This window comes from Phaenicophaeus curvirostris, chromosome Z (assembly GCF_032191515.1).
Source record: "Phaenicophaeus curvirostris isolate KB17595 chromosome Z, BPBGC_Pcur_1.0, whole genome shotgun sequence".
NCBI classification, from domain to species: domain Eukaryota; kingdom Metazoa; phylum Chordata; class Aves; order Cuculiformes; family Cuculidae; genus Phaenicophaeus; species Phaenicophaeus curvirostris.
In genome coordinates, this window is record NC_091431.1 from 46,608,834 (window position 1) to 46,753,012 (window position 144,179).

General features: G+C 43.2%; 1 protein-coding gene across 1 annotated transcript; it reads right to left on the reverse strand.

The window, feature by feature from the left end:
* Positions 1–7,011: 7,011 nt before the first annotated feature.
* On the reverse strand, positions 7,012–60,143 carry SLC1A1 (solute carrier family 1 member 1). The gene is made up of 12 exons (XM_069880291.1): positions 60,053–60,143; positions 46,116–46,256; positions 30,053–30,145; positions 28,164–28,278; positions 22,749–22,791; positions 20,751–20,837; positions 19,195–19,379; positions 17,105–17,212; positions 12,245–12,367; positions 11,516–11,710; positions 10,884–11,018; positions 7,012–7,502 (listed from the first exon to the last, which is right to left on the reverse strand). Exons 1-12 carry the CDS (start codon positions 60,141–60,143, stop codon positions 7,259–7,261), a joined length of 1,560 nt encoding a protein of 519 aa, XP_069736392.1. The 3' UTR covers positions 7,012–7,258.
* Between the last annotated feature and the right edge of the window lie 84,036 nt (positions 60,144–144,179).

Below are 144,179 nucleotides of genomic sequence, written 5' to 3' on the forward strand. Positions count from 1 at the left end.
TCACAGGCTTCGGTATTGCAAGATCTGTTTCTTCCTTTTACGTAATTAATGTTATTATGGTGTTAAGGGTGTCAGGAAGGTATTTGGGGTGAGAAACTTAAGTGAAATTTGTCATACATTGTATAACCATGGCCATAGCTGTAAATATTATTGCTGGCTCTGCTTGCTCATGGCTGTGCAGTTAACCTGGGGACAGACAAGGTGCCCCAGCTGGAGGGCACTGTGCAGATTGGGGAAATGTTTGCAGGGGCATAAGGCCTCAACCAAATTGTCTGACTAAGATTTTCTGTGAAAAATGTAAAGCATATGTAGAAAACCATCACAAAAGTAAAGTGAGGAAGTGTGGGCTGTGGTGTGAATAAATCTGTAATGTAAACTAGCACTAGTGCTTGGTGCCTTTGATCAAAACCCCAGAAGCAGAACAGGACTATATTATCTATGATGTGTAATACATGCAGCATACTGGGGCATATAACCCAAGCTACATTTTTGACAAGGAGTTAGCTCCACACACCCCTTGGGATGAAAAAGAAGGGGCAGAAATGAAAACTGAGTGATAATGGGAGGACACACGTCTTACAGACTTCATTCAGTTGTTTATGGACACAAAGATTCAGGGCTACACTTCCCCAGCACTCAGTGCCAAAGGCTTGGATGGCTCCTTCATTGTTAGTCAGCTTCTGAAGGCAAGAGTGGATGTAGAGTTTATCACCAAACGCAGTGAACTCATATGCATAGAGGCACCCAGTCTGAGTATACATTTCAGTGACTTGTTACATTTTCTACCCAATAAATTAAGCAACCCTCCTCAGACTTCGGGTATTGAAGGCTGCAAAGGTTATTTCCCCCATTTTTTCAACGCTGCTGAAAAACAAATTTATATGGGACCTCTTCCATCACTGGAATGTTATGGGTTGGACAACAATGATGCTTAAAGAGAAAAAGCAGTTCCAATTTTGGCACACAGCTAGTCAGAAGATTTTTGACTAGCAAAACCGGCTGAGTTTCTGTTGCCAGCAAGACAAAAAGCTTTTGAAATCATATAGGAATGAGATAATCCATCACACATTCTGTGAGAAAGAAGACAGTGAAAACGTGAAGGTGAAGTTCCATCACAGTGCATTACACTGGCCTCCACTTGCATGGCCATGTGCTAGTTTATGTTCCTTAAACCTAACATAGTAGCACTCTTCCTTCAGATGGCTGTCATTTCAGGAAAAAGAGATATATGGCACCCTTCAAAGGCATTTATATATATATGGGGCTGAAAAGGAAAATATTCGGATCTGTCAGGCATTACTAGGTGATGAATGTCAAATAGGATCTTGCTTCTTGCATGACTATGCAGTAACTGCTGAGATGACAAAAGTGTTTGAATTTAATGTGTTGGTGGGTTTTTTTCCCCTATTCCATGGCTGTAACAAATGCTGCTATGAAAATGACCAGAACCCGTTAGCAGGGACCACTTTGGATATTTGTATTATACAACACAACGAAAGAGGGACTACTTAAGGAGAGACGGTTTTCACATCAGATGTTTATAGGATCATGAATCGCCCACCACTATGACAAAATCAGATGTGAAGCTTACATGGTTCTTACCCAGGTCCAAATTGTCCACACTAGTGGTCTCCAGAGATGTTCTTCTTGGTGACAGGACAAATAACATTTGTCCATATTACAAAGAGCTCTTAATGGAAAGATAAATTTCTATGATTTTACTAGCTTCTCTCCCTTCGTGAACAAAACAATAGCCTTTTGGACTCTGCAAAATTATTTCTGGGAATTTCAGAGTGTCAGGTTGACACTGACAACCTGCTTTGGGACGGTCAAAGTGAAGGTGTAATTGCCCTGTGAGCTTTTTTGCCTTTGTGCTCTCTGTGCAGACAGAAGTGGAAAAGCACCTTGAGACTCCTGAGGCCTCTGACCGTGTAGTTCAGAAGGTGCTGGATTGCGTGCACACACAGTATTAGAAGAATGCACAAGTAAACTAAGATAACACAAGCGTATTTCTTCCTGGGGCAACCAGGTGAGTTTTACTATTCAAAACTGTACATGCTCGTCCTGGAGAAGCATTGGCCCTAGGGAGCCATTTGCTCACATAAATACCAAGAAATATTTATTTGGTGTAGGTGGCCACACAAGGAAGCTGTTCAATGTCCATCCTTACACGCAGCTGAAGAATACGTTTTGCCACTGATTTATTTCTGTCGCGTCGTCAAATACCCCATACCTAACCATATTAACAGTAGAGATCAAAGCCTCTGCAAAGTGCACAGGTTTCTTGTTTTAATCTGACAATAGTGATTGCACATTCTTCATCTAGAGACAGGTCCAGGGCAAATGGAATAGCCACTGACAAACTCTTCCCTGTCAGCCAGCAGGGAATGGCCTTCCATATGGCTGCCAATAATCATAGAATCATAGACTGGGTTGGGTTGGAAGGGACCTTAAAGATCATCCAGTTCTAACGCCCCTGCCATGGGCAGGGACACCTCCCAGCAGACCAGGCTGCCCAAGGCCCCATCCAACCTGGCCTTGAACATCCCCAGGGATGGGGCAGCCACAGCTTCCCTGGGCAGTATTTTCTTCCCTTTTTAAAAATGGGCACAATAAGACTTCTCCTGACTGTCATGACTTTTCACATATCATGGAGAGCAGCTTGGCCACCACATCAGCTAATTCCTTTGGGACACTGGGATGCATCTTGTCAGGTCCCATAAACTTATATATGTTCGAGTTCCTCAAATGGTCATGGACTTGATCCTCCCCTACAGTGGGAGGGGCTTTAGCCCCCTGGTCCCCATCCTGTTGTCTGTCAACCCAAGGGGGGTGAGGAGAGCTGCTGTCAGTGAAGACTGATGCAAAGCAGTTGTTGAGTACTTCAGCCTTCTCCTTGTCTGTTAATACGAGGTCACCATTTTTGTTCACCAGCAGGGATATGCTTTCTTTAACTTTCTTTTTTTGGTTGATGTACCTGTAGGAGCCCTTCTTGTTAGTCTTCTCTTCCCTTGCCAAGTTCAGCTCCAGCTGCACCTTGGCCTTCCTGATCTGATTCCTACACAACTGGGCAGCGTCCCTATACACTTCCCAGGTTCCCTCTCCCTGCTTGCACTGCCTGTGCAGTTCCCTTTTACTCTTCAGTTTGACCAGCAGGTCTCAGCTCAGCCACGCTGTTCTCTTCCCTTCCCTGTCTGATTTCCTAAATCTGAGGACTGAGCGCTCTTCTGCTCAATGGAGAGCATCCCTAAACATTTGCCAGCTCTGTTCTGCTCCCTCATCCCTGAGGACTGTTTCACAGGGGGTTCCTACTGAGTAACTCCTTGAAGAGCTGGAAGTCTGCTTTCCTAAAATTTAGGGTCCTGACTATACTTCTCACCTGTCCTGTATCCCTCAGGACCTTGAACTCCACCAATGTGTGATCCCTGCAGCCCAGGCTGCGTCCAATCTTGATGTCACCGATGAGCTCATTTGCACTGGTGACCATTAGGTCCAGTACTGCATCCCCTAGGGTGGGCATGTCTATTACCTGGGTTAAGAAAGTATCTTCAATGCACTCTTGGAGTACCCTGGAATGCCTTCAGCTTGCCATGCTAATTTTCCAGCATATGTCAGGGTGGTTGAGGACCCCTAGTAAGATGAAAGCTTGTGAGTGTGAAGCCTCCTGTAGCTGGAGGAAGGCTTCATCAGTAGGGTCTCCTTGATAAGGTGGCCTGTAGTAGACACCAGCCAGAAAGGTTCCTTTTGTTACCTTGTTTTTTTATTCTCACCATAAGCTTTCAACATGTTTATAGCTATTCTTCAAAGACAGCTCTTCTCACTCAGTTCATTTTCTGACATAGAGGGCAATACTTCTACTCCTCCTTCCTAGTTTTTCCCTTCTGAACAGCCTGTAGCCATGAATAGCCACGCTCCAGTCATGGGATCCAAGTTTCAGTGGCGGCAATCAGATCATAGTTTTCTAGCAGCACACTAGCATCCAGCTCCTCTGCTGTGTTGCTCAAGCTCCATGTGTTGCTATAGAGGCATTTCAGCTGGGCTGTTGGCTGCATCACCTTCTCAGTTGATCACCCCTTACTTCCCTTAAGGTGTTCCACGGAAGTTTCCCTCCTGGCAGCTACTACCTCAGGAGCCTCCTGCTCATTTCCACAGGACTTCAACTGTGCTACAACATCCCCAGCACACCCTGGGGCAGCAGGAGGAGGTTCCATACTGGCACCCCATCCCTCCAGCACCCACATTGTCTGTCCTCCACAACTTGTCACAGGCAGGGCTGATATTATCCCTCTCCCCATTCACATCTAACTTAAAGCCCTATCAATGAGCCCTGCAAGCTTCTGAGCCAAGACCCTCCGCCGCTTTGAGAAAGGTGACTCTGACACCTGTAAACCTGGTGCTGTGTAGGTCATCTCATTGTCAAAAACCCCAAAGTTATTATGGTGACACCAGCCATGGAGCCAAGTGTTAATAGACTGGACCCGTCTGATCCTTCCAATGTCACTGCCTGTAACTGGGAGGAGGGAAGAAAAAATCAGCTGGGCCCCAGATTCACTCACTAGCCATCCTAAGACCCTAAAATCTCTTTAAATCACCCTTGGGCCATGTACTGCAGCTTTGTCACCTCCCACATGGAAAAGCAGTACCAGGCAGTAGATTGAGGGCCTTACCAGACTGAGGAGTTTCCTAGCAATAACCCTTAGCTGGGCTCCTGGGAGGCATCAGACTTCCCTGTGAGTATGGTCTGTATGGCCTATTGGACCCTCTGTTCCTTTCAGCAGAGTCTTCTACAACTGACTCACCTTATCCTCCTTGTGGCAGCTGTGTTAATATGGGGGAGGTGGGGCATCATTCTGGCTTTGGCCCTTCCTGTGATGTAGATGGATTGGCACCCACATTTTCCCCTCATCAGTCTTCCACATCTAGAGCCTCTTATCTATTGTGTAGAGGAACCTGGGGAGTGTGGGCAAGGAGGGGGTTTGTTTTCTGCCCCACTGGTGGAGTTGCTTCCACTCACTCCTTCTCTTTAAGTCCCTGCCTACATCCTGGTGGGGGAAGGGTACTGAATTGGTTTGATGAGGGGCTTTTTCTGCTTGCTGTCTCTATTCCTGTTTCAGGAAGCTCAGGGTGTGGTTCCACCAGTCATTCTCTTGCTCAGACTCCTTATCTGAATGAGCCATGTGTACTCTCTCATACAGCAGGAACTCTAAAAACTTGGCTGCAGCACCAGCATTGGGTTTCACTGCTGTTAGTTCAGCATTCAGATAAAGGGCTACAAAATTTATTCAACCAGTTCTGCTTTTTTTGCTATAGCCATAGGAACTTAATATTCTCCAGTTAGCAGAGGACAGTAGGCTAAAACAACAGTAAACAGAATAATCATTTATTTAGAACACATTAGGAACACTTCACAGTATATCATAGCAGGGGGACTACATTAACAGGGTGATCAAAAAAAGAGTGATTCAAAAAAAGCAAAGCAAAGACAAAGCATAGATTATTGGCTGGTTGTGGAAACCGTTGAGTTTTTTCCTCCCATAAGCAAAGCTGTAGAAGTAAAGACTTTGTATTATTTCTGCACAGGTAAAAGACCGTTTACTAAGTCTGTACATTTTCTTTATTTTGTATAAACATACCAATACTTAGATTAGGACTTCCATATACCTTACAATGTTTAATTTAAATACAGTGTTATGTCTTGTTGATTTGTTAAGGTGCAATTTATCAAAACCTACAGTAAATAGTTTCTTTTCTTAATCAATTCTCTTTGGCACGCTACTGGTTTATTTAAATACAAAACTGTAGGATGTAATCAAGTACCTAACGCTGGAGGAACTTGAAGGTTTTTTTGTTAGCATGAGAATGCAATACCAGGTTTACCACAAGCTTACTTATGAACAAAGAACTGTATATGAATTTCAGTTTACTTTACATATAAAATGGCTCATGACTTTAACGTGCAAGGCAAAAGAATTTGTTACAGCTACTCCTCCCTTGAGGGAATGATTTTTGCACCATGAAAATCTTCTATAAAATGTTTTACAAAATGGAGCTTTATCATGAGGAAGTACTTGATGCTTCTTATCCTATAGCAAGCCACCTGAATACATGATGTTCTGCATCCAGAAAGGCTTTCTAAGGTACAGTTCAGCTGATATGTTGGCGCTGTAGTAGTGTTGCAGCTACGAACTTGCATGTTCAACTGGCAAACTAAACCAAGGAGCAAAAATACCAAGCAGTTTGTGTAAGAAGTTCAGTGACAGTGGCTTCTTTCTAGAAAAACGTATGCCTCCTATATTCTGGATATTATAATTGTTTTCATTCAAAGAAGAAAAGGTTTAGAATTTGCATTGTGCATTGCTATATAGTCTATTTTCATTTCTGCCTACTTTTGGGCTGATTAATATTTGGTTAGAATACTGTGAACTGTGAACAACAGTAAATGAACTTTTTTCTACTTCTGATGGAAATGTACTAAAGGCCATCAAAGTGGACTTAAATTGGTGAAGTATCACTTTACAAAAAAATCTTCAAATGCCAGAAAATCAAATCCCCATCAATTTATTTCACACCTGGAGGCCAATTGCAGCAGTTGGCACTCACATGAAAGGCATTGGGAAGCTTAACTACATAAACACTGGAAATTCTTCTATGCCCATTTATTTTATAATTAAAGAAAAATGAAACCCTGTTCACAGTAAAATACTTATTACAAAACCTTTCTGACCTGTTCCTTCCTGAGTTACCCAGGTTGTATCCTCTCAGCTGCAGAAATGAGTATTTTGGCATGTGGTCAAGTTACAGTAGGTGTCAAGTACAGTACAACCTGTTTAGAAGGCAAGGAGGCTAAAAGGGATTTCATACAGGTGCTTTGTAGTGTGGGTAAGATGTGGAATGCTGTGCTACTCCTGAGTAAAACATGTTTGACTGTCACAGCTAAGATCCCCATTTATAAGCATGCTGATTCTAAAGAGGCATTTCATAGCCTCAGTAATACTATATAGTCTTAAAAAAACCCCCACAAATGTATTTTACAACTATCTCTTTATTCAACCTGAAAGCAAGGACTAAAAGTGGTGAGTCCAAATTGTTAGGAGAGATGATGAGAAGGGGGCAGAACTGGTGAGGAGAATCAGAGTTTGTGTGGTAAATCAAATCCATGTGGGATGTAATTAATTCTCAAATTATTTATTAAGCTTTTTGAGACACTGCATATGGCCATGTCCTTTAGATCTCCTGTTTCACCTGAAAGTTGCTGATTTTAGAACTTAGATGTCTGTGTAAAGGATATGTCATCAGACTTATCTACAGCAAAGCCTCCATTGACATATGATTTCTTGGTCTCTCTTTCACTACTACCAGGTGTTGTTTCCAAGGCAAAAGGATTGACTATGTTGACTTGAGAGGTGCCATCCATCTGCTCCAGCTCCTCTTTAGAGAGCTTCTCCACTATCCCTGCACCAAAGGCATCCCCCAAGACATTCACCATTGTTCTGAATCGATCCCTATGGAATAAAAACGTTATCAGACAAACTATTATGCATGTTACTTAGAAAATCCTTTCAGCAAAAGTAAACTATCCTAACAAATGCAGAGCTATTTCTTATCCAGTGCAGATTCAGAGTAATTCTGCAATTAAAAGAAAAAAATCTTGTAGAACAAGAAACAATTTCCTTCACGTGTATTTGAAGAAACTTGCAGTCATTTTCATGACAAATTACTTGGCATAGGATGTGTGAAACTGCAAGTCATGTCACTAATGCTTTGGATCAGTAATAATACTGATGCACACAAACTTACAAAATGTTGTAGTGATCATTTCTCAGGCCCTGGAGTAGGCTGCAGAGATGGTTCTTTTTGTAATGAGACTGCTTTTGTTGGGAGGAGATATTGTGGGGTGCAACAGAGGAGTCTGCATTGTGCTTTTTGCCTTTCTAACAGTCATTTCCTCCACCAGAGGAGTGCCTCACCCAACATCTTCAGCATTCTGTCCCAAGCCCTGGAAATGGGAAAGACTAGCCTCTCCTTGTTAAAGGGTTGAAGTACAACGTTGTAATAAGCAGGTCACCTAAAGAAATGTGATATTTCTGCACTGTTGATTTTTCTGCAAGCAGAAATCTGACTTGTAGGCCCCAAAAATCTGCCACTAATTAGCAGAGGAGCAACAAAACCATGCAATACAGCACAGTTTGAAAATTGGCACTGAACTAAGGTAGGGAGAGTGGAAGGTCATGCTTTCCTGTTTTTATCTCCAGCCTTCTTTTTAGCTACACAGCTGCTCTGTAGAGAGATATTGAGGAGGATATATTCACAAATAGAAGGGACTGCAAAAACAATAGTGAAGTGACTCGGTGTGTTTCATATATCTATTCTTCTTCTACAACCACTGATCACCAGTGCTAAAAATGCCTGTGTGTTCTTCCCTTGGAAAGGAAATGCATGGTAGAGAAAGAAAGAGAGAATGGTAAAGTAGAATTCTGGTAGGATCAATGTGACAAACAAGGAAATTAATAGCACTGGAAACTCATCTTTCTCAATATTTCTGTTCTCAATTTTTTTCTGTTCTTCATTAGAAACATGTAAGTATTCCTTAAGCCTATAGAATAAAACTTCGGTAAGTTTGGAATTAACTAGAGGATTGGTAATTAGCCACTACTAGCAGGTTTCAAAATAATATTTTAGGCATCAAGTACAAAAGGCAAAAGCGTTAATGATCTACGTGGCATCATGACATGCATTCCATCTGCTGAGGTGCAAAATGCACTGGCCGTTATCCCTGGTACATTGAATTAATCTTTAATTTGCTTTATACAGCAAGACACTTTAATCTGTAAAGTATCTCAGTTAGAATCAGAAACATCTTGAATTCCACCCCTGTTTAATGATGGAACGGGTAGCTTCCATGTATACATATGGTGCCTAAGAATCACATAAACTGTGGACTTTCAAAGTGCAGATGAGATCGTGATTACTGTAAGAAACAGGAAATTACTGTTCTCTTTTTCTCTCTCTCCATCCCTTAAAAGAAGGAGTTGGCATTGAATAAAATGATTACGATGTAGATTAAATGTCTCGGTGCAACACATTATTAGGTTATGGAATTCCTCTCCATGGGATTTGTGGAAATCTAAAAGTTTATATGGGTCCTGAAAGCACTGAAGCATTCATAGAAGAAAAAGAAATCTACTGAGAACTGTTAAAACAAAAACCACCTCTAGCTCAGGAACTCTGTAAGCTGCAGGAGCCTGGGAGAATGTTTTGGGAAAAGAACAAATACACGTCTGTTCTTACACTCTTCTTCAGTTACCTGCTCTGAGCCAGCAGTTTGTACTGATCTTTACCATCCTTAACAAAACTAAATGCCGACTGGGTAAAGAAGAAAGCTGAAGAAAAGGAAATGATTGTGCAACACAGAAAACAAACCTATTAGATGCCGTTGCAGACAGTTGATGGAGAGAATGTACTTGTGGCTGGAGCTGTTTTTTTTCTGAACAATTATGCTTATACAGAAATTGAATTGATTCTTGGATCCATTCAACAGCCCTGGTTTTCTGAAGGCTGGCATTTCTCTCTACAGCTTGCAAATTGAGTTACATAATCAAATCTATTATATATATATATCTGTGAAATACATAGGATGCTGCCAGAAAGCCTTCAAGAAATTGATAGGAAAGGGTAGGGGAGTAACAGCTTTGCATTTACCTTCAGTGTAAATATCAGCATAAGAAGAAGATCATGTAATGATTAAGATCTCTGCATTGATAGCAATGAAATATCATCCATGTTGAGTTACTGCAGGTGAACAAGACCTTGGGCTGAGTGCTAATGCTCGGTTTAGAAGGAAAAAAAGGTGTATTACAAACTAAAGTTATACTCTTTAACTTGTGAATCTTGTTATTACTTCCCAGTGAATCATGGGACAAAACTCAGTGCTGATGTCCTTCTCAACTCCAGAACGCACTCTGTGATTCCTTGCAAAAGTAGCAGAGAAACACCTCAGTGTAAATTGAAGAGAGAAGATTACTGGTGAAAATGTTTCTCTCCAGAAAGAGCTGCTTAATAGGTCTTTGGGGTTTTGATGTGCTCCGAGGTGAGATGGTTCAGATCAGGCATAAGGAACACCTTCTGTTTGTGTGTGCGTTCTTGTTGATCAAGCTGCTGGGCCTTTGAAAAAATCTCAGTAAAGACCAGCCCTAGCAAAATAACGCTGCCAGCACAGACCCCCATACAGCCTGCCATATGTGTGCCTGTGGAGTTAAGGGTCAGTTTTGCTTAGTTCACTTGCTTTTCAACAGTGCATGGACTTTACGTGCTTTGTGGAAAGCAGCTGTGATGTTCTGTCTGTGACTGCATCTGATTGCTATGAATGGTGTTTGTATTTAGCACAATATTGTGGCAGCTGAGACACTTGAGAGGCAGTCCTCAGTACTGGCAGATTTGTCTTTCCCGAGTGTCACGTTAATAATTTATTAATGGCCACTGGTTTAAGGTTGATGGCATCTCTGGATGTGAGGTTACTCACTGCTACACCTTGCAGTTGGACTTCTCTCAGAATTAGATCCATTACTACATTCAACTCTATACTGAACAAGCCTGTCCATTAGAAGAGCTGTTGTCTAGTTCCTGCAGCAGTGCTAAATAATTTTGTTACCTTCTTTCTCAGACCCACATGGAATCATAGAATCATAGAATAACCAGGCTGGAAGAGACCCACCGGATCATCGAGTCCAACCATTCCTATCAAACACTAAACCATGCCCCTTAGCACCTCGTCCACCCGTGCCTTAAACACCTCCAGGGAAGGCGACTCAACCATGCTCCCATACAACTTAAGTAAACATTAAAACTAAGGAGAAAGATTTAAATATTAAGTGCCTTAAACTTACAGAAGCCAGTCAACAGCAATGATGAGAGTAATATCTTCTGTGGGCAGTCCGACAGCACTCAGTACAATCACCATGGTGACAAGTCCGGCTTGGGGGACACCTGCAGCCCCGATGCTGGCTGCTGTAGCTGTGACACTAAATCCCAAACAAAGCCCAGAAAAAGCATTTACAATACATGTTGTTCACAGAAACTCTTATTTTCTGGCACAAATAGTTTTTTTTCACTGCAAGAAAGAAGTCCAAATGTTCCAGTTTTCCTCTCAAACATATCTACTCAAAGTCTGGTGACAAGTTTAAGGAACAAGTCATTATAAATGCTGTTACGGTTACACTGCAAAATAACAGGTAACGCATGACTAACAAGCGAACTGGACAGATCATTGGTAGATGCCAAGCTGCTTTGCGAGTGTTTGCAGTGGAAGAAAAACAGCAGTTTCCACAATGGTGCATGTCCTGGCCCTTTCTACCTCCTCATAAAATGGCACAGGAACAGCCTCGGACCAAAAAGTAAGAATGTTTCTGCTACTTCTGTGCTGTGAATAGTAGTTCCACTTTCTCATGGGGTATCTGAAGTTAATGTACTCATTGAAAAAACACCTCCAACAAAATGCATGTGAGGGCTTTATTCTTACCTAATGGTAACTATTTTGCCCATATCCAGTTTCATGTCATTCAGTTGTGCAATAAATATAGCTGCTACTGCTTCGTAAAGAGCTGTGCCGTCCATGTTGATGGTAGCTCCAACTGGAAGAACGAACCTGGTAATTCTTTTGTCAACAAAGTTCTTTTCTTCTGCACACCGGAAGGTGACAGGCAAAGTTGCTGAACTGGCACATAGATAAACATACAAAGTAAGCACAGGCTTGCACACCGTTTCTCTCATACCCCTTTTTCCTCATAGCCCGATCTGCTCTAGGACTGAAATGGAAACATGCAGGAAGGCTGCAACATGAAAGTGAGATCTGGCTTTTAATGCAACATAACTTTTGTTACTTCTTCTAATTATGGTAAGGAACAACAAGGTCTTAGTTATCCTCAAAAATACATGGTAAAATCATCATCACATGCTCACAGAAACAGCGCAACAGCTTAAATTCTAGCAAGCCTGTGACTAATGGACAGGACGATGAAGAACTGTCTCCTCCAAGGAGGGACAGACTCTTGTTCGCTGTAAGGCCAGCACAATCCCTAGTGCCCCTTTGGGTACTCCAGAAATAATGAGGAAAGTATTTCAACTTCCGAGGGATTTAGAATTGGCTAGGTGAAATCAGAGTATGTAACAAAGTAGCAATAAAATCAGAGCACAAACAATGCAATTACTACTAAGAACACTATGGAAAATAAATATTTCTTTTGTTTACCTAGAAGAAATCATGAGGGCCGTCAGAAGTGCTTGAGCCATCCCCATGGCAAACTGATAAGGATTTTTCCTTACTATTACTAAGTAGATCAGTGGCAGAATTATACAGGAATGGATTGCAAGTCTGCAAAATAAAACAGACTAGTTAAAGAAATGGATCCATCTCATTGCCTTGTTTTAATAAGGTGGTGATAACAGGTATCTAGTTCTGTCCTCAAGTACACTTTTGAAAGACTAAAGGTGGCCTTAATGACGCATATGTTCAAAATCTAGAGACTATGTCACCTTAAGAAAGTGTAGACTAATGCTCTTCCATACTTCCTTTTGGAAAGGAGAAAGAGATTATTAATTGCTTCTCTTTCCAAAGTAGAACAAGAATTAACCAATATTTTGGAAATAATTTTAAATTGATGAAGACGAGAAAACTAAAGTAATAAATAATATTTAAACTGATATGTAGAAGGAGATTTGAAATATAGTAAAACACTCCAATCTCTTGCTAATCCTTACAATGCTGACTAGAGACAAAACACAAAAGCAGACTAAACTACTTTTCCAAGTTCTTCTGTTCTTATTGCAGAACACATTTTGAAATTAAAGATAACTATGGTTTCCAGTTAGGGACAGATGAATTCCACATCTTTCTGCAGAAACTTCAAACGTGATCCTAAAAAAATTACACACTTGCTTTGTGAAAAACTGTGTAAAATTAGGTCTACAATTAAAATGTAGTGAGGCATTCCAGGCTAAGCAAATGAGATATATGTAGTCTCACCCTCTTTAATCTTGTAAGACGCTGAAATACTGTCTTTTGAAACTATTAATTTTTAAAATCAAGTCTGTAGATGTGTAAAAGATTAAACTGACCTCTTGAATTTAGATGCTTATGCATTTGCCTTGACATTTGTGTGGGTCTCAGGGACAAATTCAGCCTTCAACTTGGGCATTAATTTTGAACATTGTTCATATAACACAGAGTTTTGTGAGCATTAAGATTAGAGGCAAAAAATCTGCTCTAAGTATATTTGAAATGAAACCTATATGAAAGGGGTGTGAAATATTTCCTATGTTCCAAGGTTGCAAGAAATTATAGCAGCATCAGCTTCTTGTGAAAAGAAATTACCACAGCCTGGAAAGATGAATCCCAGAAATGTTGTCATGTATGACCTTGGGATTTTTATTCTATCCTCACAAGATGTTCTTGCAAACATTACTGTGTTGTAATGGTCTTTATGATTTCAGAGCAGCTGACAAAGACAGCAATAAATCATGGTACCATTTGTTCTCCCCAAAAATACGCCATTAAGAGAGCAGTAGCGACACTACAGAAATCCACACCAGTGTCATAAATCATCTGCATAACCTAACTATTTGTTTCCTTGGAAAAATCATCTTTTTAAAAGCAAGCACCATTAATGTTTTCATTCTCTATGTCAACAACTGGTTTATTTAGTGGAATGTAAATAGCAGCATGCAAATGTATTGATAAAATTTTGGGAAGAATTTTAGAAAGAAATCAAACGATTTATATAATGGTGCCTGAGAACAAACTGAATTCTGCAGAACATATAGAAAAAATATAAGGAGGAACGGGTATTGTTACGTGTCTTTAGCAAAATGCTGATGAGACAAAAAATTTCAAGTATTTCTATGTCTAGAAGCATACTGACTTCCAAACCTTTATTTTCAGAAACTTATATGTGCATGCATCTTTATAGTGGCAGCATGAACATAGTATTACCCCAAATAAAGTATTTATGCATATTTGCTTTGCTACTACTGATTTTACTGAAACGAATTCAAAGTAATATTCATTTTCATGCATAAAACACAACTCACAGCAAACAGCAGAAAACTTTATACCAAATATTATAATCAACTGAAAAGAGAAACTCTAGTAGTGCTCAGTTTTAAAACAGGAAGATGCTCGTCCCTCAGAATCCCAAACTGGCATTCCTTACAGCATCTAGATAAGCAGCTGCTTTGCTGCTTTCAGAAAGGACAAAGGCACAGGCAAGAGTCTGGGTTGTTTTGGTTTTGGTTTTTTTTTTTTTTCCCACATCAGGCTGTGACTCCTTTGGCAGTTGTACTATGCCCCATACTTTGATTTTCCCCCTCTGTGTGACTGCTAACATGCCCTTGTCCTGACATTGTCACCATCGTAAGTGAGAAGCCAAAGAGATTTAGTGGCCACTTGGAGCAGAGGCACTGGGGGGAGTCTGTTCCCTCATGGTGACCTGAATGAGACACAGAGACTGAGATGTGTTGCAGACAATGGTGGGTGAGAGGTGGTAGGGCTGAGAATGTGAAAGGTCATGAGTAATAAAGCTGGGAAGAAAGTGAGATAGAATACACGCTGGAGAGGAAAGTTAAGGGAAAGGAAGAGGATGACAAGACACACCAGCCTTCAGGCTGTTGCACTTTTTCTTGATAGGGAATACAAGAAATACGTTTAAGATAACCTGTAGTTTCCAGGATCAAGCTTCAAGGTAGGTTGATACAGAGACAGCTACAGAAGACACTGATGAACAGGACACTCCGCAAACAGACAATGTCAAGTAAATAAGGATGAAAACCAAAATGACAGTAGGAACAGCAGTGTTGAAGAAAATAAAAAGCCAAAGACTAAAACTTCTTCTGTTTGCTGAGAGGCGGCAGAAAGGGTATTCTTGCACATTGGAAAATGTAGAACAAGTACCTCTTTCCTGCAGCCTACAGCCTTGTGTGTATATTGTCATCTTTGCTCCTGTGATCTGATTACAAAATGATGCCCCCAATGGCTAGTTTTGCAGAGAATGTGGTGCTGTTAGCTCTTGACCACAACAGCTTTAGCATCATCCACTATAGGACATCCTGTAAGAGACAAACTCTGCAGAGGTCTACCCTAGCAGCCATCACGGAAAATCATGGCAATCAGGAAGTTTGGTGGAACACAGATCTTTTCTCTTTGAGGTTGTAACACTGGGTGCCCTTAGAATATTCAATCTTTCTGATTGCTCCTGCGAACCTACTTAAAATTGTTATGCCTGTCAAGTCCATGGCTACCAGCTAAATGGGAGACTAGATGTGGTGGTAGTTTACTTCGCAGTTGAAGTACTGTGAAGAAGGCAGTGTGTCTTCACACATGTCTTAAGGAAGATATGCCCTGTTACACTACATGCAGTTACCATTGACAGGTAAACAGTCATAAGATTTGTTATCAGATCTAAAACTGTAAAACTTGCTATCGGATGTAAAACTGAAGTGAGAGGGCAGTAATAACCCATGAAAAATATTCCTCCTCTGAGTTTATGTGAGTGAATAACACAGAAAACCTGTAGAGTGATAGTGTTATTCTACAAACGACTTTCATCTAAATTATGATCATGGCCTCATTTTAAATGTACGTAGAAAATATTAGACCCTAGATTTTCAGTCTCTTGTAAACATTGACTTTTGCATCCTTTAAGAATGCATTTTCTTCTCGAAGTCTAAATGGAAATTCACAAAAAATTGCATCATGCACTAACTAAACATAACTTGCAGTCATCTCCATAACATTTTGAAGGAGTAACGATTCAGTGTTATTTCTGTTATTTTTACTTAGGAAGTCATTTTATCTCAAATAATTTTTAAACAGCTAGTCCAATCATACTGGCTTTTGCATAAAACAAAACAACACTTTTGAAATAAATATGATTATCTAGCAAAAGTTAATTAAAAAAAAAAAGAGATCCTTCTTAATTATTTATAGAGGAGTTTGTGTTTATGACTAATGTATCACCCTTCTTTCTGCCTGGTTGTCAGAAAGCATGTGAATGACATTTGAAGAATGGCATACATATGCATAAAGTGGTGTGAAAGAAGTCCTTGAACAACTTTAGATCTAGCCTCTAGACAAAACATTAATAAATCCTTAGTATATTGAAAGAATTATAGGAGTGGATGCTAGGGCAATGAACCAAGAATGCCTAGAAGTTTTGCTTCATTGAGCTGGAGACAGAAATTTAAATGCATTTAACTTATTGGGACTGTAATATCCATTTATCTATTTAAAGGGTTATTTGTAGGATAGTCCTCAGAGATATATAATGATCTTGCATTATAACCTGTATTACTTGGAGCAGTTCAATTGCCCCTTTAAGGGTCCACACCTGCAAGGCTCCACATAGTGCAGGTGTAACCTACCCCTCTCCTTACTGTTCTACACAGCCAAGGGTCTAGAAGAACTACTTAGTTTGGCTAAGTTATTCAGACAGCAACTGCTGCTTTTGCAGCTTCATCAGCTTCCTTTGCCTTGAAGGAGTAACTAACAGTGTAAGCCCTGGGGCTTCTCTCGATGTCAGCTGCCTGCTCTGCATTGAGGTGGGAAGGGATCAGTTTCCTCTTCACCATCGTTTACTGTGCACTGCACTTAATACACATTTGTATTGGGTAGCGGAGCTGGTACACCTTGGTCCCGTGGAGGCTGCCAACTTAATCCAGGTATCTGTGTATTTTCAATAGGCTGGGATCCCCTGATAAGCCATAATTAACCACCTCATTCTTTTCCAACTTCTTCCAGTACCTAACAGAAGTGTTGCCACTCTCAAAAATGCAATGATACTGGCTGTTTCAGCATGAAGCTGAGAAGATGAAACATTGAATACACGGTCAAACTGCTTTCTTTCTCAGAATGCAAGGCAGTGACTTTTAAAAAAACCCCGTATGCATTCAGCAAAATGTGCACTCAAAACATACTCTCACATCCTCACAATATTTTCACTGTTAAGAATTTTTGTTTATGACCTAGAAGAGGCTAGGTGTTGTGGATAACTGAGTTGTAATCAACTCAGCTCTAAAAACTGCACTTATTTCATTTCATCCTTAAGAGAGGACATACCCAGTTATTACAGTAGCCATATAAAGACTCAGTTTACGGAAGATTTCACAGTTGTCAACTGCTATTATCTTCCCAGCAATTAAAAACATGACACCAACTGGCATATACCTAGAAAGCAAAAATAAAGCAGTTAAAAATGAATTATCAGAAATACTGTGTGCTCATCACAGAATAATTTCTTGCACAGTATAACTTTTTATAACCAATGGAAGACTTTTTTTTTATATTCTATTATGCAGTTGAAAACTTTTTTTATCATCTATTACACAACTGACTTTATTCACTTGCAGCAAGACTACAATAGAGGTGATGAAAAACAAGATTAGAAAATTAAAGTAACTGTAACCTTTTGCATAGTCTAGCAAGTACTGTATGATCTGGTGTCACAGAACACACAGAGGTCGAAGTCTGCAGGGCTAAGACCAATACCTGTGAATTTTGCAATCACACACTGATAAAGAAGGTCTCCTGTGCTAAGCGCAGCTGCCCTGCAGCACTGGGCACTATATGTGGGTCACCTGCACAGAGTAAGAGCGACTCTAGCATGTGGAGACAGTACAGTCATTAGTGTGTTGCCTCAGGTCCCCATCCCTCAGAAAACCATGGCCATACCTCACAAACATGAATAGCTGCATGGGCTACTGCCTATAGAAAATTCAAGGCAAAAATCAGGACTTATGCTAGGAACAGCTCTACTGCACTCTTTTTGGTACTAATGAGCACACTGTCACAGACAGAAGTTGCCACTTCAGAGCTTTGAGTACTATAAATTAATTTATAAATTTGTGATTGTATCAAATTTATACATTTTGAAATATAATCTAATCTTATAAAATGTATGCGTGCTATCTCACAAATAAAACAGCATCTTGTGCAAAGCAGGGACTTCTACTTCCTTCTGAGCCCTGAACTTGGAGAAAGCAGAACTAATTCCTTATGCTGACAGCATTAAACTTTACCTTATTCAAGGCAACAACTCCCACATCTGTAGATACACAGGGAGCCTGTAGCCACAGCATCATGCACATGCAAGATAATGGACAGTCAGTTTATGGATAGGATCTTGTATTTGTGGCATGTGTTAATTCTTAAGTATTATTAATGGTAATTTGCTGCACATTGAGGCAGCCTAATTCATGGGGCAGTAACTCAGCTTGAGATTAAGCCAGCTGCTTAGCAGAGGACAACTTCCAGAAACCAATTTGCCTTTCATTAAAGGTAACAAAGAGTGTGCAACTAAACCCTGGGCAGGTTTACTGTTTTATAGACTTCTCAAGAGTGCTGGGATGACAGAGATATCCATGGAACAGGCAGATCTGATAGGCTACTCTTTGTGTGAAATATGGCTATTAGGAGAGTATTGTAGTAAAGGGCATAAGGCACTCCACATGTTGAACTGAACTCTGGAAGGGATTGTGTGGGCTTATAGTCCTGGTCCTGTAATTATGGTCTGCATGGACAAAAGCTCTGTGAATAGCTGTGAAGTCCAACCAAACGCTATCAGATGAGTCGCTACATTTTTAAACTGTTTTTTCCATCTGAGAATCTTATGATAGAATATTGTGAGAATGTTTTTTCAATAAACCTACAGGCAAAAGGTAAATGCTTTTAAGTTGTATTTTGCAGACCATTTTGTAATTTGCTCTGTGTTGTGGCTTGTATATTAATTTCTATTTCAAAACAAATTGGCTCCAAGGACAACAATCCTGTGAATATAATGGCTACCAGGGAATAGTGTTCAAGACTGGTAAGGGCATGTGGGTGGCAAAGCTTCAATTATCCTCAAATTATCAGTGCAGTTGTACTGGTTTTAGACAACCCCCTAGCAAAAATGTCTGAAAACCTCCGGTTTCTAGTGTACCAAAAAACCTGTTTCTCTAGTATATAGCAAGCGGAAGCCCTATATCTGGTTTCCTCAAAAGGATCAAACTCTACAGAAAGGAAACTATTAACTAGCCTTTCTTTTAAAGTTGTTTGCTGTAAAGCACTATGCAAAAGCAAATACAACGTATGAGTCTGCTCCTACTTCTTCAATGACAAAACCTACTTAAAGAAGCTGCTAGAAAATGCCAGTATGTCCTTGGACTTACCACATAATTATCTGAACTATTTTCATTGTAGCTTCGTTCAGGGCATTGAAAAAATCCACCAGCACTTGTCCTTTCTCTCCCATTTTCCCAATAACCGCTCCGAAAACAATACAGAAGACGATCAACCCCAGCACATTTATGCCGCTGGAATATGTGCCCACAAGTTTGTATTCCTCTGTTTTGTTCTACAGATTTAAGAGAAAGGAGTTACTATATGAAAACACTGAATTTACTTTAAGGTGTTGTGAAATGAAAACACATTTACATCTTTCTTTGAAAAGAAACAGAACTCTTCCCTAGTCACTCTATTCCCTTTCTAGCAGTGCCAAGTCGGCAAGTTTAGGAATGAAGGCAGAACTAAACTGTCTTTGAATGTTTTGTATTTCAAAGCTATGCAAGGATCTAACCAAATCCTAGCAGGGGGTAAAACACACCTTAACTTATGTTGCCCTTTCTATAGACTTCTAGTACACACTATGGCAAGGTCTATGTATCCACAGTCATGTCTCCAATATACTCAAGACTTATTCCCTGTTGTGGAGAACAAAACACAACTGATACAAAATCATTGTGGTTATTTCTGAGCAACTAAAGGGTTTGTGTCCGGATTTAATATATGCAGTATGTTCCAAAAGAACTGAGGTAATGATGTCCAATACTACTCCAAGTTTAAAATCTATTGTTCAGCTGAAAGCAGTGAAATTGCATAATTCATAGCAGAATTGGATGCACATAACAAAAATCCTACTAAATAAGCAGGTATTCACAGATATTCCTCTGTGTTTGTGCAGAAAGGGTACAATTCTTTACTACATCCTGCTTCAGGATTTAATCAATGTTTTTTTTTGGTATAGCTTATGTTCCTACGTTCCCATTACTATAAGATGAAATTTGGAAGGAGTATAATAAAACCCATATTGATTTGGTACTGTGTTCATATGCTACTGAATTCCTTTCTGTCTCTCCTGTAGCAATTCTACGCTTTGTAAATGATCAACACCCATTAGTATTCCACACCTCACATCAAAAGTTTGTCAAACCTCTTCTTCATTTCTGTCTTTTTACATTTTTTTTCCCAAGTGACAAACAAATAACAAATGCTTGCCGCTCTTTTGATTTCTGCTAAAAAAAATTATGATTTTCCATTCCTTTCTCTCCACAGTGCTTACAGCCATCTCACAGCTGCTCAAGCATCTCATGCTGATATCTATCTAGGCTTTCCATGGTGACTGTTCTCTTTAATTCCTCAGCAAATTGAAAATTTTTTAGCATATACAATTAATGGAGCATATGAGTTGATTATTTTCTTACATCATCTATTATCTTTGGATTGTTTAACTTGCAGTGGAGTCCTCTGGTGTTCTTAAACCTACTTGAAGATCCTCATAATCACCTCTAGCATTTACTTATTAAGTTTTGTGCCCTTGCTAAAATCTATCTATGTATCATTTCCTTCCTTTTGTCATTCACTAACCACATCAATTAAACCAAATTTACTGTATTTTCTTTCTCCCCACTTTATATATTATGAAGGAATACAATAATAAAGGCCACACCTGTGTTGCAGCAGGTCCTCCTGTAGATGTGGAGTTCTTGTTATCCATGACAGTTTTAGCTTCTATTTTTTCACGTTTGGTTTTATACTGGAAAAGTTTTTTTAAAAAATAGAAGAGCTTATTTAGAAACACAAGGAAACTGAAGAATGGACAAAGACATAGCCTTTGCCCAGTAAAAATAAGAGAAAAATGAAGTAATTTGACCTGAAGGTAGCTAACATAGACAAACAGGCTATTTCCAGTTCAGGGGAACCATCACAGTTCTGTACTTCAGATGCTGCAGATCAAACAAGTGATGCACAGATAATATGCTATGAATTCTGCTTGTGAGGCTTCATGGGGAGGGGTGGGAGGGGGATGCTGTGGACCTGGTGTAGTCTTGTCGGGGATGAGATACAGCTCCTGATAACGGCAAGCGGACTTTTTGCTGAGGCAGTCTCGAAAGAATTGCTGAAAATCACCTCAAGAGGGGTCTGTGGAGCAGAGGCACCTTATAAAATCAGACCCCTGGTAATAAGTTTAGTGCAACTAACACCATTATATAAGGCAAATACTCTCTGTGGCAAAGCTGTTCACTTATTAGTCCCCTTTCTCCTCATTAGCAGGCCCTGAAGCTCCTATGCACCAAGCAGACGTACCAAACAGATTTCTTCTTCCCCTGCCTACTGGCCTCAAGGTCCCTTGGTGTCAGGCTGACTACTATCTTCCTTAGTGGCCTTGGAGGTCCCAGGCATCCATCAGCCAGATGGTGGTAATGACCCCACCACAGAATATAGCATAACAGTAAAACAGCATCCAGAGCACCATCTGTAAAACCAAGCTGTTACAAGTCCTGAAGAGGAACTTGGATGAAAGGTGGTGCTGGACAGTGAGACCAGCCACTCCAGGTGCCCAGGGCTGCCTCCACCATTGTCCACTCTCTCCAGGGACTGAATGAGTTGTATTATTTTACATCTTTTTTTGAGTCTAGATTATGATTGTTTCGTTGATACAGCAAACCAGGCATTAAGATTCAACCCAATCTGCAGAGGGTCCAGGTGATTATAAACCGTAAGCTAAGTGGTGCTATTATAAAATTGTATTACATTGATCCTGCTTCTAGAAATTTTATGTGATTCCGAATATAAAGCCTGTGCTATTCTAATCATAATATCCTGTTAAGAAAATAAAGCTTTACTTCTAATTATGATTTAGTGCTGTCATAATTTTGCTAAGGATCCCTAAAGAAACTGTTTGCCCCTCAGTGTTGGGTGACAGTAATTAACATACAAGAAAATCTACATGGTTTATAAAGTGGAAATACATTCAGTGCTGTGCACAGCACGACAGTTAATATCGTTTCCTGGGAAAGGTTAACTACCTCACGTAGAAACCTCAGATAGACTGGTAGGAGGCTGCTGAGGAAGACAAAAAGGGAAACAGAGAGCATCACAAAAAACAGTTGATATATTTACTCATATAGATGACTGAATCTGAAGTAAATCTGATACACAGACAGCGGTTTCCTCTTTCATACTGCAAATCTCACTTTTTATGAAAGATGTCTCAAACAGACTCTACCAATTGGCTGCCTGTTCCTCAGGATGGATCATCAGGTCTGGTAATGGACACTAGATGTGAAACACATCAGGGTGAGTTATGCAGATTCCATCAGATACTGGGGTATTTTAGGACAGATCCTCATGACACGGTTCTTCTAACTCTGCTATCTCAAAAGGAAATGTCTTGTCTGCTTGGTTTCTGCACCCAACTTCTAAACAGTGTCTTCTTGCAAGGGATGATCAAGGACTTAATACCCAATAACAGTGTTTATCATACTAGAAATGAAACCAAGATGCCTTACAAAAAATCTTTTTACAGGACATCAAGATACTCTTGGACTCCCCTGGACTTCTCAGAAATAATTAATCTCCAACATAGTTTTTGGGGACATCAAAGTAGAAGATTTTTTAGTTACTAATGAAAACTACAGTAGCAAAGAGGAATATTCAAACTCACCTGTTGGAAACAGGCCTGGAGAATGTTTTCTGGGAACATATTCCTGTTAGAAAAGTAGAGACACTAAGAACAGGAAGAGTAAGTTGCTTATAAAACCAAAATGACTAAATCTACTGCTTGAAAAACAGATCTGATTGTGTTCATTTACCCAGAAATAAGTGTATTTAGCACCATCAGACAGATATAAAACTGAAAGAAATTAAGGGTTCAGGACTCCCCAGTGGTCAGTTAACTGTTTTCCTACTGTTGAATTTTTGGGATTATTTTTCAGTATTTGACTTCCTTGGCTTCCTTCCTGCTACATCAACTCCTTCATTGGCATAAGGAATACAGGACATGCCATTTTCACAGGATTTGTCCAATAAAGGCAGGGGAAAAAACCCCAAACCCCAACTCCAACCTCTTCTAAACACTACGCTGGAAGAATCAGATGTAAGATGTGCTCTGTTGTGGTTTTGAATTCAGAAATTAATCTTGGCTGACAGAATATTACCATGCATACTCCATGGTCAAGAACCATCCTCACACACTGAAAAACTGGGAAATTAGATGAGAAACAGTGCAGTCTGGTTGTGTGTCTCATTTCCAACCACCAATTTCAGATTCAAATAATTTCAGAAAAAAGCATTTATTGAATACAGTGCGGAAACAGGCAGCTTATATGCTGAAGTAGAAGTCTTCATCTTCCTTCCAGATCTTTCACAAATTCCTGCCTTTATTTTTTCAGCCATTTAAAGAAAAGTTTATTCAAAGGTAAGGGCAGTTTGTAAAAGCCTGGGAATTTCCTTAATCTACTGAAGACTGTCTAGATTTTAATCTTAAATCCGATGAATATAAGTACACAGGAAAAATAACTACAATTCCTTTAAATGAGACTTTCAGAACTACAACTCCTAATGTAGTCTTACATTTACAAGAAGCTGAGCTATAAACTGAAGCAAAACTCCAAGCTACTCTTAATTACATTTCACATCGCTTTGAGGACATTTGCATGGAACTACATCAGCCCTGTGAATATTTGTAGAAACATTCATGTGGAAATTACTGATAACAGGCTGCAATAGTTTTCTTTATGCAGCTGATTGCACAGTTTCCCTCACTGATACATGGGCAAGTGACCATGAGGAATGAGATGAGCTATCCAAGGACTTGTCATTCTAGTCCTGCCCAAGCAGGAAGGGACAGAGGCTGCGAAAAGCTGTGGACTGCCAAACTGGCTGTGGGGTTGAGGACTCCTAACCATCTTACATACAAACCTCAGAGAAATATAAGTATTCTCAATAAGACGTATTTTGATTTGTGCTGGGGAAGAGGTACCCCAGATGACAGAAATTTTCTATTAAATACAATGGAGACTTTTTCAAGGCAGACATACACATAGAATCATAGAATCACCAGGTTGGAAGAGACCCCCAGGATCATTCGAGTCCAACCATTCCTATCAAACACTAAACCATGACCCTCAGCGCCTCGTCTACCCATCCCTTAAAACACATCCAGGAAAGGTGACTCAATCACCTACCTGGGCAGCCTGTTCCAGTGCCCAATGACCATTTCTGTGAAGAATTTTTTCCTAATGTCCAGCCTAAATCTCCCCTGGCGGAGCTTGAGGCCATTCCCTCTCGTCCTGTCCCCTGTCACTAGGGAGAAGAGGCCAGCTCCCTCCTCTCTACAACCTCCTTTCAGGTAGTTCTAGAGAACAATGAGGTCTCCCCTCAGCCTCCTCTTCTCCAGGTTAAACAACCCCAGCTCCCTCAGCTGTTCCTCATAAGGCCTGTTCTCCAGCTCCTTTACCAGCTTTGTTGCTCTTCTCTGGACTCGCTCCAGAGCCTCAACATCCTTCTTGTGGTGAGGGGCCCAGAACTGAACACAGGATTCGAGGTGCGGTCTCACCAGTGCCGAGTACAGAGGGAGAACAACCTCCCTGGACCTGCTGGCCACGCCGTTTCTGACACAAGCCAAGATGCCATTGGCCTTCTTGGCCACCTGGGCACACTGCTGGCTCATGTTCAGTCGCTGTCAACCAACACCCCCAGGTCCTTCTCCTCCGGGCAGCTTTCCAGCCAGTCTTCTCCCAGTCTGTAGCACTGCACAGGGTTGTTGTGCCCCAAGTGCAGGACCCGGCATTTGGCCTCGTTATATCTCATCCCATTGGTCTCAGCCCAGCGGTCCAGCCTGTTCAGATCCCTTTGCAGAGCCTCCCTACCCTCCAGCAGATCGACACTTCCACCCAGCTTAGTGTCATCCACAAACTTGCTAAGGGTGCCCTCAATGCCTTCATCCAGGTCATTGATAAAGACATTGAACAGGGCTGGACCCCACTTGTCACTGGCCTCCAGCTACAGTTAACTCCATTTCCCACCACTCTCTGGGCCCGGCCATCCAACCAGTTTTCCACCCAGGAGAGTGTGCGCCTGTCCAGGCCAGAGGCTGACAGTTTCCGAAGCAGAATGCTGTGAGAAACTGTGTCAAAGGCTTTACTGAAGTCCAGGAAGAGCATGTCCACAGCCTTTCCCTCATCCAGTATATGCATATATGCACGTTTAATTTTATAAACGGCAAAGAACTGTGTATTTGGAGTTGCATTTCCCCAAGCCAGTCACATTTCCTGAAATGAAAAATGCTGAGAAAGCCAATTCTAGCTGTTGATTCTTACATGACAGATTAAGTAAAAATTCTACAGAAATAAACCATTGGGTAGGATTAGTGACGTAGAGCAGAAACTGATTGCACAGTGTGAAAAAAAAATAATAGCAGCCTTTTTGAGGGAACTACTTAGCTACTATTCCAAAATCTGCCCTTTTGTTGGGGATTTTTTTTTTTTAGTTTATAAACACATTAGCTCTGAAAACCTGCTCAAGTCTTCACAGACATTTCTAGGGATTTCCTTCTTCCAACCACATAAAGAATCTATTGTTTTCCAGGATGCTGATGGGGAAAGACTCATTATAAGATTGCCTGGTGATGGAGAAAACTTGTTGACTACGCAGCCCTTAGAAACTTCCGCATACTATGCCTGTTACGAAAGGAAACATAACATAGAATCACAGAATCATAGAATCATAGAATTATTCAAAATGGAAAAACCTTTCAGAGTGGCTCCAATCCTTAACCTACCAATGCCAAGCCACCACTAAACTATGTCCCTAAGCACCACATCTACATGTCCTTGAAATACCATCATGTGCTGTAAATCACATCCCTGGACAGCCTGTTCCAGCAACTGACAATCCTGTCAGTGAAGACATTTTTCCTAATATCCCCCCTAAACCTCCACTGGAGAAACCTGAGGTCATTTCCTCTTGTCCTATCGCTTGTCATTTGGAGAAAAGACCAACAACCACCTCACAACAACCTCCTTTACAGGTAGTTACAGAAAACAACAAGGTCTCCCCTCAGCCTCCTTTTCCCCAAGCTAAACAGCCCCAGGTCCCTCAGCTGTTGCTCACACCACTTGTTCTCCAGACTTTTCACCAGCTTTATTGCCCTCCACTGAACAGGCTCCAGCACCTCCATGTCCTTCTCATACTGAGGGATCCAAAACTGAACACAGGATTCAAGGTGTAGCCTCACCAGCACCAACGGACACAATCACTTCCCTACTCTGGCTGGCCACACTCTTCCTGATACAAACCAGGAGGCTCCTGGCTTTCTTGGCCATGTGGGCACACTGCTTGCCCAAATTCAGTGGGCAGTTGACCAGCACCCCTCAGGTCTTTTGCACCAGGCAGTTTTCCAGAAACTCTTTGCCAAGCCTGCGGCATTCCGTGGGGTTGTTGTGACTCAAGCACAGGACCCAGTGCTCAGTCTTGTTGAACCTTATACCACTGGCCTCAGTCCATTGGTTCAGCCTGTTTAGACCCCTCTCTAGTGCCTTCCTTAAGCAGATCAACACTCCTGCACAACTGGATGTTGTCTGCAAACTTACTGAGGGTGCACAGAATCCCCTCATCCCGATCACTGACAAAGATATTAAACACAACCAGCCCCATCACTGAGCCCTGCGGAACACCACTTCTGACCAGCACCAGCTGGATTTAACTCCATTCACAACTCTTTTGGCCTAGCCATTCAGCCAGTTTTTACGCAGTGAAGAGTACATCTGCCAAAGCCATAAGCAGCCAATTTCACAAGGAGAATGCTGTGGGAAATGGCGTTAAAAGCTTTACTAGAGTCCAGGTAGACAAAGTCCACAGCCTTTCCTTCATCCACTAAGCAGGGCATCTTGTCATAGAAGGCGATGAGGTTAGTCAGGTAGGACCTGCCTTTCCTAAATCCGTGCTGACTGGGCCTGATCACCTGGTTATCCTGTACATGCTGCTTGATGGCACTCAAGATGATCTGCTCCATAAGCTTCCCCTGCACTGAGGTCAGCCTGACAGGCCTGTAGTTCTCTGCATCCTCCTTCTGGCATATCTTGTAGACAGGCGTCACATAAGCTAATCTCCAGTCACCTGAGACCTCCTCAGCCAGCCAGGACTGCTGATAAATGACGGAAAGTGGCTTGGTAAGCACTTTTGCCAGTTCCATCAGTCCTCTTGGGTGGATCTCACCTGGCCTCATAGTCTTGTCTGTGTCTAAGTGGTGTAGAAGGTTGCTAACCATTTCCTCTTGGATTATAGGTGTTCCACTCTGCTCTGCATCTCTGTCTTCCAGCTCACTGTGCTGGCAACACACAACAACTGGTCTTACTGTTAAAGACTGAGGCAAAGAAGGCATTAAGCACCTTGGGGTTTTCCTCATCCTTTGTCACTATTTTTCCTCCCACATCTAGTAAAGGACAGAGATTCTCTTACTCTCCTTTTGCTGCCAATGTATTTATAAAAACAGTTTTTATTGTCTTTTACTGCAGTAGCCAGATTAAGGTATAGTTGTGCTTTGGCCCTTCTAATTTTCTCTCTGTGTAACCTCACAACATCCTTGTAGTCCTCCTGAGTTGCCTGCCCTTTCCTGAAAGGTCAAAAACTCTCCTTTTTTGTCTGATTTCCAGCCAAAGCTCTCTGTTCAGCCAGGCCAGGCTTCTTCCCCGCCAGCCTGACTTTTGGCATGTGGGGACAGCCTGCTCTTGTGCCTTTAAGACTTCCACCTTGAAGAATGTCCAGCGTGACTCTGCTGCTGCTCCTCCTCCTCCCTCCTCCAAAAATCATATACCCTATCGATAACTTCATGACTGCTATGGCAAAGGCGGCCACCAACCATGTTTCCATGATGGCAACTATCTAATAGATGGATCTCCATCTGGACATCAAGCTGTTGACCACTACCTTCTGACATGTTGACCACTACTCTCTATTCTCTCTTTATTCATCCAAACAGCATTAGAAAGTATTTTTATTGTATTACACTTAGTAACTTCATTTCTATTTGTTTAGGCTTCTGCAACAAGAGTATGGAAACTGAACAAGAAAACCTCACCTGATCACATCCAGCATGGCATCAACAGTAGTGACTTCTGGAGTACTGCCCATTCTGTCAATCTCATCAGCACTTTGACGCGCTCCAGGTTTAATGGCCACAACTAAGATAATCCCTGCAGAAGGAGAACCAGAAGAAGGGCTCGCAGTGCAAGCAGATGCATTGCTGCATCCTGCCTCAGTGTATGCCATGTAGCTAAATTCTTCGTGCACTAAAATCCAAAAATGCTTCCTCTGTTGCTCATGCCAGGCTGTTCAGAAAAGAGAAGTCTATAGCTGGTGTCCTTAAATGTTAGGTTTCCCCCAAAAAGGAGCTACTTGCAGCTCTGCCACTGAACTTGGGAGTTGTAGCTTTGTTTTAACATGTATGGTACTAAATCATCACTGCTCACCAAAAGGGTAAATTTCTTCAGCTTAGCTTTAGCTGAAGTGTTCAGCAACTTCTGCATGGTGATACTTTGAATCGCTACTTACATTTTCCCTTACAGAGTTCTTCTTGTTACTAGCTTTCCAATACAAATACAAATGTGTTGTCCTGTGACCCTGAATTACAATAGGATGTCTTGGTAAACTTAGTTAGCAATAATGTTACTTGCAAGAAAGGATTCAGAAACAGAAAAAAATTACTAGCTTGTGAATACTGAAATCAATGACAAAATTTCCACTTATTTCAGTGGCTTCATTTTAGGCATTTTTACCACTACATGGCATATCAGACTTTGCCAAATGTACATTTTTTCCCCCCTCCCATAAGTCCCAAAACACCTAAAGCAAATGGAACTGCTAAATCTCAGTGTGGGGAGCAAGAGGCATTTGTATTACTCCTCAGCCAGGAACAAGGCTCTCTAACAACAACTGTGAATAAAACTGAACTGGATTTGTGCAACTCTTCACAATATAATATCACAGAATAACTTAGAACAGCAAGGACCTCTGGAGGTTGTCTGGTTTAACCACTCCTTCAGGATAGGGACAATTTCAAAGTTAGACACATCTTAATGGTAGTTTTTATTAATTTTCCTTACTCTTTTAATAGAAAATTCCCAGATTAGGTACCCTAAACAATGTAAGCACAGTGATACATTATTTTCAGTGATGCAACCTCTAGAAATTAAACAGGCCTTATACATGCTTATGGGATTCTTTTTCTGTTGTTAAAGACCACTTTACTTTACAAGTAGGTCACATACAACGTATGTCTTATGCTTCAAATACGTGTTTCACTTAGGCTCAACAAACGCAATGACAAGCCACACAGAGAAGGGCAGCTGACAGTGCAGGATTTGATTTGATTTCTTATTTAAGAAGATAGGCAAAAGATGTTTGTTTAAGCCACTATGAAAGAATTCAAGTTTGCTGGTAGGGTATGAACTTCCTATAAGTGGGGATGTGAGTTTTAGAAAGGTAGGATTCGAGTCTGGCACTGACAGAGAGGACAAAATCCTTAAAGGAAGGAAATAAGATAACAAGTAAAGCAATATTTTCTGTCACTCTTTCAGGTGGGACACATTACGCACACTCACATCTGAGAACCACTGACTATCACTTTGCCATTGAGGAAATGCACTTTCTAGGTAATGCTCGCCTTCAATATTTGCTCATGTTTCTCACTGCTGGTCACTGTTTACCTAAGCAGACAGCTTAGGTAATCAAATCCTCCCTAAACTGAAGGCAAAATTGCCTGTGGCTTCATGCTGGATATGAATACAGCCCAAATGTGAACAGCAGGACTAAATTCTCCCTGTATTTGGCTACAAGCATATCAAGATGCTTGGTATGATTCCTGCCTCTTCTCCCCATCCTGCCTTGGGAAATCAGTAATGTTACAGTGCTGTATACTTATAATCATGCAGTGCTGAGGATTTTAATAGTTACGGCATTACAGAGTACCTAGTGTTACAGCAAGGATCGTAGTGGAGAAATAATATATGATCGCTCTCAAACCAATCTTCCCCGAAATGTTGGAATCCAAACCAGCAACACCTGCAAAAAGAACCACAAAACCAAAACACTAAGAAACATCCTTAGAAGAAACTTGTTATTTTTGTAAAGACAATTATTTATTGTCTCTTATTTCTATGCAGGAATTTTTTCCTTATTCAAGGTATTTCTAAATATCGGTTGCATTTGTGAGAAGTGTCTATAGCAGACCAATATATCTGCTTCTGCTTTGCAAAAATCTTATTTCTCTGGATTTTTCTAGGACTCAAAGCTCTTGGCACTGTTCTTCTCTTGTTGCCCAGTTTTCATTAATTTGCAACCCACACGCATGTAAAAAAAAAAAATGGAAAAAGTGAAATCAAGTCTCTCATATCTTCTCTTTCTTGTCCCAGGACCTCAAAACCCTACCAAAATGAAATGCTGCACTGATTATGTACCTATTTTTTTTTTTGGAAGAAAGGATGGGAATATAACTAATAAGACTGATGTTAATAATTTTGTTTGATGGAATAGCAGGAGGCATCAAAGCACAACAGGGATGAGGATGGTACAGGACCCTCAGCAGAACAGAAGGGGCACGTGCTTTTGGGCAAGATACATAGACATCCCATTTGAAATCCTGGGGGAGGAAGGAAAACTCCAGATGTTCCTTGCCTTGCAATAACTTCTTTTATTCTTTATATGGACCCTTTTTTACCTGAATATTTTGATTGCTATTTCCAGGATGACTACCAATTTAATTTTCTTTTATTTTTATAGATAACCAGAAAGGAGGACAACATTGTAAAACTTCTGAAAAATCAGAAGTGGAAAAACAAGATGATTACAAGTGACCAATTTAATCCCAAGTTGTTTTCAACTACTGATTTTTGCATGTGGAATATGTTATGTTGCCAAAGTTAAAGACACTTAGCTTCTCCTACTCCTATTTTAGAACCCCTGTCTACCTGTTTAAGTGCATCAAACCAAGTCCTGTTAAGACTGGATTATAGCACCATCAGTCACCTGCAGCTTTTGAAGTCCCTCTGAAATTTCTTTCATAATCTTGTTTCGTTGTACATATTTACAGCTGCTTCCATGAAATGCGAATGTATAAAACTACTTTGCCTAGGAGAACAGACTGACTTAAACAAAACTGAGCCTAAGCAGGAAATATGGTGTTCCAGAAATTTTTACCAGTATCCACTGATGGAAGCATGAATTAGTCTCAGTTTCACACAGACTTAAAGAAGTGACACTTTATTACAACACAAGGTTGCAACTTCATGAAAGACCAATATTTACTATTTTCTGTCTGACAAGAGCGATTAATTTTTTTTTTTTCCATTCTGGTGTCACAAGGGTATAGAGAATGTTCCTAAACAAAGCTATGCTTTTTAAAGTGCTGAAAAAGTTATAATGAAGCCTTGAAAAATCATTGAAATACATGTTTCAATGCTACTGGCATTGTTAAAGCTTCATGCCAATTCAGGAAACTAATTTTCTAAACTTTTTTGTGATTAACACTCTTCTCTCTTTGCCTTCCTGTTTAGTAAGGTTCTTCTGGAACATTCTGAACATAAACCAATCCCCAGGTTTTCTTCGTCCACTCTTCTGCCTCTAATGACAACTCCACTCCCATTAAGTACAGGAGCATCTTTGTGCAACTGCCAACAGAGTCAATCCCATTTTACTGCTCCCAGATTGGTCTACAGCTTTTTTTATTCTTTCCAAGGAAATGTAATAAAAATCTCAATGATTTCTGTATTTCCCTTTCAGAAGTTACTCAGATCTTTTGGACTACAAAGAATGCATAACGTTTCAGGTAAAAAAACCCAAGTAGCTAATAAAAAACCCCAACTACGCAGGTGTTGGAGTCAGGTAAACCACTCAGAGAATTCACTGTCACAAACCAGAGCTGCGTACCACTCCAAAATGGCCACCACAATTTGAAATACTCACTGTTTTTTTTTGAATAAAAATCCATCTGAGGTCTTTCAAATCCTCCACTAGTGCGCCAGCACAATGCAGCAGAACGAATGTAATTTTGTGCCTCTGCATCAGGGAAAGTACTGTGGACTATATAACAAATCCTACAGCAACACGCTCCACATTCCCAATGACAAGACATCTATCTAGGGCTCAGTGCTGGGTCCAGTCCTGTTCAATGTCTTTATCAATGACCTGGATGAAGGCATCGGGTGCACCCTTAGCAAATTTGCGGATGACACTAAGCTGGGTGGAAGTGTCGATCTGCTGGAGGGTAGGGAGGCTCTGCAAGGGGATCTGAACAGGCTGGACTGCTGGGCAGAGACCAATGGCATGAGGTTTCACAAGGCCAAATGCCGGGTCCTGCACTTGGGGCACAACAACCCTGTGCAGTGCTACAGACTGGGAGAAGTCTGGCTGGAAAGCTGCCCGGAGGAGAAAGACCTGGGGGTGTTGGTTGACAGCGACTGAACATGAGCCAGCAGTGTGCCCAGGTGGCCAAGGAGGCCAATGGCATCTTGGCTTGTATCAGAAATGGTGTGACCAGCAGGTCCAGGGAGGTTATTCTCCCTCTGTACTCGGCACTGGTGAGACCGCTCCTTGAATCCTGTGTTCAGTTCTGGGCCCCTCACCACAAGAAGGATGTTGAGGCTCTGAAGCGACTCCAGAGAAGAGCAACAAAGCTGGTGAAGGAGCTGGAGAACAGGCCTTATGAGGAATGGCTGAGGGAGCTGGGGTTGTTTAACCTGGAGAAGAGGAGGCTGAGGGGAGACCTCATTGCTCTCTAGAACCACCTGAAAGGAGGTTGTAGAGAGGAGGGAGCTGGCCTCTTCTCCCGAGTGACAGGGGACAGGATAAGAGGGAATGGCCTCAAGCTGCCCCATGGGAGGTTCAGGCTGGACATTAGAAAAAATTTTTCACAGAAAGGGTCATTGGGCACTGGTGGACGCTGCCCAGGTAGGTGCTTGAGTCACCTTCCCTGGAGGTGTTTAAAGGACGGGTGGATGAGGTGCTGAGGGTCATGGTTTAGTATTTGATAGGAATGGTTGGACTCGATGATTCGGTGGGTCTTTTCCAACCTGGTGAATCTATGATTCTATGATTCTATTAGGAAAACGGGCAACTCCTATTCTCTTCCTCTCCTGACACAGCATCAGTGGAAAGAGGCACCAACTAGCTTTATGGCCATTTAGAAATTTCAAACTAGTTTTAAAGAAATGCCTTTCATCACCTTTGCAACTAGATTGCAGACTGTGCTGCCTCTGAGTGTCGCTGAAGCTAAGAGCTAAGTAGGAGACAGAGCTATTGAACCCGTACAGAAATTGTCGAAATACTCAAAGCCACGGCAGTTAACACAAAAGATAAAGAAATCAGTTGTTTCAGTTTATAGAAATATCAAGATACTAGATTAGACTGAAAACTCCATGATGTAAAATTACTCTGCATCTGGATATTATAAAGCTTTTACATCTTTCTCTGAAGCTGACTGTTGACACAGACTTAAGAGTTTATGACAGTTCTTAAGGAGCAGCCTGTGAAGTTAGGCAAAACAAATCAAATACTCATTAATATTAACATCTTCATTTTATTTAATGGAGTGCAGGAGAGGGAACCACTTACAGTTAATAAATGTTCAGAAATGTTGAAAGGTTACTACCCTGTTAGCTCATCCTACTATTTTTAACCTGCCCATTGGAATAACGTGCATTTCCCACATAAACCAGAATTTTTATGCTGGTAACAACACTTGTGAACCTCATAATAAAATCTGATAGGAAACTACATTTTCATACAGCATGGAGTGGACAGACAAATGACTGACTGCTATCAGCACAGAAAAATTACAACACTTGAGCGATCTACTGTCCAAGACAGAACACTTGCTCTGTACCACAGTGCCAACTCAGGTCAAAACCCAAAAGTGTGTGATTCAGGAATTACAGATTTATTTATTTTCTCTCTCTGAGATGTGTACAGTTGGGATAAATATTTTAAACTGAAACAAGCAAGTCAGTACCCAACATGACTAAAAATCAAGCAAATAAAATGTTCTCTGTAGCAGATGATATTGTACCACATTGTCGTTAGCTCTCTATCAGTGTTCACTTTGGAGGCCTGTACAAATGCACACACGTCCAAATGGTTCTGGCATAAGGTATAACACTGTAACTCAAAAGCTGATCACTGTACTTCAATAATACTGTGGTCCTGTAAGATGTGGGAGTGAAAAGGGCTAGAATAAGGATTGGAAACAAACACAGGGCTCTTCTGACTTCTAATCATCATCTTACTGGTTCCCTGCGGGATAATGCCTACACCCTTAGAGTTTGTTATACCATTCTACAGAGGTGTCCCAGCTGAGCACAAAGATTTGAGCTTCCAGGTGTTCTGTCTCATTATGAGAGATTGCAAAGTTTGGTGCTGATTGACTCTGTTGAGCAACAACAATCATACCTAGATACCTCGATATTTTTTTCACTGCTCTGCAAATTTCAGTGTCATCATTAAGAGCATCTCCTGCAGCAGTAAGTAACTAAAGTAGTAAGTAACTATCTTAGCTGTTCTTAAAGCTTCTGAAGATTAGAGGAAACTGAAAGGATCTGGTTTTTCCATCATCTTACTTATCTACATGACCAGATGATCATTGAGTATTACCAAAAAAAACCTGAGTTGTTTACCTCCTTTTGCCAACACTGCTGTACTTGATGATCAAGATGTGAGTTCTCTCTGTACAAAGATCCATGCTGCTTAGCCAGCTCCTAGTACTGGTGGCAGGCTCTTCTCCTTAAGTGTGACTCAGAGCCAGGGTGAAGAGCCTGTCTCAAGGGCTTTCAATGTCCACACAATTGCCAGCCACATGATAGCTGTCTCTAGTAGTTTTAGGAGGTAATCACATTACAGAGGACAAATAACTGAAGTGGCATGCATATCAACTGCACACAATTCTCTGAGGGTTCTGACATCTAATTCACTATTATAACAAAAATACAGCGACAGAAATTCCTGAAGAGTAGAACACTACAGCTCTTACGCCTTCTCATCTATGAGTAAGACCTTGATTCAAGGACAAAATGCAGTTCTAAAAGTGCTCCAAACTGCCATCAGTCTTACTGCTTTAACTGAGGAATTTCTGAAGATTCTAGAGGGGTCTTTAAAAGAATTATCAGCTTTTCCTAGGTGTGCATGGTTTAATTCTTCCTTTCCATCTTGGCTCTTCTAGCTGAAATGTGTGGTCACTAGGTCACCAAAGTGATATGATGGACTTCCAGGATAGTCAGGTCTATTTAAAAATATTTGTAATGAATGTTGCAACAGACAAATGAAAACAGAAAAACCACAGGAGAATCTTTTAATGCATGTAGAGAATTTCAGAAAGCAATCCTTCTAAGCAGGCCACCATGTTTTATATAAAAATAGTAGTGTTGTTTTACTGCCAGGGTGCACTTTGTTACGTGTTGATGCAAAAATATAAGATTCACTATTTGAAAAATACTAGGGGAGAAATAAAATAATGAACCAGCGCAGACACTGTGCCTTTAATAAATGGATAGCTGTCTGAAATTCATTAAGGTCCTTGGCTTTAAAAGATGGAACTTGGAGTGTTTATAATATAAGACATGAGCAGTATCAAAATTCCAGCTGTACTATGTGGTACGACCTCTACGTTCTAATTTGTTCTCTGGAACGTCATTTACCTTTTACTGACCATTCTCATTGCATCTGCTGATCATCACAGACCTGATGGTCAAGTCATAACAGCAATCTTTCTTAGAGGCATGTGACAGTTTTTAATTAGTTGTTACATATTTTTCTTCTACTTGCAATGGGAAACACTACTAATACTAAAACGGTATTTGGCCTGTGTCTTCAGAAGCGACACGTGATTGTTGCTTGAGGAACTGAACACCAAAGTCTAGCTCCAGCTTTGACTTTTGTAGTAAGCTTATTGCTTATTTTCTTATTCCTTTATGTGTCTAAGAGAATCCAAATTTGCATTCTTGTTCTACTGGGTACTGCCAGCTTTAATTGGCTACTGTCAGGAAAGGAAGGAATCTCACAGTTATCATAGAATCATAGAATCACCAGGTTGGAAGAGACCCACCGAATCATCGAGTCCAACCATTCCTATCAAACACTAAACCATGACCCTCAGCGCCTCGTCCACCCGTCCCTTAAACACCTCCAGGGAAGGTGACTCAACCATCTTTCTGGGCAGCCTCTGCCAGTGCCCAATCACCCTTTCTGTGAAAAATTTTTTCCTAATGTTCAGCCTAAACCTCCCCTGGTGGAGCTTGAGGCCATTCCCTCTTGTCCTGTACCCTGTCACTCGGGAGAAGAGGCCAGCACCTTCCTCTCCACAACTTCCTTTCAGGTAGTTGTAGAGCGCAATGAGCAAAATAGAGAGCAAAATTTCATCCTATTTCCTTATAAATGTTGCCATTGTTTGATAGCTGGGTGATGGATACAAGTGGAAAATTTCCTTTTCACAGCTAGGAAAGGTTCTCTCTGCTGTCCTATGAATTCAAGACACTTCATAAACACGAAGTCAGTATTGTCGAGATGTTTGTACTCACAGTGTCTGGCATCACCTATATAGTTTCCCTTGTGACTCATCAGTCCACAGTGATTCTTCCTAACTTGGAACACATGTTGGAATCACACTCCTTGAGACTCAGAAAGGGTACCAATAGACTAAATGTTAAATTTCCTTTTTTGAAGGAAAAACCATGCTGCGTAGTAGGGAGAATCACTGTAACACTAGTGACTTCAGAGCATATAATTTACTGCAGCCATCTTTGATTCCTCTGTGATTTTTTCCCTCATCCATTTCAGACTCAGCCTTTTCTCTACCACTCTGCTCTTTCAGCTGGAATGATCTCCTACTACAAGTTTATTGTAGATAATCTCCTGAAAGATCAGTTTCTTCCTGAAATCTAAGTTTACACATAGGTTCAACGGGAATTACTGTTGCCTCCCTCCAAAGGCTGAGCGGTCTATCTTTTCCTCCCTTTCCTATTGCTCTCTGGAATTCTCTAGGAAATGCAATATTGCACCCCTTGCATATGAACAAGACTGTCAGGCCAAACCAAGTAATTCACGGTTGCCTACCACACACATTCAGGACTTCATCCAGCATGATTCCATACATGACTTTACCATTCAGCTGAGACACAGCATTCAGATGTTGCTATCTATTATTACCCGCAGATCACCCTCAACTGTCTTTCACTTGATATGCATCTCATCTGATTTTACCTTTTCATCCCATTTGCTGTGTCACAGGGTTCTGAATTACCTTTTGTATCTAGTCTTCCATTAGCTAACTAAATTACTTATAGCTAGGTCTCATTAGAAAGACAGTTCTGAGTCAGATGTTGGCTGAGAAGATCAGGTAATGAAGCAGCTTTGGCAAATGGAAGCCCCAAAACCACTGTGATATGCAGTCTCTCAAATGAAATTTTTGGTGACCCACCACCTCTGCCTTTAGTGGTCATTACTACAAGTCTTCTATTCTTATTCCATCAGTCCTTCTATAACAGCAGTTGTCCTTTCTACTCAAATTTCACTGTTACCTATTGTAGTGGAAAAGGATTTCTATGACAGCTTGTAGCAACTAGCTTTTCAATAGGCATGACAGAAAATTAATTAATCTCTCTTCTTTGGAGCAAATGACTGTTATTCCACTAATATTGTTGCCTAAACCCAACAGAAGAAGGTCTTATAAATTAACTGAAAGAAACCAGCAGATCTTGGGGGAACGGCAGAAAGGGAGAAAAAAAGGGAGAAAGGTGTACATAGGTAACGAATAAGTACCTCTCTTAGTGCAATTAAAACACCACCAAAAAATTTTATCCGGAAATTCTCAATTCCAAAGCAACAGTAGTTATAAAGAATATTCTAAATACTGAGAAAGCATTTAATAGATGATTTAGGATGGGGTTGAAAAAAGTATCTGTTATGAACCTTTGGAAATACCAAATAGAAGGGAAGGAATAAATGGAAGGTGAACAGATTACAGCAATGGAAGGGAAGAAATTACTATAGAATGGAAGGTAGTTCAGATAAGATGTGAAGAAAGAATTCTGACCCTGCATATCCATTTGCTAAGGGACTGTTGTGCTGCCCAGTTGGTAGTTGGCACAATCAGCATTACACTATGATCTTTCCCTAGACAGTTTACTGGACTACCTGCATAGAAAGAAGGTATCAGTACTGCCTTCCATTCCTCTTATTTGCAAACAGTATCACACACAGGAAAACTTTAATTTTCCTCTAGAAAGCTCTTAGAGATTAAATAATCTTATGTTAATGCCTCCCCAGGAGATATTATTTCCTTGGGTTGAATACAATAACAGCTTATAAGGAGGAAAGATGACACATCAATCTACCAAGATGGACATGCTAGCAAGATTAATAATAGAAATCAGATTCAGTCCATGGATGTAGCAGAAATATAGCCTTCTTCACTGTTGCAATTGAAACACGTATGAAGTGAATACAAAAAAACAGGAGTACTGAAAGTGCTTGAATTACCACAAAATTACATGTTGTAAAATATACAGGTGGACAAGTTTTATCTTCCAGACTCTTAAAAGAAAACTTTAGCACTACACTACATTCTTTAATTAATCATGAAGTCCACACACAGGAAAACAGAGGAAAAATGTAAATATAATCTGTTTTATTCAGTGGAATTGTTGCTTACGTTCTGAGCTTGAAAGCAGAAGAGTAGAAGACACTAATTCTCTTCAGAGTCATGCACAGTGCTGCCATTAGCAGCCCCATGGTGATAAAAGGACAGGAGGCAGTGACTGCCAATGCCGCAGAATGGCTGTTGTTCTGGGGCTCTTTGTCCTTGAGAGCTGGTGGTAATCATGGTCCATGAACCAGAAGTGCACTTTGAAGTTTTATTACTATAATTCAAAACCTTGAATAATGTAGAGGTTGCCTCAGTTGCATAAGGTCAACTGATATTGATGGGGAAGGCGTAGATGACTGTGACAGAAGTAACCCAAAGAGGACGGGCACAAAGCCTTGTCCATTAATAGCCCATGACTCTGCAGTCCTCCTTGCCCCAATGACTGCACATGGAGAGCAGGGACAGGACCTCCAGCATCCCTCAGTACAACTGAAGGCAAAACTTATTAACAGTAGTGTAATATTTTCTGTCCTTTGCACAACGTGTATGACACAAATGGACAAGGCGAGTTTCCTGCCTAAGTCCAGGTAACTAGTTTACTAGCAGTATACAACAGATCTGCTTTCTCAGAGGGCCTTGTGACTTCAGAAACATAAAAAAGCAAAGAATGTGCAGATGTCCCAGGAGACAGTCTCTTGAGTAAGTTAAGCTAGATCAGGGATTCCCCAAGGAGTGGAAACTAATGTGCCTGCTGGTGATGCACTGGGCCTCAGTCACAGAGCATCTCTCTGTAGCTGCACTGCTGAGTCAGCTGCCTGCCACTCCAGGAATGGTTATTGCCAAGGAAAATTGATTTGGAAGCCCTGCGTTATAGGAAACAAAACAGAACTATTCTTCCACTATTTTCTTGCCTGTGCTCCTTTACAGTACTTTAAATCTGTCGACATTTTGTAACTATTGAAACTGGCAGGTCTATTCCTGAGCACAAGTCTCAAGTGTTTTTTAAATTTGATAAATAATATAGTGAACAAAAAAAAAAAGGTTTTTGAGTCTTAACTGTTCTGAATTTCAAAGATAAACATGAGAAATAAGAACAAACTGATTAATACTCTACTTTGATTTTTTTTTTCTCATTGCATTCCAGCTCCTCGGTCTCCCATTCAGTACGTTTTGTCTCCATTTACCAAACTTGGTTGCACTGTGATAAAGTATACTGTAACCTCCCAAACACAGATCCAGGGTAGGAAACTGACACTTTAATTTCAAACAATGGAAAAGAACAAAGGATAGCTATCCATCAGCCATGATTCAACAACCTGGTTGCACAGGGAAAGTAGTGGTCTCTGCAAATGCAAGAAGTCACATAGTCTAAGCCACATTTGTTGTGGAATCACTATCCTTATACTACAAGCAAGATGTGCAAATCAAAGTGTGTGCAGTTGATATCGGGAAATGTGGAATTGGAAGGATGCTTCAGAGCGTAATGTAGCAGTAATCAAAGCAGACAGTTATTGTATTTATAGCTCACATACAGCTGCTGTCATAAAGACAACTGAGGAACAGTGTATGTATATATGAACAATATATGTGTAACCCACAAATACCTTATCAATTGCTTTAAGGAATTTTGATATTCTCCATAGCTGACCCAGCACAAATTCACAAGTCGGGAAGCTCCCATGCATCTGTTTTAGCCTCTTTAGAGCAGCTGTTAAGACTGGAAGTTCAAGAAAGGTCAGAAACATAAGAAAAAGCATTATTAATGTTTTGCCAGGGAGACAAGATATGAAATGAGGAAGGGGTTATCGTAGAACTTAGAAGAGATGTTGAATAGCAGGTAAAATCATGTCACCAATATTGACATGTGAGACACAAACCTGCTGTGTTCTGTGTCAGACCTTTCAACCCAAAGCATGAAGCAGAAAACAAAACAGACAAGACTGCTGCACTGCTAAGATTTCTGGCATTTATGCGTAACCCTGGAAACATCAAAGAAAGGTCATTTATCAGACATGTGATGCCAGCTTTTAGGGGAAGTTTTTGACAGAAAACATTCATGATCCATGGTTTGTAATTTTAAAATCAATGAGACAGGCAGTCTGAAATAACCTCAGCTTAGAAGACTGACTGAAGAGAGATGGTAGTCTCTGGAGGGCTGAGGGTGTTGGGTAAGATCAAGATCTCCTACCACTAGGTATTAACATGGGGCTTAGGCGCAGGAAAGAAATCCAGATGCTTTGTGTTGATGACTTAGCTCCAGGCCGGGCTTTCCCCAGCTTGCACCTAGGTACAGGGGAGAAACTGTTGAGGAAAACGGACAGTTGTCTCCAGCCTAAGTCCCTGTCGTGATTCAAACAGAAAACAGATTTGCAAACATTTACTACCATTACCTACCCTGTGAATCTCAGCCCAAGAAAAAGAAGGCTAGAAGTGATTCAAGAGGATTAGTCTGCTCAGTATACAGACATATGATGAAATATACTACAGAATTCTAGAGAATTATCATTCTCTTAAAGAAATTAAGAGTTGTGTATTTCCAAAACTTTCAAAGACTTGTAGGCTTGTAAGTACTCCCAGAATGTTTAGATCAACGTTTCCCAGGAAGCACAGAAGAGATTAGTCTCAGTTCTTTCTCCATACAAGCCAACTAAAAAGAACATACTTTGTTATCTGCCTAACTCATTTCTTCTTTTAGAGCATTGCTTCAAAGAAGTTGATTTGGGGCATGGAGTATTACACTCAGTAAAGGTGTAATTGCGGATGTCATAGCAATTGTCTTGAGTAACATTCTAGGTTTTTGATTTTCATTTCAACTTTCCCATGCCACTACAGCAGGAAACAGAAAATACAAACAATTCCTTCACAAGACTGATGCATCAGTGTGCCAATTTGAGGGACAGAGATCTCCTGGAGATCGAAAAAAAGCTAGATATTTTGAACAGAATTATCAGCAGTAGGCTAGTAGGTCAAATTAATTTAAACTTACACCTCCCATCCCTTAAAAAAGAAGAAAAGAACAATTAAAATTCGGCTCCGAGGTAGACTAAGAATAACTGCAAAAGAATATGTCACTACTCAGACTCTTCTGTCCCCAAAACAAAGCCCTATTAACCACCCTTTTCATATTTTTTCCAAAAAAATAAATGCTTAGTGCTTATGTTACCTTTTTCACTAGATTACAGTTCTGCCTCCAGGCAGGTCAGTGGAAAAAAAACACTGATTGCACCTTATACACTACATAAAAGTGACTAATGCCCTTCCTCTTTTACACACCGAGGAACAGGGTTTGTGAAGGAAAGCCACATTCTACAAAGCTCTCCATTCAACCAAAGATGGAGAGTTGAAAATAGACTGTGTGATCCTGCTGTAATTGAAGGAGTCAGTGAGAGTTTTTCCACTAAGACAGGATTTCTCCCAGAAGTTAAAATTACTAAATGCTTAAAATCTCACAGAAGCTCCTGGAATCTCAAGGAGTGATTCCTATCATCAATAGTTTTGCAGTGGGCTTCTTTTACATCACTAGGTCCAAATGGACAAAGATCTTGTCATAGCACATGCATTCATATGTAGCTCACTGTCTCAAGAGCATATGAATAAGTTGATGTTTTTCAGGATGTTATGTTACCTTTTAAGGCATTCTAATACTAACAAAGAGAGCTACAGATCATATCACCAACACGTGATTCCTGTGCAAAAATGTTGCTAGTCACCAAAATCCAGTATTTCGACATGACGTACATCCACACAATATGGGTTGAGGTGCTGTCCTGGTATGCCCTGTGTTTAGTCAATAATGATGAGGTTACTTTTGAAGAAAATACTTTCATGTCTCATTCCAGGGAATGTTCACAGCCAAACACAGAGAGACAAGCCCTTCCCACTAACAGTGAGTCCCATGTCTTGTTTAAAGACACAGATAAAGACACATAACGATTTCTCCTAAATATTTTCACTCCCTTCCTTGTTCTATTCTTTACAGCATTTTTTCAAACTGTGAATTTGCTTTGGCACTAAAATTCAGAACTACAAAGAGGTCATGTTCTCTCCCTTGACTTCAGTGAGGGTTTCAATGCTGTCTCTGGTAACACCCCTACAGAAAAAATGACTAAGTACAGGTCAGATATTTGTACTATGAAGTGAACTGAAAACTACTGAATAGCCAGGCTCCGAAGTTTTGATCACCAGCACAAGTCTGGTTGGAGGCAAGACACTACTGGTGTACCCCAGAGGTCAATACTGGGACTAATACTGATTAACATGTTCAGCAATGATCCAGATGACGGAGCAGAACACTCACTCAGCAAGTTCACAGATGATACAAAACTGGGAGGAAGTGGTTGCACTGCTTTTCAGAGGTACTTAAATGGGCTGGAGAATTAATCTGAGAGAAATCTCATGAAGATCAACAAGTATAAAGATGAAGCTCTGCATCAGGGGAGGAATAATGCAAGGCACCACTACACACTGAAGGCGGACTGCCTAGAGACCTGCTCTGCAGACAAGGAGTTCAAAGTCCTGGTGGACAACAAGCTGACCATAGGACAGCAACATCTCACAGGAAAGGCAGCCAATAGCTTCCTGTGCAGCATCATGAAAAGCACTGCCAGCATCTGGAGGGCGGTGGTCTTTCTCCTAAAAAAAAAGCACTGGTAAAACCACATCTGGAGCAGTGTGCTTAGTTCTAGGTTCCCCAGTACAAGAAAGAGATGGATTTACCGGAGTGAGTTCAGAGAAGGGCCATAAAGATGATGAAGAGATTGGAACAACTCTCACATAACAAGAGGCTAAGAGAGCTGGGGCTGTTCAGCTTGGAGAAGAGAAGGTTCAGGGGGATTTTATTCATGTGTATGAATACCTGATGAGTGGGAATGAAGAAGACAGAGCCACGGTCTTCTCAGTGGTGCCCAGACATAAAATAAGACACAATAACCAAAAATTAAAAGAAAGTATAAACTTCATCTGAACAAGAAAACACAATTTTACTGTGAGACTGGTCAAACATGTTGGCCTGAGAGGCTGTGGAGTCTCTGCACTTTAAGATATTCAAAACCTGACTGGACATGGTTCAGTGCAACTTGCTCTAGCCGACCGTGCTGGAGCAGGGGGGGCTGTGTGGTGTCACAGAGGTTCTTTCCAATCTCAACCGATTCTGTTGTATCAGTGGACTAGTGTGCTTTGTGATTACACAGAGGCCTACATACTCAATTCAAATATGCATCTCTACTGTTTAGAAGGTTACCACATTTCTGTTACAAGAAGCAAAATATCTCATCAACATCCTAAAAATAATGCAGGTGAACAGTGAAAATCATCATGTACAGACATGCCTGGTCCATTTGCTTGCCACACATCTCAGCATTACTTGCCCACAAGCAGCTAATGCTTTTGTTTTCAAGAGCAGCAAAGCTCTACATATCCTACTGAAACAGCTTCTGTTCATTATCAACCTTGTTTCTCTCTCCTTGCCTAAACTGCATACATAGTTAGGTGTAGAAAAACAAGCCCTTCTTTTCTATGTAAATTGGATATGCTAAGGTCAGAGTGAGAGCACCTCATTCTCATCTCTCTGTATGAATTTAACTTGCACAATCTGCGATCTCTAAAATCAAAGCTCATGTTAATAGTTACAACTGCAGTTTATTTGTATCCGAATGTTAAACACTAAAAATACAAGCACAATAAAGTTAACAGCATGATTCTTGTTTTGCCTTGCAAGTGCTAGACAGGGTTGCATTTCATAAATAATTAATTTCATGGTTATTCTAATCACATAATTTATTTCTGAAGACAAAAGTTAAATGTCATTCACAAATAAACAGTTGTTCAGGAAAGGAAATATATTAAGTCTTATCTTGGCAGCTTTCTCTGGATCTCCTGTCACAGACTCAAGCCCAACACTGTAAGAGTTCAGTTTTCCTTTGCCTTCTGCTTCATTTCCTCCTCTATACAAAAATGCTGCTGTCCTGTCTATTAATTAAGACACCAAGCCATTTTTATTCCTCTTTCTGCCAGTATGTAAACGAGAGAAGAGCAAGTGTTCAATCTCCATTCACTAATCTGGACACAGCCTTTGACTCTTGCAACTCTCCTTTCTGGATGTCTCCATCACGTATCTCTTGGCACTTTTCATTTCAATTCTAACACTGGGTTCCTGTCACCCTGCATTACCGATAAGCCACAAAGGCCTTGGCTGCTTCCCTTAGGCTCTTTCTGTCACAGGTCTGCTTTGGGGTATGCTGATTAAATCAGTGATATTTTTGGCCATGAACTTTAAGTTTGGGAGTTCGTATTCAATAACCTATTCTTGAAAGCTTTCATAGCATGATCTAAATTTCACTTCAATTTTCTGACCACAACATGCTCTCCTTCTCTGCAGTCTAATGTCTCATATATTTCCATTACCACCCAATCAAACCACAAATGCCTGGAGATGAATACATTCCCAAACCAGAGGCTTTGTAGAGATGAAACAGGACAGTATAGCGACAAATGTGTCCTGATTCACTGTAGGAAGCTAAAAGAAAATAGTCACAACTCTTGTTCCCTCAGTAAAAGCTTGAAGAATAATTACAATTTTGCTTGGCTTTCTTCACCTTTTCTTTTCTTTTTTTTTCCTTCTCAGAAAGGCTATTCGGTTTCCAGTTCTGCCTTTTTACTTTGGGCTTGGCTCTGGCAAATCTTTCCTGCTTGGTGAGCTGTTACCAAATTCTAGCATGCCATGGAGGCTTTCCAGCCAATGGCTTGCTAGCTTCTCTCAGAAGAGGGAAGCTTTGCTCATAACCCCTTTCTGGCCACACAGGCTCCCTCCTCACTCTCTTGCTCTTCCCCAAAACTTTTTGAACTGAGCATACCAAAAGGATTTTTTTTTCTCTAATCTGTAGGTTTCTGCGAGATCAGTGAATTGAATCGACTCGCAGAAGTATTTAGCAAATGCCATAGCTCATGCAAGGTACCTCATGGGAGTTGGTTAAGAACAGGGAAGCAAGGAATTGCCTCTTTTTATAACAGTAAGCTGTGAGATCAGCTCTCCCTTTCCTGTGAAATGGTGGCATGACACTGTTTACAACAATTAACTTTGCACCTAATAACATGCAGTTGCAGCTCTGGACCACACTTGCAATTTGCAACTGCTAAACCCATTCCTGAAAACAAGGAGAAAGATACAATAATCTATAAAGATGTAAGTTATTATCTAATAGCTCTTTATACATTAATTACCAGATAATGGTGCTAATCCTTCCAAATCCATTCTTATTATGTATAGAAAAGCTTTATCGTATTATGTATGGAATCTAAACTTTTCATTATAGAGTTACATCAAGTTGTTCTTAAGTTACTTCTTTTAGAAATAAAGTTCAACCACAATGATACTCTCGTCAGCTAACAGTACATTCCCAGTCATACCTGTGATCATACTTGATATGACTAATGGCAGAATGACGAGTTTGAGCATCCTCATCAGCACTTCCCCAGGAAAGGAAAAGTATATTTTATCCAGGTTAGACAGTTTGCCATGTTCTCGTACCAGCACACCGATTCCAATACCTAAAAGGCACATACAAAAATATGACACAAATTAGCAGGAATTTATGGTAGAGATATGGGGAAAAAGGAAAAAAAAACAGTAGAAAACAATGAAAACAAAATTAGTGAGCAACAGACACATTTTTTACAGCCGTGGTGGAAATTTTAAAGCAAATTAGAGCGAGAGGTTGCCTTTTCTGTTCTATATATTGATGATAGAAACAGTAATAACATGTATCATTCTGAACTTGCAGGATGTCTTCGGAAAAGTCTTGATTATGCCCTCTGATTATCAGTCGAGTCCAGCAGTGACTTTTTATGGGCTTTCATAAGCTTCAGAAGACTTACAATCTACACCAATAAAAACCCAACAATATAATATATAAGCACTACCAAACATTAAAGAAAGTGATACAATATAAGTATTTTAGATAATTCATATTGGTAAAAATTGGTAAAAATGTCTATCCAGCAGCAATACTTTCAACAACTGCAGCTCTACATATTTAGAAAAGAGTGTGATTACAACCACTATATTAATTTAATTATTTCCAGAAAATTAATCAACAAAAATACACTCAACATATTTCACACTAATTCCACTACATGAAGGATCTACAAAATAACAGACTGTAAGTATAATCAATGACTGAGCCACTGTACAAGGCACCTTCATACTTCCTCTTATCCTTGGACTCCATGAGTCATCAGATAGTTCTGGCTTCCTATATGAATCACAGATAAGAGTTCTACTGAAAAAAAAAAAAAATCATAGGCCAAAAGATAAATTTGTTCAGTTTGACAGGCAACACCTTTATTTTCCATTTCTAATTATTTTCAAATGAAAATTGCTAGTATAGAAAACATGCTCATTGGTGTTTAGAAATCATTATGATTATTATTTCACATATGAACTTTGTAATGCTTCAGTGCCGGCTAAACTGAGTATCAAGAAATCAAATTTCTAACTGGATTCAGTGAGAGAGACAGCGATTTAGAACCCTCCATTACTCACTGAGAGCTGAAAGGTCTTACTTATACGAATAGCCTCACTGAAGTTAATAGAATTATTTGTACCCCTTTGTATTTCAGCAACATCAGTGGCATGTATTTTGCAGCAGAACTGTTACAACACCAGAAGTTGATATGCCAGCCTTTGCCAGCCTCGGTGGCTCATGTAAACTTGCAGGGTCTCAGGAAAGCTGCTAGTGCCCAAGCCACTTGCACCTCTTCCCTAAGCAAGGGCAGACAAAAGTCTTACAAAACATTAATTTCTATACAGGAATGCTCCTGAACTTCAACCACTCCACCTGTCTTCTTTTCCATGCTATATTGTTTTTCTCTATTTTCCACCCCACTCCTCTTGCCCACATGGCTAAGTTAGGTTAGGATTTTTACCACAAGAACAATCCTCTACTTACAGCTCAATGACATGTGCCACTTACAGTCTGTATTTCTGCAATACTAGGCAGAACAGAAGAATGAAGGCGGAAAAAAATGTACAATTCCATATCCTTGATTTAACTTCCTAAAGGCAAATATCTCATCGTCACCGTGCATAGCACAGCATGTGTGGTACAGATAGCACAGTGTCCACATCTTCTCTCCTAGCAGCCAAAGACACAGAAAGCGAAAGATGCAGTCTGGGTCTCTGGAACTACAACACATGAAGAGGCCACAGGACACTTCTCCTGTCTGAACTCATATGAAACAACGCATGCTTTGTTTGTCTCCTTATCACTGGTCTTCCAAGTAGCACATAGTCTTTTTACAACCTGGTAACAGACAGAAAACCCTTCTAAGAAAGGCCATAAATGCAGACTAAGAAGTGAGGAGAGAGGGTGAGAAGAACAAAGGAACAAAAACAGAGTGGAAGAAAATTACTGAAAATGAGCATACCAAGAAAATTTCTTGGCATTCATCTTCCCAACAATCCCAAGAGTCCTAGTATAAAAAGCTACAGAGATTACATGCTTCCTCTGTGTGGGATGACCCATTTTTTGTCGCTACCTAGGGGAAGGGGAGCAGGAAGTACTGCAAGGAGATAGCCCTTGCAACTAGCTGTACTGCATGTAACACTTGATCCATGACATATGTCAACCCTGAGGCATTCCAGGAAGTGATGGCTGTGTGTAATAAGGCTGCAGAACCAGTCTGGCCTGCAGGGAGAGAACCACAGCAATCAGGTAAAATGTGTCTTGGGAGACCATTATGTTGCAGGTATCTGGAGAACACTCATTTATCACAATCTGCCCTGCATATAGAGTATGTCTTTTTGTTTATTGCTGTTGTTTCTGAAATGCCGTCTAAGAGAAAATGCAAATCTTTTGCATGGAATCAATTATAGGACTATGACATTTTTCTTCAAGTACGGTGCTACAGTCCATGACATGGATTTGGAAATGAGTAAGAAAAGAAATACACACATTATACTAGCACACACTCAGAACCCCCAAGTAGCTCAATCTGTTCAGGATGTGCAGTAGGAAGTGAGTATAGTTACCTGCTTTATGTAATGACTATCATGGGATAGATGCTCTTCAGAACCCGATTACATCTTTGATAACAAGATAGCATGACACTACTTTACATTTTTTACCTTCTCTCACAGGTAAAACAATTCACAATTTAGAAACAAATAACGGAAGTCCACACATAGACATGTCTGGTCCTTTTTCTCACAGACAGAGAATATAAACCAGATAAAATTGGTATCCCCAACATATTCTTTGCACGCATGGATGACAACATTGAATTAGGATGCACAGTGCTAACTGGCAGGGAGTTCTCACTCCACCAATGTGCGCAACACTGCAGAAACAGCACATCGTCTTCAACTCCCAGTAACTTTATTATGGGAATTTTACTAAGCAACGAGCCATAAAGACAATGAGAGAAGAAATCCAGCATGTATTTCTCAAAAACATACAATCCAATTTGTAAAATGTGCTGTTCTGAATCACACCGTATCCCCTCTCTGAAAAATGCTGTGGTATTTACTTTTTCTGTTTCCATATAATTCAAGCATGTAGAAACCCCCTTTCACTGGAGCAAAGTTATAAGAGGAATTATAAGAAGCTTGCTTTGTTACGGCACTGAAAGACGAAAAAATTGTGGGCACTTTCTGTGGTTCAAACCTGATATTATTTAAGTGTGCTGCAGCAACACCTACTGCGCTACTAACAAACTGATTAAGCTTTTTGTAATTTCACATGATACGCTGTTCAGGTGACAGCCTAAAACACAATTACGTCTATCATATTGGTGGGTCTTAACTGGATTATCTTTACAGCATACGATTCATTAGACAGAAAAGGCTGACAAAGGAAGTATACTAACTTGATTTGAAACGTAACATAAAGAATTTTATATATATAACTTAAATTGCAGCACAGGCAGGCAAGATTTTTGCAGTCTATGATACAGTCTAAGTCAGATTGGCCAAGTCTGTGAAAGACAATAAAAAATCTTTCTACAAATATATCAACAGCAAAAGGAGGACTAGGGAGAATCTCCAGTCCCTACTAGATGCAGAGGGAACAACAGGAACAGGGGATGAAGACAAGGCTGAAGTACTCAATGCCTACTTTGCTTCAGTTTTTAATAGTAAGGAAAGTTGTTCCCTCTGTGCACAACCCCAGGGGCTGGAAGAGCAGAACGAGGTTCCCACGATCCAATACAAGGTGGTTAGAGACTTGCTTGCCCGCCTAGACGTCTACAAGTCTATGGGGCTGGATGGAGTCCACCCAAGAGTTTTGAGGGAACTGGCGGATGTGCTTGCCAAACCCCTTTCCATCATCTTCCAGCGGTCCTGGATTACTAGGGAGGTACCACTGGACTGGAGGCTGGCTGATGTCATGCCCATCTATAAGAAGGGGCACAAGGCGGATCCGGGGAACTACAGGGCTGTCAGTCTAACCTCAGTACCAGGGAAAGTCATGAAACAGGTGATCTTGAGTGCTATCATGAAGCACATGCAAGAGAACCAGGTGATCAGGCCCAGTCAACATGGGTTCACAAAAGGCAGGTCTTGCCAAACTAACCTGATCGCCTTCTGTGACCAAGTGACTAGACTCTTGGATGAGGGAAAGGCTGTGGATGTAGTCTTCTTGGACTTCAGAAAAGCCTTTGACACAGTTTCTCACAGCATTCTGCTTCGGAAACTGTCAGCCTCTGGACTAGACAAGCACACACTCTCCTGGGTGGAAAACTGGTTGAATGACTGGACCCAGAGAGCGGTGGTAAATGGAGTTTACTCCAGCTGGAGACCAGTGACAAGTGCGGTTCCCCAGAGCTCAGTGCTGGGTCCAGCCCTGTTCAATGTCTTTATCGATGACCTGGATGAAGGCATTGACTGCACCCTTAGCAAGTTTGCGGATGACACTAAGCTGGGTGGAAGTGTCGATCTGCTGGAGGGTAGGGAGGCTCTGCAAAGGGATCTAAACAGGCTGGACTGCTGGGCAGAGACCAATGGCATGAGATTTAACAAGGCCAAATGCCAGGTCCTGCACTTGGGGCACAACAACCCTGTGCAGTGCTACAGACTGGGAGAAGACTGGCTGGAAAGCTGCCCGGAGGAGAAGGACCTGGGGGTGTTGGTTGACAGCGACTGAACATGAGCCAGCAGTGTGCCCAGGTGGCCAAGAAGGCCAATGGCATCTTGGCTTGTGTCAGAAACAGTGTGACCAGCAGGTCCAGGGAGGCTATTCTCCCTCTGTATTCGGCACTGGTGAGACCGCTCCTTGAATCCTGTGTTCAGTTCTGGGCCCCTCACCACAAGGAGGATGTTGAGGCTCTGGAGCGAGTCCAGAGAAGAGCAACAAAGCTGATGAAGGGGCTGGAGAACAAGTCTTAAGAGGAGCGACTGAGAGAGCTGGGGTTGTTTAGCCTGGAGAAGAGGAGCCTGAGGGGAGACCTCACTGCTCTCTAGAGCTACCTGAAAGGACGTTGTGGAGAGGAGGGAGCTGGCCTCTTCTCCCAAGTGACAGGGGACAGAACAAGAGGGAACGGCCTCAAGCTCTGCCAGGGGAGGTTCAGGCTTGACATAAGGAAAAAATTCTTAACTGAAAGGGTCATTAGGCAACGGAAGGGTCTGCCCAGGGAGGTGGTTGATTCGCCTTCCCTGGAGGTGTTTAAGGTGCGGGTGGATGAGGTACTGAGGAGCATGGTTTAGAGACTGGTGGGAATGGTTGGACTCGATGATCCGGTGGGTCTCTTCCAACCTGGTTATTCTGTGATTCTGTGTGATTCTGTGATTCTGTGAAAGTGCAAACTATATAATACTAAAATAGAAGGCGTAGAAGAAATTATTACTTATAATAACGCTTATAAACTCATTTCAGCTTATTAATTCAGCTCTCTTTGGATTTCTTCTAACATTTTTTAATGTTATATATTTTACTGTTTTACATTCTACTTGAAAATTAATATTCCTCCTAATAAACATACTGACGTTGATGGAAAAAAACAAAAACTGCAGGCAACTACTGAGGTAGGATTTAGAGGGGTATAACTGCATGGCAACTGATGTTAACTCTCTGGATGCTGGTGTTGCCCACACTACCAGCTTGCTTACAAAGATATGGGAAGAAAAGCCCTCTCAGAAATCTTCCAGAAGAAGAAAGTTCCCAAGACAGATCTTGGTCTACTAAAGATATGTAGCAGGAATGTATTGAGGGAAGGTGTGCTCATTCCTCCCTCGTGGCGAGACCCCCTACGTCCTCTCTCTGAGGTTAAGCTGTTGAGGGTGCAGCAGTTGCAAATTCCTTCACAGAAATGACATAATGTCATCTGACTGCAATGTGTGGAAAGTTTGGGTGGACCGTGACTCCCTCTGACAGACTATCAGGAGTGAAGGCAAGGTGGAGCCCTGGTCAGAGGGGTAAAAAACAGCTTCTCCAGCATATGATACTCCCCTTTACTGACAGCAGGTGTAAAGGCTGCTGCAACTGGCAAAGCTGTCCTCCTGTGGGAACCTGTAGCAGGACTGATAACAGATCAAGCAGCCTGTAGCAGTCATTGACAACACAGAGCAGCAGCTCAGCAATGCAACACTGCACAGGACCCACCCCACCCTTTGACAAATCAAGGGTGGTTATGTCATTCAGCCAGGAAAAGGTAAATAATGACTGTTCTTTTTGTGACAATGCGTGACTGTGGTTCTGCCGAACGCTGGACCTGTGTTGCCCCAGATCACCAATGTAACGATGGCTAAGCAGGCTGATAACGTGTCACTCCTCTTGGTCTCTTAGTTTCCTCTCATTTATCTAAATATGTTATATAATAATTTCATAGGCATATATTTTCCAAATAGTTCCAGTGTGCAGATGTAACTTCTACCTGAGAAAACCAAGATAAAGACTGGAGCTGAAGGAAAGAAAAAACTTTACAAACATTTTTATCTATATATGCATCCCAGTCCACTAGAGAGAACCTGCTATTAACATACAGAAAAAAACCAGAGTGGTGTTGTGAACAATTTGTTCCTTGGTTAGTCCTTAACTCAGTTAAGATAAATTAAGTGGTATCAGAGATACAAATTGCCTCTTTCACAGCTTTTCAACAAATTTGGTGGCCATTAGATTTGTGAAGTTAAGTACAGAACTTAACAATCTTAATATAATGAACACCATATTATGAAGCTTACACATAACTTAAGTAATCTGCAGAAAATGATAGTTCTTTTGCAGCAGCTATACAACCTACACTTCCTCATTAATTTGGATCTCTCCTGGTGAAAGCACCTGTTCTCTTGGAGAAGACTGTGTTAAACTCATCAAGACGTCTGGAAAAGTGAACTCAGACAGGAACACATGCAAAGAAGGACTGTAGAGTGATGAAGAGAATGAGCACCCTACCTTCCAAAAAGAGATTAAAGAGCTTAGTTTGTCCAACAGGGCTGAAAGAACTAGAAGTGCAGAAAATGGCTAAAGAGCAAAGGAAGAGTAATATTTTAACAAACGAATGCATATTGAACCTGAAGACTGGCAATTGTAAGGCTTTCATCAATCGGGCTGACAAATATCGCTTCCTAGGAGGACAGGCAGCACCAAGAAGCCTACTGAGCTTTCAGGAGCAACATGATCAGAAGTTACAGAAGTTTATACAAAGTGATGTAACCTGAAGCGGCAGTTGACTAGATATGATAAGCCGGGAGGTACAGCTTCCTACCTCATATTCCTGTGTTTTGCAGTAAAAATGAAATGTAATGTGTCAACGGTAAATCGCCTTCCTTCTTTTGCAGAACCCTATGAACCCTTTCAGCTGTCACTTCTAAAACCACTACCATTTTCTTTCGACTCACCCATCGGTAACTTGGATGTCTTATTCAACTAAATCCTCTCTCCCCTGCAACCATCTAGACATGTACAGGTCTTTGCTTCCTCCGTGTCTCCAAATCCACTCAATTTTATGAAATAATGCTTTCATTTGGATCACTTTTGTCACTCATTTCTGATACTGTCATGTTCCCACTTCCAGTGTTCCCAGTGTATAACATTTTGCTTGCATAGCCTAACATATTACTACTGCAATGGCACCATTCCAACCCCCCTCAAAATAAAAAAGGGGGCTTCTCACCCTTTCTTGTAAAAGTCCACTGATGCTCTGTTCTCTTTCCACAACCTTTGGTTGCTATCCCAAAGCTATCTGAGCACCATTGTACATCCTGTACAATCCAAGAGATATTAGCTCAATAGAGCACATAACGGAAAAATACACCTTCATTTTAAGACCCCTGAAACATACAAGAAACTATATTATTGGCAATGGTATAAGAAAGGTGAAAGGCTAGTAAGTGGGAGCATCTGCCAGATTCTGACCCTTGTTACAGCTTCTGTTTTAAACTGTGATGAGAGGAAAGGTAGTAAACAGGACATACCGTTCCAGCTGTCTCCTTGCAGGAAGGGCAGTGGAATGATCCTGACTGTAATAAATTGAGATAAGCAGCTGGAAAGGCAATTTAGTGGAAACTAAAGAGACAGTGACGTGCAGAAACATCATCATTCTGAAACTAACGAGGACATCAAAGTCTTGCAAAATCAGAGATATGACCTAGAAAAAGAGTTCAGATTAAGCAAGGCCAGGTTGTTTGTGGTTCCAAAAGCATTCAAGGACTAAGAAATGGCTGTTTTGCAATACCTCGTGAATATATAGATAAAAATAGAAATTGTTATCACATGTCACATTTAATGTTCTGGTATGCTATCAGAGTCTCACGAAATGTGCAATATGTAGAACAATGGTAGACAGAAAATTAAATCTGGAACACTCAGTCCAATATAGCCCTGACCTGCAGCACAATATATGATACAGATATGATCTCACACCATGAAACACTGCTGTAGGGCCATAAGGAAGAATGTCTTCCACAAACAAAAAGAAAAAAAAGGGTAGATGCAAACAGTGCAAGTGTTGTTTGTGAGTTGTGTCAACTTGTATATTATCTATTTGCTGGGCTACATAAGAAGAAAGCGTCTTTATGCCTTCTTAAGATGCAAACATCAAACAAAAATTTTGCAACTACACTGTAGTATTATCCCTTTAAATACTACTAGGAAACTGGAAATAGTAAATATTTTGCTGGTACTAGTATTGGTGTTAGTGTTTCAAACGGAAATAAATATTTTTATTGACTTCAGTAGCATTGGGACTTTGTAGAGAGTAAATTGACCTTATGCTGACACCTTCCAAAGCTCTCTTTTCTTAAAAGCTCAGCTCTAGTGGTATTTTCTCTTCATTCACATAAAATGAAAGCCAGGTTTTGTGTTAAAACAGGACACAAAACACACACACAATAGGAAAACAATTTACATGCTAGAAGAACAAATTAAAAGTCAGTTTTTTTCTGCTTTAAATTAACTCAGGAGCAAAAGAGGCAAAATGCTTAACTTCAGCTATCATGGTTTCTTTCGCTAGCTGAGTTTGTGGCTTACAGCATTTTTGATCCTTAGTCATATGTAAAACTCTCAAGATGAAACTGATCGCCATTCTTCATTTTACTTTGTCTTTAAAATGAAATTCAGACATTCTTTCAGAATTGCTGTGTTCCACACATTCCTAAATGGATCTCAATATCAAGTTGTATGCATAGTGACAGAGAATAAAGGAAAGATAAGCATCGTAACTGTCTAAAGAAGCATAAAAAGTCATAAGTATAATTCACGCTGCTCTAAATCACACCAGGAAAAAAACAGAGTCTTTTGCTAAATTTCCACACTACCACAGTTGATTCAGGATTTCTGGGTCTTCACTTGCTATAAATTCCAAATCAATAAAATTTTATCCTTCAGAATTCAAGAAAGGAATCAGATGCTTGCTTTACAACTGCACTTGCTAGAAACTGACAGGGTAGTAATTCCTTTGCTTTAGTATATTCCCCTTAATTTTTATCCTGCTGTAAAGAGTTCTGGTTTGGTTAGTGTATTTCAGAAGGTAATTAACCTGCTTCATTGTTTGTAAAGTTCACACTGTATCATGCAAGCAGAAAAATGGTACTGAAGACAGCCTGAACTAAACTAATAGGCCACTTTTCGGTAAAGTTACAAGCAGGTAGAAATGAAAAACAGTGAAACATTACTCCATATCCAGAATGGCCTCTTTTATTTTAAAATTACACTTTGTTAGAGACAGAAACAACTCGCTGGGAGAAACTGAAAGACTTTGCCGGTGTATATGGTTTAGGGGCTGCAGGCTACATTTGCAAAAGCAACTTCCCACTTTAGGTGGTGAGCTCCCTGGATTCAGAGTAGCCTTCTCTGTGGCTAGAGACCATCAATAGAGTGATATGTTACTAACTGTTATGTTGCTGTCTTTGCCCTGTGAGACATTCATTCCTGTTATGAATTTGCTGACACTGCACTGACATGGATGCATTTTAAAAGAACCTGTGCTTTAAATGCAGCTGTCAATTCCTCTTCTACTTGATTATAGAGGGCACCGAGCCTTTCTAGCTGCAGTTAGCAGATGTGAATGCACCTGACAGTTTTGGGGTTTTGTTCATGTGGTTTTTTTAACAGAGACCTGCGGCCAAACCAAAATATACTTATAGGGAGACATTGCTACTAAATATTAGGATATTGTTCACAAAGGCACAAGGGGGAATGGATATAAACTGGAGAGTGACAGATTTAGCCTAGACATAAGGAACAATTTCTACACCATGAGAGTGGTGAGGTGCTGGTACAGGTTGCCCAGGGAAGTTGTGGATGCCCAGTCCCTGGAGGTGTTCAAGGCCAGGTTGGATGGGGCCTTGGGCAGCCTGATCTAGTGGGATGTCCCTGCTCTTGGCAGGGGGTTGGAACTAGATGATCTTTAAGGTCCCTTCCAACCCAAGGTATTCTATGAATATTAGACTATAAAATCTTACTTTTTCACGAAGATTACAGAGAGAACTTTTTGGCCCATGGACTGCCAAGGCAGTATCATAAAGCACAAACCAGAAACTCTGTTGGCTGCTGCACTCATCAGATCCTGCTAAAAAGCTATAAATGCACCGTTCAAAGCTTCTGCAATGCTGGTATTACAGGTAGGAACGATGTATATTTTAACCTCGCTCTCAAATGCAGGAAGAAAGAAGGTCTGACGCTGGCTCCAGTCTTCCAGAAAGGGAACTGCAAGCACCGCGTCTGATCCCGCAGACACTGAATACACTTCAGACGCTGGAGACGCCGCCCGCCCCCTTCGCCAGCCTCCTCACGCCGCCGCTGCGGACGCCGCCTGCCGACGGGCTGTGCGGCAGCACCTCGGACAGCTCCCGCCCCGCCGGCATCCGCCGCGCGCAGCTCGGGCGCCCAGACCGCGGGCGGGCGCGCAGGGGAGCGCAGAGGGGAGCCCATGGCAGAGCGCGGGGCCCTTCCTCACTGCATCCCTGCACCTTTGACCAACGCCATTTGTGGCTGGCTGAAGAAAGGATACCAGCTGCTCACTGCCTCCTCTGATTGGTGCCCGTATCAACCTCAATACTGCACTTCTCACGTCTTCCTCTTAAATATCTGAACATTTCCAGTGTCCAATGCGGTTGTAGCTAAAAAACTCAACTCTTTCAGGCTCACAGGCATCTGACATTCTGAATTTGTTTAGTAAGTGATGGATAGATACCCCATTGAGGGACAAATATAAGAACTTGTAACCTGCAAAGTTACGCAAAACAAATCCCCCAGAATCATGTTCCCCAACTACAGAACTATTAAAAAAAAAAAAAAGGAAATTACTGTTACCATTACAACTATTACAAAAAGATATTGGCCTAACAGATTCAAAAAATATAAGTACTCCAAAAAATTGTAACCTATTTGGGTATACTCTCTGAACACGTAAAAAGATCTTTGCTTTAGTATAGTGTGCTACTGCAACTCAATGCCCGAGACCTTATGTACTCAAATAACTTACCCTTTTACTTCCACTGCAATAAAAAAGCAGTTCTGCTGAAGAATTGCCCAGGACTATAAGCTATTACACTATGGCCCACAGACTAACGAACACATAAGTATTTGCACATCATCAGCCTTTTACTTTCACGACTGGTTTGGTTGCGCTGCAGCAGTGACCTCTTGGAAACAAAATGATATTAAAAACTAGATGCTTCCTAATAATGCTATGACCCAAACTCTCCCTTTGCAATTGTCCTTTGGAAACTTGTTTCATGGCAAGTAAATTTCAGGTTATATCTCTGGTTTATTTTGACTTGATTGCATGAACTGGAAGAAATATAACCTGCTTTATCGAAAGGCTGAAGAAACACTTGAAGTAACTCCACTTCTAAACTGCTTTGGTTAGTTCAGTTGCTTTGAGCTCAGTAAGGGCCGTGCAGGAAAAAAGATGCAAGATATCCCTTCTTTCACAGCCACCTACACCTGTGTGAGGCTGGTACTCTCCTGCTTCCCTGCCTCCCAGAAAAGGGCAGCGAGATAGGGGAGGAAGAGATGGCCCCACACCTCACCTCTGAGTCAACAGTCGGCACAGATGACCCACTGCATTCCATAAGTATGCAGTAGGAACTACTCAATAATGAAATCCCTTCTTAGGCTGAGCATTCAAGCGCATCTATCACTGAAATTATACAAACCAAAACACTCAGAATTAACTCTGCATCTGAAATTCAGTCGATGTCAGACTGTAAATCTGAATTCATGGATCTCCCCACATCAGTCGGGTGATCTGAAACAGAATCTCTACTAAGGTAAGAAAAATAGCCTCTTGAGTCTCAAGTTTTCTTTTCTTATAGGAAAACATGCAGGTGTTTTCACTAAGAAGACATGACATCATTAAGATATTTTGTGTACAGATTTTAAAAAAACTCCCCCCCCTCAACTGCTATAAAAGAAATTCCAGTGTTTTTGAAAATGCAAATGCAAGGCAAATGATCAAATCCTTCAAATATAACATAGAAAATAATTACTCTTGAAGGATGAAGTGTTTGAAATTCCAAGGTGTTTTTGTCTCCTCTTGTCAAAGATGCACAAAAGTAATGAAGAAAACTTTTCAGCACATAAGGGTACTAGCAAAGATAAGCATATCTCACTAGGATGCTGAGCACAGTTCTGGTAACGATGAGCAAAAATCATGATTCCATATAATAGTGCTAGAATATCAGCACAGCTGGACAGTTTTCACAGTACATTTCCACAGCTGGCCAGATTCAGTATTTCCACTCCTCAATCAGGCACGCATTTCTGAAAAGTCTAAACATATTTTCTGCTTTCAAAATGGTGACAGTCTTCTGTTAATGAATGCTAAATTGTTCCTCCAAACTAAGTAGATTAGTAAACCTCAGAGCAATATTCCAGTGTATATTAAAAAAGAGTAAATATGTAAATTTAATGAAGAAGGGATTGTGGACTTCAGGTACATTACAAATATTCCTCAACAAATCTGTAATAAAAAGATAACATACAATTCAACTGAGGAATAGGAATCCTTACAGGTGTTTCACTGTTCTACTTGTGTAGCGTATTTCACCTCCAAGAAATCTTGAAAATGCAGCTGATACACAGCTATTTGAAAAATGTAATTTGGTCCAAAGCTGGATGAATTTTTATGAAGACTGTCTTCGCTGTATTATGGAGCTCCCTTGAGTTCTGACCTGTTAATTACAGTGTAACAGGTAGGGAATTCCAAAGCCTGTCACTCTGTCACTGCGAATTCCCACAGGGTGTTAGGTGGACTAGCACTCTGTACACAGAACTCAAAAATCTTTCCTCTTACTAAAGAAGAGAAAAGGAACTGAGATCTTTCAAACACTGAATGCATGGAGGAAAACACACAAGCGCACAAACGTATAAGGCTGATCGCCACTTATAAATAGCTGGGTGGAATTCCAAAAAAATAATTATCTCCCGAACAAACACGCAGAGAAATAGATCATGTTCCAGCCAAAATTCAAATCAGCATTAAATTAATCTGAAATAGACCCATCAAACAGCAAGCGTCGTTAACGAAGCGCTTAAAGCGGCGCTTCCCTACAGGAGCAATAATGCAAGGGAAGCTCCGCTTGCTTGGCATCAAAATAATCACCAGGAGAAAATGAAAACGGCGTGTAACCAGGACTAAAGATCCTTCCTATGAAAAATAACGTTCAGCCATGACGTTCGACGGCTTCTCTCGGCCCCTCTGCCCACCTATTCTTAACAAAATCGCGTTCAACTCATCCCTCCCCCAGGCGCGCGACGGCAAGCGGAGGAGAAACCCTCCTGCCTTACCGCGACACCCTTGAAAGCCCCATCGAGAGCCGGGCGGCGACGCCAAACTTTCCCCTCCCGGGCCACCAGAAGCCCCCCGGAGCCCGCAGCCAGCAGCGCCCACCTCCCCCACCGGCTCACCAGTCAGCACGGAGGCCACCGTGCAGAGCAGCAGCCAGTTCTTCTTCAGGAAGCCCGGGCAGACGAATCTCCTCCTGCCTCGCCTCTCCATGGCGGCGGCTGCGGGGCTAACGGCCCGGCCGCGCTCCCGCCGTTCTGCGCCGCGCGGCCCCGCCTGTGCGCGCGGCCGCAACCGCCCCAGACACCGCCCGACCCCGCGCCCGCCCCCGCGTGCCCGCCCCTCCGCTCCCCCCGCGTGCCCGCCCCTCCGCTCTCCCTTCATGCCCGCCCCTCCGCTCCCCCATTCACGCCCACCCCCTGCTCCCCTCTTAGGTGCCCGCAGTGCTTCACCTCGCAAGCCCCACAGGCCTGGGCTGCCGGGCAGGGCAGGGCAGGGCAGGGGGCGCAGTGGGCAAAGGTGGCTGGTGGGGTGCCATGCTGCAACCCTGCTGCCTCGGAATGCTTCCCTGCTCCTGAGCCCTTTAGCCTCCAGGCTGGCCCCGGCCACTAGGTTCTGTGCCGGAGAGATGGTAAGCCAGCCCCCACGATGCCTGATCCCGTACCAGAGGGGAGTTTGTCTTGTGGCAAGGCCTTTGTGCCCTGCCAGGCGTCCTGCATGGTGGTGAAGGAGACCGAGGCCTCCAGGCGGAAGAGTTGGTCCTGGCTTTGGTGGCTGCTGGAAAGCCACCAGTGGTTACACCGAGGAAAATCTCTGGTTACATTTTAATAGGAAATGGTCTGCCCCGCACTCCTGCTGTTAGAGTACAGAAATGGTTTGCAGGATTTCCCACTGGGGATTTATCTTGGTTAGTTTAAGTACCAAAATTGTGAAGCAGCGTTTGTTTCTCCGTGCAATTCCTTCACCCCTCCCCACCCATAAGTGTAATTAAGGTAGGTATAACATTGGGACTTGATTTCCCGTGGGATTACAGAATATCTGTTTATAAACTTGCTCGATTACAATTTTCAAAGTTGGAGATCAATTGGTAAACGTAACCAAAGAAAAAACCCTGCTGTTTTCTGGCTGGATGACATACAGGACAGAGCAGAATGATTTAATTTATTTTATTTAATTATACTTTACACCATTCATTCCAAAACATAGACGAGGGAAGTTGCATGGTTTCTATCTGTGATGACTGAGTAACTGAGGCCTGTTTCAGATCAGTAAAAACAGCAGTTGAAACCTTGTCATGTTTCCTCTTCACATGGATCTGGCTGTTCTGAGTGACAGCTTGGAGAAAGAGACAAATACATTCCTTGCTGAGACAGGGAAGAGTGCTGAAATCCACCTGGATGAGAAGCAAGAGCCATCACCTATCCCGAGTGTTAAAACATGGAGTCAGCTACATGAACTTACAGAGAGACTCCTAAAAAAGTGGACTTATTTTTCGAATGTGTTGAGCAACTGCAGTAATTTGTCTGCATCTGTCACCATGAGGAAAATGTAATGAAAAAAGTAAAAGGAAGGCTAGTGGTGGAAAGGAAGTAGATGAGTAAGTATCACATTAATTTAATTAAATCATAAAAGGTTCTAGAGCACTTCAAAGGAAAGCTGGCATGCTACCATGTTACAAAGCCACAGAAAATCCAAACCAAAAATAACCGATGCAGAGAAACAGTGAGGAACATGATGGCTATGTCCAGGATTTGGTACACAAGTGTGCTGAAGTGTGAGGGACACTGAAGAGGCATAGGGACAAAAGGGCATGTGGCGTTTCAACGTGGGCTGGATCAGGCTTGCCCTGTGCAGAGGAGCCCTGGCCTTGGTTCTCATTGCCACAGAGTGCAATTTTTTTAATTTCCTTCCGTGTATACTGGGAATGTCAGATGTTGCTTTCAGTAAGCAAAAAGTGTGATTTCTCCTAGGTGGCAGGGAGGTGGTGCCTTTGTGAACAGTAGCAACAAAACCAGACACAAGATGAGCTCAGAGTTGAGGCCTTCCTCTAATTTTATGGCTATTGACTTTCTCTTGTATGCCTTCTTAAAACTCACTCTATTTTTCTTCTGAGTTGTTTGGGTGAGCTAAAGGAAATAACTACAAAACAATGGCTCTTGAAAACTAGCTGAAATTAAGTTACTGTTTACTTCTTCCTCCATGGAGTTTCCATAGTTTGTGCAATTCTCTTAATGCTTTAAGTATACTTTTTTTTTTTTCCACATTAAGGATTTCATGGTACCTTTTTTGGAAGAGCTAGAATTGTCTACAGCACTCTTAGCATGAAAAGGTGCCCTCCTATTGGTAGAAAGCAATGTGATTATAGCCAATACATGCCAGCCTGGAGCTTGCAGTATCTTAGAGGAGCCGTGCAACCTTAGAAAAAACGGAATACAATTATGCTGTATAGCTTGTGAAGGCTAGAGGCATAACATATTTCCGTGCTCTGTGACAATAGAACAATATATATTGAATTATAGTGAAGACCTCTACACACTTTGTCTCCTGTCAAAGTACGTTTCTGTTCTTTTCTACTAGTGTTTTGTCTCTAAAAAAAATTCAATAAAAAAAGGATGCCAAAATTCTATTTTTTTTTGTCTTTCTTTTTTCACTTCATCAAATGTAAGTCCATGGACATGACCTTGATAAAAAAGAAATTTATAACTCATGGTGTCATAGCAACTTAAAGAATTATTTTTAAAAAGTCTTAGGCAGGTGAAATAGAGGTGTTTAACATCCTGATGAGCAAGCTGTTTTTTATTTGGTCTTCCTACTATAGAATGACAGACATTGGCTTTCATCCTGGATGTAGAGTCAAGCTGGCAGTTTCTGTATAGGGAGCTATAAAAGAAAAAACTGTAATAAAAGTGTCCCAATAAAATGGAAAAGAATTAAAGGTAGCCCTGGCCCATGGATCGTTCTTGAAATGTTGAGGTTATTTTAAAAATGAACTCAGGTATGGAAAAAGACCAAAAGAACTAATACTTTGGGAGACTAGCTGCCTGCACAGCTACTGAGCACAGCTGCCGAGCAAACAAAAATCTAAATTCTATTTAAACTATTTTTAGATTTGTGTGGTTTCAAGATATCTTGTAATAACTATGAAATTAACGGGATGCATGTGTGTAAGAATCATAGATGTCAATACACTTCATGTGCACAGATGATAGGAACACATTCTTTAGCTGTATTGCTCACTGTTACAAAATTCTTGGAGTAGATCATGGGTAAGGTTGTATGCATGGCAATGTGTTTTTATTTTTTGCATCTGATTTTTTTTTAGTGTTAGTGAAATACACAGAGGAATCAGACCTGAAAGTCTGAACATTTGCCTGGGAAAAAGTGGCATGCATTTAGATGTGTGATTTTTTTCTTTAAGGCTAAGATCATTGAGATTACTTTGCTGTAGACTTTGGATCATACATAAACAAATATATTGAGAAGTTTTTAAGACACGGTGACCTGCTATGGGTGTGTAAACCTGTGTCTCAACATTAATTTCCAACCTGTAGAGCTGCCTTAATGTTTTAAGTGGATTACTTCGGAATATATGAAGTAATTTCACAGGCTAGGAATATTTTCAGCTTTTTGAGACATTTAAGTGTTTCAGTCCTGGGAAATGCAGAGTGATCCTACAGGAACACCAGAGCACAGTACAAAATGTATCAAGTGGAAGCTTACCCCTTCATACTCCTTAAAAAATACCTTCAGGGACTGTAGTCAGGAGACGAAAGAGGAATTGAGTTCAATTGAGTTTTACATATTCAGTCTTTCAATTTTTTTAACCCAGGTCAGCCTGTTAATAATATCTGTAAACCTTGGTGACTGTTGATTTGATCCATAAAAAACTAAGGAAGCTTCTTTTCTCCAAAGTTTATAATGACCATAGATAAGAAATCACATCACAGGGAAATGCTGAAATTGCATGTATTGCATTTTAAAATATTTTGATAAAACAACAATATTTAGCAAAGTCTTCAAAACCAGATGCTAATAATCTGTCTGTATTGCAGGTAGAATAATTGCGTTTGCTTTTTTTATTAGAGACCAATCCACTAGATTGGGAAGTTTGCAACTGTTTTTAATATTGTAAAGCCAGGGAGCAGGTACAAAATTTCATAACGTAGAGTAATCAGTTCCTGCCTAATATATCTCATCTTATTCAGCAAATAATCCAATAAAAAGGATAGTATTTCTAAGTACTCTGAACGTTTCCAGCTGTCATCCTTTGGCACTGGACCATGTTGATGCACTGGCTTCTTATTTTTATTAAAGTAACTGAAATTCTTTTTGTCTTTGCAGTACAGTGAGCTGAAGAGCAAAATTTTCATGCATTTAACAAAACATGAGCCATCAAGCACAATGCTTTTAACTCTGAATTCCAGAATTAGGCTGTTTGCGAAGTTGCCTTGCTTTCGTTCCACTCTCTAGCTTTCGAGACAAATATGATGGCTGAAATTAGATACAGGAATGGGAAGTGTGATTCTGGATACGATTCAGGGAATAGCCAAATGAGGCTCAAGGAAACACACAGAGCTGCGTCGTTATGTGTGTTAGAATATTTTACTGTAACTAAGAACCCAAAATTGCAGGATTTTTCCTTACAGCCTGGAAACTGTGCCTCCTGACATCTGACCTCAAAGTTTAACTGCCATATACACTATGTAATACAAGTACATAAACAAAAGAAAAAATATTCTGGCATTGAGCTGAACTGTGAAAAAATTAAACAAGACCTCTCTGACAAATGCTCTGGCTGTCCCCAGGGGCAAAGTTGATGGAGTGCTGGGTTTTATTTTTTTGGGGATACTAGTTTCATGTCAGTAATGTCTTTGCACATTGAGATCCTGCTTAATCCAACGTAGGCTAGACTTACAGTCCCGATCTCATGTTAGTGTATTTAACTAATCCAACCCACCCCTTTAATTTAAAAGGTGTATACTGTTTTATCAGCCAGATCAGGGGAACTCACCTCTGTCAAACAAACACAAAGGGGTAATGATGAAAACATTAAAATTTCTCAATAATGGTGCATGTGTTATACCTTGAATCTGGAACACTATGTTCTAAATAACTCCTATTTTATAATAAGTTGTGTTCCTGTTCCAGTTAAGAATACTATGAATTTGTTCACAGATTTTGATGAAAGCTTGTAGAGACTGTACCCATGTGATAATTCAAAGAATTCCAATCCGTGAAAAATGCCTCAAATTTTTTTTTTCTTATTTTGAGTACTGTAAACATTTCATACAATGATGGCATATTTTCCTGAGTCTAGATCTTTTAAGTTGTAAGAAGGTAGGCAAGTGGAGTGGGAAGGCAGCATAAAAATGTTTAATAAATCAAGATTTAAATGGTAGCTATGTACTATTTACAGGTTGAAGGAAAGCCATGCACTGAAAGTCCTCAGAGGCAGAATGTTTTACAAAGTCTAGCAGTTCTTATTTGCCTAGAAAGTATGATGACATAGTTATGAAGTAATAATAGACCAGCAGCTGTGTAAATCCAGGTGCATGTTGCAGTAATGGTGTTAGAAATGTTTCATCCTTTTTCTTAATTATTCAGCCAGTTAGGTGTCCATGAAAAGAGCTAGACCCACATGGCCACAAACAGTTTCCCTTCCTACTAACAGATGTGACTGGCTAAAGACTGTTGCAAAAGAAAAAAAATATATTCAATATCGCTCTTTGGTACACCAATGTGTCCAAGGCACCTCCACCTCAGAGCAAGGGTTACTTCACAGTAAGTAGCACTGGCTTTTGACCTTGACAGTCATATAAGAAGGCTGGATCCTCATTTTACTGGCAATCAGCTCTTATAATCTGAGAGGTAAAAGTACATTAATCAAATACTATTTTATTAGTAGAATAATAAATTTGTCCCCAAATGAAGATGATGATATCCCTTGCCATGCTGGTGTAACATTGTTTTATCTCCGTAGTGTGCGAAGCGCATATGCATTAGTGTATGGTGGCAGTGAATGTAGGGCAAAGTATAGGATAATATTCTACTGCTGCTCCAGTAATTCTGCAGAATGACTCATTATGCAATATATCATACATGTAGCTACTCTAATACATATGTAATTATAAAATTATTGATTCTTGCAGACAGTTGCTCTTCACTACTCTTCACAAATGGCATAAATGGAATTGCAGGGCTCTGTTCACCCACACGCCATTTGGAGACTTATTTTAATGAAGACATAATGAAGCAGAACACTTTCTTGATAGAACATAATGATAGCAAATGACAAAATTATTTTAAAGCTCAAGTATCCTGCTGACACATTGATATGGATGAGTGGGTGAACACTAATTTGGAGAATGTTGAACAGGTTCGAGGAAATAGGTTAACTTAGATACCCAAAGATCTGGAGGATGAAGTGGAGAGAAGCATTTGGAATTATTGGCTATGCAACTCTCAAAAATTAGTTACAGGCACATGATCTGATCTTCTGGCTTATTTCAAGAGCTTGAAAATGCTCAGTGTCCTTGACATCCTTTCTAGACAGAGCTAAATAATCATTACATTGTCAACTTGTCACTAGGAGTTGATCACAAGACTCAGAATATTAGTGGGCTGTGTCTAAGCTTTGGCGTTTTCAGTTGCCTGAACACATTTGAATATTAACTTCCAGTTGTAAACTAAGATTCTAGCCCAAAAGAGTGTGAAGAAAAAAGTCAATTGTAATGCACTGCAAACACTGTGAAGGCAAGCAGAGCTCATCTTTTATAATTTTTTAAAATCTCAAGATGTTTAAACCAGCCTCACTGTTTTCTAGGGAATGACTCATAATTCTTTAACATTTTCAGCTGGCAGTCCTGTTCTGTACACATCTAGGGAATTGTAGTCATTCTTGACAGTCTTATTTTGGAGACTCTAAAGTCTCTGTGATAGGAACATCACTTCAGTCTGTATTTAATTATGGCGTTTTCTAACAGAGTTCTGCTCCAGAATTGGGTCGTCATCGTCGTTGTCATCTTCTTCTTCTTCATCACCATCATCATCACCACTACCACCATCCAATAATAATAATAGTAGTAGCAACAACAACATCTGTAAATAATAATCACAGAATCACAGAATCACAGAATAACCAGGTTGGAAGAGACCCACCGGATCACCGAGTCCAACCGTTCCTACCAAACACTAAAAATCAGTGCAAGGTTATTTGCAGTGACCTCTGTGCTCCAAATATCTTACCTATCACCATAAGACATTGGACGGGAGGATAGGAAACTCCTGAAATGATATTGCTGATATTATTTGTCTTTGAAAAGCATGACAGTGGAATGTTCTGGCAGGCAGTTTGGACTGCAATATGAGGGAAAATAGGCAACTTGCATTGCTGTTGAGGAAGACGTGTATAGGCTGATGGCAGAAGTCAGGAAATCAGAACATGAAGATGGATTTGGAGAAAAAAAATGGAAAACAGCAGAAGAAAAATGATACTGAATACATCCAGGAGTACCAGAATTCCAGTTTGTACAAGCAAAATCAGGTTGCGATTCAATGCACATATTTACTTTTGTTGTCTGGGGGAATATATACTTGTAATGGCCCAATTGCAACTGACAGAAAATTAAGAAATTTGGCAAATACTGTGTAATTAGGTTCTGACAATTTACTTCTGCAGCATATTCAATAATATGCTTGATGCTAGGCTTACTATGGATACTCAAAACTTAAGATAAGCATATGTGGAATATAAGATGTTGCACTGGAACTGTGCCAGCGCATTGTATTTGCTTATGTTTTGCAGAAAGACTGGGAAACAAAGTGTGTCTAGAAAGATCAGTAAAATGGTTAGGGTCATGCAGGAATTAATAACAGTCTCCATATCTAATAGGGCTACATGAGTGGGAAACAAAGAGGCTGCTCTTTTTCCCCTTCCCCTTCCCCTTCCCCTTCCCCTTCCCCTTCCCCTTCCCCTTCCCCTTGAGGCCTTCTCTTAGGACTTAAGTCAACGTGGTAATTATCCTCTATGAAATCCTTTACCTAGAGATAAGTAAACTACAATGTAGGAAATAGAAAGAAAAACTTAAGAGATTACTTTTAAAACTGTTAAGATATGAGGTTTTTAACAAACGCATCTTTCTGAAAATAGCCTTTAGAGAGGTAAAATGCAGTGGCAACTTTTTTGTCATCCAAGAGGACATAAAGTCCCTCCATACATCAGGACTTAACTGCAATACAGAAAATTTGCATGGTAAGGTTTTCAACTGACTGAAATATGGAAGTATTTTAACAAGTGAGAAGCGTTTTTTTCCTGCGCTATGGCAAGGACTGCGTGAAAGTGACCCTGCGTTGTGGCTGATTGTCAGTGCAGCTAGTTCAGAAGCCGACAAAAGTAGCCCCTTCCCATGGCACTAGCAGAAACTATTCAATAACTCTTTGCAGATTTCCCTTTAAGTGTATATTGAATTCATATACATATAGATGGGCATGTGTGTGTATGCTGCAGTGAACATTGAACTGCTCTCCTCTTTCCTTGCCCCAGCCCAATTTGTGAGAACACCTCTGTGCCAGTGTGCCCCCCTTTTGTCCTCTTCTCACCTGCTAAAGAACAAAGAAAGATCTGGGACCAGGTGCATAGCAGAATATTATCTTTTGTGCTACTAGATTCAGTTGTAGGTTTGCTTCAGAACCTTCACAGAGATGTCTCCATCTCTCCAGGTTCTCTCGATCTGGTGACCACATAAAGATATGACTATAGTAGTGGTATCTCATATTCCCATGAAATCAACCAGCAGGAAGGAGTAAAATGTCTTCTCTTTTAAAGCAGGAGTCACTTAACAGGAATTATTGCAGTCCTCACAAGACCAGCTGACAGTGATCCTTTTCATCTGATGTGTCTGTGCAGTATTCCAATTGTATCAGTCTGAAGAAATCCAGATTAACCTTAAATAGTGCTATTTTCAGATTAAGACCACCTGTTTTCTTGAAAACAAAAGTGCATGCTGCATTGCAGCTTGAAATTTAATGTCAGGGATAGAGCCCATTGTAGCACAGAATTGCCTAATCTCAAATACTGTGAATCTGAAGGTCAGCAGTAGGTTCTTGAAACAGAGGTTGTTATCAGCCCTATTGTGACACCACCCCAAGGACAACCAATGAACCATGTGTATAAGTTTGTTTGGAAGAGACTGAATGTTGAAAATAACCATCTAACAATTTCTTATTTTGTGATGAAGGAATATGCGGACCTGATAATCCTTTCTACTGGCTTGCTATGTCACCTTTACTGGAAAGTAAACCAACGCATTCCTGTGAATCAAACAACCAGAGGAGCACTGTGGATTTAGGAGTTCACAGACTGCGTGTACCATCCAAGACGCTGGAAGATTAGTCAATGGCAGCTTAATCAATAATATTGAACCCTTTCCCCCTCCAATTGCTGCTATCAAGACAATGTTATTCCTTCAATACACGTAGAAAGTGAGATGAACATTTTTGGAGGAAGTAAGTCAACAAAGAAAGATAAGCAATGGGATCTTCTGAGGTTGGATACAATAAACTTTGTCTGGAGTCAGAGGAAAATTGCAAGTTCCTACAAATGCAATACAATACAATACAAATACAAATATAAGTTATTTACTTTTGTAGGAACTGCCATAACTTATAGGAATTTTCCTTAATTTAACTGGTAGGAATTGCCGTAATTTATAGCTGTAAATAAGAAAGATAATCTATGGATGATATCATTACAACTGATATCAAGTTTGAATACATTGCCCCAGGTTTTTTGGGGTGATCACACCTGGATCACAATGGAAATCATCATGGCATAGGCTTAACAGTGCTAGAAGATTTGTTGTGAATAGATCTTTTCCAGACTCACTCATCATAACTGAGGAGAAATTCCCCTATAAACTAACTAGAAAAACCACAGCTTTCTTCAACTTTGCCAGGTTATCACTTTCATATAAAAGGACCTTGACAAATGGCACTGTGTGACTTCCCTCTTCTTTGACGTTTAATATTTTCTGCTGGTAGAATGAGGAAAGGCTTTGGATGGCACAGTGTGGCAAATTTCAAATCTAAAACTATTCCAGGATCACTATTTTTCCTGCAAATGCAGCATGATCACTGTACCCCAACCTCTCCCTAAGAGCAGTAAGGATGATACTTAATGCTATATTTTTCCCATTTTATCCACATATCCATTGTGCTTTCATTTGTTGCTTTTATTTCATGTGTGGTAGGTTTCCAGCATGCTTTGCTTTGTGCATTTGGATCTGCAGGCTAAGCATGATGGATTTGTCTGTCTTGTTCTCTCTTTGTTTTCATTGACTGTGTCCTTGTACTGTCAAGTACTTGTTTCACCTCACTGCATTGTAACGGAGTTTACGCAAGTATTTGCAATACTAATGCTGTTCTAAGAAATAATTGCAGAGGCATTCTACTTTAAAAAAAGCAAGGAGGAGATACTGTCTTCTGAATGTCTTTGAGACAAGGCTGTCCTACTCTTAGTTTTGCCATGGACCCCTTGAAATCTGAGAATTCAGCAACATAGATTGTGCTCTATTGTTACTATTACTCTGATCTCTTTGCGTGCCTTATTGAGAGACTTAAGTTTTGAAGACCTAGAAAGCCTTCAGTGCCTGTAGTGTGAAATTATTTATTCAAGGAGATGAGACTCAAGAGGGATCTCTGCTGATCTTCTGTATGTCTAAATTTATTTAAGGTGATATTGGGCAGCCTGAATTTAGCAAAATAGGAACTTTACAGGGATATTAAATTACATAAATGTTTATTTTCTCAGAGTGATGCCGTCTTGCTTCATTTCATTTCTGATCCACACTGTTTTGGGAAGAGAGAGAATCTGATTGTGAATTGTCTGTGTGTTCAGTTACAAAGTACTTGAAAATGGAATCTGATTCTAGTAGAAGACCCGATATCCTCTGTATATGCTCCAGACTTGAAAGAGGAGGGCGAATGAGAAGGAATAGTGTTGTAGCTAATGAGTTAGTCATGCTACTGTTGTGAGATAGACGAACTGTCAACCCTCTCATAAGAGCCTGGCAATCAGGCTGACATTAACCACGAAGTCACTACTGTATCTATTGTCTGTATATATTTCAATAGTGTTCATTGCACGGCCTTCTATATACCATGCATAAGAAACATATATCTGTATTTTCCATGTATAGAAATGTTACCAGATTTCAGAAATAGATCTTTCACTAGAAATACACATTGCACACTTGAGAAAACTTATGCTTGTTGTTTCATCCAGGATTTCCTTCCTACATTCTTCTACACAGTGAGAAAACACCAGGTTCAGTCCAAACTGGTTATTTTCCAGCTAAGTGGAAGCTATCCTATCCTGCCTGAAACTACGTTCTTCCCTGAAACTCTGTTCAGAGAGAATGATCTTGAAGGTGTGCTCAGAGAGTGTGAGCCTTGTGCTCAGGTGGAGTTTGTGAGCTGGCAGGCAGCCATTGCTCTTCAAATTTCCATGGAATCCTTGGCAATATCCATGAAAAGGATTTTTTGTGTGTATGTTTGCAAGCAGTGTAAGGACAGACTTACAAAGGCAGTGAAAACGGAGTCTGTGTGTATGTGTGTGTGTTTCTGTTGTTGTTTAGTTTTCTTTTTTTGCTTTGTCAGCCTAATCACTAACTCCCTCTCGTAGCTTAGCCAAAATGCTCCACGTCTATATTCTTCCTACCAATGTCTCTGTTGATAAGAAGAAAAGTATTACATACTAAGTACATTTTCACTAACTGATTACACTTCTTTGCAAAAATATCGAAGGCTTGCTACTCGTTGCTTAGATAAGTCAACAGATGCTCTCAAAACAAGTGTAAAGTAGCTACAGTGGAAGGTAGGTTATAATTAACAGGGTTGTCTTTATTCAATGTGTGATCTGTCTTCTTTATGGCATTAATAATGTAAGCGAAGTGTAATCTATGTAGTTTTCTAGCTACACCAGTGCTTGTTGTGGATAACAGGAACTGTTTGCTTGACAGTGATATTAGCAGTGCTCTAAATTGCTTTACTTATGCAAAGTAATAATTATTCTTTTTTTTTTACCTATCGTTATAGCAAAGTGTAACTTAGTAACAGAAAAGAATGAGGGATTTTATAATAAAGGCAGATGAAGGACACAGTAAATTGGTTAATAAATAATGCCAAAAAACATTGCTAACCAGATGCAACAGAAAATGCCAAAACTAATAAACTATTGATTATCTGTGAGTAAATGTCAATCTAACCTTTTGATGAATACTGTGATCTAGTAAGGAATTGACTTCACAGAGGTGTGTCCAGTTTTGTACTATGGAAACAAAGCAGTGTTTAGTGTGTAACAAATCCTCTTGCAGGACACCACTAAAGCTGGTTATCACAGAGTGGATTCCTCACAAACAAAACGTAATGCAACAAACTTGTCCAGGGGTGAGTTCAGGCTCTAAGTAGATGAGACAATGTAATGGCAAGTAATTCAAAGATGATTGAGTCTTAAAGCACGTGGATTTCAAGGGTGCACCAGGGATAAAGGATCTGGTTTTATTGCTACTGAAGCATTTAAGTGGGCTAATGAAGGATTTGTCTGTATGTACAACTATCACTAACAAGAAAAACATAGTTTCTGAAGATTCAGTTACTACAATAGAGCAGTTTATATACGAGTATCTTCAAATGTAGTAAATCCTCTACTTAAAAAATCGTCCATTATAACAATATAATCAAACCTGACAAGAGCTTTATTAGAGTTGCACAATGAATCTTCAAAAGCCAATTTCTTCTAGGATTAGTTTCCATCTTCCATCCTTCCACAAAGGACTTTGATTACCTTCTTTTTTTACACATATGGTTTTTAATTAAAATGCCATGTATTTTCTTACACGGAATCACAGCACTGATTTCACAGAAACAAACAGGCCCGAAAAGACACAGATAATTATGTGATGCTACTTCTGCACAGCATTTCCAGTCAAAAATTTGGATCTGCATTACAAGCACTGGCCTGCTCCAAAACAACAACCACCATTTGCTTCTACTGAATTTGCATTTAGGATTCATAAATAGCACAAAAAGTATTATGGAAACATGGTAAGAGTTATGAAAGTCTTTAATTTTATCCACTGGATTTATTTCCAGTTCTTTTTCTTGGTCATCTTATACCTCATGCAAAAAAAGAGCATTATATGTCTCTCAGGGTGGAAGAGAAACCTGTTGAGACTGGCTGGGGCAGGGAAGATTACTTTTCTTACTGGAGTACCAGCCTAATCACTGTGCCTACATCTTAGTTCAGCAGATGTGGGAAGCTCTTTTCCCACTACTGCATGCCATGAGCACTGGAAAATAGACAGCTATTATCTGCCCTCTCTGCTGATGACCTCCTACCCACAACATATAAAACTTCTGTCTAAAGGGGGACTTTAAAGTTCATCATGGATAAGTTGCCAGCATTTTTTAACTTCTGGAAAGCAACATAGACTCTACTCTTGTTCTTAGAAATAGCAGAACACTTCTGACAAAATTTTGTCATTAAAATTAAGATAAATAATCAGTCCTTGACAGGCAGCTGTTACATACACTTCCAGCTTGGATGATTAAACTTTAAGAAAACTAGAAAAGCTGAAAGTCAGTTCATCAGAATGGGAAAAGACATACTAATTCAGCAAGTGTGCCAGTTGTCAGCATATTGGTTTGGCCACTAGTGTTTCTCTTAATGTCTTTACAGCATTTCGAAAATATATTTTATGGAAAAAGCTTGTGGCAAGAATGAACTTATTAGCTTAGTTATAAAGTGCTTTAAGTGAAAGTAGTAGCAGGTGAGAGGTGTGCTGTTCAAAAGAGCTGATCATTTGGCAGAAAGTAATACTATATATGAGCAGCTAAATAAGAAGCAGTCAAAAGTGCTTAAAGAAAGCTGGAAACAGCTGTGTTGGACTTTACTAAGACATTTTCTGAAGGTTAGAGGATTCTCATCTATTTTTTCCCCTAGCACTGCAGTGGCCTCTGCTCAGTTCTCTACACCAATTACTCTTAACCTGTTATGAAAACACTGTACCAGAGAATGGTGTGCATGGCTGACTTTGGCTCAGGCTGACATAAATTAACACTGCTTTTGCAACTACAAGAACATTTATTTGAGGCAAACTTTTCTCCTATTTATAGATGTTGGTCAGAGTTTCATGGATGGGAAAGCAGGAGAAAAGGTCAGTACTTGGTAAACTTCAGTCTATTTCTTTCTAAGCTACAGGTAGGTGTGTAGTGTGAAAGCGAAAGAGAGTCTACAACATCCTTTCTGCATCCTTTTTCTGCATTTGTATGTATCCCATAAGGTCAAGGCAGAGCTGTGGTTCTTTAACTTGTAGGAGAATAGTGGATACTGTCTCAAAGATGTTTGGGTTCTACCTGCCATCTTCGATAGCTTGGAGTGGGCAGGCAGGCTTATTCTGCACTGGAGCATTTAGAGGGAGGTATCACCTTGCCACATTCTGCTTTGTCTTAAGGCTGTAATTTATTTTATGTGACAAGGGAGGTGTCGGTACCTTAGCTGGATTTCCTGATCCCCTTAACCCAGCAGATAACTAATGGAGTGGGAATAGTTTTCAGTCTTTTATTTGTAAACATGATAGCTTCAGGAAGATGTTGAAGACAAAACATCAGGAAAGGGAAATAATGCACAGACAAGTCAGCTTATCTTTATTGTGGGAAAAACAGACCTTCCTGCATTGCATCTTGTGGCTTCTGTTACCAAATCAGCTGAATGAGGTCTACTGAGTAAGGCTCTGCATTTTAAATATCTCTGTACTTCAGCAAAAGGAAAAGTAAATGTCTCTGTACTTCAGCAAAAAGCAAAAGGAAAAGTAAAGGGTAGCAGTGCTCAACCCAATAGTCACACATATGTTCTCCTGCCTGTTGCTGGTTCAGGTGTTCTGAGAACAAACTGAGTGCATAGACTGAGAGCCAGTATTTTCAGCATGGAAACCACAAGTCTTGGACAGGAAGTTTCCATTTGTGTCTCCTCTTTTCCAAGGATGTCTTTATCTTTGTCTTTACTGTATCGTGCAGAAAGTATTTTTAGCTGAATTTCCAGGGGAAACAATTAAGAAATCCTATGCAGATTCTTCTGATGTTTCCATAAATAAAATTCCATCATGGTGAATACAAGATCAGCAAGAGCTCTTTAACGTCTAATAAATATTTTAAGGTGTTTATCTATATATGAAGAAACTACTTTGCAAAAAACTAGCCCTTCTTTTAAATGTAAATAATTTTCAGAAATTATAGGTTCCAGATAAAGAATAATGGAAGCTTTTCTAGATAATAATAAACCTTTCCTTCTCCAATGCAGAAAGGCATGCAAAAGTGTTTGCCTAATATATTTAAACTCCTGTGTTTTGCAGCAACAGCAAATACAAGGTGTGCTTAGATCATGTTGTGAACATCAGCATGTGTCTGTTTGTGGTTGGACCAGACTTAGAACTCTCTAATTATACCCAGTTTGTGGGGAGAAGATCCCTAGGCAATCATGCAGGGCTTAGAAGATGGCCACGCCACAATCATATAGTCAGTGTGTCAGGTGTTATTCCTGTGTGAGCAGCGATCATGGCAGTTCAGTGTTGTGCATCAATAGGAATACAGAGACAAATTAATGAGTAATCAGCCATGGATGTTATTGCACTTTCATTGGCAGACCCAAATGATGTTGTGCTCAATTACTGTCACTTCTTCCCTTGGTCTGTGAGCTTTGTGCGATGGCGCTGTTGAAACGAAACATTTATTATCAGAATAAACAACAGCTCCACCATCTCCATGTGATTCATCTATCTGACACATCTTTCTCACCAAATAAACATAAAAGTCTAAAGACTTAGCAACTTTTTAACACTAGGACGTTCTGTGTGCTGTCCAGTGTGAGAGAAGGCGATTACATGACTCCACAAAATTTGGACAAAACTAACATTTGTCTTCATGGGGAGGCACAAAGCCAATGGCATACTGAGATTTTAAACATTAATTAACTGTTAGTATATTACAGTGACAACTCCGAATATCTACAAAGCTAATGGAAAAATAAGAGAGAGGTGACACTGTTTGTGTATTTGTTGAAGTTGTTCATTGGGGGTCATTGCACACAGTGCACAGAAAAATGCACAATGAATTTGTCATGCTGGGCCACTTCCACACCCACATCTATGAAAGAGTGCATGGGGTCTGAAATGAGGCTGCAGCTGGGGAGAGGGAAAGGCTATGTATTTTTGTGCTGTCAGTCACAGTCTAGATGTGGTGCTTTTTGTTGCTGTGGACACCCACAGCGAAAGGAATCAGCTATGCAGTTAGCTATAATCAGGGCATTTCCTGACTTCTGAGTGCTTGAGATTTACATCTCAAACTCCTTTTTGATATTGTGGGGTTTTTTGTTTGCTGAATTAGCCCATAATGTCACATTCTTACCACAAGAAGACATGCTGGAACCGTCTCTAAAAAGGAAACAGAACAGAATAGCAACAGACTGCATTTTGTCACTATTAACACTGACTTTATATATTCTTATAAATATTTTTGAATTTCCATTGTTATCACTGATTGTATTACAAAATTCTTTATCTTCGTGCTGATTAGCACAAAAGCAGGGCAATAGCAAAGGGCTAAGTTATGCATTCTGTACCCCTGTATGGAAGTGTTTATCCACAATATTCATACTTCACATTGCAACATAGAATCTTCCAAATTGCAATCCTGCTCTGTTTTCTCATGTATTATTAAAAAATACATAATATTTAGCTGCATGTGACCAGTGTATGACAGGATACACAGTCAGAGTGGGAAGCCTGTTTGTCTCAATGAGAAGTTACTCATCACTTTGGGAGGCTGCATACAAGCAGCCTGGCACCAACTAAGCACCTGGTCTCAGAATTTTCATCATTTTCCAGAAATGGCTGCCAAGGCTCCACCCTGGATGTAGTTACGTCCTGCCTTTTGAAGGCTTAACTCAATGACCTAATATGCTACTTTTTTTTTGGTTTCTGTGTACTGTGTACTGTCATACTGGTACAAAACAGCGCGCCTGAAGGCTGGGATAAGCCAGTCCTTATTCATACAGCTGTTTCTTTGAAAAGGTTTGCTATACAACTGGTCTTTATTAAGATGAATTTCCTAAAATCTTGATGCATGTAAGAAAAACGTGCTTTCTCTCCTGTTTTCAATAAAATGCTGTCTTGTTAATGGTGTGCAGCATCATGGAGTAGTATGCTATCTCCATTTAATTTCCTTGGGGAATCCCTGTATTATAGAGCCTTCACCCAACCTAAAATAAGTGAGCTGTAATTTCTGAAATGAAAGGAGTGGGATGAAAGATCAGTGATGACCTGGGAACTCACATGTGGAGTGTGAGGGCTATATGAAATGGCTATTTCTGGTGGGTCTGCCTGCATTGCAGAAATAGTCTCCCAGCAGCATGCTCCTGCCTTTCCTGCCCATTCGTGATGGAATACAAAAGAAAAAGCTTTGGTATAAGACTCTGAGATGTACTACCACCACTTGGGACCCCCAGGGTCCTAGAAGTGTCCTAGACTAGTCCAGCCTACATTTCTGTTTGGACAGATGTACACAGTACTGCATACTGAACAGACAAGGTAACAACGTTATTCAATGGTTTTGTTTGTTCATTTTTATTTGATCTGCTTTTTACAATATAGGTTTCCCTTCCTGTTTTTCTTGTACTGAATTACCTACAGTACTCTGAAAGTAGATCACAGCAGGAACACCTGAAACAAAAAATGCTTGCAATGTAAATGCATAGAAGAGATTTTTGGCCTTTTTGTACCACATTGTTTCACAGGAATCTAATGTTACATTTGGGAAGACAGGAAATATTTTGGACTGAACCACTTCAGTTTGTTGCAAATCTTGGGGTGTGATATCTGGTTTAGCCATTTGAGGCAGGGACTCACTTTTGCAAATGACTGGATTTAAAATGCTGTTGCCATAGGCATCATCAGGCTGTATGGTTAGATGTGTATCTTAATTCCTTTTCTTAGCACTGAACTGGTAAGAAACATCATGGGTTTTTTCCAAGGATTAGGAACAGAGGCAGCTTTGGAGGAAAGTGGACTATCCTACTAGTTAGAAAATTTGTCCTCCCTGTCACAAGTATTTATTATAGAACACAGCTTGGAAGCAGAACTGGATATTGATGTTAGGTAGAGGGGATTGCTGCAGGTGACTTTTACCCTGTTACATAAGGGCATGTGCATTATGAATGAAAATAGCTCTGTGCAGAAGTAACTCAGACTCACCCCTCCCACTCCTCCACCACCAATTCTTCCCAGCTCGGGAAATTGACTACAAGAGAGTGAGGCAAAGGGTCTCCAGTTGCTCCGTATGCCAAGTTCCAAACCCAAAAGGCTCTGGATGTTCTATTCTGCAAACAAACCACAGCAAAAAGCAGTTCAGTCCTGGGGTGTAAAGAGTGAGATCAAGTTCTGCATGTCTTCCTCTGACAGCCCAGTCCTTGCTCTGGAACCAGCTCCTACCCTGGCTGAAGCAGCAACTTCCCCCTCCTTCCCTTCTCTCACCCAGGTGGCAAAGGACCCTGTGCCCAGCCTCAGAGCGCACTGAGCAGCTATGGAAACCTGCAGTTCACAGGTGATTTGCACCCGACTCCTGCAGCTCCTGCACAGTCTGGTGCAGGATGAGGTGCGGCTGAGTCTCCTCCTTCTGTGATGCTCAAGGCACTGAAGGTGCTGGGACAAAGCACACGGAGCAAATCTTAGCAGGGGGGACACCACTCCGCATGTCCCTTGAAATGTGCCCTCAAGGAATGACACTGTTTGGGAGCACACAACACCCAGCAGCTGCACAGAGAGTCGCAAGTCCCCATTACTGCTTTGCCTCATAACCAGGTCCCAATCCCAGTGCTCAGCAGAGACTTACGGAGACAGTGAAATCCCAGGGGAACATGACTGACAGTCCCCAGTGGAGAGGCTCTCTTTGGGCTGTACTGTATCATGACGGCCTTTGGTCGTATTTGTGTGGGCAACTGGATGAGCACCTTGCTCCAAGGTCCTTGGAGAGACCAGCAGTATCCTGGGGAAGCACTGAGCTGAAGGCAGAGGGCAAGAGCAATGAATGCAAGAACACAATGGGGCACACTGCATTCCTGTGCAGCCAGAAGCACAGATAGGACTGTGCCTGTGGGCTGTGCTTGTACTCAAAATGAATTGCATGTCACAGAAGCTGACAGAAGTTTTCCCAGCCCAGGAAAAAGGAAAACAGTCAGCCAGTGGCAAATACCCTGCTCCAGAGTGAGAGCTTTCGAGAAACCCTTATTTTGGCCTGTTTTGCAACCTCCTCCCACCCTCCCCTGCCCCCACAGAAAAGGAAAAATTGGAGCTGTGGCAGGGAAATGTGGTCCAGAAGGAGAACCTTCTCCACCCAGCAGTGACCAGGGATGGTGGGCAGGAAGCTCAGCTCAACCTCTTTCTAAGGGCAACTGCTTTTTTTCTAGGGAACCAAGCTCTGTGCGATTCCTGAAGTGTCAAGCAAGTGGACCAGTTCTGTGGCCTTAAGTAATACCAGTAGCCTGAAGGGAGACATTTTAGATCTTGCCTTCAACCTTATAAAAGGCAAGAGAGGCAACACTGACAGTTATTGTTACTGTACCAGCACAGCACTATCCAGAAGGGTGGAGCACACAGGAACCAAAACATTCTACAGAGCCATGAAGAGTTGCTGGACAATCTCTTCATGTCAATAGCAGCCCCTGAAGGGAGAAGAAAGCAGCTGATTGCAAAGTGTCCCAGGTTAGCAGGTCCTGGTGGATGCATTTGACTTCTAAGGCTGCTTGCCGGATCACCATGCAGCACTGCACTCTTGGATGTGCCCTGGGTAAAAAAGGGGATCCTTGTGTCTAGTGATGGTGTCTTTCTGCCAGCTGCACAAAAAGAAAGTCTGTGGGTGCTGAGAGACAGCAAGTCCCCATGGGAAAGGCTGTAGACCCAAGCCAAGGTCCCACAGCAAGAACAACAGAGGATGAGCCAGCCATATGTTTTCATTCCCAGGAAAACTCCATGGAGTGGGAGAGGGCAAAAAATATGCCGGGGCATTCCCTGGGCAACAATGAGAGTCTGACTCTTGTGCTCTTAGCCTTGTATTCAGTCCCATCTTCCAGTACTTTGGAGAGCAATCAGCATTCCTTTTCAGAATGCTAAAGGTTTCCAGTGAGATGAGAGCCCGGCCTGGCTGTGTTCTCTTCAGAGTCCAGTCAGACATTCATGTGGCTGCAGACATTGTCTCTCCCATTTTCTGAACTTCCTGGGAAAGACATAAACAGGAAAAAATCATGTCCGACCTAGCCAGGAGAAGGGGCTATATTGTAAAGAAGCTCAACCAGCATCAGCACATAGCAAGGGATGGGTGTGTGGGCTGAGCAGGAACAGCTCAGGGACAGGGAAAGTGAAAGACTCCCTGACTCTCAGAGATGCCGAGGTTTTCCAGAACTACTGGCTCTAGGAAGATGTAGGAGAAGTTGCTGCAACTTCCTGGCACTGATGGACTGGGAAATTTACCCACCTGAGCACCGACAGTGCTCCTCTGTGGAATGTCCCTGAGGAATAACAGCAGTCATTGATGCTGATGTGTTACACATCCTCTGTCCACATCAGCATCAAGGGCTCACAAGAGATGCCAGCTGTAAATCACATCACCAAGATAGAGCTGTTTTACTAGGGTTTCTAATGATCCCTGTAGTTAGGTGGTCTCCTCCCTCACCAGTGTGGCAAGAGGCTGGCTAAGGACATGGGGAAAGGGTGTAGAGAGAGGTTGCAGCTCCAAGCAGGGACCCTCTCTCTAAGCCTCAGGGCTCTGCACAACCGTGATTTCTGGGTACTCTTGGCACTCCACAGCTTTGCCCCATTTCCCCTTCCTGCTCTGCATGTAGTAAGCATCTTAGGATCTCCTTGAGCTGCAGTCATCTGAGGCTGGAAGGGCCCCACCAGCTCCACTCGCTTGTGCTGAATCTCAAACTCTGTGCCTCTGCCGGCAGCAGGAGTAACCTGCCCGGCTTTTTGTTTCCTCTGCTGACCATCATATTTTAATACAGCTACATTTAAAGCCTTCTGCACCTTCTATTCTCATCAGTGTGGCATGTGCTCCTTAAAACACTTGCTTATATAGGGGGCCACTTGGTCTATGAAGACACTAACTGTAAGCACATCATTAAAATTTTGTAGAGAAATTCCCCCATATTTTAGCAAGGCTTGTTGAAGCCATCCCCAGAAGTCACTGGGGCATTCACTTGGTCGCTGTCTATACACTTGTACTGTAATCCAATTTACTCGTAACTTGCCACAAGCTCTGATTGTTTCTGTTATGTTCCTGAGTGCCATTTGGCATCTAGTTCTATCTCTGGGATGACTACACTCTTAATTTGGATCATTCACTACCCAGGAGTTTCTACTCCCTCTGACTCATTCTGCTAGTTCTGCCTCTTTATTAATTATTTTGTTGTGTTCATCTGGCTGAAATAACTCTTCTGAAAGTATCTTGTTACCTTACCGATTCGGGTTGTACCCAGTGCAGATGGTGGAAAACAACTGAGCATCTCTCTTAACTTGAGCACTTTGATTCCCCATAAAGCTAAGTTGCAGGGACTCCAGGACTGGTTTGTAAATAGAAATCATAGAATAAGCAGGTTGGAAGAGACCCACTGCATCATCGAGTCCAACCATTCCTATCAAACACTAAACCATGCCCCTTAGCACCTCGTCCACCCGTGCCTTAAACACCTCCAGGAAAGGTGAATCAACCACCTCCCTGGGCAGCATGTTCCAGTGCCCAATGACACTTTCTGTGAATCACAGAATCACAGAATAACCAGGTTGGAAGAGACCCACCGGATCACCGAGTCCAACCGTTCCCATCAAACACTAAACCATATCCCTCAGCACCTCATCCACCCGTGCCTTAAACACCTCCAGGGAAGGTGAATCAACCACCTCCCTGGGCAGCCTGTTCCAGTGCCCAATGACACTTTCTGTGAAAAATTCTTTCCTAACATCCAGCCTAAACCTCCCCTGGCGGAGCTTGAGGCCATTTCCTCTCCTCCTGTCCCCTGTCACTAGGGAGAAGAGGCCAGCTCCCTCCTCTCTACAACCTCCTTTCAGGTAGCTCTAGAGAACAAGGAGGTCTCCCCTCAGCCTCTTCTTCTCAAGGCTTAACACCCCCAGCTCTCTCAGCCGTCCCTCATAAGGCCTACTCTCCAGCCCCTTCACCAGCTTTGTTGCTCTTCTCTGGACTCGCTCCAAAGCCTCAACATCCTTCTTGTGGTGAGGGGCCCAGAACTGAACACAGGATTCGAGGAGTGGTCTCACCAGGGCCGAGTACAGAGGAAGAACAACCTTCCTGGACCTGCTGGCCACGCCGTTTCTGACGCAAGCCAAGATGCCATTGGCCTTCTTGGCCACCTGGGCACACTGCTGGCTCATGTTCAGTCGCTGTCAACCAACACCCCCAGGTCCTTCTCCTCCGGGCAGCTTTCCAGCCAGTCTTCTCCCAGTCTGTAGCACTGCACAGGGTTGTTGTGCCCCAAGTGCAGGACCCGGCATTTGGCCTTGTTAAATCTCATCCCATTGGTCTCAGCCCAGCGGTCCAGCCTGTTCAGATCCCTTTGTAGAGCCCCCTACCCTCCAGGAGATCCACACTCCCACCCAGCTTAGTGTCATCTGCAAACTTGCTAAGGGTGCACTCGATGCCTTCCTCCAGGTCATTGATAAAGACATTGAACAGGGCTGGACCCAGCGCTGAGCTCTGGGGAACCCCACTTGTCACTGGCCTCCAGCTGGAGTAAACTCCATTTCCCACCACTCTCTGGGCCTGGCCATCCAACCAGTTTTCCACCCAGGAGAGTGTGCGCCTGTCCAGGCCAGAGGCTGACAGTTTCCGAAGCAGAATGCTGTGAGAAACTGTGTCAAAGGCTTTACTGAAGTCCAGGAAGAGCATGTCCACAGCCTTTCCCTCGTCCAGCAGACCGAGACACTTTGCCATAGAAGGCGATCAGGTTAGTTTGGCAAGACCTGCCTTTTGTGAACCCGTGTTGACTGGGCCTGATCACCCGGTTCTCTTGCATGTGCTTCATGATAGCACTCAAGATCACCTGTTCCATGACTTTCCCTGGCACTGAGGTCAGACTGACAGGCCTGTAGTTCCCTGGATCCTCCTTGCGACCCTTCACAGAATCACAGAATCACAGAATCACAGAATAACCAGGTTGGAAGAGACCCACCGGATCACCGAGTCCAACCGTTCCTACCAAACACTAAACCATATCCCTCAGCACCTCGTCCACCCGTGCCTTAAACACCTCCAGGGAAGGTGACTCAACCACCTCCCTGGGCAGCCTGTTCCAGTGCCCAATGACCCTTTCTGTAAAGAATTTTTTCCTAACGTCTAGCCTAAACCTCCCCTGGCGGAGCTTGAGGCCATTCCCTCTTGTCCTGTCCCCCGTCACTTGGGAGAAGAGGCCAGCACCCTCCTCTCTACAACGTCCTTTCAGGTAGTTGTAGAGAGCAATGAGGTCACCCCTCAGCCTCCTCTTCTCCAGGCTAAACAACCCCAGCTCTCTCAGCCGCTCCTCATAAGGCCTGTTCTCCAGCCCCTTCACCAGCTTTGTTGCTCTTCTCTGGACTCTCTCCAGAGCCTCAACATCCTTCTTGTGGTGAGGGGCCCAGAACTGAACACAGTATTCGAGGAGCGGTCTCACCAGTGCCGAGTACAGAGGGAGGATAACCTCCCTGGACCTGCTGGTCACGCCGTTTCTGATACAAGCCAAGATGCCATTGGCCTTCTTGGCCACCTGGGCACACTGCTGGCTCATATTCAGTCGGCTGTCAACCAACACCCCCAGGTCCCTCTCCTCCAGGCAGCTTTCTAGACAGACTTCTCCTAGTCTGTAGCACTGCATAGGGTTGTTGTGCCCCAAGTGCAGGACCCGGCATTTGGCCTTGTTAAACCTCATGCCATTGGACTCTGCCCAGCGGTCCAGCCTGTTCAGATCCCTTTGCAGAGCCTCCCGACCCTCCAGCAGATCGACACTTCCACCCAGCTTAGTGTCGTCCGCAAACTTGCTCAGGGTGCACTCGATGCCTTCATCCAGATCATTGATGAAGACATTGAACAGGGCTGGACCCAGCACTGAGCCCTGGGGAACCCCACTTGTCACTGGCCTCCAGCTGGATTTCACACCATTTCCCACCACTCTCTGGGCCCAGCCATCCAACCAGTTTTCCACCCAGGAGAGTGTGCGCCTGTCCAGGCCAGAGGCTGACAGTTTCTCAAGCAGAACGCTGTGAGAAACTGTGTCAAAGGCTTTGCTGAAGTCCAGGAAGACCACATCCACAGCCTTTCCCTCATCCAGTAGCCGGGTCACTTTGTCATAGAAGGCGATCAGGTTAGTCTGGCAAGACCTGCCTTTTGTGAACCCATGTTGACTGGGCCTGATCACCCGGTTCTCTTGCATGTGCTTCATGATAGCACTCAAGATCGCCTGTTCCATGACTTTCCCTGGCACTGAGGTCAGACTGACAGGCCTGTAGTTTCCTGGGTCCTCCCTGCGGCCCTTTTTGTAGATGGGCACAACGTCAGCCAGCCTCCAGTCCAGTGGAACTTCCCCAGTCAGCCAGGACTGTTGGAAGGTGATGGAAAGGGGTTTGGCCAGTACATCCGCCAGCTCCTTCAATATCCTTGGATGAATCCCATCCGGCCCCATAGACTTGTGGGTGTCTAGTTGGGCAAGCAAGGCTCTGGCCACGTCCTCTTGGATCCTGGGAGCCTCATTTTGCTCCTCTAGCTCCTGGGTTTGTAGACAGAGGAAACAACTTTCTTTACAATTAAAGGCTGAGGTGAAGAAGGCATTAAGTACCTCAGCCTTTTCCTCATCCCCTGTCACTGTTGTTCTGCATCCAATAGGGACTGTATGGTCTCCCTAGTCCTCCTTTTATTCTTTATATATTTATAGAAAGATTTTTTGTTATCCTTCACATACTTTGCCAATCTGATTTCTAGTTGAGCCTTAGCCCTTCTGATTTTTTCTCTACACAATCTCACTTCCCTCCTGTAGTCCACCCAAGAGGCCTGTCTGCTCTTCCAGAGCCCAAAAACATTTCTCTTCTTGATATCACTCAAGATCTCTCTGTTCAACCAAGCTGTTTTTTTTTCCCCTGCCAGTTTTTTTTCCAGAACATGTGTATGGCTTTCTCCTGAGCTGCTAGGATTTCCTTTTTGAAGAGCTCCCAGCCCTCATGGACTCCCTTGCCCTTAAGTACTGTCTCCCATGAGACTTTGCCAACCAGCCTTCTGAAGAGTTCAAAGTCTGCCCTCTGGAAATTTAATGCTACTGTCCTGCTAACCACCCTCTTCACTTCACCTAGAAGAGAAAACTCTATCATCTCATGATTGCTTTGTCCTAGGCATCCACCTACTGCACATCCCCCACAAGGCCTTCTCTGTTCACAAACAGCAGCTCCAGGAGGGCACCTTCCCTTGTTGGTTCATTCACCAGCTGTGCAAGGAAGTTGTCTTCCACACACTCCAGGAGCCTCCTAGACTGCTTCCTTTCTGCTCTATTGTGCTTCCAGCAGATATCAGGAAGATTGAAGTCTCTCACAAGAACAAGAGGCATTCAGTACAGAGAGAGGAGGGTTGGCCCCACCCTTTTTGGACACAAAGCAATGGGAATTTTCCCTCCCTTGATTTGTGTGTGGTCATTCCCAAGCCTGGTTATTCCAAACATATCAGTAATACGTTTGCTCTGGAAATCTTTCTTCTAGATGGTGGCACAAAAAGGTCTATTTCTGTTGGTCAAATATCCACTGTGGTGGATGCCACTTTGTGGATTTGTCTCCTTCTGCTTTTCTAACATAGTCTTAATGGAAAGAGAGGCACAGCACCATCAGAAGGTGTTTTGCAAAGTGCTTTCCAAGGAGGATATTTAAGATTCAAAACCCTTCAGAGGGAGGGGTTGTAAAGACTGAGGCTTATTGAGATGAATGTGACTGGATATGGTTAAAGTATGGAAGAAGAAAAGAGTTTGGAGTAGATGTAGATCAGCAAATTTGCATTCCTGGCATTCTCCTTTTGTTGGTTTTGCCTGCTGTAGGTGCTGGTGGAATAAGAAACCTTCCCTTCAAACCATTTGAAGGATAGTGCTGGGGACAGGGTCCTTTTTATATCCACCTGGGATCAATTTATACTATTTTCCCTGTTTTTGTAAGAGAGAAAGAGAAAGAAAGATGTCTGCCACAAAATGACTGTGATGATGACTCTTCATAACCACCACCTCTGTGATTGAAACAAATGAGTAAGGGATGTTATTTAAACTTAATGTGTTTATTTCACAAATTTTGCTCCCATTTGAGAGCAATATAAGAGGAAGAAAGGGACTGCAGAGACTGGCTACTAGCCCATGACCTTATGTCTTCATTATGTCCTCTTCATTTTGCTAACACAATGCAGATGTAAAACACTGGCAGATTAGAGAGAGAATGTTAAACCCCTCATATAAACTACTTAAAATGCTGGGCATCAAGTAGCATCTTCAAACATAGCATAGATCACTTTAAAAAAGAACAGAAAAAAATACTACAGAAAAAGCTATTCTTTCCCACCATGAAATGACTTTGGAAATTCTCCTGACTGACCTCAGACTCTTGCATATCGCCAATACTAAGAAATGAATTCACTGACAAAGCACACAATGTTCAGGAAGAATATTGGCTACTTAAAGAATTGTTACGTCAATATTTTACCTTGAAGCCATATATTAAAAAGTGATGAAAGAATAAAAACAAAATGAAGAAACTGGTTTAGACGCAAGCAACATCTGTAAACTAAATCCTTGTTTAAACTAAGCAAAACAAAATTATCATGTGTGGAAAGCGGATGCATCAAGTGTTACAAATTATGTCACTGGCTCTTATGAATCTTGTGTAACAATGAACTAGTTGGAGAGTGACTTAGAATACACTGTGTAACGCTTCTCCACTCTTCAGCCTGCTTGTGGTAAGCAAATCTGTTTAATTCCTACACCTCGTTTCTCTCAGAAAATACTTTAAACAAACAAGCAAACAAAACCCCTTAAGAATGTGAACATAATGGATATAACAGACTAACTCAAAGGTGAGAGAAAGAACTTCAGCTCAGGGCTGAACAATTTCTTCAACTCAGATTTGAAGTAGGAAAGAAGCTGGTACTGCATCTTCTCTTACACCAGACAAGGAAGTCATGAATTTCACAGCAATCATGTTGTTTCACGTTGTCCATGAATTTAGGAGCATATAACAATGTTATACATCAGTCTAACAAAAATGTTACATGCTTTGTCTTGACATAACAACAACAGGCTGACAACAGAATTGTTGAGACAATTACCATGTGCATCCCAAACCCCTTTGACTTTCAGCTAGTAAATTAATGGTGCTAAGCAACTGAGCTCACAAAGACCTCTTTGTTGGCATTCTGCCATCAAAGTAGTATTGCTGAGCAAGTATCCTCACAGCTATGCTAGCTGAGATCAGAGCAGTCATCGAGAAATTCTGTCAATGAATTTACAAGGCCCCATGATTTGACCTTATTCTAGCTACCTGCAGTGCTGAGAAACGGAATTCTGTGGTTATCTAGATGATGATAAAAGTCAGCACTTTTATGTGGAGCCCTGACTAATTTGTGAGAAAGTATGGAGTGTCACGGGACTAGATTTCATTCAGATAAAAGCCCTGTTATTTAGTTTGCCTGCAGGTGAGGAACAGCTGTGTGAAGAGCTTGTTGCCTGTTTATTGCACCTTCTGCTACCAGTGGGAGAGCAGATAGGGATGTGCTTGGACAGAGACCAGAGAGTGTTCTATACAGTAGCTGCAGAGGAACAAAATGGCATGAAGCAACTCTTTGCATACAGCACAAGACACCTAAGTGGGCTGTGTTCAGTGGATGTCATTGTAGGCTTCTGCCTTGATGGATAATTAGGAGATTGGAGTTTTTTGATGACAAGTCTTTGGGCAGTGTTGGTAATGCCCAGTTGGGACTCTGGGCAGAAAGGCAGTAGGCTGTGAAATCCAGGTTTTGGGTCAACAGTGCTGGTGTTGCTGTGGTTATCAGTGGAGGTGGTGAGATAGAGCTTGATTCAAGAACAGATACATGGTCTTCTCTACAATTCAGGCCCTAGTTTCCTATGTGTTGCCGGGAGCCCTTTTTTCTATTGTGCTCCCTGTTCTTGGTTTGGCAAGATGATAACCCAATTTGCCATGGGAATAGCAATGGATTTTGTGAAGCATGACGATGTAAACTTGTGAGATAAGTGCTGGTGTAAGGAAACAGCCTTTTCTGTTCCTGCTGATCTTCCAGATGACTGCTTGAGTGCTGCCTATTTGTAGCCCCGAAAGCAAAAATGGCAGTATTGACCTTAAGGTTGCTGGGGGCGGCTGCAAATAGAGCCAGGCAAAGCCAGGCTCTCCATCTGTTAATAGTGATCTTCCTTTCAACGCCTCTATTGCTATTAATTGATGTGATCTCAACAAAGAAAAGCACTTAAATACACATATTAACTGTGAGGTTTTTCAGCACTAGCAAGACTTACCTTTCAAGATAAATATTGTTTGAAGTAAAGGTGAGATTGATATAGATGTCTCAGTTCAACACGCATTTCTCAGTTCAGTATATCTCAATTGGAACTTCACAGAAATTAAATGCCTGCTCATGGTAATTACAACTGGAAAAATGTACACAACATTTTTTTTCTTAGTCATTTATCACTTCAGAATTCTGAGTGCTGCCTGAAGTTCTCGTATTTTACAAACATGAGGTACATGCTACTTGCCAGTGCAGCATTTCTGCTCTGAGAATCTAGAGTTAGGAACCACTTAGGTTCTGCAGTTCTGCTGGTTTCTGCTAAACAGCAGCAAACTTAAAAATTCTGTGTAGATTCACTTGGAATGACCTTATATAGAAGCCATTTAAAAAAAAAACCATAGCTAGCTGAAGCTGGTCAGCGCCTCTGGAGATCACTCTGTCCACACTCCATGGTCAACTACAGCAAGTTAATCATAGCCTTGTATAGGCTGATGGATCTGCACAACCTCTCTGTTTCAAAGTGTTTGAACACACTCACAGTGGAAAACATTTTACTTATTTCTAGTCTGAATTTCCATGCTCCAGCTTGTGTCTCTTGCTTTTCATCTGTTGATGTGCGTTTCTGAAAAGTGTTTGGCTCTGCGTTTTCTGTATCCTCCCATGAGGAAGCCAAAGGTCAAAGAAAGTGTACCCTCCTGGTAAACAAGCTTGGCAAACTAGTTAAAAAGCGCAAAGAGAAGGATGAGGTACTCAAATTCTTTGACTCTGTCTTCACTGGTATCCTCTCCCCACCTCTTGAGTGGACGGACTGCAAGATAGGGACTTGGGGAGAAAAGTCCCTCCCCCTGTAAGGGTTCGTGACCACCTGAGGAAGCTGAACATACATAAATAATTCTATGGGACCTGATGAGATGCATCCCAGGGTCCTGAGAGAAGTGGATGATGTAGTTGCCAAGACACTCTCCATGATATTTAAAAAGTCACGATAGTCAGGAAGACCCTGCTGATTGGAAAACATTGCATCCATTTTTAAAAAAGGTAGAAAGGAGAACCTTGGGAACAGCCAGCCTGTCAGCCTCACCTCTGTGCCTGGGAAGACCACGAAATGGATCCTCCTAGAAACTGCACTGAGGAACACGGAGGACAGGGAGATGATTCCAGACAGCCAACATGGCTTCATCAAGGGCAAGTCATGCCTGACCAACCTAGTGGCCTTCTTTGTTGGAATGAGTACATCAGTGGAGAAGGGAAGAGCTATAGATATAATCTACCTGGACTTCTGTAAGGCCGTTGACGTGGTCATCCACATCCCTCCCTCTAAATTGGAGAGATACGGATTTGATGGCTGGACTGTTCAGTGGATCAAGAACTGGCTGGATGGTTGCACTCAGAGGGTAGTGGTCAATGGCTCAGTGTCCCCATGGAGACTAGTGACAAGTGGTGTCCTTCAGGGGTCTGTACTGGGACCAGTATATTTCAGTATCTTTGTAAATGCCATAAACAGTGGGATTGAGCACATCCTCATCAAATTTGCATCTGCCTCCAAGCTGCATGATGTGGTTCACACATGAGAGGAATGAGATGCCATCCAGAGAGACGTGGACAAGCCAGAGGAGCGGGCCCATGTGAACCTTACGAAGTTCAACAATGCCAAGTGCAAGGTCCTGAATCTTGATCAGGGCAACCCTCAGTATTGATGCAGGCTGGGGGAAGAAGGGATTGAGAGGAGCCTGGAAAAAGAGGACTAGGGGGTGCCGGTGGATGAAAAGCTGGACGTGGGTCAGCAATGTCTGCTTGCAGCCAAGAATGCCGACCATATCCAGAGCTGCATCAAAAGAATCATGGCGAGCAGGTCGAGAAAGGTGATTCTGCCCCTCTACTTTGCTCTGGTGAGACTCCCACCCAGAGTACTGCGTGCGACTCTGGAGTTCTCAGCACAGGAAAGACATGGACCTGTTGGGTTGGGTCCAGAGGAAGGCCAGAAAAATGATCAGAGCAGTGGGACACCTCTGCTATGATGATAGACTGAGAGAGTTGGGGTTGTTCAGCCTGGGGAAGAGAAGGCTCCAGAGAGACCTTATTGCAGATTTTCAGTACTAAAAGGGAGCTTTTAAGAAAGATGGGGACAAGTTTTTTATCCGGGTCTGTTGTGATAGGGCAAGGAATAGTGGTTTTAAACTAAAAGAGAGTAGATTTAGACTAGATATGAGGAAGAAAATTTTTACAGTGAGGGTGGTGAAGCCTTATGGTAGTCACAACTGGTACCTACATGTCTAAAGGCTCCAGGGACCAATGCAGAGGTCTCTATCACACTGCCATGGCAAAGTTGTCAAGCACCTAGGTTATCATGGGCTGTCAGCAATTTCTTATCCCGGTATGGGCAGGCAGAAGACCTGTACTGTGATAAAGCTGGAGAAGCTACAGCTGTGTCCAGCATGATTATGACTTACCAAAAGTGAGTCTGGAGCACTACTGCACCCTGTCTCAGGTCTGTCCTACAGAGGTCACTACAAACCCACTTCTGAGACAACGACAATACTATTCTGCAGTACGATTACAGTAACTCTGAGTGAATGCTGAACGTTTTTTTGTCTATAAACAGTATTTATGCCTCGTGTTTGTTTGCACGGGGGCAAATAAAATGTCATGCATTCTTCATGGACATGTATTCCATGTAACTGTGAGAGTAAGTCATTTGCATATACTGTATTTTGACTTAACTTCTCAGAGCCAGGATAAAAAAACTCTAGCGCCCCAGGTCATTCTGCTTTTTGAAGACGGACCCTGAGCTCTAAGTTATAATAAAACTCACACAATCTTAAATTCTGATATGTAGTTGCTCTTTATTGAGATGAATAATCATAGGAACCTAAAAATCACCTAATGATCTTATTATGCCATTAACAGAAATTATCTTAGGAGCTGTGATTCCAATATGGCAATTGAAGTCAGAGGTGGCTGGGGGTTTATTGCCAGTTCTTACCGACACGCAATTTTGTTCTACTTTAATGGGTATAGGCTTGCATCAGACATTGATAGGATTATTTTTGGTTGGATTATTAGGTGTATACCTGTGTACGTGTGTGTATACATAAAGGGATAAGGTACGTCTTCTTGAAGAAAATAACTTGTGTCAATGCTCTTGGTTGCTAAAAGGAAAGATAAAGGTGACACAATAACTTTTAAAGATTATTAGTATTTATTTTTCCTGTTTCTTTGTGGTCAATATTCTCTACAACAATTTATGCATCCCTAGGCTATGCAACATTATGTGTTGTCAGAGCTGTCAGGAAAACAAAAAAAAAAGAACCATTTTAGCACATATTACACTTTGTACCTAACCCAGCAATAACTGAATTCAGCTGCACAAGAAATAATTTACATGAGTTTCCGCAAGTCAGGACTCTTGTGTTCATTACAGGTGTATCTGGGAACCCTAAAAAGAAAAGGTAGGAGGTCTCATTATCACAACTTTTCTCTGGGGAGCTTGCAAGATTTTTCTCCTAACGCTAAAGTTCACCAGATTTATTTCTCTAATGCTTATACTGTAGAATTTTTCTGATAATGAAATTTTTCCAAGTCAGCTCCATCTTAAATCTATGAAAGCTAGAGGTTTTTCTGGAAATGGAAACCACTTCAGATTCAGAGCACAGAAAATTAGTAGCTTATAGTCTGAGAGAAGAGATTTGAAAAGGGATCTTTAAGCGCCTTGCAGAATAAATTATGTACATAACAAAGCAGTATATCAAGAGGATAAGAAAATGTTTTTAGCAGTGTGGAGAAAATTGATAGAAACATACCTAAATCTTGTATGGTTATGGATGTGCATTGTCAGGCTCGCAGAAGATAGTGAAGTGCACAGGTATATCACAGAGTAGAATTGTATCCAGTAGATGAAATAATAAGTAAAAATGCAGCACATTTCAAAAGCTGAAGAGACTAAGATAAATATTTGAGTTCATCACATAAGCATCTGGTTTCATGCTGCTGCCGAGAAGTCTTGGGATGTACTTTGCACCATGGCCTCTCAGGGTTATGGCCTGAACATAGGTGTAGAAATATCTGAAGACAAAAACTAAAATAGTAGGATCTAATCTGCAGCATTTGCTGTAAGGCAAATGTGCTGAATCACAGTCAAGCTACATGCCCTCAGGAGTGAAAAAAATACAGAATTTTGAGATAATGGGTTTCTAAGTTTCTTGTACTTTTGAAATTATTATGAAAAAAGATACTTGTCTAATTTCACTTTTTTTACAGAAGGTGTTTCTGCAGTTCTGCAGTGCAGAATACTACAGTGTAAAATTAAGAATACACCAAATTTACTGATGTCACACTGAAGAACCCATAGCTTACTAAGGAATTTTGGTGCCTCTGCAGATTTTTTATCACTTCTGAGATGCATCATACCCCTAGCAAGAGCGGAGCGTGTGATCTGTTTTTACTCTTTTCTGTGCAGAGTTGTTTAAACAAGAACAAAGTAGTATAATCATGAATTAGGAACAGCTACATGTTTGTGCAATGTACACTAGTGCAGCTTAAAAAACAAAACTGAAATGGAATTAAGTAAAGGTTGTAGAACTAGATAACAACGGCTGGTTACATTCATTTTGCAAATAGCTAAAAAGAAAGAAGTCAGTGTTGCTTTACACATAACCAAGACAAGACTCAGGATGTGAGTTTCTAATCCACTGTATCTCTGTACTTTAAGATTCTTTTTGAGGTAATTAAATGTGAAGATATGTGTATAAAATTCTATATAGAGGGCTGGGAATATGAATGCGTACTGTTATGAAAATAACTCAGGGAAGTCTGGATTTTGACACTTGGCTAACATGAAGACATCTTTCTCATTTCTAACTATGTCTAAACACAAACAGCTGTCTTTATCTGACCCCATATTGGGAAATACTTTTTTAGGACAACTCTGTGGAAGTAGAAGACATGAGAAACAAATTCTGACAGTTAAACACATGATTCTAGGAAAAAAGTTAGACTTCTTATCTATCTGAATTAATTGCATGGGAAATTGAACAAAAAAAAAGGGTAGCAACAAATAATTCGGTTTATTTTAAAATTGCGTATCTTCCCACAGTGGACACACTCTAAACAACAAAAATGAGTGCCTGAGTGATTTTCTTCAAGATGTGGTAGAAAGTATAAAGTCAAGATGCCTTTTACTTGGGTTTTAGCATTGATTGGACAAGTCTGAGAAAGAATACTTCTTTGCAATAAGGATAAGCTCTTCTTGCTCCTAAACCACCAAAAAATTTAACTTTATAGAGTTTACATTTTACATCCACCAGGCTGGAGGATATAACATCATTAATTGTACTGACCTATACGTTACAAACATATTCCGAGCCTATTGCTCTTAAATGCAGGAAAGGCGACTAGTCATCTCAAATCAATTTACTCAAGTGTCGGCCCACCTCTCATCCTCCCTTCTATGACTTGGGACAAATCCCATGCCACATGCGTACAGTCAGACTGAATACATCTTATACAATGTGAAAGCAGCATAAGAACTTTCTCCTGCTGTCAGCAGGCAGACTTCTGAAGATCTGGAGCTACGCCCCAGCCGTCAGCATGCCTCTTCCCAAAGATGACATTCAATTTAGAAAAGGGTTTAGAGGAGACACATCCATGCAGCTGTTGCTGTTGTGCATATTTTACTGCCACACAAAGCCCATTACCTGGAATGAGGCAACAGATCTCTCCATGAGTAGCCACACATGTGGCTGTTGCAGGTTTTGGGTGAAACATTCAACATCTGATTTATTAAGGACCAAACTTTTAATGTGATTTCCACAGTATTTTCTGAACTACATTAGTTCCTTGGGTGGAAATCCTAAGGGACTACAGTGATGATAGCTAACTACATACAGGTAGGTATTTATTACAGGGTATGAAGTATAATTCAACATTAGAAGTCGGTGTTGGAGTGAGTTGGTACAGAAACAAGAGTAGGATAAAAACTGCGGTGGTATGTGCATATCACAGAAATGATTACTAAAATGCTTACTCTCACAAACAAGAAAAGTGAGTTTCACCATTGCACTTATCAGTCATTCAATCTTAAATTGCTGGAGCCTACAGAAGAAATAATTATTAATATCAGAAGATCTCACCGTAGGACAAACAAACAGTAGCTGCACCTTATCGCAGCATTTTCTTCTAAGGTTTCTAGGTGGACTGTGGGAAATTTCCCTCTTTGCTTCTTACTTGACCCTCAATTAGCATCCTGCTAGTTCTCACACTTTCAGTCATCAGTAGATACTAGGGAATGGAATGGATGTCAAGCCAGCTCTTGATACGGAAATATCTTATACTCTCTGAATGAAAATTACATGTGTTTGGTTCACTATAGTTTAGTCCACTTAAAACTCTATTTGACTACAAATTCTGTTCAGGCATGAAGACTGAGGTTCCCAGGCAAATGTGGTCTCTCTGTTCTTCTCAGATATTTGAACCCCAGCATATGAAATACGTGGAGAAAAGTGTCAGTTAACTACTGATATCTAGCTATGTTAGCTAAACTGTATTGCTGCTATTAAGTCTTCTCCCTCATTAGATTTTTATGAGAGTTGGAAAATTTATCCCACTCATCAGTCTCAGTTCTAGTTTCTTCAGGTGCGTTGAAGGAGCCTTCGCTATTGATCATCATCTAATAACTTTAGTTTCTGAAAAAAACCCACACCTTGACCCTAGAGGCATGGGCACGTGAGTTGCAAGATAAAACAACACAAAAGGGTATCTTCCCAGGAAAAAATGCCACTCCAGTCTCCAGCGGGCTGTTCCCCAGAGCAGAAGGGCTGAGCTTACTTCTGATCCTCTTGAAGGGACTTCTGATTCATATTTATAAGAAATGAGTAACAAATACTATGACAAAGATTAGAGGAGCCCTCCCTCCAGCCAGACAAAGGAAAGGGACCACAATGTTTATTGGACTGTCCGGATTTGTTGGCCTGCCTGGCACTTTGGAGTCACAAGAGCATAAGGCTCTAGTGGACACCGATACACAATGAATATGCTCTAATACCAGCAAGGTATAAAGGGGAAGAACCCATCTGTGTTTTTTTGATGGATAGGAGTTTCCCAGGAGGTAAGCCAAATGAGTCTAACAGGGAATGAGTGGCAAAATAACTCCATTGTGACTGGCCCAGAGACTCCATACATCCCCGGCACAGACCACTTCAGCAGAGCATATTTCACGGGCCCAAAAAGGTATCGGTGGGCTTTCAGTAAAAGATTCTTGAAGGAAATTAAATAGCTGACTACCTTACCTGGTCTCTCAGAGGAGGTTTACCTGAGGCTAAACCATGACAGACAACAAACTAAGTTCACAGATGTTGCTGTGGATTCTGATACAGTGAACTTCCTGAATCCTTTCTGATCCTCTTCTGAATCCACTACCTCCATTAGATACACACTTCTAGCTGCTGGGAAGAAAGTTTGCAACAGAGAAAAACAAGTCAAATATAACAGAAGGTAGTAGCTTCCTGAAGGCCTAAGGCATATCCTTTTCATCATGAAGGTGGATGATTTATGTGTGGAATGAGTACGGTCTCATACTGATGGGTATGATCACGCAATGGTGCATGACACATATGAACATGCAATTAGTGTTACCACAAAGAAAAGTTCAGTTGTACTCACTTTCAATGTATTTATTAGTCTCATCTGATTTATCCTGCATGAACTTCACTTGCTTCTTCAGCACACAAGAATTACATCAAAAAAATTACACAAAAATCACATCAAAAAATAAGGACGATATTTAGACCTGAATTGCAAAGCCTAATGTTAACTTCAGTAGTCTTGTATTCTTCGTCCTCTTTGCTCCCTGCTCAATGTACTTCTCAGTGGGCTTCAACCACAACAGCAGAAACTCCTATCCTGTTGGCAAATCATAGAATCACAGAATCACTAGGTTGGAAAGGACCCACTGGATTATCGAGTCCAACCATTCCTATCAATCACTAAGTCATGTCCCTCAGCACCTCATCCACCCGTCTTTTAAACACCTCCAGGGAAGGTGACCCAACTACCTCCCTGGGCAGCCTGTGCCAGTGCCAAATGACCCTTTCTGTGAAAAATTTTTTCCTGATGTCAAACCTGAACCTCCCCTGGCAGAGGTTGAGGCCGTTCCCTCTTGTCCTGTCCCCTGTCACTAGGGAGAAAGGGCCAGCTCCCACCTCTCTACAACCTCCTCTCAGGTAGTTGTAGAGAGCAATAAGATCTCCCCTTAGCCTCCTCTTCTCCAGGCTAAACAACCCCAGCTCTCTCAGCCATTCCTCATAAGGCCTATTCTCCAGCCCCTTCACCAGCTTTGTTGCTCTTCTCTGGACTCGCTCCAGAGCCTCAACATACTTCTTGTGGTGAGGGGCCCAGAACTGAACACAGGATTCAAGGAGCGGTCTCACCAGTGCTGAGTACAGAGGGAGAATAACCTCCCTGGGCCTGCTGGCCACGCCGTTTCTGACACAAGCCAAGATGCCATTGGATTTCTTGGCCACCTGGGCCACTGCTGACTCATGTTCAGTCGCTGTCAACCAACACCCCCAGGTCCTTCTCCTCCAGGCAGCTTTCTAGCCAGACTTCTCCTAGTCTGTAGCACCGCACAGGGTTGTTGTGCCCCAAGTGCAGGACCCGGCATTTGGCATTATCACTTACCTTCACCTCATTTATATTCTCAATTCCCCAGTCACAGCACAAGGGAATAAAACTGACACAAACTGACACAATCAACACGTTCCAATTACCGAGCCTCGCATCTCATGGCAATTGTTCTTCTCTCGACAACCCTGTGCAGGGCTACAGACTGGGAGAAATCTGGCTGGAAAGCTGCCTGGAGAAGAAGGACCTGGGGGTGTTGGTTGGCAGCGACTGAACATGAGCCAGCAGTGTGCCCAGGTGGCCAAGAAGGCCAATGGCATCTTGGCTTGTGTCAGAAACGGCGTGGCCAGCAGGCCCAGGGAGGTTATTCTCCCTCTGTACTCAGCACTGGTGAGACCGCTCCTTGAATCCTGTGTTCAGTTCTGGGCCCCTCACCACAAGAAGTATGTTGAGGCTCTGGAGCGAGTCCAGAGAAGAGCAACAAAGCTGGTGAAGGGGCTGGAGAACAGGCCTTATGAGGAACGGCTGAGAGAGCTGGGGTTGTTTAGCCTGGAGAAGAGGAGCCTGAGGGGAGACCTCCCTGCTCTCTAGAGCTACCTGAAGGGAGGTTGTGGAGAGGAGGGAGCTGGCCTCTTCTCCCTAGTGACAGGGGACAGGACGAGAGGCAATGGCCTCAAGCTCTGCCAGGGGAGGTTTAGGCTGGACATTAGGAAAAATATTTGCACGGAAAGGGTCATTGGGCACTGGGTGGTGGTTGAGTCACCATCCCTGGTGGCGTTTAAAAGACGGGTGGATGAGGTGCTGAGGGGCATGGGTCAGTGATTGATAGGAATGGTTGGACTGGATGGTCCAGTGGGTCGTTTCCTACCTAGTGGTTCTATGATTCCATGAGTCTATGAATAGTTTCCTTCCGACTTTCCTTCACCCCGCTTCCAGCGCTCCGATGTCTGCAAGCGGGATCCCCAGACTCGTGGCAGCGAGAAGCTCCCGCCCTCGCGCTGCGTTTCTGCGGCGCGTAAAGGGTTAAGGGCGCGCGCACGTGCCGGTCGCGGGGACGCGCTCCCCCCGCCGCTCCCCCCGGCCCGGGGCCGCCCCCGCGGGGAGGGCGACTCGGCGGGTCCCGGCCTCCCGTCCGAGCGGGGACGGCGGCGGGGGGGGAGCGGGGAGGAGGAGAAGGAAAAGCGAAACGAAGCCTCCCGCGGCGGTGGAGTCGCCGCCGAGTTACTCGCCTCGCCGGCCGCCCCGCCGCGGAGATGGGGGCGCAGCGCGGTCTGGGGGGACGGGACCCAGACACCCTCTCGGGGGATTGGTCATCCCGGGGATGAGTGAGCGGAGACAGGGACCTGCGGGAAGCGGCTGCCGAGCGGAGAGACGGCGCGCCGGGAGCGCCAAGGGCTGCGCGGAGTCGTGTCAGCGCTGGGAGCGGTGGGAGCGGTGCGGGGGCTGCGGGGCGATGTGAGCGATGTGAGCGGTGGGAGCGGTGGGAGCGGTGCGGGGGTGCGGGGGCTGCGGGGCAGCGGGAGCCCTGCGGGGGTGCAGAGCCGAGGGCGGCAGGCGCGCTCCTGGCCCCGATGCTGAGCAGTCCCTCGTGGGGGTTTTGCCTCCCCCAGGCAGGGTCCCAGTCCCGTCACGCCGAGTGAGGTGACAGCTCTGCCTCATCTGTGGGGCTACGTGCTGCTAGCAACTCCAGCCTCTTCCACGTCCTCGGCTTGAAATTGGTGGCTTTCTACACTGTCCTTCTCTACTGAGAGAGGAGGCTTCTGGCGCGGCTGGAGGCTGCTAATGCTTTAGCTGCCAGGTGTGTGGCATGAGCCGTGGTTGTGATAAGGTGGTGGTTGGCATCTGCCAGGCCATCTGCTCAGCAGCATTTGGTCCTGGCTGCCCCACAAGTTTCTCCCACAAAGACCTTTCTGTGACTGATCTTCCTAGGAATTACAAGGATGCAAGTACTAAGTAGTTAGTATATTTTGTTATGCCAGCTCTGAGAAACTCAGTCATGTTTGGGGGCTGCTTGACTCACAGGGCTGTAGAGGGCCTCCTTTAGCTTTCTTTTGACTTGTTCATTCATGATGTGACAAGAAGGCATACTACTGGTGTTTGAGAACTAGAAACCCTTAGGATGTGTGACACTCTTCCAATTTTCCTTGGCCAACCACCTCGGCCTAAGGAAACCGTGATATTATCAGAGTATTGTAGTTTGGAGTGAAGCTCCCTGTGGAAATTCAAGAGAACAATTGTCAAGAAATGGATACAAATGACCCAACGAGTGGAGGCTAATGTAAGGTATTTATTATTCTAAGTAATGCAAAACTTCTGAGATGTTGCCTGGCATGAAAGGAGAGCAAGAGTTTCTCTAAAAATGAAATGGTAAAGCAGAGCATCCTGGTAAGAAGCCAAGCGCAGGACTTCACAAGGCTGGCGCAGAAAAGAAGCTCCAAAGAGGTGCAGACTGGGCAAAAAACCACAGGACTTCTCCAAAGCGAGGCAAAGGAAGAACTGATGTGCTGGACTTCTGCAGGAATCTGGATGAGAGGAACTCTGGATGAGAAGAGGTGCAGGCGAAGAAGAAAATCGTGGGAAACTTCCAGGGTGGTGTATGCGAAGAACCAAATGCAGGGATCCTCCAAGGTGCAGGAGGGGCAACAAAGCCCAGGACTCCTGCAGGGCAGCTCAGGCTTTGAAGAAAATCACAGGACTCATCCAAAGAGGTGCAGAGTAGGCAAAAACCAAACCCATAGGACTCCTCCAAAGTGGTGCAGACTGGGCAAAAAAAAAAGCCATAGGACTCCTCCAAAGTGGTGCAGATTGGCAAAAAAAACCCCAAAAAACATAGGCCTCCTCCAAAGTGGTGCAGACTAGTCAAAAAAAAACAACCATAAGACTCTTCCAAAGTGGTGCAGACTAGGTAAAAAAACCCCCAAATCATAGGACTCCTCCAAAGTGCTGCAGACTAGGCAAAAATACCCCATAGGACTCCTCCAAAATGGTGCAGACAAGGCAAAAAACCAAAACCCACAGGACTCATCCAAAGAGGTGCAGACTAGGCAAATAAAAACCCCATAGGACTCCTTCAAATCGGTGCAGACTAGGCAAAAAAACCCAAACCATAGGACTCCTCCGAAGTGGTGCAGACTAGGCAAAAAAAAAAACCATAAGACTCTTTCAAAGTGGTGCAGACTAGGTAAAAAAATCCCCAAATCACAGGACTCCTCCAAAGTGCTTCAGACTAGGCAAAAAAAACCCCATAGGACTCCTCCAAAGTGGTGCAGACTAGTCAAAAAAAACTCCCATAGAACTCCTATAAAGTGGTGCAGATTGGCAAAAAAAACCAAAAACCATAGGACTCCTCCAAAGTGGTATAGAGTAGGCAAGAAAAAACCAAAACCACAGGACTCCTCCAAAGTGGTGCAGACTGGCAAAAAATACAAACCATAGGACTTCTCCAAAGTGGTGCAGACTGGGAAAAAATACAAACCATAGGACTCCTCCAAAGTGGTGCAGACTAAGGAAAAAAAAAAAACATAGGACTCGTCCAATGTGGTGCAGATTAGGCGAAAAACCACGGAATTCTCAAAAGGGAGGCAAAGGAACAAGTGATGTGCTGGACTTTTCCAGGAATTTGGATGAGAAGAAAAGTGCAGGAGTCCTGTGGGCGCAGCTCAGGAAAAAGGAAGCTCCAGGACTCCTCCAAGGAGGTGCAGCCGAGAATGCAGAGTGGTAGACTCCGCTTGGATATCACGGTGAAGAAGCCCAAAGCAGAGATACTGCAGAGCATCGTGGTAAATAGCCAAGCGCAGGACTTCACCAGGCTGTCGCAGCAAAGAAGCAAAGCGCAGGACTTGTGCGAGGCGTTGCAGAGGAACAAATGAACCACTGGACTCCTGAAGGATTTTGCAGAAATGCAGCCAAGTGCAGGGAGAGAAGCAAGCGCACAACTGCACGGAGCAGCGTGGGGAAGAACTGAAGCACAGAAATCCTCCCAGGCAACACGAACATGATGAAGTGCTGGACTCCTCATGGGCAGGATGGTAAAAAAGCCAAAAAATGCAGGACTCCTGCTGGGCAGCACAGGAGACGAATGGAAGAACAGGATGCCACGGGGCTCTCACGGGGACAAAGGCTGGCTCCCGAGACCTGCTCGGTGGGCTCGAGTCCCGAGCAGGGCTGTGCACAGGACCCTGCTCCCGGTTGCTGTCACAGAGCGTGTGACGTGCACTTGGGGGCGTCAAGCACTGTGCAAAACATTGTACAAGGCAGCAGCACAGCAGAAAACAAGGCACAGTACAGGAAAATCTCTACCTTACAAAACAGTCCTAAGATTACAGGCCATGCAATAAACAATACAAAGTACAAGACTACCAACGCAATACAAGCTTCAACAGAGACTATTCCAGGAAATACAATCTGCAATACCAAATACGAATGTAAATAATATACAAAATAACTAGAAAACTTCAAAGCAAGGTGTGGTACTTACAGGCAGTGTGGAGAGGAAGGAAAGCACGGCTCACCTCTGCTGGAGCACAGCAAAGGAGCTCACGGTGGCAATCATCAGGGCCATGATGGCAAAATAGCAAAGCACGGGATGCCTCTGGGGCACCACACAGCAACAATCGAGGAAGAAGACACCTCCAAGGCCAGGTCGTCAAAAAGCAAAGCACAGCAAACCTCCAGGAAATCCGGGAGAAAAAGGCAAACGCAGCCCTCCTCATAGGTGGTGAAGAAAAAAGCAGAGCACCAGATTCCTCTAGGCCAACACAGCAAACAAGCAAATCGCAGGATTCCTCCATGGCAGCACAGAAAAAATCAAAAATCGTAACTCCTCCAAAGAGGTGCAGGCGAAGAAGAAAATCGTGGGAAACGTCCAGGGTGGTACATGCGAAGAACCAAATGCAGGGATCCTCCAAGGCGCAGGTGGGGAAACAAAGCCCAGGACTCCTCCAGGGCGGCTCAGTCTTCGAAGAAAACCACAGGACTCCTCCAAAGAGGTGCCGACTAGGCAAAAACCAAACCCATAGGACTCCTCCAAAGTGGTGCAGATTGGCAAAAAAAACCCAAACCGTAGAACTCTTCCAAAGTTGTGCACACTAGGCAAAAATACAAACCATAGGGCTCCTCGAAAGTGGTGCAGACTGGCAAAAAATACAAACCATAGGACTCCTCCAAACTGTTACAGAGTTTGCAAAAAAAAAATTCATAGGACTCCTCCAGAGTGTTGTAGAGTAGGCAGAAAAAAATAAAATTCCATAGAACTCCTCCAAAGTGGTGCAGACTAGGCAAAAAAAAAAACATAGGACTCCTCCAGAGTGGTGTAGACTGGCAAAATACAAACCATAGGACTCCTCCAAAGTGGGGCAGACTGGCAAAAAATACAAACCATACGACTCCTCCAAAGTGGCGCAGACTAGGCGAAAAAAAAAACCATAGGACTCCTCCAAAGTGGTGCAGAGTAGGCAAAAAAAACCAACCATAGGTCTCCTCCAGAGAGGTGCAAATTGGCAAAAAGTACAAACCATAGGACTCCTCCAAAGTGGTGTAGAGTAGGCGAAAAAAAAAAACCATAGGACTCCTCCAACGTGGTGCAGATTTGCAAAAAATACAAACCATAGGACTCCTCCAAAGTGGTGCAGACTGGCAAAAAATACAAACCATAGGACTCCTCCAAAGTGGTGCAGACTGGGAAAAAATACAAACCATACGACTCCTCCAAACTGGTGAAGAGTTTGCAAAAAAAAACATCCCTAGGACTCCTCCAAAGTGTTGTAGAGTAGGCAGAAAAAATAAAATTCCATAGAACTCCTCCAAAGTGGTGCAGACTAGGCAAAAAAAAAAACCATAGGACTCCTCCAAAGTGGTGCAGATTGGCAAAAAATACAAACCATAGGACTCCTCAAAAGTGGTGCAGACTAAGGAAAAAAAAAAAACATAGGACTCGTCCAATGTGGTGCAGATTAGGCGAAAAACCACGGAATTCTCAAAAGGGAGGCAAAGGAACAAGTGATGTGCTGGACTTTTCCAGGAATTTGGATGAGAAGAAAAGTGCAGGACAGCTGTGGGCGCAGCTCAGGAAAAAGGAAACTCCAGGACTCCTCCAAGGAGGTGCAGCCGAGAATGCAGAGTGGTAGACTCCGCTTGGATATCACGGTGAAGAAGCCCAAAGCAGAGATACTGCAGAGCATCGTGGTAAATAGCCAAGCGCAGGACTTCACCAGGCTGTCGCAGCAAAGAAGCAAAGCGCAGGACTTGTGCGAGGCGTTGCAGAGGAACAAATGAACCACTGGACTCCTGAAGGATTTTGCAGAAATGCAGCCAAGTGCAGGGAGAGAAGCAAGCGCACAACTGCACGGAGCAGCGTGGGGAAGAACTGAAGCACAGAAATCCTCCCAGGCAACACGAACATGATGAAGTGCTGGACTCCTCATGGGCAGGATGGTAAAAAAGCCAAAAAATGCAGGACTCCTGCTGGGCAGCACAGGAGACGAATGGAAGAACAGGATGCCACGGGGCTCTCACGGGGACAAAGGCTGGCTCCCGAGACCTGCTCGGTGGGCTTGAGTCCCGAGCAGGGCTGTGCACAGGACCCTGCTCCCGGTTGCTGTCACAGAGCGTGTGACGTGCACTTGGGGGCGTCAAGCACTGTGCAAAACATTGTACAAGGCAGCAGCACAGCAGAAAACAAGGCACAGTACAGGAAAATCTCTACCTTACAAAACAGTCCTAAGATTACAGGCCATGCAATAAACAATACAAAGTACAAGACTACCAACGCAATACAAGCTTCAACAGAGACTATTCCAGGAAATACAATCTGCAATACCAAATACGAATGTAAATAATATACAAAATAACTAGAAAACTTCAAAGCAAGGTGTGGTACTTACAGGCAGTGTGGAGAGGAAGGAAAGCACGGCTCACCTCTGCTGGAGCACAGCAAAGGAGCTCACGGTGGCAATCATCAGGGCCATGATGGCAAAATAGCAAAGCACGGGATGCCTCTGGGGAGCCACATGGCCACAATCGAGGAACAAGCGCCCGGAGGTGTCCTGCACTTTTCTTCTCATCCAGATTCCTGGAGAAGTCCAGCACATCACTTCTTCCTTTGCCTCCCTTTGGAGAAGTCCTGTGTTTTTTTGCCTATTCTGTTCCTCTTTTGATGAATCCTATGTGTTTTGGTTTTTTGCCCAGTCTGCACCACTTTGGAGGAGTTCTATGGGATTATTTTTTGTTTAGTCTGCACCACTTTGGAGGAGTCCTATGGTTTTGTTTTGCCTACTGTGCACCACTTTGGAGGAGTCCTATGGTTGGGTTTTTTTGCCTGGTCTGCACCTCTTTTGATGAGTCCTATGTTTTTTTTTTTTTGCCTAGTCTGCACCAATTTGGAGGAGTCCAATGGAGTTGTTTTTTTGCCTAGACTGCACCACTTTGGAGGTGTCCTCTGGGTTTTTTTCTTTACCTAGTCTGTACCACTTTGCAGGAGTCCTATGGGAGTTTTTTTTGCCTACTCTGCACCACTTTGGAGGAGTCCTATGAGTTTTTTTTTTTCCTCTTCTGCACCACTTTGGAGGAGTCCTATGGTTTTGTTTTTTTTGCCTACTCTGCACCACTTTGGAGGAGTCCTATGAGTTTTTTTTTTTCCTCTTCTGCACCACTTTGAGGAGTCCTATGGTTTTTTTTTTTTGCCTACTCTGCACCACTTTGGAGGAGTCCTATGGGGGTTTTCTTTTGCCTAGTCTGCAACAGTTTTCAGGAGTCCTGTGTTTTAGTTTTTTTTGTGTAGTCTGCACCACTTCGTAGTAGTCCTACGGAGTTTTTTTTTTGCCATGTCTGCACCTCTTTGGCTGAGTCGTATGCGTTTTGTTTTTTTCCTAGTCTGCACCAATTTGGAGGAGTCATATGGGATTTTTTTTTTTTTGCATACACTGCACCTCTTTTCATTCGTCCTATGGGTTTTGGTTTTTTCCTAGTCTGCACCACTTTGGAGGAGTCCTATAGGGTATTTTTTGCCTTATCCGCACCTCTTTTGATGAGTCCTATGGGGTTTTTTTTGCCTAGTCTGCACCACTTTTGATGGGTCCCTTGGGTTTTGTTTTTTTGCCTTGTCTGCACCACTTTGTAGGAGTCCTATGGTTTTGGTTTTTTTGCGTAGTCTGCACCACTTTGCAGTAGTCCTTTGGAGGTTTTTTTGGCCTAGTCTGCACCGCTTTGGAGGTTTCCTATGGGGTTTTTTTTGCCTAGTCCACACCTTTTTGATGAGTCCTATGAGTTTTTTTTTTCCCTAGTCTGTTCCAGTTTGGAAGAGTCCTATGCAGGTTTTTTTTTTGTCTAGTGTGCGCCACTTTGAGGGAGTCATATGTTGGTTTTTTTACCTAGTCTGCAACAATTTGGAGGAGTCCTATGGGATTTTGTTTTGCCTTGTCTGCACCACTTTTGAGGAGTCCTATGATTTTGTGTTTTTGCGTAGGCTGCACCTCTTTTGATGAGTCCTATGGTTTTTGCTTTTTGCCTAGTCTGCACCACATTGGTGGAGTCCTATGGGATTTAGTTTTGCCTTGTCTGCACCATTTTGGAGGAGTCCTATGGGGGTGTTTTTTGCCTTGTCTGCACCATTTTGGAGGAGTCCTATGGCTTTTTCTTTTGCCTACTGTACACCACTTTGGAGGAGTCCTATGGTTTTTATTTTTGTGTAGCCTGCACCTCTTTTGATGAGTCCTATGGGTTTTGCTTTTTGCCTAGTCTGCACCACATTGGAGGAGCCCTTTGGGATTTTGTTTTCCCTTGTCTGCACCATTTTGGAGGAGATATAGGGGTTTTTTTTGCCTAGTCTGTACCACTTTGGAGGAGTCCTATGGAGTTTTTTTTTTGCCTAGTCTGCACCACTGTGGAGGGGTCTAAGGGTTTTTGTTTTGCATAGACTGTACGACTTTGGAGGAGTCCTATGGAGTTTTTTTTTTCAAAGTCTGCACCTCTTTGGATGAGTCCTATGGGTTTTGGATTTTGCCTAGTCTGCACTACTTTGGAGGAGTCCTACTGGGTTTGTTTTGCCTAGTCTGCACCACTTTGTTGGAGTCCTATGGTTTTGGATTTTTTCGTATTCTGCTCCACTTAGGAGGAGTCCTATGGGTTTCGGTTTTTTGCCTAGTCTGCACCAATTTAGAGGAGTCCTATGGGGTTTTTTTTTGCCTTGTCTGCGTCAGTCTGGAGGAGTCCTATGGTTTTGGTTTTTGCGTAGTCTGCACCACTTTGGAGAAGTCCTATTATTTATTTTTTGCCTAGTCTGCACTTGTCCACCACTCTAAAACCTCCAGGTTTTATGATGGCTAAATAGCAAAGCACGGGATGCCTCTGGGGCACCACACGGCATCAATCGAGGATGAAGACACCTCCAAGGCCAGGTCGTCAAAAAGCAAAGCACAGCAAACCTCCAGGAAATCCGGGAGAAAAAGGCAAACGCAGCCCTTCTCATAGGTGGTGAAGAAAAAAGCAGAGCACCAGATTCCTCTGGGCCATCACAGCAAACAAGCAAATCGCAGGATTCCTCCACGGCAGCACAGGAAAAATCAAAAATCAGAACTCCTCCAAAGAGGTGCAGGCGAAGAAGAAAATCGTGGGAAACGTCCAGGGTGTTGCATGCGAAGAACCAAATGCAGGGATCCTCCAAGGTGCAGGTGGGGAAACAAAGCCCAGGACTCCTCCAGGGTGGCTCAGGCTTCGAAGACAACCACAGGACTCATGCAAAGAGGTGCCGACTAGGCAAAAAAACCCAAACAATAGGAATCTTCCAAAGTGGAGCAGAGCAGGCAGAAAAAAATATCTCCATAGGAATCCTCCAAAGTGGTGCAGACTGGCAAAAAATACAAACGATAGGACTCCTCCAAAGTGGTGCAGACTAGGCAAAAAAAAAACCCATAGGACTCCTCCAAAGTGGTGTGGAGTAGGGAAAAAAAAACAACTCCATACGACTCCTACTAAGTGGTGAAGTCTAGGCGAAAAAAACCCCATAGGACTCTTCCAAAGTGGTGCAGACTAGGCAAAATAAAAACCCTACAGGACTCCTCCAAATTGGTGAAGACTAAGAAAAAAAAAAAAACTGCATAGGACTCCTCCAAAGTGGTGCAGACTAAGGAAAAAAAAAAATACCATAGGACTCCTCCAAAGTGGTGCTGATTGGCAAAAAAAACCCAAACCATAGGACTCCTCCAAAGTGGTGCAGAGTTTGCAAAAAACTAAATCCATAGGACTCCTCCAAAGTGTTGTAGAGTAGGCAGAAAACAATAAAATTCCATAGAACTCCTCCAAAGTGGTGCAGACTAGTCAAAAAAAAAAACATAGGTCTCCTCCCGAGTGGTGCAGACTAGGCGAAAAAAAAAAACCATAGGACTCCTCCAAAGTGGTGCAGTTTAGGCGAAAATCCACGGAATTCTCCAAAGGGAGGCAAAGGAACAACTGATGTGCTGGACTTCTCCAGGAATTTGGATGAGAAGAAAAGTGCAGGACACCTGCGGGCACAGCTCAGGAAAAAGGAAACTCCAGGACTCCTCCAAGGAGGTGCAGCCGAGAATGCAGAGTGGTAGACTCCGCTTGGATATCACAGTGAAGAAGCCCAAAGCAGAGATACTGCAGAGCATCGTGGTAAATAGCCAAGCGCAGGACTTCACCAGGCTGTCGCAGCAAAGAAGCAAAGCGCAGGACTTCTACGAGGCGTTGCAGAGGAACAAATGAACCACTGGACTCCTGAAGGATTCTGCAGAAATGCAGCCAAGTGCAGGGAGAGAAGCAAGCGCACAACTGCACGGAGCAGCGTGGGGAAGAACTGAAGCACAGAAATCCTCCCAGGCAACACGAACATGATGAAGTGCTGGACTCCTCATGGGCAGGATGGTAAAAAAGCCAAAAAATGCAGGACTCCTGCTGGGCAGCACAGGAGACGAATGGAAGAACAGGATGCCACGGGGCTCTCACGGGGACAAAGGCTGGCTCCCGAGACCTGCTCGGTGGGCTTGAGTCCCGAGCAGGGCTGTGCACAGGACCCTGCTCCCGGTTGCTGTCACAGAGCGTGTGACGTGCACTTGGGGGCGTCAAGCACTGTGCAAAACATTGTACGAGGCAGCAGCACAGCAGAAAACAAGGCACAGTACAGGAAAATCTCTACCTTACAAAACAGTCCTAAGATTACAGGCCATGCAATAAACAATACAAAGTACAAGACTACCAACACAATACAAGCTTCAACAGAGACTATTCCAGGAAATACAATCTGCAATACCAAATACGAATGTAAATAATATACAAAATAACTAGAAAACTTCAAAGCAAGGTGTGGTACTTACAGGCAGTGTGGAGAGGAAGGAAAGCACGGCTCACCTCCACTGGAGCGCAGCAAGGAAGCACACGGTGGCAATCATCAGGGCCATGATGGCAAAATAGCAAAGCACGGGATGCCTCTGGGGCACCACACGGCAACAATCGAGGAAGAAGACACCTCCAAGGCCAGGTCGTCAAAAAGCAAAGCACAGCAAACCTCTAGGAAATCCGGGAGAAAAAGGCAAACACAGCCCTCCTCATAGGTGGTGAAGAAAAAAGCAGAGCACCAGATTCCTCTGGGCCATCACAGCAAACAAGCAAATCGCAGGATTCCTCCATGGCAGCACAGGAAAAATCAAAAATCAGAACTCCTCCAAAGAGGTGCAGGCGAAGAAGAAAATCGTGGGAAACGTCCAGGGTGTTGCATGCGAAGAACCAAATGCAGGGATCCTCCAAGGTGCAGGTGGGGAAACAAAGCCCAGGACTCCTCAACGGCGGCTCAGGCTTCGAAGAAAACCACAGGACCCCTCCAAAGATGTGCCGACTAGGCAAAACCCAAACCATAGGACTCCTCCAAAGTGGTGTAGAGTAGGTGAAAAAAAAAAAACCATAGGACTCCTCCAAAGTGGTGCAGATTGGCAAAAAATACAAACCATAGAACTTCTCCAGAGTGGTGCAGACTAGGCGAAAAAAAAAACCCATAGGACTCCTCCAAAGTGGTGCAGACTAGGCAAAAATAGAAACCATAGGACTCCTCCAAAGTGGTGCAGACTGGAAAAAAATACAAACCATTGGACTCCTCCAAAATGGTGCAGACTAGGCAAAAAGAAAAACCATAGGACTCCTCCAAAGTGGTGCAGACTGGCAAAAAATACAAACCATAGGACTCCTCCAAAGTGGTGAAGAGTAGGCGAAAAAAAAAACCATAGGACTCCTCCAATGTGGTGAAGAGTAGGAGAAAAAAAAACCCATAGGACTCCTCCAACGTGGTGCAGATTTGCAAAAAATACAAACCATAGGACTCCTCCAAAGGGGTGCAGAATGGCAAAAAAAAGCCAAAGCATAGGACTCCTCCAAAGTGGTGCAGACTAGGCAAAAAAAAAACCCATAGGTCTCCTCCAGAGTGGTGCGGATTGGCAAAATACAAACTATAGGATTCCTCCAAAGTGGTGCACACTGGCAAAAAATACAAACCATTGGACTCCTCCAAAGTGGTGCAGACTGGCAAAAAATAGAAACCTTAGAACTCCTCCAAAGTGGTTCAGATTGGCATAAAAAACCCAAATCATAGGTCTCCTCCAGAGTGGTGCACACTAGGGAAAAAAAAACCATAGGTCTCCTCCGAAGTGGTGCAGACTGGCAAAAAATATAAATCATAAGACTCCTCCTAAGTGGTGTAGAGTAGGCGAAAAAAAAAAACCATAGGACTCCTCCAAAGTGGTGCAGACTGGGCAAAAAAAAAGCCATAGGACTCCTCCAAAGTGGTGCAGATTGGCAAAAAAAACCCCAAAAAACATATGCCTCCTCCAAAATGGTGCAGACTAGTCAAAAAAAACCAACCATAAGACTCTTCCAAAGTGGTGCAGACTAGGTAAAAAAAACCCCAAATCATGGGACTCCTCCAAAGTGCTGCAGACTAGGCAAAAAAACCCCCATAGGACTCCTCCAAAATGGTGCAGACAAGGCAAAAAACCAAAACCCACAGGACTCATCCAAAGAGGTGCAGACTAGGCAAATAAAAACCCCATAGGACTCCTCCAAAGTGGTGCAGATTAGCAAAAACACCCCAAACCGTAGGACTCCTCCAAAGTGGTGCAGACTAGGCAAAAAAACCCCACATAGGAATCCTCCAATGTGGTGCAGACTGGACAAAAGAAAAGAAACCAATAAGACTCCTTCAAATCGGTGAAGACTAGGCAAAAAAACCCAAACCATAGGACTCCTCCAAAGTGGTGCAGACTAGGCAAAAAAAAAAACCATAAGACTCTTTCAAAGTGGTGCAGACTAGGTAAAAAAATCCCCAAATCACAGGACTCCTCCAAAGTGCTTCAGACTAGGCAAAAAAAACCCCATAGGACTCCTCCAAAGTGGTGCAGACTAGTCAAAAAAAACTCCCATAGAACTCCTATAAAGTGGTGCAGATTGGCAAAAAAACCCAAAAACCATAGGACTCCTCCAAAGTGGTGTAGAGTAGGCAAGAAAAAACCAAAACCACAGGACTCCTCCAAAGTGGTGCAGACTGGCAAAAAATACAAACCATAGGACTTCTCCAAAGTGGTGCAGATTAGGCGAAAAACCACGGAATTCTCCAAAGGGAGGCAAAGGAACAACTGATGTGCTGGACTTCTCCAGGAATTTGGATGAGAAGAAAAGTGCAGGACACCTGCGGGCGCAGCTCAGGAAAAGGAAACTCCAGGACTCATCCAAGGAGGTGCAGCCGAGAATGCAGAGTGGTAGACTCCGCTTGGATATCACGGTGAAGAAGCCCAAAGCAGAGATACTGCAGAGCATCGTGGTAAATAGCCGAGCGCAGGACTTCACCAGGCTGTCGCAGCAAAGAAGCAAAGCGCAGGACTTGTGCGAGGCGTTGCAGAGGAACAAATGAACCACTGGACTCCTGAAGGATTTTGCAGAAATGCAGCCAAGTGCAGGGAGAGAAGCAAGCGCACAACTGCACGGAGCAGCGTGGGGAAGAACTGAAGCACAGAAATCCTCCCAGGCAACACGAACATGATGAAGTGCTGGACTCCTCATGGGCAGGATGGTAAAAAAGCCAAAAAATGCAGGACTCCTGCTGGGCAGCACAGGAGACGAATGGAAGAACAGGATGCCACGGGGCTCTCACGGGGACAAAGGCTGGCTCCCGAGACCTGCTCGGTGGGCTTGAGTCCCGAGCAGGGCTGTGCACAGGACCCTGCTCCCGGTTGCTGTCACAGAGCGTGTGACGTGCACTTGGGGGCGTCAAGCACTGTGCAAAACATTGTACGAGGCAGCAGCACAGCAGAAAACAAGGCACAGTACAGGAAAATCTCTACCTTACAAAACAGTCCTAAGATTACAGGCCATGCAATAAACAATACAAAGTACAAGACTACCAACGCAATACAAGCTTCAACAGAGACTATTCCAGGAAATACAATCTGCAATACCAAATACGAATGTAAATAATATACAAAATAACTAGAAAACTTCAAAGCAAGGTGTGGTACTTACAGGCAGTGTGGAGAGGAAGGAAAGCACGGCTCACCTCCGCTGGAGCACAGCAAAGGAGCTCACGGTGGCAATCATCAGGGCCATGATGGCAAAATAGCAAAGCACGGGATGCCTCTGGGGAGCCACATGGCCACAATCGAGGAACAAGCGCCCGGAGGTGTCCTGCACTTTTCTTCTCATCCAGATTCCTGGAGAAGTCCAGCACATCACTTCTTCCTTTGCCTCCCTTTGGAGAAGTCCTGTGTTTTTTTGCCTATTCTGTTCCTCTTTTGATGAATCCTATGTGTTTTGGTTTTTTGCCCAGTCTGCACCACTTTGGAGGAGTTCTATGGGATTATTTTTTGTTTAGTCTGCACCACTTTGGAGGAGTCCTATGGTTTTGTTTTGCCTACTGTGCACCACTTTGGAGGAGTCCTATGGTTGGTTTTTTTTGCCTAGTCTGCACCTCTTTTGATGAGTCCTATGGTTTTTGCTTTTTGCCTAGTCTGCACCACTTTGGTGGAGTCCTATGGGATTTAGTTTTGCCTTGTCTGCACCATTTTGGAGGAGTCCTATGGGGGTGTTTTTTGCCTTGTCTGCACCATTTTGGAGGAGTCCTATGGCTTTTTCTTTTGCCTACTGTACACCACTTTGGAGGAGTCCTATGGTTTTTATTTTTGTGTAGCCTGCACCTCTTTTGATGAGTCCTATGGGTTTTGCTTTTTGCCTAGTCTGCACCACATTGGAGGAGCCCTTTGGGATTTTGTTTTCCCTTGTCTGCACCATTTTGGAGGAGATATAGGGGTTTTTTTTGCCTAGTCTGTACCACTTTGGAGGAGTCCTATGGAGTTTTTTTTTTGCCTAGTCTGCACCACTTTGGAGGGGTCTAAGGGTTTTTGTTTTGCATAGACTGTACGACTTTGGAGGAGTCCTATGGAGTTTTTTTTTTCAAAGTCTGCACCTCTTTGGATGAGTCCTATGGGTTTTGGATTTTGCCTAGTCTGCACTACTTTGGAGGAGTCCTACTGGGTTTGTTTTGCCTAGTCTGCACCACTTTGTTGGAGTCCTATGGTTTTGGATTTTTTCGTATTCTGCTCCACTTAGGAGGAGTCCTATGGGTTTCGGTTTTTTGCCTAGTCTGCACCAATTTAGAGGAGTCCTATGGGGTTTTTTTTTGCCTTGTCTGCGTCAGTCTGGAGGAGTCCTATGGTTTTGGTTTTTGCGTAGTCTGCACCACTTTGGAGAAGTCCTATTATTTATTTTTTGCCTAGTCTGCACTTGTCCACCACTCTAAAACCTCCAGGTTTTATGATGGCTAAATAGCAAAGCACGGGATGCCTCTGGGGCACCACACGGCATCAATCGAGGATGAAGACACCTCCAAGGCCAGGTCGTCAAAAAGCAAAGCACAGCAAACCTCCAGGAAATCCGGGAGAAAAAGGCAAACGCAGCCCTTCTCATAGGTGGTGAAGAAAAAAGCAGAGCACCAGATTCCTCTGGGCCATCACAGCAAACAAGCAAATCGCAGGATTCCTCCACGGCAGCACAGGAAAAATCAAAAATCAGAACTCCTCCAAAGAGGTGCAGGCGAAGAAGAAAATCGTGGGAAACGTCCAGGGTGTTGCATGCGAAGAACCAAATGCAGAATCACAGAATCACAGAATAACCAGGTTGGAAGAGACCCACCGGATCACCGAGTCCAACCGTTCCTACCAAACACTAAACCATATCCCTCAGCACCTCGTCCACCCGTGCCTTAAACACCTCCAGGGAAGGTGACTCAACCACCTCCCTGGGCAGCCTGTTCCAGTGCCCAATGACCCTTTCTGTAAAGAATTTTTTCCTAACGTCTAGCCTAAACCTCCCCTGGCGGAGCTTGAAGCCATTCCCTCTTGTCCTGTCCCCTGTCACTTGGGAGAAGAGGCCAGCACCCTCCTCTCTACAACGTCCTTTCAAGTAGTTGTAGAGAGCAATGAGGTCACCCCTCAGCCTCCTCTTCTCCAGGCTAAACAACCCCAGCTCTCTCAGCCGCTCCTCATAAGGCCTGTTCTCCAGCCCTTTCACCAGCTTTGTTGCTCTTCTCTGGACTCTCTCCAGAGCCTCAACATCCTTCTTGTGGTGAGGGGCCCAGAACTGAACACAATATTCGAGGAGCGGTCTCACCAGTGCCGAGTACAGAGGGAGGATAACCTCCCTGGACCTGCTGGTCACGCCGTTTCTGATACAAGCCAAGATGCCATTGGCCTTCTTGGCCACCTGGGCACACTGCTGGCTCATATTCAGTCGGCTGTCAACCAACACACCCAGGTCCCTCTCCTCCAGGCAGCTTTCTAGACAGACTTCTCCCAGTCTGTAGCACTGCATAGGGTTGTTGTGCCCCAAGTGCAGGACCCGGCATTTGGCCTTGTTAAACCTCATGCCGTTGGACTCTGCCCAGCGGTCCAGCCTGTTCAGATCCCTTTGCAGAGCCTCCCGACCCTCCAGCAGATCGACACTTCCACCCAGCTTAGTGTCGTCCGCAAACTTGCTCAGGGTGCAGGGATCCTCCAAGGTGCAGGTGGGGAAACAAAGCCCAGGACTCCTCCAGGGTGGCTCAGGCTTCGAAGACAACCACAGGACTCATGCAAAGAGGTGCCGACTAGGCAAAAAAACCCAAACAATAGGAATCTTCCAAAGTGGAGCAGAGCAGGCAGAAAAAAATATCTCCATAGGAATCCTCCAAAGTGGTGCAGACTGGCAAAAAATACAAACGATAGGACTCCTCCAAAGTGGTGCAGACTAGGCAAAAAAAAAACCCATAGGACTCCTCCAAAGTGGTGTGGAGTAGGGAAAAAAAAACAACTCCATACGACTCCTACTAAGTGGTGAAGTCTAGGCGAAAAAAACCCCATAGGACTCTTCCAAAGTGGTGCAGACTAGGCAAAATAAAAACCCTACAGGACTCCTCCAAATTGGTGAAGACTAAGAAAAAAAAAAAAACTGCATAGGACTCCTCCAAAGTGGTGCAGACTAAGGAAAAAAAAAAATACCATAGGACTCCTCCAAAGTGGTGCTGATTGGCAAAAAAAACCCAAACCATAGGACTCCTCCAAAGTGGTGCAGAGTTTGCAAAAAACTAAATCCATAGGACTCCTCCAAAGTGTTGTAGAGTAGGCAGAAAACAATAAAATTCCATAGAACTCCTCCAAAGTGGTGCAGACTAGTCAAAAAAAAAAACATAGGTCTCCTCCCGAGTGGTGCAGACTAGGCGAAAAAAAAAAACCATAGGACTCCTCCAAAGTGGTGCAGTTTAGGCGAAAATCCACGGAATTCTCCAAAGGGAGGCAAAGGAACAACTGATGTGCTGGACTTCTCCAGGAATTTGGATGAGAAGAAAAGTGCAGGACACCTGCGGGCACAGCTCAGGAAAAAGGAAACTCCAGGACTCCTCCAAGGAGGTGCAGCCGAGAATGCAGAGTGGTAGACTCCGCTTGGATATCACAGTGAAGAAGCCCAAAGCAGAGATACTGCAGAGCATCGTGGTAAATAGCCAAGCGCAGGACTTCACCAGGCTGTCGCAGCAAAGAAGCAAAGCGCAGGACTTCTACGAGGCGTTGCAGAGGAACAAATGAACCACTGGACTCCTGAAGGATTCTGCAGAAATGCAGCCAAGTGCAGGGAGAGAAGCAAGCGCACAACTGCACGGAGCAGCGTGGGGAAGAACTGAAGCACAGAAATCCTCCCAGGCAACACGAACATGATGAAGTGCTGGACTCCTCATGGGCAGGATGGTAAAAAAGCCAAAAAATGCAGGACTCCTGCTGGGCAGCACAGGAGACGAATGGAAGAACAGGATGCCACGGGGCTCTCACGGGGACAAAGGCTGGCTCCCGAGACCTGCTCGGTGGGCTTGAGTCCCGAGCAGGGCTGTGCACAGGACCCTGCTCCCGGTTGCTGTCACAGAGCGTGTGACGTGCACTTGGGGGCGTCAAGCACTGTGCAAAACATTGTACGAGGCAGCAGCACAGCAGAAAACAAGGCACAGTACAGGAAAATCTCTACCTTACAAAACAGTCCTAAGATTACAGGCCATGCAATAAACAATACAAAGTACAAGACTACCAACGCAATACAAGCTTCAACAGAGACTATTCCAGGAAATACAATCTGCAATACCAAATACGAATGTAAATAATATACAAAATAACTAGAAAACTTCAAAGCAAGGTGTGGTACTTACAGGCAGTGTGGAGAGGAAGGAAAGCACGGCTCACCTCCACTGGAGCGCAGCAAGGAAGCACACGGTGGCAATCATCAGGGCCATGATGGCAAAATAGCAAAGCACGGGATGCCTCTGGGGCACCACACGGCAACAATCGAGGAAGAAGACACCTCCAAGGCCAGGTCGTCAAAAAGCAAAGCACAGCAAACCTCTAGGAAATCCGGGAGAAAAAGGCAAACACAGCCCTCCTCATAGGTGGTGAAGAAAAAAGCAGAGCACCAGATTCCTCTGGGCCATCACAGCAAACAAGCAAATCGCAGGATTCCTCCATGGCAGCACAGGAAAAATCAAAAATCAGAACTCCTCCAAAGAGGTGCAGGCGAAGAAGAAAATCGTGGGAAACGTCCAGGGTGTTGCATGCGAAGAACCAAATGCAGGGATCCTCCAAGGTGCAGGTGGGGAAACAAAGCCCAGGACTCCTCAACGGCGGCTCAGGCTTCGAAGAAAACCACAGGACCCCTCCAAAGATGTGCCGACTAGGCAAAACCCAAACCATAGGACTCCTCCAAAGTGGTGTAGAGTAGGTGAAAAAAAAAAAACCATAGGACTCCTCCAAAGTGGTGCAGATTGGCAAAAAATACAAACCATAGAACTTCTCCAGAGTGGTGCAGACTAGGCGAAAAAAAAAACCCATAGGACTCCTCCAAAGTGGTGCAGACTAGGCAAAAATAGAAACCATAGGACTCCTCCAAAGTGGTGCAGACTGGAAAAAAATACAAACCATTGGACTCCTCCAAAATGGTGCAGACTAGGCAAAAAGAAAAACCATAGGACTCCTCCAAAGTGGTGCAGACTGGCAAAAAATACAAACCATAGGACTCCTCCAAAGTGGTGAAGAGTAGGCGAAAAAAAAAACCATAGGACTCCTCCAATGTGGTGAAGAGTAGGAGAAAAAAAAACCCATAGGACTCCTCCAACGTGGTGCAGATTTGCAAAAAATACAAACCATAGGACTCCTCCAAAGGGGTGCAGAATGGCAAAAAAAAGCCAAAGCATAGGACTCCTCCAAAGTGGTGCAGACTAGGCAAAAAAAAAAAGCATAGGTCTCCTCCAGAGTGGTGCGGATTGGCAAAATACAAACTATAGGATTCCTCCAAAGTGGTGCACACTGGCAAAAAATACAAACCATTGGACTCCTCCAAAGTGGTGCAGACTGGCAAAAAATAGAAACCTTAGAACTCCTCCAAAGTGGTTCAGATTGGCAAAAAAAACCCAAATCATAGGTCTCCTCCAGAGTGGTGCACACTAGGGAAAAAAAAACCATAGGTCTCCTCCAAAGTGGTGTAGAGTAGGCGAAAAATACAAACCATAGGACTCCTCCAAAGTGGTGCAGACTGGCAAAAAATACAAACCATAGGACTCCTCCAAAGTGGTGCAGACTGGCAAAAAATACAAACCATAGGACTCCTCCAAAGTGGTGTAGAGTAGGCGAAAAAAAAAAAACCATAGGACTCCTCCAAAGTGGTGCAGATTGGCAAAAAATACAAACCATAGGACTCCTCCAGAGTGGTGCAGACTAGGCAAAAAAAGTAAAACTCCATAGGACTCCTCAAAAGGGGTACAGACTAGGCAAAAAAAAAGAGACCATAGGCCTCCTCCAAAGTGGTGCAGACTAGTCAAAAAAAAAAAACCATAAGACTCTTCCGAAGTGGTGCAGAGTAGGTAAAAAAAACCCCAAATCATAGGACTCCTCCAAAGTGCTTCAGACTAGGCAAAAAACCCCCATAGGACTCCTCCAAAATGGTGCAGGCTAGGCAAAAAACCAAAAACCATAGGACTCCTCCAAAGTGGTGCATACTGGCAAAAAATACAAACCATTGGACTCCTCCAAAGTGGTGTAGAGTAGGCGAAAAAAAAACCAAAAACATAGGACTGCTCCAAAGTGGTGCCGATTGGCAAAAAATACAAACCATAGGACTCCTCCGAAGTGGTGCAGATTGGCAAAAAATACAAACCATAGGACTCCTCCAAAGTGGTGCAGACTGGTAAAAAATACAAACCATAGGACTCCTCCAAAGTCTTGCAGACTAGGCAGAAAAAGAAAACCATAGGACTCCTCCCAAGTGGTGCAGACTAGGCAAAAAAAACAAACATAGGACTCCTCCAAAGTGGTGCAGACTGGTAAAAAATACAAACCATAGGACTCCTCCAAAGTGGTGCAGATTAGGCGGAAAACCACGGAATTCTCCAAAGGGAGGCAAAGGAACAACTGATGTGCTGGACTTCTCTAGGAATTTGGATGAGAAGTAAAGTGCAGGACACCTGCGGGCGCAGCTCAGGAAAAAGGAAACTCCAGGACTCTTCCAAGGAGGTGGAGCCAAGAATGCAGAGTGGTAGACTCCGCTTGGATATCACGGTGAAGATGCCCAAAACAGAGATACTGCAGAGCATCGTGGTAAATAGCCAAGCGCAGGACTTCACCAGGCTGTCGCAGCAAAGAAGCAAAGCGCAGGACTTGTGCGAGGCGTTGCAGAGGAACAAATGAACCACTGGACTCCTGAAGGATTCTGCAGAAATGCAGCCAAGAGTAGGTGAAGAAAAAAGCAGAGCTCCAGATTCCTCTGGGCCAACACAGCAAACAAGCAAAGCGCAGGATTCCTCCATGGCAGCACAGGAAAAATCAAAAATCGGAACTCCTCCAAAGAGGTGCAGGCGAAGAAGAAAATCGTGGGAAACGTCCAGGGTGGTACATGCGAAGAACCAAATGCAGGGATCCTCCAAGGCGCAGGTGGGGTAACAAAGCCCAGGACTCCTCCAGGGCGGCTCAGTCTTCAAAGAAAACCACAGGACTCCTCCAAAGAGGTGCCGACTAGGCAAATACCAAACCATAGGACTCCTCCAAAGTGGTGCAGATTGGCAAAAAAAACCCAAACCGTAGAACTCTTCCAAAGTTGTGCACACTAGGCAAAAATACAAACCATAGGGCTCCTCGAAAGTGGTGCAGACTGGCAAAAAATACAAACCATAGGACTCCTCCAAACTGTTACAGAGTTTGCAAAAAAAAAAATTCATAGGACTCCTCCAGAGTGTTGTAGAGTAGGCAGAAAAAAATAAAATTCCATAGAACTCCTCCAAAGTGGTGCAGACTAGGCAAAAAAAAAACCATAGGACTCCTCCAGAGTGGTGTAGACTGGCAAAATACAAACCATAGGACTCCTCCAAAGTGGGGCAGACTAGGCGAAAAAAAAAAAACATAGGACTCCTCCAAAGTGGTGCAGACTGGCAAAAAATACAAACCATAGGACTCCTCCAAAGTGGTGCAGAGTAGGCGAAAAAAAACAACCATAGGTCTCCTCCAGAGAGGTGCAAATTGGCAAAAAGTACAAACCATAGGACTCCTCCAAAGTGGTGTAGAGTAGGCGAAAAAAAAAAACCATAGGACTCCTCCAACGTGGTGCAGATTTGCAAAAAATACAAACCATAGGACTCCTCCAAAGTGGTGCAGACTGGCAAAAAATACAAACCATAGGACTCCTCCAAAATGGTGCAGATTAGGCGAAAAACCACGGAATTCTCCAAAGGGAGGCAAAGGAACAACTGATGTGCTGGACTTCTCCAGGAATTTGGATGAGAAGAAAAGTGCAGGACACCTGCGGGCGCAGCTGAGGAAAAAGGAAACTCCAGGACTCCTCCAAGGAGGTGCAGCCGAGAATGCAGAGTGGTAGCCTCCGCTTGGATATCACGGTGAAGAAGCCCAAAGCAGAGATACTGCAGAGCATCGTGGTAAATAGCCAAGCGCAGGACTTCACCAGGCTGGCGCAGCAAAGAAGCAAAGCGCAGGACTTGTGCGAGGCGTTGCAGAGGAACAAATGAACCACTGGACTCCTGAAGGATTTTGCAGAAATGCAGCCAAGTGCAGGGAGAGAAGCAAGCGCACAACTGCACGGAGCAGCGTGGGGAAGAACTGAAGCACAGAAATCCTCCCAGGCAACACGAACATGATGAAGTGCTGGACTCCTCATGGGCAGGATGGTAAAAAAGCCAAAAAATGCAGGACTCCTGCTGGGCAGCACAGGAGATGAATTGAAGAACAGGATGCCACGGGGCTCTCACGAGGACAAAGGCTGGCTCCCGAGACCTGCTCGGTGGGCTTGAGTCCCGAGCAGGGCTGTGCACAGGACCCTGCTCCCGGTTGCTGTCACAGAGCGTGTGACGTGCACTTGGGGGCGTCAAGCACTGTGCAAAACATTGTACGAGGCAGCAGCACAGCAGAAAACAAGGCACAGTACAGGAAAATCTCTACCTTACAAAACAGTCCTAAGATTACAGGCCATGCAAAAAACAATACAAAGTACAAGACTACCAACGCAATACAAGCTTGAACAGAGACTATTCCAGGAAATACAATCTGCAATACCAAATACGAATGTAAATAATATACAAAATAACTAGAAAACTTCAAAGCAAGGTGTGGTACTTACAGGCAGTGTGGAGAGGAAGGAAAGCACGGCTCACCTCCGCTGGAGCGCAGCAAAGGAGCTCACGGTGGCAATCATCAGGGCCATGATGGCAAAATAGCAAAGCACGGGATGCCTCTGGGGCACCACACGGCAACAATCGAGGAAGAAGACACCTCCAAGGCCAGGTCGTCAAAAAGCAAAGCACAGCAAACCTCCAGGAAATCCGGGAGAAAAAGGCAAACGCAGCCCTCCTCATAGGTGGTGAAGAAAAAAGCAGAGCACCAGATTCCTCTGGGCCATCACAGCAAACAATCAAAGCGCAGGATTCCTCCATGGCAGCACAAGAAAAATGAAAAATCGGAACTCCTCCAAAGAGGTGCAGGCGAAGAAGAAAATCGTGGGAAACGTCCAGGGTGTTGCATGTGAAGAACCAAATGCAGGGATCCTCCAAGGTGCAGGCGGTGAAACAAAGCCCAGGACTCCTCCAGGGAGGCTCAGGCTTCGAAGACAACCACAGGACTCATGCAAAGAGGTGCCGACTATGCAAAACCCAAACCCATAGGACTCCTCCAAAGTGCTGCAGACTGGCAAAAAACACAAACCATAGGACTCCTCCAAAGTGGTGTAGAGTAGGCGAAGAAAAAAAACCATAGGACTCCTCCAAAGTGGTGGAGATTGGCAAAAAATACAAACCATAGGACTCCTCCGAAGTGGTGCAGACTGGCAAAAAATACAAACCATAGGACTCCCCCAAAGTGGTGTGGAGTAGGTGAAAAAAAAACCCATAGGACTCCTCCAAAGTGGTGTAGATTGGCAAAAAAAAGCCAAACCATAGGACTCCTCCAAAGTGCTGCAGATTGGCAAAAAATACAAACCATAGGTCTTCTCCAAAGTGGTGTAGGTTAGGCGAAAAAAAAAAACCATAGCACTCCTCCAAAGTGCTGCAGATTAGCAAAAAATACAAACCATAGGACTCCTCCAAAGTGGTGCAGACTGGCAAAAAATACAAACCATAGGACTCCTCCAAATTTGTGTAGAGTAGGTGAAAAAAAAAACCATAGGACTCTTCCAAAGTGGTGCAGACTGGTCTTCATGACAAAAATGCAAAGCACAGCACTCCTCCAGGGTGTTTCAGCCAAGAAGCAAGCTGATGTACTCTTAAAAGTGAAAAAATAATGCCCTCCAAAACAGCCTGGTGGTGATGTCCTCCTCCAGAGCCATACAGGTATATATATGATCCTCACATGCTTCAAAACTTGCGTGGGCAATCCTTGATTGTGGGAACCCTGCAACACAGGAGTGGAATTGCTACTTGTATTCCTGCTTAGAAATTCCTAGGCATCAACTCTACACCAATCCTTACAGTCTCACAGAATAAGTCAGTCCAAGCAACTGTTGTCAAAGTCCTTGAGCTCATCTTTATCCATCATCCTCTGGGAGTTCCTGGGTACTTCCTCATTTCTCCCTCATTTTTCTGTGCCTATAAATCACACTGCACTTTCCCAAAATGGAATCACTGCCTTCGTGTAGCTTGACTATACCTGATGGGGACCCAAATGCCACACCAAATTCCTGGACCCCTGCTATTTATTGCACATAGACTACTCAGCTCTGCAGCTGACCACTTAATGCTGCCTAAAGAGCTTTCATCCTAGGTGCCACCTATTTAAGGCGGCACCTGTGCAGGGGCACAACCAACTTCTCTGCCTTTGAAGAAACTTGCAACTCACAGAAGGCCCTGTCTGGCCGAGAAACAAGATGGCTCTCTAAACATTCCCCTCAGCCCCTTCAAATGACTGCCTGGAGAGAGAGAGCTCCTCTCTCACTCAGGAGCCACTTCCCTACTCGTCACCCTCACCTCACCCTTGCTGCTTGCCTGCCACCCAAGAGATACACAAGCAGCACAAAAAGCACAAAGCAGCACATCTGTGGCAATGCAGGAGGGTCAGCAGAGCTCCTCATGCTGATGCCAAAAGACATTCAGACAGCAGAAAATGGGCAAGTGGACAAAATGGTATGGACTACCTCCTTGCTGTCCATCTACGGTTTGAACAGAGCTCAACAGACTGCTTACTGCCTACACTCAGAAGAGCCTGGATGAGGTTTCTGCATCTGTGAATGGGGTATAAAAAAGAGAGGATGTATTTTTACAGGGCAACAGAAAAGCCTCACATCGCTTAGTTGAAGCTTTCTGAAGTTCAGTTACAGCTGGAGGTTTTGTGTATTACACACAGAACAAGACCCACATTGCCTGAGAAAGGTAATTGCTGTCCAGATACAAAATACACACAGCTAGGACACCATCAACAATATCTTTGTATACAAAGAACATACACAGAAAACATGCAGCAAGTGTAAACAGAATGTATATGGCTGGGCGTACAGAGGACATCCATGTTAACATACGTCTTTTGAGAATATAGATGCGCACTCACACACAGTCCTTATGAAACATCCACAGAAGCTATATACTCGATCACCAGGAAGGGAAGCCTCAGCAAATCTCGTCTTGCTGAGGCTTTCTTCCCCTCTCTATTCAGAAGAGACGTTCTCTGTGCATAAAAAACTACACACACAGGAAGCCTAAGTACACTGTTCTCTCTATATGTACGCTCTTTACACAGAACAGCACATAGAGAGAATATCCATTATAGACACACAACTTGTCAGTTGTGTACATACTGCACAAAGCAGGTGGGTGAGAGGAAGCGACGCTTCATGTCTTTATGTTCAACAGATGCTGTCTTTTCATGGAACACAGGCAAGGGAGGAAGGGCATTTCTGTGTGTGGAGTGTAGGCTGTCCTGACTTGGGACACACGTAGGTGCGTACACATGTTTTACACACAGACAGAGACAGCAGCAAGACACATTTTTTTCTGTCTGTATAGAGCTCGTGGATCGCTGTGGCATAGAATGTGTAGTAGCTGCATGTAGGGTACATAGAAAGAGTAAGGCTTTTCAGTCTCTTGAAAATACAGGCAAGGTGATAAGAGGTTTTCCATCTGCATAGAGAAGACATGGGCTAAATGTAACACACTTACATAGAAAAGCAGTGCCTCACCTGCCTCTACACCTACTATCTACCATCTGTGCACACACATAACACCAACACCAATGGGAGGCTTTTCTGTTTCTAGACGGAATAACATACTTGTCTTCCTTAAGACTACGCGTGGACAGGCAAAGCTAGGCTTGCTTTCTCAGTATGGAGCACAGACCAGCATTGCTCTGCCTAACAGAAAAGAGATGGTGAGGCTTTTCTCTCCGCATACAGACTGTATTTCATCTATAGACAGACTGTATGCAGGCAAAGCATTTCTAGTTCTAGACCAGACACTGCCTAGGCCAAACCAGGCCTTTTGCTCTGCTCACACGGTGTATGCTGGCTGTCTAGAGAACAGAAAAACAACAGAAAGATGAGCTGGGGCAATACTTTGCTGTCACCACACAGACTATAAAGTACCTGCATGGAGAATATGCATGGAAAGCACTGCATATCACTTTTCTATCAGGACACAGAAAGTATTCTAGTTACAGAGTAGAAACAGGCTAGGTGAAGCAGGGCTTTCACACCTACTCCCATGGGAAGTGTTGGGAGGCTGTGGGGAGGACAGGGTGGTCTCTCTGTACATCAGGCACACTCTGCCTAGAGGAGCACATGAACATGGGAGGCAAGGCTTTTCCCCTTGAAAAGCACAGACGTGCTGCAGGCAGGTAGCAAATATGGAATTCTACTGCCTGTATGGGGAATATAGGCTGTCTAGAGAGCAGAGAGAAGTCTCTGTTCTTAGAACATGTCCTGCTCATGTGCACAACATATCCAGGGATTCAAGAGAAGGTGGAGTGCTCTGGTCTGTAGGAAGACGGGAGGGTGAGGTAAGGCAAGGCTGCTGGGAAGGTGACAGTTATCAAAGACTTCCTCTGGCAGCTGGGGAGAGGCACCCTTCTTCCAGCTGAGCCTGAAGCATCAAGTGGCTTGAGGCTCATAGGATGATTGTGCACACAATGCTTCAAGAAAGCTGATGAAGCTCATAAATCCCCCATTGCACGACATCAAGACCCATCCAGAGGGAAGAGCCTGAGGGCCTGCCAGAATTCTGATCAGGAACTGTAGACCTGCAACCATATGCACTGGCATGGACATCTAAGACTCTTCAGGAAGGCAGAGTGGAGGAGGTGGACAGCAGAAAGCAGCACCTACCAATATCCTCTCCAATGCCATCTGTGAAAGCAGACTCACTGGGCACCAGTCTCTACTCTCCATGGGTTGGTCTTAGAGAAAATACTTGTTGCTGGGGTCCACAGAGACAGCACCTTGACAGTGTCTTGTTTCCCTGAAAGCGAGTCCCCTGCATCCCTCAACAGCAACAGGCAACAACACCACAAACAAAGTCACAGTTGTGACAAAGCACCCAAGGTCACCAGCCCGCGACTCCAGCACTCAGCATCTCACCTCCTGGAACCTCAGATTTCAAACGCGCACCGGGACACCCGCCCTCCACACATCTGCACAATGGAAGTGCCGGGCGTGGACTCTGCAACTTGAGGCAGCTGCTCACCAACTATTCTGTGCACACCGTGGCTCCCTCCCCTCCCTAGCACGAGGCGGCCAATCCCCACCAGCATAAAGCCCCAGCTTCCCCTTGGCTTTTCCACCCCCTCCAGAGGAGCCTCATCCCAACAACAAGATGGGTGCACAAGCCTTGAAAACACATGGCATGAGCGTTGCAGAAGGCACCATGGCCACAAAGTCCTCCTCACCGCCATGGGTGAGGCACTGGGACAAGCCCTGTCACGCTGTCTCCCACCCCCAGATCACAACTAGGACACTCTGGCCAGGAGCTACCACAGGCACGTCTTGGTGGGAAGCGTGGCCAGAAGGGCTTCAGCCAAAAAGGGTGGACGATAAAGTGACAATCACAGCCTCTCTCTCCTTTAGAAGGTGCAACCATCGCTTGTGATGAATCTTGCTAAAATCAGGGCTCTGGTACCTGGAAGAGATGGGTGGGGGTGGCTGAAACTTCCAGCCTCCTGAGACACCCTGGTCTGGCTCTCTCTTGGAGGGGTTTAGAGCACCAGCATCCCAGCAGGAAGACACAATATGCACCACCTGCCTCTCTCCCTTCTCCCCATCTGCTGGAGGTGACTTTCCGGCACACCGCCCTGCACGCAACTGTGAGGCCACCTGACATATGAGAGGCTGCCTCTGATGTCAGGCCTTTGTTGCACGCCTCATTGTCACAAAAGGAGCGGGGACCAGTTTGCTAACCAGGACCCTCACTAAACACAGGCACCACAAAAGCTGGCACAGGCACCACAGCACAGCTCCTCTTGGCAAAAGCTGGCCATGTTCGGCTACAGTTCCTCCCTAGGCCTTTCCCTCCCACAGAAAGAAGCAACTACAGTCAGCTAAACTTATTTTCAACCTTTTGCTGAGGACACCCAGGACCTCAAGGAGCTGGTCTGGCTCTTGGACACTCTCTGATCCACAGACAGCCCCGTTCATGTCAAACAGGAAAATCTTTCTATAAATTTTACAGAAATCTACACACAGAGATCACTATTTACAAGTTATATAATACACCAAGACTTTTACAGAAATGCCATTCGTAAAAACAGGCCATTGAAATACAACTGCAGACAGAGCTGCACTGCAAGAACAGAGAGTCCCATAGAGTAAAGGGAAAGCACATTTACCCAGGACAAATGTCTTCGGGTGAATCGGGTGTGATGTTGCTCTGCGAACCTCCACAACAACTGAAAAACTGGCCACAGGCCTCCCCACCCAGGAAAAATGCTCCTCCCGTGCTTTTCTTGAATGCAGAAAACTTCCACAACAACTTTTCCATCAAGCTCAGACTGGGCAGTGCTAGAATTGAGCCGGCTCAGAACACTCCGGCTTGGCTCCTGGGTGATGTACAAGGCCGCAGGCATTTCCCAAGACAGGACCCTTCTAACCATGCCCAGCCTAAGAAGACTGGGGCTCCCCGACTACAAAGCCCTTGCTGATTTCTCCATCCCCTACGTGCAGCTGACTGCATGAACCACGCTTCATTTATTCCAGACAAAGAAGCGTGTGTGAAGGACACCTTTGGAATGTGCATTTATGACCCTTGTTAGCTGCCACTTGTGTCAATTCGAAAGCCATAACTATCCCCATCAGGATCCCAATGGTTAGGGTGGGCTGCCATGAGCTCTCTTGAGCTGGAACCAGGCAGTACCCAAGGTCACCAGCCCCCGACTCCCGAGCTCAACATCTCACCTACTGGCACCTCACCCTTCAAACACCCACCGGGACACCCACCAGGACACCCACCTTCCACACACATCTTCCACACTCCAGCACAGCAGCGTGGACTCTGCGCCTCGAGGCAGCCGCTCACCAACTGCTCCCTGCAACTGCCCGCGGCCCCGGCAACCACCATGCACTCGCTCGCTGTCGCACGGCCCCGCCCCATTGGCCACGGCCTCAGCACCTCTGGGCACAGCCAATGCGAGCGCCCCGGCACCCGGTGCAGGGCAAGAGTGCTGCAGCCCCACTGGCCCTGCACCTCCTGCCTGCCCTGGCCCTGCCCGGCCCGACACAGCCCCGAGGTGGCACAGGATGGGACAGGACGAGCCACCTGCCCAGCATGACACAGCCCACACCCGGGCGAGCGGGAGGGCTCGGGCTGCACAAAGCTCAGAGCATGAGGTCCCAGGCCATGACAACATTAACTTCCCCTTGGCTTTTCCACACGCTCCAGAGGAGCCTCATCCCAACAACAAGATGGGTGCATGACCGTGAAAACACATGGCATGGGCATTGCAGAAGGCACCATGGCCACAAAGTCCTCCTCGCCACGGGTGAGGCGCTGGGACAAGCCCTGTCACACTCTCTCCCACCCGCAGATCACAACTAGGACACTCTGGCCAGGAGCTACCACAGGCACGTCTTGGTGGGAAGCGTGGCCAGAAGGGCTTCAGCCTAAAAGGATGGACAACAAAGTGACAGTCACAGCCACTGTCTTCTTTAGAAAGTGCAACCATCGCTTTTAATGAATCTTGCTAAAATCAGGGATCTGATACCTGGAAGAGACGAGTGGGGGTGACTAAACCGATTTTCACCCTGTGGGTGAGGGCACCCAGGACCTCAATGAGCTGCTCTGACTCTTGAACACTCCTTGATCCACAGACAGCCCCCTTCCAGGTCAGACCAAAAAATATTTCTGTAAGTTTTACAGAAATCTACATAGAGAGATCAGTATTTACAGGTTTACATAATAAATCAAGACTTTGACAGAAATGCCATTCATAAAAACAGACCCACTGAAATACAACTGTGAACAGGACTGCTCTGCAAGCACATAAAGCCACACACAGTAAAGGGAAAGCACTTTTACCCAGGACAGATATCTCAGGCTCACATCCTGCAGCCCTGGTGTCCATTTCTGATGATTCCTGTTTTAGACTGTTTGTTTATCATCAGGAAAAAAAGAAAGTGGAAGAGATCTGTGTAATTGTCTTTAAAAATCTAAAAGGATGCTGCAAAGAAATATACAGTCATAGAATAGTTTTGGTTGGAAGGGACCTTAAAGATCATCCAGTTCCAAACCCCATGCCATGGGCAGGAGTACCTCTCACCAGATCAGGCTGCCCAAGGTCCCATCCAATCTGGCCTTGAACACTTCCAGGGATAGGGCATCCACAACTTCCCTGGGCAGCATGTTTCAGTGTTCCACCCCTCTTCACCCCTTTGGTGAAGAAATTCTTCCTCAGGTCTAGCCCAAATCTGCACCTCTCCAGTTCATAACCCTCGTCCTATCACTAGAAGCCTTTGTGAAGAGTCTCTCCCCAGCTTTCCTGTAACTCCTTTCTGGTACTGGAAGGCCTCTCTAAAGTCTTCTTGAGACTTCTCTCCTCCAGGCTGAACAACCTCAACTCTCTCAGCCTGTACTCATGGCAGAGGTTTTCCAGCCCTCTGATCATCCTTGTAGCCCTCCTCTGGACACTTTGCAGCAGTTCCATATCCTTCTTATGCTGGGGATTCCAGAACCGGGCACAATACTCCAGATGAGGTTTCACAAGAGAGGAATAGAGGGGCAGAATCGCCTCCCTCGACCTGCTGTCCATGCTTCTTTTGATGCAGCCCAGGATATGGTTGGCCTTCTGGGCCGTAAGTGCAGACTGCCAGCTCATATTGAGCTTCTCATCAATCAGCATCTCCAAGTCCTTCTCTGCAGGGCTGTTCTCAATCACATCATCCCTCATCTTGTATCGAAACTGCAAGTTGCCCTGACTCAAGTGTAACACCTTGCACTTGGCCTTGTTGAACCTCATGAGGTTCACACGGGCCCACTTCTTCAGCTTGTACGAAAACCCAGGTAAGTGATTCCTCTCCATGGATTGTGTTGAGGACAAGGAGGAATGGGCTTGAAATGAAGCAAAGGAAATGCAGTTGAGGTGTTATGCAAGGAGAATTCAGAGGCAAATTGAGAGATAGCTATGCTATCATGACTTAAAAGAAGGAGAGAAGGAATTATGGTTTGCACCTTATAAGGCAAGGAAAAGAAAGCTTGAAAGCAAGTTCTCAGCTGGCAAATAGAAAACAAAGGGATGTAGTTCTTCACACCTCGTACAGTTGAGCTCTGGAATGGTCTGCAGTCCTTGTAGGTGCCAAACAGATACCTTTGCTTTTGCAGTTAGGTATCTGACTGGGCCCACCAGTGGTTAAAAGCTGTTTCTGCTTTCAACGTAAGGGCTAGTAGCTCCTAAGAGTAGCTTCAAGAGCCATTCATAGGACACCACTACAGGATACAGAGTGTTTCTGCTTGAGGAAGGTTGTGGCCACAGAAAACATCAGACCTTGTGGAATACACTGACTGGATTCTTTCTGTATGAAATAACTTTGTTAGCCACCGGCCAACAGAAACTGATATTCTCCAAATGCAGAACAGCTGCCTATTGTGAATGTTTAGATTTTCAACATACACAATCTTTGAGAGAAACTTAAGACACACAATTGGCAAAAGACTATCCTGCATCCAAAAGCAGCCCGATGCCAGTTTGCAGAAATATCCATTTTATTTTAAGCAGACAATGTTTTTCCACCCAACTGAAACCCCTGAGCGTCCAAAAAACTGCCAAACTCACATGACTCTAGTCATCTGCTTACAAACATAATAAAACATTTCAACTCAAAGCAGACCAAATTTCTTCCTAGAAAGATCAGGTAAGTGCTGAATATGCTGAAGGCAACATCTTTCAACAAAGTCTTTCAAAATCACAGAGATGCCCTTACATGTTTTTCCCACAGTATACTACAAGTTTAACTGCACAAAACCACAGTTATAAGCTGTATTTCAGTTCTCTTTCAGCTTTGTTGTGAACTGAACACATTTCCCATGACATACATGCAAAGAAAGAGGTACTGCTGCAATTAGAGCAAATATACCTGTGATTCAGTGCGTGGAGATACTGTTCTCAAGTGATTTAGACAACCTGTATTTAACTACTGTACATCAAGAGAATCAAAGAAATGACACCTAAAAGGAAAGCTGGTAGCAGACTAATGAAGCTTGAGACTGCATTAACTCAGAAGAACATTCATAAACAGTTTCGACAAATGATTCCCCAGTGGTGGCCAAGAGTTAGTCCTTCGCTTTATTCCAACTGCCAGAAGTTGAAACATTAAAAATCTTTAAAAGTGTAATTCAAACTAGGAACCACCAGTGGTGCTTGAAAGAAGTAGCTGAAAAAAAAAAAAAGTTCCAGAGTTTCGTCTTCTGGCTCCACCACTTATGGCAACAAACAAAACACTCCCACCAAATAATGCATATGGACAAAAAAGGTGTGGGTGAATCCTCTCACCCCCATTGCAATCTTCCTGCAGTGCCTACATTGCTGAGGGAAAAACAGTTTTCAAAGCAATTCCTCTCCTTGTGCATCTATGTTTCATCACAGCCAGACTGGACCTTCCTGGTGTTGTTCCATACAGCTCCTTTTCAGTCTTTGCAAATCTACATGCTCCTTGCAAAAGCTTTTCGACATCTTCATTATCCTTGCTTTCTGAACTTGATTCCCAGTCAGTCTTCATCTTTCAGCTCGCACTCCTCTTCATCATCGTAATCATCATCATCATCGTTGTCACCATCTTTCTCCACAGCCCTTTTTCCTGTAGGGACAAAAATGACGTTTATTCATAAATATAGAATGAAAGAGATCTCCCAGAAACCGTTGAATTGGTTTGTCTCCTCAAGAAGAGAGAGAATCATCTAAAGCATCCTACCCAGTGCTAACAATCTGAGGGCTGATATTCCAGACTCATGAAAAGTTGTGCCAGCTCTGACCACTACACTGCAGTGCTTACTGGTCTGATGGTTCACAAAGTTTTCCTTCCTGGTCTTAAACCCAGCCTCTTGTTACAGAGGACTCAGGAGGTTAAAATCCTCCTTTTAACACACCAGTATAGCACACTTCAGCATAACTCAAGAGCTTTTAATTCAGAAGACAAAGCTACTGTCTAAACTGTTGAATATAGACACTAAGCTCATAGTTATCAATTGTTGCAATTCCAAATCACTTCTCAAATATGGCTGTTAATAGATTTCAAATACAACACAACAAATTCCAAAAAAACTGGCCAAGCTATTACTGAAGAAAACAAGTATTATGTTTCTCCCAGTGCATCAGCATATAGGCGACCTATCCATTTGGTTCTTTTTAACCAGAAATCTGATAGTCACGTCTATTTTATTGAACTGAAAGCAAATTTCAAACCACAAGCTGCAAAAATTAATGGGACAGCAGACTGTCTGCTGTTCGTGGTGTATTACTGATGGCTTGCTGTGTCTTTTAAACAAAGACAAACCTTTAAACACTCAAACACTGAAGAGCAAACAAGAAATTATTTTCACATGTGAACAGGTGTCTCTGTGAAATGACACAATTCCTCCACTATTTGACCAGTGTGTCCATTGCATCCAAAACACTGAAGTGGCGTAATCTGTAAAGTATGTGCCTAAACATTATTAACCCTTAGTCTTCCTTGGGCAGCCTGATCTAGTGGGATATCCCTGCCCATGGCAGGGGGGTTGAAACTACATGATCTTTAAGGTCCCTTCCTACCCAAACTATTCTGTGATTCTATGACTCTCCATACCCTGCTCGATCTGCAAAACTTGCAAAGAAAGCCAGTGCCACGCTTCTAGAATATAGATACAACCCATCTGAAGCTGGGAGTCAAGCCTCTACCACAACAACTACAGAGAGAAACTGAGTTCGCTGAGCAAGCTGCAGGTAGCTAAAGGACATGCCCTGTGCACCACTCAGGTGTTCAAAGGCCACCAAAAATACTTGATTCTCCTGCAAGATGTCTCTCATGTAGTCTCATCAGCACAACATGAGAGCAAGTTACCGGAGCTGCCGTGCAGCCCCAGGCTCTGTCCACAGCTCAGAGAATGCACTCAGTATGACTCTGAGTCCTACCAAAACACCACCCATTTTAAAGGTTAACGTCATCCGAGTCAGCTGAGTTGTATGGTTTTTTTCCCCACTACTCGACACTCCTTCCCTGTTTTATCTTTAAAGCTCCACAGGGAGACAAAAGCACAGCTGCTCGGCGTAGCTGCACTGGTAACCCACGTTGTCATGCACAGCCAAGTACTCCAGCAATAGGAACTCACATAAAAAGCCAAAGCAAGAGAACTAGACAAGATAATCTGAGACTGCAACTTTGAGGATGAATAAAAGAAGCGTGATAAGCATATACTTTTGGAACTACATGGTAACTTACTGTCCTGTCTTGATTTTTGAAATGTCCATGCACTTCATAAACACAGCATTTCTAATCACTTCCAGAACAGTAAAGGGAAAAAAAAACCAGAAGAACTTCTTTCTCTTCTTGCCTGCGTAGATCTTAAGGATCAAATCAAGTAATAGTTAAAATATTTCCAGCCCCCAGATTAAATCTTCAAAGGGAATGCCAACAGGTACAAGTTAAAACATCTGGACAATTTACTTCCCAGGTTACTGTGCTCTACACTCTAGTTCAAGAAGTTTAAATAGGAAAGCCCTTGTAGGCTGATAACTGATCTGTAGGGCATATGTACTTTATGAAATCCCACCATAAGCACTGTTCAAGCATAAGTCTAACATACAACAAAGCCTTAATCAGAGCCTTCAAGAGTCTGTTGGGAAATGTACTCAATTCCTGGATAATAATGCTCAGCTATTATTTCACCTTTCCTTCTTTTTATTTTTCCCCTCTACGCTCTCTTCTGGTGAGTTCTTCTCTTCCTTGCTGTCTTCCTTATTTCTTTTGTTCTATGCAGGGTTTTGTATCACATGTGTTGAAACCACACTACTTAAGAGAAAAAAAAAATTATCTCTGGCTGATGGTTTAGTCAGCTTTCCTTTAACGGTTGTCCAGTTACAGTTTTTTCCTCTCACTTCTAGCTTGTCATGCTTGTTATTTTTTAGAATAGTGTATTTTGTCCTGCCCTACAATTCCATAATTATCCCATCTTTCATTAAGAGGACTCAATTTATTTTGTACAATAGTATTTTAAGCTTGAACATGTTTAGTTTCCGTAGCCTATTTCAGCTAAGAAACACCTACCCAGTTCTAGTTTTATTACTTTAACTGCTGCTAGCTCAACTCAACCTTCTCTGACAACATGGAGTCAAGGAGCAGCTGAGATACACAAGGATCTAGGACAGGGAAACTACTTGTTTAGGGTCCTTTTGGAAGAAAAAAATAACAACTCATGAGGAGCCAATGAATTAAAACATCTTAAACATAAATGACTCATGCAAAGTTTCTTTTCTGAAATACACTGAACTCCTAATTTTTGTTGGGCTTACAGCATGCCTTTTCACTAAATAAGCATTCTGTTCGGTTAGATCTAACACACTAATTTAAAATAATCCATGTCTGTGCTTGATACCAGTGAAACAAACAGCAAGAATTCTGTAGCTAGCATGCTCTTTTCTCAGCACACATCTGCAGGAAGCATTATTTCAACAATGCTTCTCATCCTGGACTTGTTTTCTAGCAACAAGGCAAGCTATTTTAAAAAAAACCCTACTAGGCGGCTAATTTGTACCGACATCTGAAGCTTTAAAAATGCTGAAGAAAACTTACACAGCCACACAAATCTGAAACTACTGATGGACTTTGCTGTTAAAACCCCTAAGCAAGTAAACCACTGAGATACCCACTGCAAAGCCAATTGTAACATACACAGCTCTCACAGCAGACAAGCAGGGCCCATGGAGCATCAAGGGCTGCACCTTGCAGCATATGTGACTGCTTCCAAGGCTCCCATGAGAGCCACACGACACTTGATGCTCATTTCACTACGTGTCCCTTGGTCCTTACTCTGCACCAGCTGCAGTAGCCTCTCCTTGCTTCAAGGGTGCAAACCAAACAAGCCTGCAACAGAGGAGTTGGAAAGCATTCCCCGTGGATACCTAGAAGCTCTGTGGCCAACTTCAGCAGCAGTTACTTAGCAGCTTAAATGCATTTTGTATAGGTCTCTGTCATGTTGCAGACAACATTCTATGAGCAGCCAAAGATGATTTTTATTTTAAAGCCATTCAGAAGTGACATAAAAGGGGATAATAATGAATCCTCTTCTAGAACTGTTGCATTTGACTGCGAACTGAATTCTGTGGAGCTATTTGCCCAGTGCTTTCAGGATACTTCCATGCACCTGCACCCAGCAGCAAAGCTGCTCCCCAGCGCAAAAGTAGCAGTTCCTGCTACAGCATCTCCTCTCCCCATAGGAGTTTTGGTACTGGAACACCCCTGCACTGAATGCTGTGTCCACTCCACCCCCTACACAGTGCCCAGAAGATGGGATCGGTCCTAAAACCACCAGAGACTTCAGAAAGGAGAGTTTACTGATCTGCTTAACTCTTTAGCTGACAATTTCACAAGGACAAAAATATGTTGTCCGGCTTGCCAGAGCACGGTACACTGGGCAATCACGTGAGAGCAATTAATACCTGTCCAGCATGCACTACACACCATCTCACTTAGATCAGCAGTCTTGCAAAGATAATCAGTCTTGTCTAGCTTGCTGAGTTTGAGTCAGAAACTGCCTTTAAATCCCTCTTAACAGTTAGTAAGATTCCTGAGGCTTGTAGATGTGCAAACAAGTCAATTTTATTGAGAACAATTGATTAGAGCAACTCATGACTAAGTAAGGGTTTGGTGGTGACTGGGCATAAAAGACATTGCAAAAATACGTTGAAAGTCAAGCACCTGAGCACAAATAGGAGCAATATGCAAGTAAGAAATATGTAGTTAAAGTCAAAGTAGAGAGAGATACTAGTAAGTAGTTTGATGTAAAGATATACATAACACCACTGTCTTCCTCTAGATGACTTTCTAATAGGGGAAGGCAAGATGAGGTCCTACCCACCGGCTGATCCCAGAAGTTTCGATGACATTTTCCCCTCACAACTTTCCCCTTTGTTTACATTTTTATAGCAATTTTCACCTTTGGGATGCAACCCTGCTGATTGGTTGAAAAGTTGTTCTCACTTTGCTTGCCAAACTTAACTATGAATGCTGAGTAGAAGAGGCTATGGGAATGGTTTGTTGAGGAGGAAGGTAGCCTTAAGTGTAGGGGTGTATTTTAGAATTATAATGATATTACAATGATGTTATAATGAGCACAGGTCAACTGGAGGGCTGGATTGTCAGAGCAGCAGCTGCAATTAATCTTGGAAAATAACTGGGCATTTGTACCACAGCCCTTGCAAGGGAATCACAATCCTTGCTGACAACAAGAATTGGCTATGCCTGTCCCCAGACATCCCAACCCCCACTTCAAAGAGTGAGATACCCTCGCTACATTCTTTTCCGATCAACAGTGTGCTGTCCCCGGCTGTGCTGTATCTCCACTCACTTAGTTTTTAAAGCCTTGTACTCGGCCTGTTGGGGGGTTTGGTATTCAGTCCCCTTTCTCCTCACATTTAGCTTTATTGCCACAAGTCTCTCCTCTACCCAGGGGAGTTCTGGAACTGGAACCCCCCTGCACTGAAGGCCATGTCCCCTCTACTCCCTTCACATGGCACAGAAGACCAGTTCTGCTTTTGCTTTTTCCCTCATCCAGTTTCAAATTGAAAAAGGCCAGAATTACAGAATTTAATGACGCAGGTACATACCCACCGTTTAAGGTGCTAATATTCTCATCTAAGTCACTTAAGGAGCTCAAGGGCTCGTACCTTTTATTGACTGATCTCACCAAATGCTGCAAGGTATTGGTTCCTAACACGGCAGCTCCAGAGCTGGATGTGGAATCACAAGTGGAAGGCAAAACCCCCTAACACTATAAAAACTAGCCAGCAATGAAGTCTGGAAATAAATGCTGTGTGGATTCCTGTGTTCAGAGATCAAGCCAGGTCGCTCCTAGCACACCTGATCTCAAACCTCCCCCTGTACGTTACTGTGGCAATAATCTTCTGCAATGCTGGGAGTTTGGCATTTGCAAATAATTTGCAGGCAGATGGTTGTGGATAGATCCCGAGACTAGTGGCAGTCCTACAAAAGTCAAAAAGTCCGAACTTGCTAGATTGTGGAAAGAACAGTAGAAAAAGGAATTTTCTCCAGCAGTTTTCCCTGAAAGACATTTGCCCACTCCACTGATGGCAGCAGGGTCTCCACTCAGTACTCATCCCCATGGTGGAACAAAGATGCAAAGATATTAAGAAGGGCAAAAATAGAAGTTCCTTTTATCTGTATCAGAGAATAAAGGCAACACGAGAGAAAATGGCACCAATGAAGCAGGAGGTAAGTTTTTTATTCTTTTCCCAAAATATTTGTGAGAAACAAACAGAGACAAGATGTTCATGAACCAAAGGTCAGCCGGCCATTCTCTAAATCAGTATCAGCCAGGGTTCATAAAAGCCAGAAAGGAGGAAAAAATCTGGTTTATTACAGGTCATCAGTGCCTTTGGGAACAGCAGGGTACCAACTGCTTGCGGGCATGAATTGACACAGAAATCAAAGCCATGTAAATGAAAATGTTGTCTGCAACATTCAAGAATACTCAGCTCAAACCCCCCTAACTATTTGCAGATCACCTCTGCTTTGTTACAGGCGCTGCTTTGTAAGATGGTTGATGTAACTCGATCTCACCACGAACTTCCAGCAGTCTTCAGAGGAGGCAGCTCTGAACAATGGAACAGATTTTAAGCCCTGTATTTTACATAACTTCTGATGAGCACTTTGCCACACTAACATTTTCACTATCGTGGCCACACAACTTCTTCACTTGAAAAACATTTCCCAAATATGACCTCTCTTTCAGCCCCTCACTGAAAAGTGTTACAGCCACTGTTTATGGCCCTGGGATACATTGAGAACTAAAGCCAGGTGAAGCTTCCCCTCCTACAACAAACTTGCACGGGTGCCAGTTAGAAGATACATAATTGACTGCATGTATTTGATAGAGCGCTAATGGCATGAACAAGTCACACATGACAAGAGTCACTTCAGGCATGTTCGGCAATGCCATCAATGCACTTATGGAGATCTTGGCTCAGTAGCAATACAATAGTGCCTCCAACACGCAGTACTCTGGCAAGTACAGGAAAAAAAAATAGGTTAGATGTTCATTCTGCCTGACATTCATTCATCTGTGCAGAACTCAACACTGCTGGCACTTCAGATGGCACTTGCATTCAACAAAACACTAGGCGTGTTAATGCTCATGTCTCAACTCGATAAACTACACCTCCAAGCGGAGTTTAAATTCCCTATCTTCATAACGCTTCCTAAATGGGAGAACTAGGTCCTGTCCTAACTCCCAAACATTTCTGGCCTCAGGAGTTCTTTCCTCTGCATTAGCAGGGAAGGTAGATTCTGTTTTCCCCCTCTTGGTATTATTGCAAGGACTGAGGGGAGTATCAATTTCAAACACTGGTTTTGGGTTGCGTAAGCCTCCACCACTCTGCAATTTGTTGCTTCCCAGGGCAACAAAAGGTTTGTAAGGCAATTCTGAAGCTGACCTTTCCATTTGGAAACTTTAAAAGGTCTGTTCTTTCTCTGTTCCACTGATCCTTAATGGTTTGCAAACTCAGGAAGCAGAGGAAAATTCATCACTGTGTGTAATCCATTTCTCACTGTACGTGACCAAACATGACACTTGGCTTTGAGAGAAAAAGTTTCAGTTTTGAACTCACATTGTCTTCCTTTATTGCAAATGTGTGCATTGTTCCAAGCCTAAAGTTCAAGCTCTCAGCAATTATTATTTTTTTTCCTCCTAGTTAAATCTGTGTGTGGTTTTCCTTTCCAAGAAGAATTCATTATCATGCTTTTTGTCTGTAAGCTGTAGCCAGATAACTGCACAAAAGTCGTAATATCAGCATGTCCTATGTGTATGCGTGCTTTTTGGAAATGAGTTAAGTTGGGAACTTGCACCTGTGTTAGGGCATGTCCTTGTCCCAGCAGCTGAGAGACACAAACACCTCTGAGGCCCTATTTCCGTAGACACTGAGTGGTCATTGAGGCTGAGGTGTGGCTTCCCTATAGCTTTTGGTGGCTGTCCTTTCATCCTCTTCATCCTAGTCCTCAAGACCGCCCAGACTGACTCAACAGTGGAGACCGTGACTTCTGACTATTTCACCGTGGTGCCCCTGACAGGTGATGCTGGAAATAAGATGAGCATGCAAGGACGGAAGGGCTGGCAGGGGAGAGCAGAATTGAATGGGTAAGAATTTCATGAAGGATTTCTTCCTAATGCCTAATGTAAATCTTCCCCCTCCAGTTTAAAAGCATTCTCCCTCGTCCTATCACTACATGCCCTTGTAAAAAGTCCCTCCCCAGCTTTCCTGTAAGCCTGCTTTGGGTACTGGAAGGCCAGTATGAAGTCTCCCTGGAGCGTTCTCTTCTCCAGGCTGAACAACCCCAACTGTTTCAGCCTGTCCTCATAGCAGAGGTGCTCCAGTCCTCTGATTTTGTTCGTAGCCCTCCTCTGGACCCATTCCAACAGTTCCATATCCTTCTTACGTTGAGGATTGCAGAACTGGATGAAACACTGCAGATGGGATCTCACAAGAGCAGAGGGATAGAATCACCTCCCTCAACCTGCTGGCCACACTTCTTCTGATGCAGCCCAGGACATGGTTGGCCTTCTGGGCTGTGGGCACACATTGCCGGATCATGTTGAGCTTCTCATCAGTGAGCATCCCCAATCCTTCTCTGCAGGGCAGCTCTCAATCGCATCATCCCCTATCCTATATTGAAACGGTGGTTTGCCCCGACCCAGGTGTAGGACCTTGCACTTGGCTTTGCTGAACCTCATGAGATCCTCACAGGCCCACTTCTTGAGCTTGTCCAGGTTCCTCTGGAGATGAAGGAAGGGAGTCGCCGTCTTGGATCACACAGTCTTGAATCGCATATTCCCAGTAGGAGGTGAGAGTTTGTGTTTGGTTTCTGCAGTGTCTGGTACCTGTTGTAGAGGTGATGTGTCTCCAGTGGAAGAAGAGAAAGAAGGGACTGTCCAGTGCATTGTCTCTCAGTTGCCTTCTTTGGTGTGGGATAGTGCTCGCTACCCTATGCAAGAAGTGCCAACGTCTGATAATTTATTTTGTGAAAGTGTCTCTCAGCTGAATTTATTACAAGCCCTTAAACTGATCTCTGTAGCACTGTAATCCTGGTTTTATTGAAGTTGAAATGTATTTTACCTCTTACTTCAGTGGGTGAAGCAGTAAGCCAACTCTGATTACTTTTCAAAATTGCACTGTAGACGCAGACTATACGGCATACTGTGCTGCAGCCAGATTTGTGAATTCTTCTTTTGTTTTGCTTTTTGAAGGGTTAGGATTCAGGTTTTCAAGGGCTTCCACTTGAACTCAAATTTTACTACATGGCTTTCTGAAAGTTAATTTATGAATCATTGTTATGGATTTTGCGTAATTATGTTGTCATGCTGTTCTTGATAGATGCGTAGTCATAGAATCATAGAATAACCAGGTTGGAAGAGACCCACCGCATCATCGAGTCCAACCATTCCTATCAAGTACTAAACCATGCCCCTTAGCACCTCGTCCACCCTTGCCTTAAACACCTTCAGGGAAGGTGACTCAACCACCTTCCTGGGCAGCCTCTGCCAGTGCCCAATGACCATTTCTGTGAAGAATTTTTTCCTAATGTCCAGCCTCAACCTCTCCTTGGTGGAGCTTGAGGCCATTCCCTCTTGTCCTGTCCCCCGTCACTAGGGAGAAGACGCCAGCACCCTCCTCTCTACAACCTCCTTTTGGGTAGTTATAGAGAGCAGTGAGGTCTCCCCTCAGCCTTTTTTTCTCCAGGCTAAACAACCCCAGCTCTCTCAGCCGCTCCTCGTAAGACCTGTTCTCCAGCCCCCTCACCAGCTTTGTTGCTCTTCTCTGGACTCGCTCCAGAGCCTCAACATCCTTCTTGTGGTGAGGGGCCCAGAACTGAACACAGGATTCGAGGAGCGGTCTCACCAGTGCCGAGTACAGAGGGAGAATAACCTCACCGGACCTGCTGGTCACACCATTTCTGATACAAGCCAAGATGCCATTGTCCTTCTTGGCCACCTGGGCACACTGCTGGCTCATGTTCAGTAGCGTTCAACCAATACCCTCAGGTCCTTCTCCTCCGGGCAGATTTCTAGCCAGACTTCTCCTAGTCTGTAGCACTGTACAGGGTTGTTGTGCCCCAAGTGCAGGACCCGGCATTTGGCCTTGTTAAACCTCATGCCATTGGTCTCTGCCCAGCGGTCCAGCCTGTTCAGATCCCCTTGCAGAGCCTCCCTACCCTCCAGCAGATCGACACTTCCACCCAGCTTAGTGTCATCCAAAAACTTGCTAAGGGTGCCCTCAATGCCTTCATCCAGGTCATTGATAAAGACATTGTACAGGGCTGGACCCAGCCCTGAACCTTGGGAACCCTACTTGTCACTGGCCTCCGGCTGGATTTCACACCATTTCCCACCGCTCTCTGGGCCCGGCCATCCAACCAGTTTTCCACCCAGGAGAGTGTGCACCTGTCCAGGCCAGAGGCTGACAGTTTCCGAAGCAGAATGCTGTGAGAAACTGTGTCAAAGGCTTTACTGAAGTCCAGGAAGAGCACGTCCACAGCCTTTCCCTTGTCCAGCAGACCGAGTCACTTTGTCATAGAAGGCGATCAGGTTAGTTTGGCAAGACCTGCCTTTTGTGAACCCGTGTTGACTGGGCCTGATCACCCGGTTCTCTTGCATGTGCTTCATGATAGCACTCAAGATCGCCTGTTCCATGACTTTCCCTGGCACTGAGGTCAGACTGACAGGCCGGTAGGTCCCTGGGTCCTCCCTGTGACCCTTCTTGTAGATGGGCACAACGTCAGCCAGCCTCCAGTCCAGTGGAACTTCCCCAGTCAGCCAGGACTGATGGAAGATGATGGAAAGGGGTTTGGCCAGTACATCCGCCTGCTCCTTCAATACCCTTGGATGAATCCCATCTGGCCCCATAGACTTGTGGGTGTCTAGTTGGGCAAGCAAGGCTCTGGCCACGTCCTCTTGGATCCTGGGAGCCTCATTTTGCTCCTCTAGCTCCTGGGTTTGTACACAGAGGGAATAACTTTCTTTACAATCAAAGACTGAGACAAAGGAGTCATGAAGTACCTCAGCCTTTTCCTCATCCCCTGTCACTGTTGTTCCTTCTGCGTCCAATAGGGACTGTATGGTCTCCCTAGTCCTCCTTTTATTATTTATATATTTATAGAAGGATTTTTTGTTATCTTTCACAGACTTTGCCAATCTGATTTCTAGCTGAGCCTTAGCCCTTCTGATTTTTTCTCTACACAATCTCACTTCCCTCCTGTAGTCCACCCAAGAGGCCTGTCCACTCTTCCAGAGCCCATAAACATTTCTCTTCTTCTTGATATCACTCAAGATCTCTCTGTTCAACCAAGCTGGCTTTCTCCCCTGCTGGCTTTTTTTTTCCGGAACATGGGGATGGCTTTCTCCTGAGCTGCTAGGATTTCCTTTTTGAAGAGCTCCCAGCCCTCATGGACTCCCTTGCCCTGAAGTACTGTCTCCCATGAGACTTTGCCAACCAGCCTTCTGAATAGTTCAGAGTCTGCCCTCTGGAAATTTAATGCTACTGTCCTGCTAACCACCCTCTTCACTTCACCTAGAAGAGAAAACTCTATCATCTCATGATTGCTTTGTCCTAGGCATCCACCTACTGCACATCCCCCACAAGGCCTTCTCTGTTCACAAACAGCAGGTCCAGGAGGGCACCCCCCCTTGTTGGTTCATTCACCAGCTGTGCAAGGAAGTTGTCTTCCATACACTCCAGGAACCTCCTAGACTGCTTCCTTTCTGCTCTATTGTACTTCCAGCAGATATCAGGAAGATTGAAGTCTCCCACAAGAACGAGAGGCATCGATCTAGAGATTAACCCCAGCTGTTTATAGAAGAGCTCATAGAAGATATAGAAGAGTCATAGAGCTTTGAGTTATGTCAGCTGGAAAAAAGAGGCTTTGGAAGCAGTGGACATAATTGTGTTTTCACTAACTTTGGTGGGAGCATGAAAAAGTCACTACAATATCTCACTGATGGACAGAAATATTTCCTAGAGGGATGGCAAATGCTTGTGTTCCTTTGGTAGAAGAAAAGAATTTGTCAATGCAGCCATTTAGTCTCAGGATATTATTATTTCCTGCATTTTTTTGTGTGTTTTAACTTAGTACTTTAAGCTTCAACCCTATTCAGGATTTCTAAGCTCATTTCTAAATAAGCTGTTGTAGTAGGTACTGGAGTCCTACCATCTCCAAGATAACTTGGGTTAGAAATTTATGGATCTGATGCAGAAGTCAATTATACTTTTAGAATATAATTCATGTCCAGTTGGCATTTAGTCAGTTATATATGGTTTAATTCACCTCTAGGTAATGCGTTGGTTTGGTTTTAACCAGTTTGGCCACTCTGACTTTGATGTGAGAACTTGCTGACACCATAATGGAAGTTGATGCTAAACAGACCTAACTAATAAAGAGTGACTTGAGAATAAGTAAATAATATTCAAAATACTGCAAAATAATAATAAAAACCTGGGAAAACTTCTGCTCTCCAAGGTGCTTTAATGTTTTAAAGAAAGGAAGCATTGATTTGCATGTTAATGTAGTGTTAGACGATTTTGTGATAGAATCATGAGGGAGACTAGAGGGAAGGAAAATGCAGAGGAGTTACATAATTTGTTTCTGCTTTCATTAAAATACTTTGTTCTGTGTGTACTTTCGGGGCATTGTTTCAACATACAGCGTAGTAGCATGAGGAAAGAGATTACAGGCCCAGAGGTCTTTCTTCAAGTGTGAAAAAAACCCAAGCCAATCCAGAAGTAGCCAATGATAAAATTGAGACATGGTAGCATAGAACACTTCTTACTCATTGTGATAGACTGCTACTGGAGAATAATAAAGGAGGCCATCCTCCTAGCAATGGAAGTCATATGTTGACCTGGATTTTATAGGGCTGGCAAGTCTGTGTAAGCTGTGCAGAAATATTCTTCTGTTGATTAAACTGAAGGCTTTTGTTGAGTAAAGCTAATGCATTTGTAATGTATAATCTTTTATTGATTATATTAGTACTTTTCTAATGTAGTAAACACTGCAGACAATAACTACAGGCAAGAATGATTTTTATTTGTAGCCAATTTATAATGACATGTTGCATATCCTTGCCGGCAAAACAACTGCCTTTGTTAGTATGCCCTTTTTAAAGGATCTAGCCACCCGTGTTAGGGCAAGTTACATTCTGCTTTTAAAACAAACTCTGAGAATTTAAGAACAGTTGGCTCTCCTACCCTTGGCTGTATTGCAGAGAGTGGTTTATGCTTCAGCCAGGCACAAGAGTAAATTATATTGCTTTTGATTGGTATGCTTCACAGTTCTATTTCCATGCGAATAACTGAAGTAATCTTGCACAGGAAGGTAATGCTTTTTAATAACGCAGATTTCTTTTCTTACTCTGCCTTTTGCTTCAAGACCGGTACTGACTGAAATTCATTTGGACGTTGGAGCTGAAAGTGTGTGAAGGGTGTCTGTAGGAGTAAGGGGGAGAACAAAGTGTACGTCCCCATATGTACTTAACTACAATATAATTCTGCCAGCTGGACAAAGGGAATATGCTGCTAATGGCCCTGCTGCAAGCCCAGGGGAACAGCAAGGACCAAATCTGTGTAAATGACATTCAGGTCAGTGGAGAAGTTTTGGAAAGCTGTACTTCCTGAGAGAGATACCTGGGAAGCGTTGTGCCTCAAAGCTCACAGGTTTCACCTGAGAGATGCAGTTTTGTTTTACTTTCTGCTCTATACTTTATTTTCTTTACTCTTACTTCACTACTGTCTTCTTTTGTCAAGACACTGTAGGATCAGTCTTGCTGGTCTGTTGTCCTGCTGTTGAACACTGAGAAGAGCAGAGTTGTGTTAATCTGGTACCACTTATTGCACCTTCTCTTTTCCCCTCTGAAATACCAACTGTAATTGCTTTATGGCTTTATATATGAAGGGGGAGTACAGATTACTGAAAACAAATTATCTGGACGCAGTTTACTGGATTTTGATCCTCAGTAGCCTTCAGAAAAAAGGATGGCAATTTCTGTATGGAAGCTAAGAGTAAAGACAATGAAACAGGCTAAAATCTCTGCATTACAAGAAAAAACAAACAAAGAAAAACCCGAAACAAAAAAACCAAAACAAACACCTCCTGCACTTGTTTTATTCCTTTTAAACAGCATAAAGCACAACATACTCTGCAGACAAAAATCTGAGTGTTGCCACAAATTGTAAAATTCTTAGTCTTGCGGTGTACAGGATGTAAGAACACCTAGAAAATATTTGATTTTCTCTTATTTCT

Excerpts from the sequence above, each read along its gene's own strand:
- SLC1A1 (XM_069880291.1), bottom strand. The coding sequence starts at position 60,143 with ATGGAGAGGCGAGGCAGGAGGAGATTCGTCTGCCCGGGCTTCCTGAAG. Across the intron at positions 30,146-46,115 it reads CATATCAAGTATGATCACAG|GTGTTGCTGGTTTGGATTCC; the intron begins GTATGACTGGGA and ends TTCTTTTTGCAG. Across the intron at positions 11,711-12,244 it reads GCCCTCATGATTTCTTCTAG|TTCAGCAACTTTGCCTGTCA; the intron begins GTAAACAAAAGA and ends TCTATGTGCCAG.